Source organism: Delphinapterus leucas, chromosome 13, assembly GCF_059928025.1.
Source record: "Delphinapterus leucas isolate spDelLeu-1000000601 "Yukka" chromosome 13, BTC_Dleu_Yukka2, whole genome shotgun sequence".
In the NCBI taxonomy this organism is placed as follows: Eukaryota; Metazoa; Chordata; class Mammalia; order Artiodactyla; family Monodontidae; genus Delphinapterus; species Delphinapterus leucas.
In genome coordinates this window covers 11,585,184-11,729,362 of record NC_143141.1, presented here as the reverse complement: position 1 = coordinate 11,729,362, position 144,179 = coordinate 11,585,184, and the positions used below count along the sequence as shown (strand labels likewise).

The window sequence follows — 144,179 nt, the reverse complement described above, 5'->3', positions numbered from 1 at the left end:
AAGGAGACAGCGGTAGAAAGGAGATGTGTGTAGAGGGAAGGAGCGTGTGAGCGGGTTGAAAGGTCAGCACTCCAGGAATGTGAGGCACGAGAGCCCTGCCTTGGACCTGGTGACCTTGGGAAGGACAAATTCTCTTATCCCTGATACACGCTGTCTGAATCCCTAGGATGCATATACACAGAGGGTTTCGGAAGGCAGAGTTTGCAGGTGTGGCCACACTGTGTGGACGGGTCTCCTAGAAAGACGGGCTGCTGTCTGCACTGCTGGACGCCACAGCTGTTGGAGCCCCTTTAACTTTATGGGGGGAAGGGTGGGGACCCGGTCATAGGACCTGGGGAAGAGCTTGTGGCCTCTCAAAGCCTTTATTCCATGTCCTCGGCTTCTTATGAAACAGGCCTAATACCACCAGACTAAGGACGTAAGGGGGTGGACGTAAGAAGGTAAGCAATCAGTCTGAAATTTGTAAACGTGGGTCAGTGCTGCAAAATGGAAATTCTTGTGTGAATATTTTTTTTGAGCCAGCATTTGAGGGACCTGATTTCCTTAGTAGAGTAACAACAAACATTTCCTTCATTAATGACGTAATGTAAATATTTTCTTCATGTGAAAGTCACTGAATTTACAATAAAATAAAGACATTTAAATACCAACTTGTATTTTAGTAACTGACATTAGAAGGAAAAAGACCAAAGGTCATGGCGGGACCCCTGTATTTGTTGTAGACTAGCTAAATCATCACCTCGGTGTTTCTGCTGTTGCTTGCAAACTGCTCCATGCACAAAGACACTATTTTAAAAATTCTCTCCATGGCTTTAAAATTCACAATTTTATCAACTTATTCTTATCAGTTACTGTAATACAATTTTTGGTCTAACCTCTACTTGTAGCATAAGTTTTGGAAACAAGATTGTCCTTAAATTGTACTCCCAAACTTGACAGTGTGACCTTGGGAAGCCTTGCTTTCTTCTTGAAGTTTTTGATGTTCTGTGCGCAAAGTGGATATAATTGAGTCTTTCTCAGATCTGTCTTGAGGAGTTAAAGAAATAACACATGCAGAAGCACTCAGATCAATTAAAAAGTCTCTATCTACCTTTGCTTCCACTTTATCTGATTACCTAGGTCAAAAGTTTACCTGACTCATGGAAAAAAAGAGACCCAGCTTTTCCAAGTGGGACAGATTACCTAGCTGTGCTTTGTATCTTGGGTCTGTTCCTCATCATTTGGCTGTGTTCTGGGTGAGCACTGAAAGGGGTAGATAAATTAATGCAGGAGGGAAAAGAAAAAAGACTCACGCTTGGCAGGCACAAGGGCAGTGAGAGAATCCTGTGATTCTGGCCATACACTGGCTTAAAGACTACATTTCCCAGCTGCCTTTGCAGCTGGATGTGGCGAATGAGACGTAAGAGGAAGTGTTGTATGGGGATTCTGGGTAGGTCCCTTAAGGGATTATAGTTCAGCTGGGTGGTACAATTTCCCTTTTGCCTTTCCTCTTTCCCCTTTCTGGAATGTGGATAGGATGACTGGAAACACAGGTGACTTTGGCTGAGGAGGTCATGCACTGAGGATGGTAGAGAAAAAGGTACCCCTTTCCTAAGACACCTCTCTGTCACTTGCAATAAAAATGTCTTCATGCAAATTGACATTGCCTGTGATGGGAAGTAGCCTTGCACATGGTGCTGCCTATACCACCATTTGTAGGCCCCTTGAGCCAGTGGTTTCTGCTCACCATGGGGTCAATGTTCAGGACAGCATGTGACCTTGAACTTCTTCTCCTAGGCCTTCCACCCATACCTAACACAGGCCTTAGAACAGCCCAGCTAGGGGGCCAGGAGCAGAAAGGGGCCATGACTGTGTTGCATGGGGCAGAAGACAGGTTCTAGCAAGTCCCTGCTGATTAATGACTTTTTACATGAGCAGCTAATTTCTGTCCTAATCACTTGGACCAGTAAATTGGCAGAAGCACTGCTGTTACTCACATTCTGGCCCATGTTTCAAGCTGCCTGGCAAGCTGAGGCTGTTGCTTGGCAGGCTGTGTGTGCAGGGTTGGCTCCTGCAATCACCCCCTACCTTGGAGCTCTCTGGGAGTCCTGAGCTCCCTGCGTTCCCCATGTTGCTTTTGTTGTGAACAAGATAGATGGCGCTTACATAAATATAATCTCTGCAATGGAAAGAGAAAACCCAGGACTTGATTTTGTGCTTTTCAAATGATATTCAGTCCAGGTTTCCAGTGCTGGCTTTAGAATAATCCCCCTTTCCCTCTTTAGCAATTTCCCACACCTCTGCCTGTCCACCCACAGGGGATCAAAGGAAATGGGGGAAAATGGCCAAAGCCCCAGAAGGAAAGGTGCCAGAGCTGTGAGATAGCTGCTGTCGACTTTATAGGCTGGCCAATGTGGGTCTGAAGAAATATGATCTGACACAGAAAGGACTCATGTGACTTCAGAAATCACCAAGTTTGTTGTGAGAAAGTCACTTGCCCTAAAAAAATGTTGCGTTCCTTGTCTGTCATGGTTTAAGCGTTTTCATTTTATTCTCTGTTTTATTTTAAAAATATGTTTTTAGTAGTTTCAACTTGTTTTGCGAACAAAGAATATGACAGGACAACATAAGTTCTTTTGAAATTGCACAATGAATCTTGGTAGCAAGTTGCTCATTCTGAAGGATATATGTCTTAGGTTGTTACTACATGGAGCTGTCCCCTGGTGAATTTATTTAGATCCTTTATTCTTGTTTTTCCTGGTCCCATCTTATTGGTAGCTTATTTGAAAGCTGTGGTTTGTCAGTGTTAGGTTTTTTAAAAGGCAGCAGCCAGTAGGCCAAAGTTAAATCTTCTTTATAACTTGATGCATATAAGATATTATTATAAAGTAAGGGAATTAAAACATTATTTACAACACAACTGTATACACTAAAATAAATGCTGTTTTTTTCAAAGCAGCTTCCTAGGGGATGTAGACTTATTCTAACCAAGCCCCCAACGGGTCTAGTTCAGAATTGATCTGGAGCTTTCCTCCCTAAATTCCCCCAGAACCCCAGGATGGCTCACAAGAACACCAACTGGCCGGGGTAGAGATGCGTCTTATTTCTGGTGCCCTTTTGGCTCTCCACTTGACTTCAAATGACTTCAGACTGTTTCCAGAAAGCTAATCTGCCCTCAGAGGACAATTTGCAACAATTTAGAATTCTCATCAGAGAGGCCACAGTTCTGAGGGGCCTCCCAAAGTGTAGTCTGAAAAGTGTCTTGAGTGAGGAAGCTTCATTTGGGTGAGCATGTGACCTTCCATGGAGAGGACGTTGATGGGAAATAGTCACTGATAATACGAATTCAGATGTCTTTTCAAAGAGCAGTTTTGAACAGTGCATCTGATCTGATTCTAACCATGGTCTGTCCTCCCATCGCAAGTGGGAAGAACAGAATTGACCCTCCCTGACCATAAGAATTAGACTGAAAAAGGGAGCTTTCATTCTCATCCATTTACTCTAAGTGAAAGTTGAGTCATAGCTGAAAAAGGAATGTCAAACTTCTGTCAATACTAAAAGCCTTCTTATGAATCACATACTTTTAAATATTTTGATTAATAGAGGGAAAATGAATCACATAGTGAAAGAATTATATTTTCATTAAAAGGCACACATGTAAAAATTAAAGGACAGGGGAGAGGAAATAGCCCAAGACTTTCCGAGTTGATCCAATCAAAACAATGGAGTAAAAAGATGCTCAACACTGCTAATTATTAGAGAAATGCAAATCAAAACTACAATGAGGTACCACCTCACATCAGTCAGAATGGAGAAAAAGGAACTCTCTGACACTGTTGGTGGGAATGTAAATTGGTACAGCCACCACGGAGAATGGTATGGAGGTTCCTCAAAAAACTAAAAATAGAGCTACCACATGATCCTGCAATCCCACTCCTGGGCATATATCCAGACAAAACTGTAATTCCAAAAGATACATGGACCCCAATGTTCATTGCAGCACTATTCACAATAACCAAGACAACCTAAATGTGCATCAAGAGATGAATGAATAAAGAAGATGTGGTACATATATACAATGGAATACTACTCAGCCACGAAAAAGTATGAAATAATGCCATTTGCAGCAACATGGATGCAACTAGAGGTTATCATACTAAGTGAAGTAAGTCAGAAAGAGAAAGACAAATACCACATGATATCACTTATATGTGGAATCTAAAATATGACACAAATGAACATACATATGAAGCAGAAACTGACTCACAGAGATAGAGAACAGACTTGTGGTTGCCAAGGTGGGGAGGAGGGAAGAATTAGGAGTTTGGAATTAGCAGGTGCCAACTATTATATATAGAATGGATAAACAGAAATGTCCTACTCTATAGCACAGGGAACTATCCTGGGATAAACCGTAATGGAAAAGAATATGAAAAAGAATGTATATATATATATATATATGTATAACTGAATCATTTTGCTGTACAGTAGAAATTAACACAACACTGTAAATTGACTATACGTCAATGAAATAAAAATACAGAAAAAACCAAACAAAACGATGCAGTAGTTTGAGGCCCTTCTGGCAATCAGCATGTGCTGTGGTGTCTCAGCTGAGGTCCATGGACTTAGGGGTCTCTATTTGCAAGAACAAACAAAGACAAGAAATTGGGAATCAGTCAAATGCTCGGGCCTACCAGAGACCCAGAGCAAGAGGGATGGGTGCCTTACCCGCATCCATCTGTCCATCCATCCGATGGTCATGACGCTTTCAGGAACCCTCTCTCTTTCTGTTGGCTGGGGGCTACAGTGAGCAGCCCAGTTTCACCTGTTTTCAGCGCCCCTCTTAGATCCATGGGTAGGACTCGGAGAAATGCCTCCTGAGGGAATGAGTCCAGGTGATGCAAACATTAAGAAAGGCAACAAAACTTCTTTACCCTTCACCTCTGGAGTCCTGGGGTGCAGCCTGCACAATTGCTCATGTCCTGGGCTCAGAAGAGCCCATGCTTGCTTCAACACTCTGCTCTCGCTGTCTTGAACTCCTGAGTCCAGGCATATCTCATTTGAAACCAACTGAAGGTTTGTGGCAGCCCTGTGTTGAGCAAATCTATTGGCTCAATTTTTCCAACAGCCTTTGCTCGCTTTGTGTCTCTGTGCCATACTTCGGTCATTCCCACAATATTTCAAACCTTTTCATTAGTATACTGTTTGTGATGGTGACTGTGATCAGAGATCTTTGATGTTACTATTGCAAAAAGGTTATGATCTGCCGAAGTCACAGATGATGGTTAGCATTTTTTAGCAAAAAAGTATTTTTATTGTTATGTGTATGTATTTTTAACATAATGCTATTGCACAGCTAATAAACTACAGTAAAGTGTAAATGTAACTTTTATATGCATTAGGAAACCAAAAAAGTTTGTGTGACTAGCTTTATTGCAATATTCAACTTATCGCCGTGGTCTGGAAGCGAGCCTGCAATATCTCCAAGGTGTGTCTGTGCTTTTTGAAGAAGGGGCCCCGGTTTTCATTTGCACTGCAAATTATGTAGCTTATCCTGATCATCAGTCATCTCCCAAATAACAATTTGGTGCTGCCTGCTTGGTCTAAAGGAGATCACGTGACTTCAGAAAAGATGGAATTTGTTATGGGCAAGTCACTTGCCCTCAAAAAAAAAAAAAAGAGGGCTTCTAGTCTGTCATAGTTAAAAATTCAGTTAAAGGGTTATTTACAGTATGTTTCAGCCACGTGAGGACTCTTGGTAGATAAGCTTGAGAAGGCGTGTTACAGATACCAGCAAGCGTGGGGAGGCCGTGCAGGTCACCCTCAGACAACGGAAATGGCAGGAGGACCATCTTTTTGTCAACCCCTCATTTCTACCAGGAGCTAATGACACGACTACAGACAGGCCAGCTGTCCCCAGATGGTCATTTACAAACCTGCTGTGAGTCTGAAAGTCAAGAAGCCGCCCTCGAACCGTGGACACATTGACGGTTGTCAGTGATCTGTTGAGCTGAGTGCCGTCTCTCTGATCATTGAACTCAACTGCCTTGCAGCGCTCAAGGTTGTAGGTTTTCATTTCCCCTCTTTGCTTTTTTTTTTTTTTTTGTGGTACGCGGGCCTCTCACTGTTGTGGCCTCTCCCGTTGCGGAGCACAGGCTCCGGACGCGCAGGCCCAGAGGCCATGGCTCACGGGCCCAGCCGCTCTGCGGCATGTGGAATCTTCCCGGACCGGGGCACGAACCCGTGTCCCCTGCATCGACAGGCGGACTCTCAACCACTGTGCCACCAGGGAAGCCCTCCCCGCTTTTCTTAAAATTAAAATATGCCACCACCTGGTGACAGGGGAGCCTTGCTCAGGTGGTCTCTTCTCAAGTCGAAGGCCAGCCTTTTCCCTCCATCTGCTGAGACAGCATCCAGGGGGTGTGGACTTGGCTGACAGCCCCCCAGGGTTCCTCCTCACTCACCTCAGCTTCCTCATGGGTCCCCAGGCACCCCAGCCCTGGTCTGTACCAGCACAGTGACCGCTGAACACCGTCCCAGGCTTTCCTGGGTATCTTTCTTATTTTTAATTAAAAAAAAAATTATAGCAGCTTTGTTTGTTTGTTTGTTTATTTATTTATTGGCCGCACACATGTGGGATCTTAGTTCCCTGACCAGGGATGGAACCCGTGCACCCTGCAGTGGAAGCGCGGAGTCTTAACCACTAGACGGCCAGGGAAGTCCCCTACTCGGTATCTTTCTAACTCTCATCACCAGGCTCCCCAGTTCTGTCGTCTCTCTTTCTGCCTCTGCTGTGATCCCCCTGGTTCCTCCGGTCAGCATGGGGCAGAGATTTGGAACTGGAGCCTTTAGACCAGTTCGAGACCAAGCTCTGCTCTTCAAAAGCTGTGTGATACTGGGCAAGTTACTTAACTTCTCTGTGTCTCTCTTTCCCAACTTATAAATAGGGAGGATAACTGTGTCGACCTCACTGAGCTGGTTAATCTCTGTGAAGTGCTTTAGGGCAGTGCCTGGCCCGTGGCAGGTTTAGATGATGGGTGTCGTCTCTGGTTTTCCCATGTGGAAACCAGGCCCAAGTCGGGTACCCAGTAGGGTAGCACGGTGCCCAGCCCAGCCACAGGCAGCCCACATTTCAACAGAAGGCGTCCTGAGACGGCCCAGGGTGGACCTGAGTGCTCCTGCCAACGGCTTTTGTCCCTCGGGTGGTCTGCAGACGCCTTTGCTGTGGACGTGGAGCTGAGGGAACAAAGCTTGGATCCTTATCAGCAAGCTTGGAATGAGCAGAGGTGCGAATAGAGCGAGGCCCTGGGCTTCCTTCGTGTTTACAGAATGTGTAAGTAGAGAGAGAGCATTTGGGGTGTTTGAGGAAAGGGCCGATTGGGTTGTCAAAAAGGTTTCTGAAACTTAGAATATTTTTGAAGAAATCAATTGTAATGCTCTTTAATTTATATGCAGCTCATCTCAGAAATAATTATTAAATTATAATAACAACAATGATAATGTGACTACTACTAATAATAACAAAGCACATTTATTAGGTGTTGGCAAAGTGCCAGGCCCTGGACGCACAATTTCTCATTTGACCCTCAACAAACCTCCGTGGAAATCAATTAATATGTTGTAGAATTAGAAGTCCTAAAATAACTGTACATTTTATTTAATAGCAGCAGTAATATTATCAGCGTAAATACTTTTCTGAATAATGAAATACACAGTTATAAATGCTACACAAACATAAATGTGTTAGGGAAACTCATCGGAACTTGTTGGCATGCTAGTGTGTTTTACAGTATCCTATGTTGACATCCCCGACTGACACAGGAGGACGTGGGATCCTGGGAGCTGCGTGTCATTTCCCAGATCACTGCCCCTGAAAGGAGGCGGCCTGACGCCAGGCTCCCAGCCTTTCCGAGACCTCCTGCCTCTCTCTCTGCTCACCGATTCTATGAGAAGATAAAGTGACTTAATAGCAGCTGTTCATCACCTCTCAAGTGCTTGAAAATAGTTCTCCTAAGCAAGGAATGCTTTTCCCCGCAAACTATTGTGTTAAAAAAAAAAAACCTCCCCTGATTTCCCCACGTCTTTGGATGGGGTCCGTGGTCATGCACACACATCATTTCACGCATGTTGAAAGGAAAAGCAGTTGTCAGTGTTGGTTGTTCTGGGAGATTAAAATCATAGAAAAAGAGGACTTTGCATTTAGACATCAAGAGTTCCAGAAATGATTTAGCATTGTGTCACCTTACAGATGGCGACCAGTTCCCCGGGGCAGCTGGTGAGTCTCTCCACAGTCTTCTGCCCACGTCCCCCCCCAAGCTGCTGCGTCCTTGCTGGGTTCTCATCAATCCTAGGTCTGACTGGTGCAATGCCGGGAAGGGCACGTCGGTGGTATGGAGGCTATGTAGGCTGAGTTGGACGGAATAGCAGCCTCACAGCCCCCTCTCAGGCTCCATCCAACCTGCTTCAGGTCAAACCTGCCTGAACTTTCTGAATCACCTGGAAAAGTGCTATCCAGGCCCGGACAGCTCACTTTACACCCAGCAAATGGGAGGAGTCAGGAAAAGAGCTGTCTCCTTTGAGGCTCCTGCCCTCCAAACACACCCTTGTCTTCTACGTCCTTCAGAGCTCCAATGCTGCTTCTTCCAGGGAGCATCTCCTGATTCCCCATCACCACCACAGGGCTGGATACCTCTCTGTGCCCCTTTGGTCCCACTGCACAACTGACCCCTGTTCTCACCGTATTGGATCGAAATTCCTGGTCCTGTGGCTGGCCCCTCGTTTCTCCTAGTTGGGGAGAGCAGTGTCTTAACTGCCTTTGCATTTCTAGCTCATAAGAGGGGCAGTTATTCATCATTGCTTTCTTACCCTGGCTTAACTTAGTCTTCTTTAGTAGATGGAACTCTGTCCTGCTAGTTCCCTAGTCATGGGCAATGGAGTCAGTCTTTGGCATTTTGACAAGAGATGACCTTTGTGACTTCATGCCCTAGCCATGGTCCCCTTCTGGATCTGTCCCAGTGGGCGTCATGACACCGTGTCATCTCAGGAAAAAGTTATTGTACCCTTATTGAGTCTGTAACCCACATGACTCAATTTCTCCCTCTTCCTCTCCTCCCTTCTTCCTATTCATGTTTTCTTTTCTTACTATAACCTTAAAAAAAACCTCCTCATTATTTGTTATTAATTGCATTTATAACCTAGTTTGTCCATGTTATTATTATTTTTTGCCATGAAAAAGTTGTTGTTATTGTTTTTAAATGTAGTTGAACTGTTAACTTTTTTACAGTTTCTGAATTTTGAATCATAATTAGAAGCAACAGGATTGTAGAATTTATTTTTTTCTACAAGATACATATGTAAATCAGTTTCTTATACGCTAAGCAATCTGTACAAGTCCTCTTGGAATTCATTAGGTTGGATTTTGACCTTTTCTTTTGAGTCAGGTCATTATTTGAAAACCCTCTGCATTCAGCGACATCACAAATGTGCATGATACGTTAAAGATGGGTCTAGCACCCTTCAGCTAAGAGGAAGTGCACTGAGAGATCATAAGATATTTATCAAGTGTTATATCACTAGTTGAGTGGCGGTTAACCCCACCACTTTTCTCTGACTAGTATGATTTCCCACATAGGGAGTTTCTTCACTTGCGTTTGACTTCCTATGTGGGCTTGTACTGCATAGTCCTCCTCTCTGCATAAGACCCAGGGGATCCAAAGCTCCAAGCAGGGTGCTGGCTCATGCTTTGTGTTTAAGAAACATTAGTTGAATCTCCAATTGCAAAGGTATGGACCTTCCAGGTGCCTTTCCATCTGCATCCCTGATGACATACTTTATCATTGAGTCAGCATCCATACGTTTCCAGGGTCACTTGAAAAGCTGCACATGTGGTTTATAGGGTGTCAACTTAGAACGCAGTTGTGTGGAAAGTTCTACTGCAGCGTATTGGAGAGCCACTTGACGGTTCACGATGAATTTTTACTTTCAGCATCTCATGTTTTGGTCCTGACTTTAGAAATGAGGAAGCTGAGCCTCATATATAGTAAGTGACTTGTCCAAGATGACCCTATTGCTATTCTAGCTTCTATAGTACATCTGGCACATGCTGTGTCCTCAATGAAGAGTGTCTGAGGTGACATGATTTTCCCAACTCCCATTCCAGTGCCCACATCACTATCCCGTGACAGGCATGACCTGAGACGGTGGTCACTGGCTGGTTTTCCTTCCAAGGTCCTCTATATCAGAGGGCCGCGGCCTCTTAGGAACCGGGCTGCACAGTAGGAGGTGAGCAGCGGGCGAGTGAGCGAAGCTTCATCTGTATTTACAGCCGCTCCCCATCACTCGCATTACTGCCTGAGCTCTACCTCCTGTCAGATCAGCGGCCGCATTAGATTCTCATAGGAGCGCGAACCCTACTGTGAACTGCGCATGCGAGGGATCTAGGTTGCGCGCTCCTTATGAGAATCTAATGCCTGGTGATCTGCGGTGGAGCTGAGGCGGTGATGCTAACGCTGGGGAGTGGCTGCAAATACAGGTTATCATTAGCAGAGAGGTCTGACTGCACAGAGCCATAATAAATCAACTGCTTGCAGACTCACATCAAAACCCTATCAGTGAGTGGCAAGTGGAAACAAGCTCGGGGCTCCCACCAATTCTGCATCATGGTGAGTTGTATAATTATTTCGTTATATATTACAATGTAATAATAATAGAAATAAAGTGCACAACAAATGTAATGCGAGTGAATCATCCAGAAACCATCTCCCTACCGTGGTCCGTGGAAAAATTGTCTTCCATGAAACTGTTCCCTGGTGCCAGAAAGGTTGGGAACTGCTGCTCTACATGGGCAGTCAGGAAGGCAGGTATCATTCATGCTAACCCCTGCCCTTGTGTCCCACTCGCCGCTGGTGAGAAAGCCTCATTTTCCCAACATTCACCATTGGAAAAGTGTATGATAATAATAATAACCACCAAACATTGAGGGCATACAATATGCCAGTTAATGTGCTATGTATTTAATTCTCACCCAAGCCTTCTTTTTTTCTCCCTTTTTTTTAATTATTAATTTTTATTGGAGTATAGCTGCTTTACAGTGTTGTGTTAGTTTCTGTTATACAGCAAAGTGAATCAGCTGTACGTATACATATATCCCCTCTTTTTTTGATTTCCTTCCCATTTAGGTCATCACAGAGCACTGAGTAGAGTTCCCTGTGCTGTACAACTGGGTTCTCATTAGTTACCTATTTTATACATAGTATCAATAGTGTATATATGACAATCCCAATCTCCCAATTCATCCCACCCACCCCTCCCCCCTTTCACCCAACCCTCTTATTTTATAGAGATGGAAATTGCGCTCAGAGAGGTGATAGAACTAGTTCAAGGCCAGACAAAGGAAAGGCTTGAGCCAGGTGGGGACATAGGTCTGTAACGGCCCCAACACTTTACCCATCAGACTTGGAATTTCCAAACACATTTTTGTTTTTCATCTTCAGGCACAGAAGTCCTCATTTGACAGGAGGCCGTGTTCCTTTACATTGTGGGAAATGCAATGACCATGAATCACTGTTGGCGGAGAGGGGGGCTCTGATCCCTCCCTCCCGGCCATCCCTGCTCTCAGGCTGAGCCACCCACTTCTAATGGAGCCTTCAAATTCTCGGTGTTTGTGGGAAGGAAAGAGAGGGAGTTTGTTTTTCACTTTTGCTGCCATCATTAATTTTATTTAGGAAAGCACTCTGTCTTGAGAGAGAACTGTAAACACTGGGAGAATGAGAGGACCTTGGAGTGAGCTTGTGTGTGCTCCAGACTTCCGCCGGCTGACCCTCGGCTTCCTGACCCAGCAGACTGGCAGCCCCTGGGCTCATGGGACAGACATTGGCTGGAGGCCAGTGTCCGAGTTGAATGGCTCAGGCCGGACAGTCCTTCTTTCCAGCCAGAGTGGCAACGAGCCCACTCCTGAGAAGGCGCCTTGGCTTGGAAAACAAACTGTGTGTTAGACGTTGGCGTCCACATCAGGGATCTGAGGCCAGAGACATGGCCAGGCATCTTTGGGAGGCCTGGCTTTGCTGCTGGGCTGCTGCAGCTTCTCAGGAGAACCAGGCCCAGCTTAGGAAATGTCCTATCGCCCAAGAGAGAGCCCAATGTCTAAGAACTGATATAATTGGGAGACCATTAAAAATCAGAATGTGATTCCAGGGCAGTGTCCCCCGTTTTGCCATCCCAGCCGGCATCAAGCTATAACCCTTTATTGTGCTGCTTGGCTCTCATCTCCCAGGGGACAGTGAGGGCAGCCCCGACAGACCTCTGCGTTATGACCCGGCTGCTGGGCTACGTGGACCCCTCAGAACCCCACTTTGTGGTTGCAGTCCTCACCATCGCTTTCAATCCGCTCTTCTGGAATGTGGTCGCGAGATGGGAACATAAGACCCAAGAGCCGAGTGGGGCCTTCGGGTCCCCCCACCTGGCCTGCTGCACGCTGGGCGGCGCCATCCTGCTTCTCAACATGCTTCGCTCCACGCAGGCCATGCTGAGCCAGCCCAGGATGCAGAGCCTGGACAACCCCTTGGCCTACCGCGTGGGCCTGGCACTCCTGGGAGTGGGCAGCGTGTTTGTCCTTTCCAGTTTCCTGGCTCTGGGCTTCACGGGGACCTGCCTAGGCGACTATTTCCGGATCCTGAAGGAGGCCAGAGTGACCATGTTCCCGTTCAGCGTCCTGGACAACCCCATGTACTGGGGCAACACAGCCAACCACCTGGGCTGGGCCATCATATAAATCCCGGGCTCCCTCTGTGCCGCCTGGGCGATGGGTCAGCTCTCGTGCCACCATGGAGCCCAGGGCACTGGTCAGGGTCCCCTTCCTAGAACAGGGGTCGGTAAACTCCCTATTACAAGAGTGGGAGGTCCCCAGGCTGCAGGCAGGTGAAGGAATGGCCGTGGCTGGGGGCCCCACTGCCTTGTTCATGGACATTGAAATTAGAATTTCACGTAATTTTCACGAGTCACAAAATATTCTTTTGATTTTTTAAAACAATTAAAATTGTAAAAGCTGTTCTTGGCAAAAAAAAAAAAAAAAATTAGAATGTGAAGTAGATGGCCTGGAGTAGCTATGATGTTTACTTTTCTTTTAAAATACCCTCTTCCTGTCTCTCTACGGTTATGAATCTATTGCACACTCACCCAAGAAAATTTTGAAAACAAATAAAAATCTCCCATAATCCTTCTACCCAGAGATTTAACTTCTATTGTTTAAAAATGTACCTACCATTTTATTTTGTAATTCAGACACCAGGCGTGCAAAACCAGATTGTGACCCCTGATCCATGACACCCTCTCATCATAAAATGCTTTATTTTGTTTGTTTGTTTTTCATAATGAGCATTTCTACCCAATATGAACACTAGGTCTTTGACAATGACCTATGAAACCTTTGGGCTCAGTGGTTTTCCTACAACACACTCATCTATTTACACTTTTTTTTCTTGAGCATGTGCTGTATACACTCACTCCTCCATGTGCCCCCCAGGGGGTTTTCTGGGGTGGAATTCCATCACTTAGGTTGCTTTCTTCTGCATTGTTCTTTGGATCTCAAAATGGACTGCCCATTTATCTCTCTCTGCACAAGGGCACTTGGAGTTAGAAGTGTCCCTGCTTTCGCTCCCTCGTTTATCTCTGGGGCTTCAGCAAAACCACCGCCAAGCCCAGCCAGGTGTCAGCTCAGCTCTCCCTCGAGGGTTCTCCGTAAAGGAGAGGCTCCAGTGTCCCCTGTGGCCTCGTAAACTGCTGTGGTCCAGTGCGTATCTTGTCATCTGAACCACTACCACCTGAGTTACGAAATTCACATGTTTAAAAAATTATTTGCTAGAAATCGGAAAAGCTGTTTTTCAGCATCATGTACTTGAAAACCCTTCTCGGCCTTCTGCAGAATTCACTTTTGTTTCTATCTTGCCTTTTGTCATTGGTTTCATCCGTTGGCTACTCTTTTGTAGCCCTTCTCTATATTCCCAAATTCCTCTTGTTTCAGACCAGGATTTGGGTCTGACTTTCCACACTCTGGTGTTCACGAGGGGGACAACTCAGGCTCTTTTGAGAGCATACAGAGCTGGTTCACAGGTACGGGAGGAGAACTTTCCCTGTCTTTCCCACTCCCTGTCCTCTTGTTGCCTCTGTTATTGATTTTCCCAGCTCTTCACTCTATGTCCTTATGCCTCTCCTTCCATCCGGAGTCTGCAGCAGAGAAGTTTCCAGTCGTGGTGGGTCACATGCCTTACCTAGTGAAAGTCTTGTCTTATGGATGCCAGAAGCCACTCACAAGCATCTAAACAATTTTTGATGTTTCTTTGAGATTCACAGATAGTAGGCGATAGTATATGTTTCACAGCATTGCTACAAATAAATGATTTAAAAAACAAAATAAGGGAACTCCCTGGCGGTCCGGTGGTTAAGACTTGGTGCTTTCGATCTCTGGTCGGGGAACTAAGATCCCACAAGCTGTGTGGCACGGCCAAAACAACCCCAAACAAACAAAGACAAAAACAAACAAAAAACAAACAAAAAGCAACAAAAGCAAAAACAAAAAACAAAAAAACCCACAAAACCAAAAAACCCAACCAACAAACCCCCCAAACCAAACCCTTTTCTCCTGTGCTTAGCATTTCTACCACACTCAATCCGGGCTTTTGAGTTTCCAGGCGCTCCGCCTATCGGTGCATAGGGCTCAGTTTTCCTTCTCTTTGATTGTGTGCTCTCCCTGTCCCCATCTTTCTTTCATGTGCTGTTCTCACCCGAAACCAGTCCCTATGCAGTTATGTCAATGTCAGGCCAGGCTGGACCTGGGCCCAGAGAGAGGGGCTGATGTGGGAGAGCCCGAGGGCAGTGTTGGTGGATCTGTGAGCTCGCTGAATGGTCCAGGCCCTCTGACACATCCCGAGAAGACGGACCTGAGCTCTGGCCCAGCCCTGCCACTTAGTCCTGTAACCTCGGGAAAGCCAGTCACGCTGACAAAGCTGTCGTTCCACACAGATCCAGTAGTCCCCACATCGTCACATGGCTGTGATGGATTAAACATATGTAATGTTTCACCAAGGCAACTGACAAAAGTAAGTTCACTAAATGCTGACTGTTCTTCTTCTTATGAACAATGACAACAACTCTACAGGGAAGGGCTGGCCCCCACCTGGGGCTGACAGGCACTGTGTAGTTCGCACAGGCCTCCCACCTCCTCTGGATGCTGGGCTCCTGGTCCTCTGCTTCCTGGCCTGTTTTCTCCTTGCCTGGATCTTTGCACATGAACTCTGCCACTGCTTGTGCCTTTCCTTCAAAGTTGGTCCCTGGATGCCTACCTGTAGCTCGTACCATCCAGCCACCTCATGATACCTCTGTGGAGCTTGGTCTCTGGTGACCTGTTCCGCTCTTTGCTCCAAAGGCCCTCAGGTGCGTATTCTTGCCTTTGCACTTACCACGGGTTCAGATGGCACGTGCCTTGCAAACAGGAATAGGGTGTCCTCCTCATCCCATTCCTGGCCCCTGGCAGGCAGCTGGCCTCAGGGCATCTTCCAATGCTTTTTGGCCAAATGCATGAAGCGCTGAGTGAAGGCAAGGAGAGGAGGTAGGTGTATCACTCCACTTCCTTTGTCGAATCCAGCTTTAGTAGAAAGTTCCTTTCTAGCTGCAAATCCAGAGCAATTCATGTCAAGCACTTAATTTTAACATCTTCGTTTCTCTTGAACGATCCCTCAGGTCAAGCCAAAATATATCCACCTTTTAATAGTTTCATTAATTTCCTTTCAAGTCATTTCAATTGGATTCAGTACAATTCATTCGAACAAATATTTACACAAGGATCATTAGGTGTTGGGCATTGTTATCATCGCATGGCTGAAAAGGGGATGGTCAAGGTTCCTGGCAGGACAGAATTTACATTCTACAAGGGAGCAAGATGCTGAGTTGCTATCCCAAAAATACACAGGGTGAGTTAATTTTGATAAGAGCTACCAAAACAAACACCAACACCACAAAGGAAGCTGAGTGGAATAATGGGCTGTGACTGATGGTGATGTGTGTGAGTGGGGGTGAGGCCTGAGTGGTGAGGGGCAGCTGCCTTGTGGAGACCCAGGGAGGAGCACATAGCAGAGCAATGGACGTGCAAAGGTCCTGGGGTAGCAGAGAGTCAATGTATTTCAAGGACAGAAAGGAGGCTGGAGGGCCAGAGCACTGAGGGAAGGAGGCCAGGGTGAAGAGGTATACAGGCATCTCGATTGCAAACAGTGCTGTGTTTTCTCAGGGGCCTGGTACAGAGGAGCCTCTTTGGATTCAGTATGTGGGTGCCGACGGCTGCCATGAATCCTAGAGCCACAGAAAAGGGCATTTCTGAGAGGAATCTAAGTAAAAACCCAAATAACAAAAACATGTTATGTTCAAAATCTGTGAAAATGGATAACAAATTGGAAAAATTTTTAAATGAGCACTTTAGGAAATACGTTTCCTTCATTTGCCTTCTGTCATGATCTCTGAAAAGATGAAAAACGGTGATTAAAGCTCTGGGAGGAAGAGTTGAAGAACTCAGATATCAGTTACCAGGCTTCCCTGGTGGCACAGTGGTTAAGAGCCTGCCTGCCAATGCATGGGACACGGGTTCGAGCCCTAGTCCGGGAAGATCCCGCATGCTGTGCAGCAACTAAGCCCATGAGCCACAACTACTGAGCCTGCACTCTAGAGCTGGAGAGCCACAACTACTGAGCCCATGTGCTGCAACTACTGAAGCCCGCACACCTAGAGCCCATGCTCCACAACAAGAGAAGCCACCGCAATGAGAAGCCCATGCACTGCAACGAAGAGTAGCCCCCGCTCGTCACAACTAGAGAAAGCTCGCTCACAGCAACAGACCCAATGCAACCAAAAATAAATAATACATTAATTAATTTAAAAAAATCATAAAAAATGATATCAGTTACCTTATTACATAAAGAAGATGTGGTACATATACACAATGGAATACTACTCAGCCATAAAAAAGTATGAAATAATGCCATTTGCAGCAACATGGATGGACCTAGAGATTATCATACTACATGAAGTCAGACAGAGAAAGACAAACATCCTATGATATCGCTTATATGTGGAACCTAAAACATGATACAAATAAACTTATTTACAAAACGAAAATAGACTCACAGACATAGAGAACAAATTTATGGTTACCAAGGGGGAAAGGGGAGGGATAAATTAGGAACTTGGGAGTAACAGATACACATTACTATATATAAAATAGATAACCAATGAGGACCTACTGTGTAGCACAGGGAACTATACTCAATATTTTGTAATAACCTATATGGGAAAAGAATCTGAAAAAGAATATATATATATATATATATGTGTGTGTGTGTGTGTGTGTGTCACTTTGCTGCACACCTGAAACAAATACAGTGTTGTAAATCAACTATACTCCAATTTAAAAAAAGGTATCAGTGATCTTTTTAAATAATAAATTTATTTTATTTTATTATTTATTTTTGGCTGCATTGGGTCTTCGTTGCTGCAAGCGGGCTTTCTCTAGTTGCAGAGAGCGGGGGCTCCTCTTTGTTGTGCTGCGCAGGCTTCTCATCGCGGTGGCTTCTCTTTTTATGGAGCACAGGCTCTAGGCTCGCGGGTTTCAGTAGTTGTGGCTCACGGGCTCTAGAGCACAGGCTCGGTAGTTGTGGCTCACGGGCTTAGTTGCTCCGCAGCATGTGGGATCGAACAGGGCTCGAACCTGTGTCCCCTGCATTGGCAGGCGGATTCGTAACCACTGCGCCACCAGGGAAGCCCAGTATCAGTGATCTTATTTCAAATAAAAAGGAGGCGAAATTGGCATAAACCTTGGGCCAGATTTCTCTTGTACCAAGTCCAGAATCAGCATGTACAACTGAAGCCAATGTACCTCTCATCTCAGACTTGCTGGACATTCATTTAAGGCTCCAGACCCAGTTGTGTGCAAACAGAGGAACATTTCTAGTTGAAAAAGCTCTCAAGGACCATGGATTTGATACCCTCTCGAACAACAATAGCAACAACCACAGAGGGTTGTATTTACTGAAGAAGTCAAACCGTTCGAGAAGAGCTGTGGGGAACAGAGTCAGTGCACAGAAAACACGCTGTAAACTCAAAACGTCTTTTGGAAAAAGAGCCGGCATGGGTCAGCTTTAGAGGCACCGCAGCGTCCGCTGAGTAACTGCTTGTTATAAGTTCTTCTCTTCTGGCGCTCTGTACTTTTTCTGATCCACACCAGCAATGATCCAGCACCCAGAGCAGACTCAGCTTAAGCCAAACAAATGGTGATAAAGATGGCAGTACCATAAATTCAACTCCATGTGAAAGAAGAGAACAAAAGGAAATGGTTGCTCTTGCTTGCAGGAACACGATTTTTTTTTTTTTACTGTAGTTCATTTACTATGTTGTGTTAATTTCTGCTGTACAGCAAAGGGATTCAGTTATACATATATACATTCTTCTTCATATTCTTTTCCGTTATGGCTTATCACAAGATATCAGATATAGCTCCCTGTGCTATACATTAGGACCTTGTGGTTCATTCTATATATAATAGTGTGTATCTGTTAAATCCCAAACTCCTCATTTATCCCCTCCCCTTCCCCTCTGGTAACCACAAGTTTGTTTTCTATGTCTGTGGGTCTATTTCTGTTTTGGATATACGTTCATTTGTATCACGTTTTTATGTTTTCTTTTTAAGATTCCACGTTAAGCCGACCCCCTCAAATGGCAACAGTGACACTTCGAATGGAGCAGCTTATCATAATCAAGCCATTCCACCTTGTGGAATAAGAAAGAAACGCACGTAAGAAAAATGAATAAATGCAGCATAAGGTACTTTCCGCCCATTATTGGAGAACATTTTTTTTTTTTCAAGAGAGATTGAACCACAGGAACAGCTACAATTATGACACGCTTCTCAGAAGGCATTCGGGGAAAATCATGTAGTGTGGTGACAGAGCAAGTCTTTCAACATAAAAAAGCCCAGAAACTGAGCAAAAGCCTGTGTTTATTTCAGAATCACTGCATACCTTCGAGTAATAAGTGTTGCACGTTGAATCCAGCTGAAATAAACGGTACAAAGGAGAAGAGCACACAGTTATCTCCACAAACTGATAAACAGGGTCCATTCTTGATGTTTCTGAGTACAAAATATAAACAAAAGTGACTTAGAAAAACAACAGACAGCGATGCAAGTTTCTAATTTCAGTCGGGAGACAGTGCATCCCACCTCACACAAAAGGCAGACACAGTGCTTCTTCCAGAAAAGGAGCTGAAGGAAAACGACCATTATTCCACACTTACTTGTGGTTCTGATCTAACAGCAGAACCAGGTCACAGAAGACCACCTAGAAATTCAGAGCCCCTGCCCCATATTCCTCCTGAGAATCCCGGTGAATGGGCACTGAAGGGAACTTCCACGAGGTCGCACTGGGAGGAGGAAATATTGCAGAGAAACGAAAAGGAAAGTCTGTAACCAAATGTGAAATTAGTCACAAACAAGAGAACTTCTTACCACAGAAGAAGAAGAAAAGAGATTAGTGGCTCACCCGTGCATTCCTGGATGGAATGATTTCAAACTCGTTATGAGAATTCAGAATTTGGAGATTTCACAAGCTATGCTGAAACTGATTCTACCTATGATATTTTAGATATAAGAAAATTAGTCTGTGGGCAATATTTTTTTCCTTTTCAACGTCAACATTTGCTGGCTTTTAGTTCTTTTAAGAAATGTATATTTGGGTTCTTAGTTCCGGTCAAAATGGAGTAGCTCCATTCTTTCTAGGTCCTTCCTCTTACAACTAAAAAAACCTCTGGACATAACACAGCAAACATAGGAAGGCTCTGAAAGGGGGAAAGAAGAAGATGAACTGTCTAGGGACATCAAGACTTGAGTAATAACATGGTGGGGAATTATCTGTTTGATTTTTGAATTTAATTTCTTTTGCCTCCTAAGTAGCACAAACTGTTGGAAAAGTTTGTAACTCAGAACCACAAACAGATACAAACAAAATAAGCTGTAAGTAAAACCTGCTTCTTCTAGTCAAAAGACTGGGAAGACGGCAGCCTAGCAGAATAGAAAACCTTTTCATATTACCAGCTCTGTATCAGTCAAACACCAACAAGTCTCCCATTCCAGGATAACAGGGGAGATAATCTTCTACACATTCCCACGTCCTGTAGGTGGAAGCAGGTGATGACGATCTGACTCCCCTGCTGGGGGATTGATCTTCTACCCAATCCCCCACCTGGTAGAAGCAGGTAGTGAGACAGGCCTGGGACCTGGGACCTTTTGCTGCAGTGCTGCAAAGCTTGCACCTGGACACACCTCTCCTTGAGCTACAAAATACAAAGAAGCTATATGGGATTAAAAATAACTGTGTGCATGCACAATTGGGGTAAATTCTGGACCAAAAGATACAAAAGACAAAAACAACAACAAACAAAACCTCAGCTACCACTTCTGAAGAGCCAGGAGCAAAAACATGGTGTCGGGAGCTAAAGCAGGGTACTGCGCATGCCCCCCTGCACTCAACACCACCTAAGGGGTGGGCAAAACACCTAAGCCACCCCTCCGGCCCAACCCCTGGACACACCCCTACCCTCACCCCGTATAAGGAACAAGCTCGCCCCACCTCAGCCAGCGAACAAGCAAGGGAACCTGTTGTTTGTTCTCGCTTCCCCACCCCCCACCCCCACCCAACGCCCGGTGCTGCATCAGGGGCCCCAGTAAAGCCTTGCCTGAATTTTTTGTCTGGCCTCTAGTCAATTTCGATTGATTGGGGATTTCTCCCCACTTCCCCCACTGGGAAAGCAATCGGGGAGCAGATCTTTCACTCTCCCACCGCAGAAGCAAGAGGTGCTCTGATTTTCCCACGAGGTAGTGTCAGTGGAGACAGTGGGACCTGAGCCCCACCCTCACATGGAAGCAAAGAGACTGAGTGAGGCTGTGAGAGTGGGGAGTCAGGACTCTGTTCCCCACTGCCTGGTGTCAGTGAGAAGCACCAGTGATGCAGAACTGGGCTCTGCAAAATGGCGTGATTTGGTCCTTCATTTCCACCCCCTTGACGGGCAACAATCCACGGAGGTAACATTAAATGATCCCCGGCCATGATGTGAGCCCTGGGTTTCATCTTCCTTTTCACCGTCGGCGGACTGACAGGCATTGTCCTAGCTAATTCATCATTAGACATTGTCCTTCGTGATACCTATTATGTAGTGGCACATTTTCACTATGTACTGTCAAGGAGGGCATGTTTCCACCCCATGGCAGTGGAGCCCAGCAGAACTCACAGCCCACTCAGTGAGTCAGGGCTCATAGGAGCCCGGCTGTAAAGCCATTTTTTGGCTTCTTTTAACTTACTTGTACTTTCCACATGCGACAGCATGAGCATGGGATTCTTTGATCACACGAGAGTAAAGCAATGCAAAAAAGAATTTCAAATCTTGTAAATCTCCTCTTGGTTTGGCCCTTGGAGCCCAGTTTTCTGGTCTGTAGAATGGGGATGATGGCAATCATTCCAGACTCACAGGCTGAGGGACAGTTGAACGTAGGCCTCTGGCACGGGTGCAGAAACTTGTGCCACAACTTCACATTGACGTTGGTCGTCCCGGTCACCTGTCCTGAGCCATGAAATGAACTGTGGGTCTAGGGACGTGTGGGGTGTCACACAGCCCACGAGGCCGACTGCGTGTGAAAGCTTTGTCTTGCCTTTGAGGGGAGGGTATGGTTATGGCCTCGGTAAGGGGATGCATTAGACCTGTTTCTTGGGTTGCCGGATTTAGCAAGAGACAAACTGGACATCCAGTGAAATGTAAATACCGGATAAACAATGAATAATTTTGGGTATAAATATGTCCTGTGCAATATTTGGGATATGCTTATACTAAGAATCATTTGTTGTTTATCTGGAATTCAAATTTAACTGGCCATTGTGTATTTCATCTGGCAACCCTCCCATTTCTCAAGGCCAGGCATTTGCTCGTCTCAGCCACTGCTCTCACCTTCTCTGCTGGTTGCAGCTGTGAGCATTTGAGGTTTGCTGATTCTCCGAGATAATCTGGACCGGGTCCCCGCTCCTGGGTCCATGAGTCTCACAGTGGCCCAAAGCCATGGCCAGGCTAGAATCAGCCCCCACCTCTCTGGAGTCCTCTTTCCCTGACGCTTCTGTCAGTCTTGTCGTGGGTCACCTTTTGATATTGGCCTGAGACCTGGGCAACTTATGGCCCAGCTTGCCAGCAGGTGAGGGAGGAACAGTGCTGGGCAGTGCAGAGCTGGGGTGTCCCAGTGTTCCTGCTTCACCAAGGTGGAGAGGCTTGCGGGGCACAGTTCAGAGCCACGAAAGTGGGGAGTCAGGGTCCACTGCAGCCACCTTTCTTCCGTACCTCCCTCCCCACGACCCAACATTTCCAGCCTTTAGAAATTCCACGTGAGTCCCTTGCTCAGGGCTAGGAATCCAGTCGGTGGCTCTGGGAGGTGGTGGGACCAGCGTTACCGCCTCTTTCCGGGTCTTTCCAGGAGGTTCTACGGTCCCCCCCCCCCCCCCCCGCTCCTGTGCTCCGGCTGCTACCCTTCTAGCACATTCCCACAGTCGGTTTCTTTCGTGGCCCGTTGTAGCAACATCCCTGAAACTCCCAAGGAGCCCCGCCTGGCCAGTGTGTTTCCTTTCCCCCAGCGTACGTGGGAACGGCAGCCATCCGCTAGGATGCACAGCGCACGCGATTTCCGCCACTCTCTCGGCGCCGGCTTGCTGTTGGGAGCCCCTGAGCGCTGAGCCCTGTGGGACCCACGTGCCGGAAGTGTGGGCATGGCAGAGCCCCCGGCGGCCCCCCTGGGCCCCAGCTCCTCCTCCGTCCTCAGCAGACAGATGTGTGCAGCCGCCAGTTGGCTCACAAGAGCCAACTGGGAGATCTTCAGGAATTTGGTGAGCTGGTTGTTACCCACAGCCATTATTAAAAATTATTTAAGTCTTCAATTAAATAAATTATACCCAAAGCAAAGGCAGTAGGTGGTCATGAACTCAAAACTTACCGCTTGTAATGATTTTACTGTAGTTTACTGTTATCTGTCTCAAGGTTATTTACATCACTTGTATCCATACAGTGAGGATGCTCTACTATATGATGGTATATGGCTGCCCGTCTCTTCCCAGTTCCGGTCCCTAGAGCTGGGTGGTCCCCGGAGCCGGGGGGTGTTCGGCTGCTGGCTGCCCAGCTCAGGCCCCACTCCCTCTAGGCGGCTCCTAACAGCGAGCGTCCTCCCTGGAGGAGAAGCAGCGGGGCTGTGAAACCACACGACGGCCCTGGGCGTGCCTCCCAGCTCTGCTTTTGTTTATTGCAATACGCGGGCCTCTCACGGTTGTGGCCTCTCCCGTTGCGGAGCACAGGCTCCGGACACACAGGCTCAGCGGCCATGGCTCACGGGCCCAGCCGCCCCACCGCATGTGGGATCCTCTCGGACCGGGGCACGAACCCGTGTCCCCTGCATCGGCAGGCGGACTCTCAACCACTGCGCCACTAGGGAAGCCCCCAGCTCTGCTTTTTGCTTTTTGTGTGTGTGTCTCAGCTTCCTCCTCTGTAAAGACAGAACAATCACATATACCCACAGGTTTCCCAGGACGGTTAAATGATGGCCATGGTGATGAATAATGGGGTGTTTGTCTGTGTGAGTGTATAAAACTCTGTCGCCACAGAACTTAGATTCTAGTAGTGGAAACAGATAAGAAATGAATAATCACGAAATACTATCAGATGGCAAGAAGGAAAAGATACTCCCAGGCAAGGGAGCAGACAGAGGCGGGGTGGTCAGGCCAGGCATCTCTGAGGGTCCCTCTGGTGTTGTGAGTCGCCTTGTACTGTGTCCAGAGCCCCAAGGGGGGGGGGGGCTTGTCCACTGGTCCCTTGACGCCTGCTGTGCTGTCACCGGAGCGCCTCTCTTTCCCACAGGCCCTCCTGTCCTCCCTCCCTCCCTCTCCAGCTGGTCCCATTCCTATTTCTCCCTCCCACCCCCCCTTCTCCGGAGCATCTCCTGCAGCACTGCTCACTGCAACCTCCTGGCAGGAAGTTAAATGTCCTGGGCAGGTCGCGAGGCCCAGGCACTGAGTTCCCGGAGAGACAGTTCTCTTGAAGGCAGTGCCTCCAGCTGGGCCGGGCCCGCTAGGGAGCATTTCCCAGGGACGTCCTCCCTGGGATGCAGAAGATTCCCTGGGCCCCCCAAGAGACACCATCATTTGCAATGATTCCTTCAAAGTTCAATAACAAAACTTAAAAAAAAGTTTTTTTATTTGAATATAGTTGATTTATACTGTTGTGTCAGTTTCTGCTGTACAGCAAAGTGAATGTTATACATGTACATCTAACCACTCTTGTTTTAGATGCTTTTCCCATATAGGCCATTACAGAGTACTGAGTAGAGTTCCCCGTGCTCTACAGTAGGTTCTTATTAGATCTATTTTATATATAGTAGTGTATATGTCAATCCCAATCTCTCAGCTTATCCCTCCCCCCTTATCCCCTGGTAACCATAAATTTCAACAGCAAAACTTTTAAAGGAAGTGTTGATGCATAATATTTCTTTTCATTTGTTCATTGGTGCGGAGAGATCATGATGGTATAAAAAGTATGTGATAACATGGTACTGCCAGATAAAAGGATACATCGTGCAAGTTTAGGGGGAGGATTGCAGTAGGTTTTCATACACCACGTGAGCCATATGACGCTGATGCTATGGTTAGAATAGGTTTTATCAGAATGATTCTAAAGGGTGAAACTTATGCTGTTAAGGGCCTAAGCTGTAGTGGCCATGATGAAAAAGGACACGTTCTGGTGTCCACGTCCAGTTTTCAGCACAGGGACAGATCCCGTGCTGGATGGCTATGATGGATTGTTCACTGCCCAAACTCAGACCCTGCCAAGGACCTCCTCAGGACGGTATAAATCACCTCACCTGTGGAGTGACCCTTGGCTGCCCACGTCTCCCCCTCAGCAGCTGTTTCCTGGACACCCTGCTGGCTCTAGTTGTCAAGTGTTTTCTTCAGAAACCTCCCACTCCCACCCCCTTCTCTCTGGTCCCCATGCCTACCCCTCTCCTCTCTCCTCTGGCCTCTCCCATGCCCCTCCCCCAGCATAACCATCGCCATCCCGCCCCAGGCTCCTGCATCCTAAATCAAACTGCGAGCTCCTGCAGGTGCTGTGCTCCCCCCAGAGCTGTCAACAGGTCTCTGTAATGCAGACGCACCCCTGGGCTCAGCCTGAGGCAGTTTCTCATGCCTCCTGGGATTTGATCCACACACGTGTCGCACACAGTGGGAGTGGCTGGGCTGCCGCCAGGGCCTGCTCCCAGCCAGCCTGGTGTGCTGGGCCTGGAGTGCTGCGCCCTGACGTGGTACCATTCATACGGCACACGCTTCCTCGCGGTGGGCAGCTGTTTGCAGAAAGTTTTAGTGGAAAGATGCAAATGAAGATGAGAGCATTAAACAAAGAGAAAGAGTTAAAGCCTCCATAGCGTGTGCCACAGGAGCCAAGAGACAGTCCAAAGCGGAGTGTTTTTGGAAAGTGATGGGGAAGGTGCACGGAGAGGGAGGGGTCCACCCTGAAGCTTTTGCCCAGCGGGCATAAGGCTAGGCTTGCGAGGCAATGAGGAGAGCTGTGGGCACTGGTTTATTGCCCAGGATGGTGGTGACAGATCGTCTCTAAACCAAATGCCTTTCGTGTCCAGAGCTAAACTTGTCGGGTGGCAGGTGCAGAGCCAGCAGGGAGCAATGCTCACCCTGCAGAGTGCCTGGGGTGGGCAAGGATGCAGGGATGTGGGGAGCTGAGCCCTGTAGTGAGGGTCAGGCTCCCCAGGGCCACCTGCCTCCAGACAGGAAGGCTTCACGGCTGTGAGCTCCCTGGAGCAGGGCCTCTCCATCAAGCCATATTCCAAATGGGCTGGGTCTGAGGGAGCAGCATGCTGGGGACACTGCTCCACTTCTGGGGGGGCGCAGCTGTCTCCCTAACACCCCCCCATCCCATTCAAGGCAGTCCCACCACACTGGCCTGAGTGGGTCGGGCGTCCTGGTTTGCCCAGACATGCCGGGCCTGGCAGCCGGGGCAGCCTTTTGGAGCGAGACTGGGGGACCCCAGTGGACACCTCTTACTTGCTGGCCTTTTGGTTGGTGAGAGGCCACACAGCCGGCTGTTGGAGATCCAGCGGTGCAGCTCCTACCTAACCAGTGTGGTCAACTTTGCCTGAACAGGAATGTGGGGATTTGAAACAATACAAAGTTTCCCTAGTTGAAAAACAAAGATTACATTTTAAAGACGTGGGAGTGTGGGTGTGAGTGGATTGTTTTCTGTTTCAGCGGTGGGCAGGCAGGCAGAGATCCCGCTGGCCTCAGCTTTCTGGTGTGAACCGCGCTGTTCATGTGCTTTGTGACCTTTGCGCTTTCGCTAATTATTGTGTCATTTTCACTCTGGCTGTGTTTTAATCTTTAAAACAAACGGCGTATTCTGAAGCAAGATCGTCTAATTATTCAAGGGACGATCTTGGTGCTAGTGTTAAATAAAAATACACCCACAGCCAGTAATTTTGAGATGAAAGTTAGATGAGATAAAATGCCCTAAAGAAGACCCCTAAACATCAGGAAATACTGGGCTGCTACCTTTAGAACAAGCATGCTAAGACATTTTTGAGATGATGCTGAAAATAAAAGTAGCATTAAAGATCCATAAATAGCCCCAGCACTTTACCTTGTAGTCAATGTGAAGGAAAATCACTCCAGCACGACACGAGGGCTTCTGCAGCTCATTCCTCATCTAGGATGTCTCACCCTGCATCCTTAGGGTCAAAGCTCCCAGAGCTCCCAGGGCAGATCATTTCCTGACAGCTGCAGCTGGATGAACACCCCATGGGGCAGCAGCCTCTCCTGGTCAGTTTCTTCAAGAGAGGGGTCAGTGGATCCGTTCCCACACCCCATTTCCATGCCTCCAGCCTCAGCTTCACCCACCAGATGCGCACAGAGAAGGACTGGGAGGCTGCGCCAGTACCCCACTGACCGTGGGCCCACGTGGGACGTGGGATTTGAAGAAGGTGAAGGGATTCTGACCTTTCACCTATACACCTTGGTAGCTGCTGAATATCTACAATTTTTGCAATTTTAAAAAACAGCTAATTAAAAAAAAAAAATAAAGGAAGAAGGACTGAGTTCTGCTGTGGAACTTGGGCTTTCCTAGAAAACAAGGAGGAGGTCAGTGGGAAATCTCAATACAAGGTCGTCAAGCATCTGCCCACTGCCAGCCGCTGGTCCTGCTCTGCAGCACAGTCACCTGGGCAGAGGGCAGCACAGCCACCCTCAATCTGCTCCGTATGCCTGAGTGACAGCCATCCACCAGGGGCCACGGGGGTGCGTTCAACATCTTAATCTGCTTGGGCTGTGCTAACCAAAAAACATTGACGGGGTGCATTAAACAATGGAGGGCATTAATTTCTCACAGTTCTGGAGGCTGGGAAGCTCCAGATCAGGTGGTGGCAAGGTTTGGTGTCTGGTGAGAGCTCTCTTCCTGGTTTGCACACAGCCACCTTCTTGTATTCTCCCACGGCAGACAGAGAGGGGGACCTCTTGGTCTCTTCCTGTTTTTATAAGGGCACTAATCCCATCATGGGGGCTCCACCCTCATGACCTCATCTAAACCTAATTCCTTCCAAAGGCCCCACCTCCAAATACCACATTGGGGATTAAGGCTTTAACATATGAACTTTGTGAGGACACAGAAGTCCAGTCCACATAATAGAGAGGGGCTCAGGATGTTCAAATGGGAGTAAATGCTCCTTAGGAGGATTCCTCCACAAGAGGCTGCTCTCTCTGGGCTGGGGGCCCACCCCACCTCACTTCCCCATAAGGCTCTGGGACAGGGCAGCAGTGCCTCCCGCCGCCCCCAGCTCCACAGCATGGCCCTCACCTGTGTTGTCCCTGGCTTGGCCACCTGTAGAAACTCAGAGAAAAGGGGCAGCCAGGTCTGCAGGAGAAAGGAGGAGAGAAGGGTGGGGATGAAACCCCTCCTTTGTTCTAAGAAGAGGCTACTGGGAGGAGCCTGGGCAGGCCCTTTGGTACAGGAATTGCCTGGGAAGTATCAGGACGGCCCCGGCCATCAGACCACAGCCAGAGAAATGACCATTAGCTGGCAACGTGGGAGCCTTGTGTCCCTGTGGCACAAGGGAAGTCTGGGAGAGAGAAAGATGAATATTGAAGTTATTGCAGAGTGATGGGTAAGTCTTCTATTGGGAGAGATGGAGTCCCCTGCTGTGCATAGCCCAGGGAGGGGCCAGCAGACTCCGGAGCCTGCCCCATCATTGTGAGAGGCTCGGGGGTACCATCTCATGGAAAAGAGAGCTAGGGGCCATGTCCTGAGGCTACAAAATGCACAGCAAGCACTCACTTAGATGAGGAGAGCAGTAAGGAGTTAACTCAACTCTAGCATGACTGCCCCCATCCTCCCCAGTGGAGCCTCCACATTGTCCATACACCACCATGTGCTCAGCTGCAGCTCTACAGGGCACTGCCCTCTAGAGATGGTGCCACCTCAGTGACTGGGAAGGGCTCAGTCTACAAGCTGGGAGACTGAGAGCACACGTTAACAGCACTTTCTGACTCTGCCCAGTCCTTCCCAGGACCATGCTGCCTACAGCCCATCATAAATCCAGTCACGGCCCAATCTCTTTGAAAATGATTTTGCATATGGAATTGAGCAGCTCAGGTAACGGTGCCTCAACACAGAGTAGCCAGCCCTGCTCGATTCTGAGATGAGCATTTCCATTGCACAAACATTTCAGACCAGAATGGGATCCTGATAAATTTGCCATCTGTATATGTGGTCCACCCATTTCCACTCATTGTGTCAGCAGACATTGTTAAGAGCTGCAATGTAAAAAGATTATTTGTTGTCTTTTTTTTTTTTTTTTTTTTTTTGCAGAAGGTATTACAGAAGAGAGCTCACTCTGAACCTGAAAAGGGTAGTTCAGTGTTAGCACGGTTTTACAGGTTTTAGCTTCTGTCTGGGGGAAGTTTGCAAGCATTGCCTCCTTTCTCCCCATTCATTTGTAAAGCAACCTCCTACATGGTGCGATTAAAATAAAAACTTACTCAAATGCTTAGTCAATGCTGAGCAGCCCTTCTTTCATATGTACCCTATGAATGAGTTCTGAAGTAACAGGCCTAGAAAATGAAACTCCTCAAAAAGAATATGAAAATGATTTGAAAAGGTGCCAGAAAATACTTTGAGTGTGTGTGGGGGGCTGGGGGAGGGATATCAGCTCATGGGACTCTTTCCAAGACCTCCAGATTGTGACGGCAAATGAACAACCTCTTGAGTTGATGTGGAGATAAATGACCCAGGTTTAAAGTGGGAGGCCCACCCATCATGGACACCATGGGGGCATCTCCTTTTAGTCAACGGTCCACTTAATGCATGGACTCATGGCTGCCTGTTGGTTACGTGGGTGTCATCAGTGCTCTGGCTTTGGGTCCCGCTCTGCTACTTCTTAGCTGTGTGGTCTGGGGCAAGTTGTTTAACCAGCCTGAGTTTCCTTGCCTGTAACATGTAGATAATAATAGCACTTACCCCACCGGGTACCCGTTCCCCATCCCTCAGAGCTCACGAATTAGATTAATCACAGTCCTTGGTTATAACAGTTTCCACCTCTGATCTGTGTGTGGCTTTGTCATTTATTTAGCTCTGTAATGAGTTATTTACAATAGTGTGATGAGCACCCATATTTCCATCACCCAAAATGAAAGCTATGACCAGGACGGTAACCTACATCTCACTTTATGGTCCCCAATATCTCATTAACCCCTTCCCTCCATTCCTGAGGTCATTATCATCTTGAGTCCTGTGTTCCTAATACCCCTGTTTCCCTGTATTTAGTTTTATCCTTCTGTATGTATTTCTAGAAGGTATGGATATTCTTATCTTAATTGTTTTTAACTTTGTAAAGATGGTATGCTACATGTAACTTTGGGGGACTTACTTTTTTCACTTAATATTATACTGTTAATATCCGTCCATAGTACTGTGTGTCACCGTAGTTCATTTGTTCTTACTGGTGCATCACAGGGTATACCATAACGTACTCATCCACTCTCCCACTGAGGCGCACTTGGGAAGTAGGGGCCCAGACTTGTGCTAGTTAAAACAATGCTGTTTTAATCATACTTGTGCACATCTGCTGTTTTACAAGTATAAGAGTTTCTCTTGGCTATGAATCTTGGAAGGGAATCATGACAGAGAACATATGAAAGTTCAACTTCAGGCGATCATGCCAAGCCATTTTCTAAAGAGTAGCACCAATCTACAAGGCCACAAGATTCATCTTTAACACTCCATCATATTAGACTTGTTAAACTTTTTGCTAATTGAATGGGTATAAAATGCTATTTCATTGTGATCTTGATTTGCATTTTTCTTTGTGAATCTCTTTATAAATTAATTGGGCATATATGTTTCCTCTTCTGCAAAATATCTCTTGGTTTCTTTCCCCCATTATTATCATGGGTTGTTTGTGCTTTTTTTTTTTTTAATTGATTTGTAGCAGTTCTACATATCAATATCTTGTTCCAGTTTCCACTCTGACTTTTCACTGTTTAAAATTATCTCTTGGTGAACAAAGGTTCTTGATTTTGATCTAGCTAAATTGATCATTTTATGATCAATTTTAAGTGCTTGTTTAAGAAAATCTTTAGCTCTCAGGAGGTATAAAAGATCGTCACCTGTATTATCTACTATGAATTTTAAAACTTACTTTTGACATTTAGTTTTTTACCTTATCTGGGGTTATTTTCCAGTTATAGTTGGAGGGAGATAGCCAAGTTCCTTTTTTCTCACACGGTTAACTATTTTTTCCAACTCCATTTAATGATGAGTTTCTCCTCTCCTCACTGAACTTCTTTACCCCTCTCTCAGATACCAAAATTCTTTATATGCACAAGAGTCTTTTTGATCTCATTTGTATTCCACAGTCAAGTTTTCTATCCATGAACCAATACTACAATGTTTTAATTATTCCAGCTTCATAAAAGTCCAGATGTCTGGTAAGGTAAGCTCTCCCTCACTTCTTTTATAGAAATGTCTGCCTATTTTTGGTCCTTTACTCCTTCAAATAAGTTTGGAATCATCTTTTCAGGTTCAATTAAAAAACCTATTGGGAACTTGATAGGAATTCACTGAATGTATAGATTACATTATAATATTAAATCATATTATCCATGAACATGATTTATCTCTCCATTTATTAATATCTCTGTTTTTTAAAAGATTTTTTTTGATGTGGACCATCTTTAAAGTCTTTATTGAATTTGTTACAATATTGCTCCTGTTTTATGTTTTGGTTTTTTGGCTGCAAGGCATGTGGCATGTGGCATCTTAGCTCCCACACCAGGGATCGAACCCGCACCCCCTGCATTGGAAGGTGAAGTCTTAACCACTGGACCACCAGGGAAGTCCCTATTAATACCTCTTAATAAAATTGGATACTTTCCTTTTAGAGGTCTTCCACATCTATTGCTAGATTCATTCTCAGGGAATTAATATTTTCTGAAACTATTATAAATGATTTCTCTGTAACTGAACAGGACCCTATGGGGCCTTTATGGGACAGACCTCTCATTTCCTCTGCCTGCTTCTTGTTTGTAGAAAAACTCTAGCCTCCTAGGCTGAGTTCCAAAGAATAATCAGAGAAGTGAGAAAATGCAGAAACAAAGGAAAACAGTCAAACAAGACAAAATAATAAGAGTTTAGCCATTAAACAAAGTCAAGGGCCTTTAGTTCCTTCTCCAGGGCTATAGATAATACTCTGGGCCAAATCCTTCAGCTGTTTTACAGATACTGAAACCCCCACCAGGGAAGAAGTCAGTTATATGCTGCCAACAGCATATAGACCCCAGATTGGTTGGTACCTCAACCCCCCTCCCTCACCCTGTCTTTAAAAACATTTCCCTGAAAGCCATCAGGGAGTTTGGGTCTTTTGAGCACTAGCTACCTGGACTCCTCTCTTGGTGCCCTGCAGTAAATGCTGCCCTTTCCTTCACCACAACCCGGTGTCAGTAGATTGGTTTTACTGCGTGTGGATGAGCTGACCCAAGTTTGGTTCTATAACATCTCTTTAATTGTACTTCCTAGTTCTTTGATGTGTATACATTTTATCTCTTCACTAAATTTTATTATATCTAACAATTTATAGATTTTTGGAAATGTCTATGCAGACAATCGAACCTTATGCAAATGGTAACAGTTTTATTTCCTTCATAAAATGATTTTAGGGGTGAATTGGGGTTATGCAAACAAATCAAATCTCAGTGGTTGGCAGCTAGTAAGCACTCAAGAAATGCTCGTATAATATTTACTGACATTATTGTCATTACTAATTGGTGGAAGAATTTTAGAAATTGTCTTAACCAATTCCTTCACGTTAAAGGAAGAAACAGAATCCCAGAACAGCTCAATGATCCAACAGGGATCCCACAGCTGCTCCGTGGCAGGACCAGCCCAGAAAACCTAAGCCATTAGACTACACAGTCAGGGGTCCTCTCTTTTAATCCCCAACCACATACCAATGTGTACTTCTGTCCAGCACAAACACCTGCTAAGGGGAGTGTTTCAGTGAGTGGAGCTTCCCTGCACCTCCATGACAAACATTTATTAAACCAGCAGCGTGAATTAAGCTCCTTCTGTGTGCTGGGCTTCCCATATCACTCATACTTCTGGCAGAGGAAAAATTTAACACTGTAACTCAGATGTTTAGAAAAGGGTGATTTATTTCATTTAAAAAATTCTCCACAGAAATCTCATTTCCTGCTGACGGCAGTCGGGATAGAGGAGAACCTTAAACTTGCCTGCTGAAAGCAACTTGGAGTCTTTGGGTTTAATTCACTTTGGGGTAAATACATAGCTAAATCAAATTCATATTTCCTTCTGAAAAGGTGTCTCTTCCCCTGCTTCTGTCCCAGGATGGCAGCTGAAGAGGGAGAAGCTGATGGATTCTTGTCGTATGTGGTGGGGCCACTGCACTCATCTAGTCTTTGGTCCATAGAGGGTGTTGGTTGGGCTGGGGCTGACCTGGTCCTGTCTTTAAACATCACCACTGGGCACCACTGGGTCTGGCTGGCCCTCTGTCCTTTGGGACCACCACAGCTCTGATCTCCCTGGCCTTTCAGATCCTCTCAACATCAGCCTTGTCTGTCACTTGTTCCCAGGCTTTGTAATGATGACCGCATGGCACGTTGGCTCCCAGCTACACCTGTTTCTCCTCTGTGGGCACATAGGAGCACTGGGTCATTTCAGGCTATGTGGAAGTAGTGGGAGAGGCAGGAGCATTTACCTGGATACCTCCCAGCCTTTCTGGTGTGAATGAGGAACAGCACACGGGATCTTCTCAGCCCCTAGCTCAGCCCCTACTTCTCTCAGAGCCCTTCCCATCTCACCCTCTGGTTCTCACCAGGCTGGGGGTTTCTCCTCCCACCTCTGCCAGGAGGGGTTGGAAGCAGCTTTTTGCAGGAAACTGCCCTCAACAGGAAGCCCCTTTCCTTGTCACTTTAGCAAAGCTCTATTGTAGCTAACTTTTAACCAGGCACCCCATGCTCTACCCATCTCTGGCCGAGCACACCTTTCAAATCTTTTAATCACACAATATCTTGCCCAACTCGTTGGTTCTTTCCATAGATCAAAGAAGTAGGAATGAAGAATAAGTAATTAACAGATGACTGGATCTCTTCCCTAGCTTCCCCTTCAGTAATCTCGTGAACAAATGGTGTGACCAAACTGTGTGAACAAGATAACGAGTCCACGAGCATGCGTGCAGGAGGGGCTGGCGGCGACTCTGACCCCCATCTCCATGCTTAACTGAGATTACTTCTGGTCCTTCTTTTAAAACTTTCACAGCCAAGCAGAATCTTCGGAGGCGGTCCTTGGGGGACACTGAGCCCACCAACTCCCCAGATTGCCGGCATTCTGATTAAAGACAACGTTCCCCGCTATCAGCGTTTATGAACTTGACTCTGTAAGTGGCAAGCAGGAGGACCCCATTCATTCGGTAACAGGATGGGGGCGCACCCCTCTTCTCTCTGCATCTGTCCCTCAGCCACTCTCCTCGCTGCCGGAGGGCGTCTCCCCCGCTTCCCGAGGCTTCAGGAAGCTTCCGAACGGAAGTTCTCATCTGTAGTTCATTCAGGCTTAAACCCCATGGTCAAGTTAGCCAGGTCTTGCTCTTGATCGATTCAGGGAGCGTTTGGAATCCAAAATAACGTGTGTCCTCTCTGGCCAAAGCCTGACTTTAAAGATGTCTCCCTGTGACCTCTGAAAATGTCAGTTTTGACATGCAGGTATCTTGCTAGCAGTCTCCTGATGACCCACAGCCGGCGTTGGGGTCGTGAGTCAGACGCAGTTGTGCAGAGCAAGTCACGCTTCTGCTCTCCCCTTGTGTACAGGTGACTGTCTTTGCGGACGAGGCACCCTGTTCTCCTTTAGCCCATCTCTGAGCTAAAGGAGGCCAGATCTGACTCTTCTCAGTAGCCTTTCTCTACTTCGTCACCACCCAGGATGCTGTAACTAAACATGTCCTCCAAGAATGGCCTCGAACTCACCCAGCAAATCCTTGTTCATTCACCCACTGGGTCTCCATGCAGCCTTTATTGAGGACTCGCTATGGGTGTGGCTGTGAGAACCCAGAGACTAAGAAGAAAGCCTTCAGGTTGCCCGAAGGGGCACAGAAAGTGCAGACAGGACTAGTGGCAACTGTGCTTAAGTGGCAATTCCCACATAACCAGGAAGAACAGGTCCCAAGAATCAAGGAGAAGCAAGACTGGGGGGTCTAGTTTCTTGGCTCCTACATAGAAGAAGACTGAGCAGTATTTACCCTTGCTAAGGGCCATGGGCTTTACGCCCAGTACAAGTCTGAGATTTTGCCTCTGGGGACCACTGTTCCACCAGGGCTGGGGCCAGGGTGTGTTTCCAACGCTGGCCGCCTGGCTGCCAACCAGGAAGGCAGGTTGCTGTCCTACCCCACCCCCTGCTGTGCTTTAGGGAGGGCAGGTGCCTCGGGTGAAACCACTCAAGCCATCGGATGTGGCAGGCCTGCTTTCCAATGCCAACAGAAGTTAAGGAAATTACACAGGGCCCCAAGGGAGCTCTTTGAGAGCTGCGTTATTGTGAAACGTGAAGTGGAGTTGCCTCTGGGGGAAGGCTAAAAGAAACTCGTTTCAATTTTCTTTGGCCTTTGGAAGCATCAGTTTCGGCAGCATTCACTGCTGCCAAGAGGCGCTTTCCCTTGAGAGTCGGGCTCCCCAAATTGTGTTGAAAGGTGACATGGTTCTCCTCACACCAGCAGGGCCTTAGCATGACACCAAGTGTGTGTACGTATGTGTGTGTGTATGAGTGTGTGTGTATAACTGTGTGTATGAGTGTCTGAGTGTATAAGTGTGTATGAGTGTGTGTGTATGAGTGTATAAGTGTGTATGAGTATGTGTGTGTATATGAATGTGTGTGTATGAGTGTGTGTGTGTATGAGTGCATGAGTGTGTGTGTATAACATGTGCACATGGAATTCTTTTTGCACATCTCTTAAACACTCTCCCCGACACAGAAGAGTGTGGTTTTTTTTTTTTTTTTCTTTTTTGCTGCTGTTGCCTCTGCTGCTTTTAGCCTAATTTTTCTTAGGTTTTAAAATGTGTGTTAGAGATATCTCAAAACCCTTTCCTCTAAATTCTGAGATGTTCCTCAGTGGGCAACGGAAGGGTGGTGTGGATGTGGGCAATGGTGAAGATGCACAGAAGTATTTATTAAGGATGTCAATGCTGAATATTGGAAAAGCTGTGCATTCTGAAATACGTCTTACCGCGTCTATGTCCAAACATGCGTGCTGTATTTTAAACATTTTATGTTATTAAAAATGCAATTAAATATTAAACTAATATTTAATATTAGCATTAAAAATATTTGCTGGGTTGTATCAATAGAACTGACAGTGTCTTACTACCTCATCTTCACCATTAATTTTTTTTAGTAAAACTTAGAGTCTTAATATGGCCAAGGGAAGAACGTCCTAATGAGATGATTACCTTTTTCTGATGTTCCTGCTTTATAGAACTTGATCCTCTTTCCTGGAGTTTGGTGAGAATAAGGGAGCATGTGTCTGTCCGGCAACAAAGGTCCCTGTGTTTGACAGCCACAGGGCAAGAACGGGAATGGTGTCAATCGGAAAGTGAGATTTGTCCATTTATTCGTACGAATCCCAAGAAACCAGGTGGTTTTGGTCACCAAATATGAATCAGAGAGAAAAGATCCATCTCATCTTCCAGCCAAAAATAAATAAATACATAAGTAAAAGAATGCATTCAAGTCCTTTGAACAAATAAGAACAGCTAATGTTTTTGACTGCCTGTCTCCACTCTAAGGGCTATGCACAGTCACTTGTGTCTTCTCACAATTGCCTTCTGTGGTCCACGGTTATTTTCACCTCCATTCTACAGATAAAGCCACGAGTGGAAGACCAGCCTGCCCAGAGCTGCACAGCTAATAAGCAGCTACGTTGGGACTCTCCCCCAGCAGTGTGGTCCAGGCCTGACTCCCTTCTGGCGACCACCTTCCCAGAGGATGTGAGAGGCGGGTGCATTTGATGTCATATTTTGTCTTGGGCCCGTGTCCATCCATTTCCCCAGAGTCTGCCAAGATTAGAGTTGGAGAAAAATTCTCTAGTTCTCTCTTTAGAATTCTAAGAGTGGGCTTGGGGGTGTGGTTCTGGGACCTTCTAAGTAGGCACTCGCCCGCAGCTCCCTGTGGCCCACTCTGCCCCCCTGCACTTGGGCAGACCACACGTGGGTCCGGGGGCAGGGTGGCGGTGGGATGCTTTATCTTTTATGGTCTGGGGCTCTTGATAGGATTCTTTGTTTTACTGCTTTTCAAATCCTTTGCGTTAGGTTGTACAGGAAAGAAGAAAGAAAGCCTTGTAGCTCTGATCCACGTCTGGTGTGGGTCTGTATCTGGAGTCGTGTGGACACACGTGGGAGCATGCAAGGGCACCCAGGAAGTGGCAACCAGAACCGACCTTGCCTTATAGGGGTCTCCCTCACCCTACTTCCAGGAACAGGCTGGCTGCAGCCTCGGGACATGATGTTTCCAGGAAAGGGGGAAGGCGATGCTTGTGTCTGTGCAGAAACACCTAGCATGGGGAACACTTACCTCGATGGAATCTTCTTAAGTTGAGCAGAGGAGTTCAACTTTGCCAGCCAGTCTTCCTCCCGACACCCATCCCCCAATTTGGTCCATCCTCCCAGCACTCCCTGGAGGGTTCTTCCTGTGCTCCCGAGGCTGAGATGTGGGCCCCACGCTCTGTGCTGGCAGAGCCCATGGAACAGAGACTGCATGTCACAGCCATCCCAGTCTGGTCCTGATTCGTCCCTACTCGCATCCCTCCCCTTGTGTGGAAGAGGGGCGACCAGTCTGCCCAGAGCTGCTGACAGAGGCAGCAGGGGCAGATGCATGGCAACTTGGCCACAGGTCCTCTAACTCCGGTGGTCAGGACACGTGGGCCACACAGACTCCAGATCCTCTGGGTCCTACCCCCACGAGTGATGACCACAGAAGCAAGGTGCTCGCTATAGCTGCAGGAAGAAGAATGCTCTTCACCACCTCCAATGATTTAAGAATAGAATTCACTGGCTCTCCTGCTGTTTCTCAGCGATGATGCCACTTTCCACACCCCTCCTCTCACCAGAGCCCCTCCCGCGGCCCCCCCCAGCCCACGTGTAAGCAAGGGCGCCCACAGCTGATGGACGGCACAGATTCTGCCAGGCCTCCGAAGTGGACGCCCCTGAAGCAGCTCTGCCAGAAGCAGATTTTATAGAAAAGGAAAGAAATGCAGAGGATTTGGGGGCAGTGGAACTACCCTGTATGATACTGTAGTGATGGATGCACGTCGTTTTACAGTTGTCAAACCTATGGAATGTACAACACAAAGAGTGAGCCCTAATGTAAACTATGGGCTTTAGTTAATAATAATGATAAGGCTCATCGTTGTAACAAACGTGCCACATTAATGCAAGATGTTAATAATAGGGAAGACTGGGGAGGGTGGAGGAGGGTGTATATGGGAACTCTTTGTACTTCTGGTTATTTTTCTGTAAACCTAAAACTGCTCAAAAAAAGTCTATCAATAAAAAACCACCTAGAGGGAAAACAATCAATTAGCCATAAAAAATGAGAAAGGAAAGGGGAAGGATGCAGGGCACTGTCCGTTCCCAGAGGACTGCTCATGCGGTGTAGACACAGCCCGGCCTCGTCAGGCAGCAAGCGTCTCCGTGAGCTCTGACAGCTCGTGAGATTGGGGCTGAGGCCTGGCGACAGGACACTAGGCTGATGACAGTTTCTCTCTGGCCCTTGGCTGCCAGTGGGATTCCATACAAAGCCCTGATTTGGATGGAGATGAGACCTGCCTGAAGGGAAATATGTTGCCTTCATAAGGAGAGGTCCTTTTCAGGTCCGACTGGCCCATGCAGGAGGGGGCACGGGGGCACACCCAGCCTTTGGTTACCTCACCGCCCGGGCACCCCAGTGCAGCCTCCTGCTTCAGAAGGCGGGGATGCTGCATTCCTGATTTGCACAAAGATGACGCCCTGTGGCTGGCATAGCCTGGTCCAGGTGAGCAGAAAACGGAAATGACCAACCCTAGAGTGTTCACTGGACCACTCCAAAGTCAGGAGAGAGACCCTTAGCTGTGGTAAGCTAACTTTCTGGAAATTGAAAGGAAAGATCTTAGGGCAATACGGGTTGTCACATAGAAATAAAATAGCATTAATAGATTGCTATAAAATTAATAGAATAGAAATGTTTATTGACCGCCCACTCTGAATATGGTACTGTGTAAGGTAGCTGTTTAATAAAACGTTGGCAGGGGTGGCCTTTATTAGTTTGTGTAAAATCTGACCCTTGCCGTTAGCATTTGGCTGGCTGTCTTCTAGTGGGCGTTTCACTTCACTTGTTTCTTGTTCACTTCAAACGTTTGTTGAGTGACTTCCAGGAGGCAGATGTCATGCTGGGTCCTGAGAATGTGGTGACTCCAGACTAGAGCTACCAGAGCAGGGGAGGGGCTGCCCTGGGCACCTGTGCTGATACTATTGGTAACTGCTCTGGGGGCCGGTGGGGTGGTACCAGGTGGGGGAAGGACACAGACACTTAGGGAAGAAATGCCTGCCCTGTCAGCTTGACAAGGCTAAGAGGGTGTGTAAACCCGTATCTCTCAAGCATCCCATGACGTCCCTGTGATGCTTGCCTTATCCACGCACTGCCAGCAGACTGTTCACTTGGTCATTTCCTTTATGATGGCTCACTCGTGCGTAAATAACTGGATTTAGGGTGCATACTTTACATTGCTATCAGAAATGAAAAGCCAGTATCACTTGTCATTAATAGATATCAGACTGAACCATACGATCAACTTTATATTGATAGAAAAAGACCGCAATGAAACAAAGCAATGTTCTCCATTCTCTGGCCCATTGGAGGCTGAACCTCAGGCTTGTTCTCTCTGTGGAAAAGATAGATCAGCAAGAACACAGACCAGTAAAAGCAGCCACTTTTTCTCCTTGATGAGGTCAGAGTTCAAAGAGAATGGAATAGGACAGACCTGTTTTCCTCAAAGACCCAAGGTCTAGGAACAGCTAAATCTTCCACAGCAAACAGTGCCTATGGATGAAATCTTGTGTGTGTATTGCTGGTTCATTCATTACTTAATTCCAAGAATGTCCTTAGATCATCTAGTACATGTGAAGCATCCTGATAGGTCATTGAGGAGAACATGAAAGAGACATGACCCTTGCCCCCAAGGGACCAACAACCCTAGTTGGGAGATAATAACTGTATCCCCCAATGTGGTCCAACACACATGGAATAGCTAGGCCAGCACACACTGCCTGGGAGGGGGCACTGGGTAGAAAGAGGCTTCTTCTGTTGGGCTGAGTGAGCTGGACAGGCTGCTCCAGCAGGTCCTTTGAGCTAAATCCAGAGGTCTAATTGGGATTTGAGCAGAGGCTTCAAATGAGAAGGGGTAGTGAAGAATTCAGAGAAATCCTTGCTGATTCATTAGATTTTCAGGCCACAGGGATAGGGGCTTCCAGAAGATGTAAAGGGAGTTTGGGTCAGATCCTGGAAGGCCTCGAATATCACTGAGGAGGTTGGGGTTTTGGTAGACAAAGGGGATCCACTGAAAGTATTTGAGCAGAAGGTGACACAGAGCTAGTCTTTTAGGAGTTACTTGGCAGTGCTTAGAACCATGAGTGGGAGCCAGGAAAATGACACAGGAGGTGTAATGAAGCAGTCAGGGCCAGAGGAGAGAGAGAGCCTGTGCTTGGATGTACACTGGGCGCACATAGGGAGCATGCCCACGAATGTTGCAGTTGGGTTATTATGAATAGCATGGCGTCTGCACATTATATAACATGTGGCTTCTGTACATTTCATTTACACTCTTGGAAATGAACACATAGAACATGGCAAATTTTATTCATCTTTGAAAACTCACTGTATTGAACATTTGATATCCCAAATGACAATACAGTTAGGCTTTGTGAGTATTAACTACATCCAAGGTGCTGCCCTCAGCCCCTCAAATGTATTAATCGCTTAATCCTTACAACCACCCAATGAGGTAGGCACTATTATTATCCTTGTTTTATCTGTGGGAAACTGATGCATGCAGAAGTTAGGAAACTTGCCTGAGGTCGCACGGATAACCCCAGAGCTTCTCTAGGATAACTCATAATGGACTTCCTTTAAATAAAATTCCATTCAGGCATTCACGATGTAATTCTTTCCACAAAGTGGATTTCACAACTGTTTTTGGAACAGAGAACTTGAGCGCAGGGAATAAGCACCCAACAGGTGCGGGTTAGATGTGGAGGGATGCACTGGAGAGTTGGCCCTTAAGCTTACTGGTCAGACATTTCTGAGAAGCTTCTTCACCAAGGTTTACAGTCAGTTTCAGAGGTGAATAAACCTTTTCAGATGATCGGAAAGATGTGCTCTTTTAGTATCCTCTGAAGAATAACCTTCCCTTCTGTAGTTTGCTGATAAAGCAGGAGTCAATCCATGATATTATCATCATGACATGAATGTTTTGCTCAAGTTCGGATGTCTAATAAGAGCCATTTTTTTTCCGAGGGCGTGTTATCAGTTTCACGAATATATGCTCTGTATTTCATTAGTATTCTTCTAGCAAAACACGATTCTGAGTCATTTCTGAAATATCTGCTCTCGCCTGCATGTTGTTTCTCAGTTTTTACAAAAATTGCCTTTTCTACTTACTGGCAGAAAAATTTAATACCACACAAGCCTAAAATGGATGTGCAGAGAAAAACACGGCACACCTATCGAGTTGTGACCACCCAGCCCATCATTCTTGATCATCCATCTCCAGGGAGGAGCCTTGGGAGGGAAGACTGAGTGGGAGGGATAGAGGAAAAGTTCTATAATATGGATGGATATTCACCATCATGACTTCCTCAGATATTGAGCCAAAATGAGGTTCAGAGAGCTCGTCAGAGGATGTCGAGCGAAGAGAAATGGAAAATTGGAACCGATATGTGAAGAGCTGCTTTATTCATCGCAATCAGATGGTGTCTGTTTAAATACCACTCACTCGCATTCAGTGGAAAGCAGTTCTGGCCCAGCCTGGCCCCCTGTCCCAGGTGGACACTTTCTCTAGGATGAACGGGAAAAGATGTTCTCTATTGTACTAACTGGTAATGTGTTTCTTTCAGCTGGAGGCACCTAGGTCCCTCACTCTATCTCATTATTGTAACCATGGTCCAGCTCACCCCTTAGAAGCCAACCAAAGCATTCTCCTCTGTGCTGTGCCCACCGGCCCCTTCCATAGCAGTGATGCCCCAGTGGGTCTCTGTCCCAAGTGATCACATGCGTTTTAATCGCTTGCTTTTGAAGGACCCTGAAGTTCAGGCACTGTTCTGTGGCTCTGCCCCTCCCATTTCCATCGGATGTAGATCCTCCATTATTTGAGTTCCATCTGTTTTCCAAAGTGCATGTCTTTGAGATGGAAGCCCCAGACGGGGCTTCCTCTCCCTCTGCAAGTAGGGTTTTGACAAACTCATCTCATTGCATAGCCACGAAAGACCCCCAAGAAGTTCTAGAAACTTCTGATCATGAAGGCCACCTGAGCAGACCCTCTCTGGGTGTAAATCAAGTTGTTTTCAGTGGGTTTGTCTTTGCACAAGTCTCTGATGGGAGGCTTGGTCTCCTGAGCCCCAGACTGAAGGCAGGATCTAGAGATTGTGTTACTGGATGATCTCAGTTTCTTTCAGCCCATGAGAGTGGTTCTTGCTTCTTCCTGGGCCGTTGCGAGAAACTGAATGTGACGGCTTGGAAGTGTCTCTGGTTGGTCCTCCAGTCCCCATGTTGCTAGCTGACTGGCTCACACCTCTGAGAGCTCAAGGCTGGTAGAGCTGAACACTGAGGACCCCTTTCCCTCTGGTAAGTGGAACTAAGAACGAACTGGGAGGAGGTTGCCACCTCCAGAAGAGGTACAGGTGCCTCAGGCAGAAGCTCAGTTAAGGAGAAAGCAGAGTGGAACCCCTTCACCCCCTCTGTTATCTGTTACCGTGATGAGGCTCCTGACCTGGGGAGTGAAGCCTCGGTCAGCTTGGTCATCGGCCACTCACAGACACATTGTCAGGGAGAGGGCTTGGGACCCTCTTGGATGCGTGAGTCAGTGCCAGGAGTGGGAGGGGAGGCTTGTCTGGAGGCCCAGGAGGCTGGAGCTGCATTGCGTCCAGGTCCTTCAGATGCACATCTCAGGCCATTTAGGTGACTGTCTCCTGGCTCTTCACCCACAGGCCTGGGACCTCCCCCTGCCTCTCAGGGCAGAGCAAGGGCTGCTCAGTACTGAGGCTAGCACTCCTGGGTGTGGAGCCTGGGATTCACAGCCCAGAAAAGATCAAGAAGCAAATTTCACGGTCAAGTCATTTCAACACTTTCTTTTGGACATTTACTATAGCTCAGTTGTATGCAAAATACTGTGGAGGATATGATATGACAAATCCTACCTGCCCTCCCCGCCGAGGCTACGAAGTTCTAGCAAGAGTGACCAGCCGACAGGCCAGCTCTAACCAAGGCTAAATCAGATGGAGACCATCCTGGACTTTTATATATGCCTTTAGAATATATATACCTTTAAGAATAAATAACCTTGAACAAGTTTGGTCATTAATATATTGGGGCCTATAATAGGGACTAAATTTGTCTTTTCATGAACTGGCTGAGAAACCCTTCATGACAACCCTCCCCCCGGGCCATCGAAGTCAGTTTCAGGAATGTCCTCCAAGCCATGTTGGTATAGTTTCCAAATGGCCCATTGCATTTTGCTTCTATTATTTTATAAAAATGAACAGGAAACAGAATGAAAGTGTTGCATGCTTGTGATAAGAAGCTTCAACTGTATACATTAAATAGAGGGAAGGCCAAGTTGAAAAATCACTGAAGGCTTTCATTCATTCATTCACACATGCATGCATTCACCCAGCAAATGTCAACTGACCACCTACTATGTATAGACAACTCTTCCAGGCAGACTGAGGTGCCTGCCCTCAGGGAGCTGACAGTCTAGTGAGGGAACAGGAATAAACAACATGCATAATATGTAGAGCGTAGACAATGAAGAGGGTCATGGATGAAGAGCAAAGCAGGAAAGGGGTGAAGAACTCACATTGGGAGAATGGTATAATTTGAGAAGGGTGCCAGGGAAGGCCTCACAGGAAAAGGTGACTTTGGGGTAACACCCAAAGGAACAGAGAACATGATGTACGCAGATTCCCAGGAGGAAGCCAGCTCACGGCAGAGAGAGCAGCAGATGCAAATGTCCTGAGGCCGGCGCCGATGGTGAGGCTGTGGCCTTCTGGTGTCGTGTCTGAGTCTGTGTTGGTCAATGGGGAGCACTTCCAACAGCTGCTGGGGCAGAACATCTGGAAAATGGGCTTTTCCTGAAAAGTGTTGGATGAACATAACTCACATGAACTTCAGCGCAAATGACCAGTCTGTGAATATTGGACACCAAACGTGATTTGTTTAGTAATGAAACATTACTGAACATGACTCCTCTTCCTTTGGTGTTCTTGGTCACTTACTCCCAGTGCCTTGAGTGGTGCCAGGCCCGTAGCCATGACTCAATTAGAGTTTGTTAAGTGGCTATTCCAGAAGACACATGAGGGCCATCAGTGTGGCATTTGTCAGTGGGCATCCTGGGCCTTAGATGAGTGCCCCATGGGGCCTGTACTGTCTAAGAGCCAAGCATGGGAGCCCATGGGCCAGTCACCTGAGAGGTTCTGAGAAGCCCTGAGCACAGGGGCACGGGAGAGGCTACACTGGCACCTTGCAGGTTCAACCAGCCCAATCGTCAGTAAAAGAGTTTTGCCAGGTCACCTTAAAAATAATTACTCAGGGCTTCCCTGGTGGCGCAGTGGTTGAGGGTCCGCCTGCTGATGCGGGTGACGCAGGTTCGTGCCCCGGTCCGGGAAGATCCCACATGCCGCGGAGCGGCTGGGCCCGTGAGCCATGGCCACTGAGCCTGCGCGTCCAGAGCCTGTGCTCCGCAATGGGAGAGGCCACAGCAGTGAGAGGCTCGTGTATTGTAAAAAAAAAAAAATCCCTAATGTCCTGAGTATGCTCAGTATCATGGAGCCTCTGTTTCCAAATTTCCAGGCAAACTGCTTTTTCTTCTCATCAGCACACTGGAGGGAGGACTGGATTCCCCTTGCCCTTGCTTTCAAATTCAAACCCCAAAGCAGCAGCGTGGCTGTTCTTTAAGCTGATCCGTTCAGAGTAACCGCAAATGCCAGCCCGGGTGATGGTTTCTAATTGAATGTGACTTTCTTTGTTAACGCCTGTCCTTGCCCCCAGCAGCAAACTGACAACCAGGACCTGCCTTTGTGAGCTGAAATGATGTGGCTGATAACCAAAAGCTTGTATTAGTTTTTCCTGATAACCTCACAGTACTCTTAATGAGATTGGTGGCAAACATGCCGTTTCTGGGGCAAATTAATTTGTCCTTGCAAAACAGAGGGTCAGCGATTTTTATTTCCTTTGTGTCTGACGTACAAGTGGTGGTGTTTTCAATGGCAATCGATACAACCTAGTATTTTGGCTGCACTGTGGGAAGGACAAGATTTTGCCAAGGGCAATAAAATCAGCATAACCACAATTAAATGTCAGATGACTGACATTTGGAAAACGGTATGCTGGTATTTTTCTCCCTTCATTCTCTGTTCTGTGACCTAGCAAAGGGCCAAAGAGATAAACAAGGCAGCTCAGGTAGTCGGCCACGGAGGAGCAAAGTGGGCATGAAATGTAACCCTCTGTCCTTCCTGTGGCCTCATACACTAGATGGGTACTTGCATTCCCTGTATATGTGCTGTTTGGTGACTTGCACTGATGCCGTTTTGCATTGCTGAAGCCATGAAGGTGAAAACTGGCATAAGAGTTGGAAATACTGCACCCAGCTCTTCCAATCTCTCATTTCCAACGTATTGTTGCCCCCATCCCCAAACAAAAATCAACTCGAATTTTCTATCATAGTTGGAAGAGTTTTGGCCACAGTATCAGTCATGGCTGTTTCCATCTTCTTTGCTGCACATCTTTTATACTACCTCCTTGAATCAAAGTTTAGGATAAAGTTTTGATTTGGGCAGATCACGGAATAACAATGAGAATTAGCCATCTCTTTCTGAAGTTAGACAGAAAAGAACTTGCATGTTGAATCCACCAATGCAGTTTTAAAATTCAGCGCTCCTAGGATGTTAACTGGGGCATTTTCTGCTGTTAAGGGACCGATCACAGAAGAGAAAGGGATGCTAATATCTTCTTTGATGAGCACTGGGGGATATGAAAGACCTGCAGGGCAGAGAGCGGTCTCTCCACCTGCACAAGGTAAAGAGTAGGCGGGTGTGGTAGATTTCATTCTACGCTCTATTTAATTTCATCAACAAACCAGTCAAGAACATGAGAGGCTGTTCCCAGAGCTCCTTTGTCCTGTTAGGGGCTGGCCTCACTGGCATGGCTGGCTGTGGGTTAGATCACACCTGCTAAAAATCAGCAAAGAAAGGTGATATTAGCAACCTGAAACACTATGTAAAACGGGGCCATGGATCAACTCTCTTTCCTTTCTAACTTTTGATTGACAACTTGGAGCGGCCAGTGGTGACAGCTGTGCCCAGAAGATGAACATTTCCCCTTGCGCTGAGGTCTCAGTTCTATTATTCTTAACTTGGAGTTAAAAGAAGCAAATCATACAGGTAAATAGTTAAGAGTGGCTTAGAATCCTTTATAGCAAACAAAAGCTGGGTATTTTTAAACGTTTGCAACATTGGCATGGACAACAGAGCTAAGTAGAGCTCTGTAGCCTTGGTATGGACATGACTCTTGCCTGAGCCACACAGTCTGCTCGTCCCCTGCTGACATTCCTTTGTCCTTGATAGAGTCCTTAGTAATCTATCTCTGAAGAGAGTTTTCCAGCTCAAAAATCGTCATGTTCAAGACCCATAGGTGGGAGAGCATTTTCAGTCATGTATCTTACCCAAGACTTTTGGTTCAAGTGATTTGGGGGAAAACATGGGTCCTTCCAGAGTCCACAGGACATGTGGATGTATAATTCAGTTGGTCTTTCAACTGGGCAGGATTAAGGACATATTAAAAAATTTTTCACATCAGCCAGACAGCTCTGTCTGTTTCAAGCAGGCTGGGATTCAGGTACTTGAATCTCACCCTGCCCAAATCTTTATAATATGGGAACTCAGACCCATATTGGCTGGACCCTTCCCTCAGGCAGCAATATTTTTTTCTTTAATGTGAACCTGCCAAGATCACTGATGATCGCATTTACAGCTTGGAATAAAACGTTGTTTGTGATCCTATAAATAGGACAGCATATGGTTTTGCTTTTTACCTAAGACCATTGATTTCATTTGTCTTCATATTCAAGAGAAGGATAAATAAACTGCTTCCCTTGCTCAGTGGCTTGGCCACCTGAAAAGCCAGTATCTGAAGTCAGTTCCCAGCGGGAGAACTGTGCTTCGCCACATCTCTCTAAATCAGTCTCAGATGTTCTGGTTCTGACTCAGGATGCCACCCCGTAAACGCCAGCGTCTTCCATACTAGACGAAGACCATGTTGCTTTTTGGGTGCTCATGGAGTCACCTCTGTGACCGAAATATTGATCATGCTCAGAGGTAAAGGGAAATGCTTGCTGTTACACACGAATGGTATCATTTAACCTATCCTCCAAATTATCTTCATTTGGTGGTTAGGCCAGGTTCTTTTTGGAATTTCCCCAATTTCACCCAAGCAAATCATATTTTCATAGGTGCACCAATATAAATGTATTTAACATAATAAATATTGATAAATATATAATTAAGTACAAGTAAATATAATGTATATAGCACAGCTAACAAGTATAAATATAAAATATAAATAAATGTATTGTGAATGTGTACTTACAATACAAATATCAATAAAATGTTGTTGAATGAATAAATGGGTCCTTCCCTAAAACAGTCTAAGTGTCTTGAATAGTCGCCATGATTCATTCGTCTCGTATAAGCAGTCTCTCTCTGCGCGTAATTAATATGACAAATTGAATTTTTTTTTTTTGGCCGCGTGGCTTGTGGGATCTTAGTTCCCCGACCAGGGATTGAACCTGTACCTGCAGCAGTGAAAGCACGGAGTCCTAACCACTGGACCGCCAGGGAATTCCCAACAAATTGATTTTTATTTGTCATCATAAAATGGAAAATTGTTTTCTGCTATTCTGACTCTCCTAAAGTTAAAATAGAACAATGTTGTAATTTTAGGGTTTATCATTTTTTCCACCCAGAAAATCAGTACTTTCTATCTTCCCGATTTCTTATTTAAAAACAAAAAAAGAAAAAATTATGACAAACACAACCCAGTGACTATTCATACTATATTTAAACACCAAATCAATATTTAAAATAATGTTGCTAAAAATTAGTTCCAGATGGCTGACAGGTTTCAATGTGAAAAGCAGAACAAGTCTTGAGAAGAAATCATAGGAGACCGTCTTCATGTTCTTGGCAAAGTCAAAGGTTTCTTAATGCGGACACCAAAAGCACTATAAAAGAAAAAAATGGATAAAATAATGTCATTGATGTCATGTTGGGTACTGAAATTAATTTCCTCCACCTGGATGACAAAGAAGGCTATGAGAATCGGAAAGAGCCTGGGGGTGGGACATTTTCCTTCTCTTGGAAGAACGGGCTTTGGAGAAGAGTGTTAATTGGCAAACAGGTAAACACTCTTTGGGGGGCAGAAAGGTTCATGGGTGGCGGCATCAGCCACTACCATGTGGGGCTGGGGAGCTTGCAGTGCGCTGGCCCTTTACACACGATATCTCTTTCCATCTTAATGGTGAGCCAGTGAAGTAGATAAGATGCTAAGCAAGGTCAAATGACTAGCCCAGGATCAGGCAGCTCTTAAATGGTAACTGGGAAATTTGAGCCCATGTGGGTCCAGGAGGGCACCATGCCATACGCTCCCTGGGTGCAGGCCATGGGGCTGTGCCCTTGACCACAGCCCAGTGATTGATTCCCAAACTTAGCATGAGTTTCTGTCTGCTCCATCCCTGCTTTCTTCTGATGAGACCTCCTGTTTGGCCACGTGTTCTGTTTTGTTTCATTCTGAGTATGGATGAACTGTTTGATAAAAAAAAAAAAAAAAAAATCACAACATAAATTCTAAACGAAGCATGTATTCAAAGAAACGGTGCTGTTAACTTTCCTTACTTCTAAATTATACTTTCATTGGAAGTCTTTTCAGTTTGAGGATCATATGACACAATTAGATGACAGGGAACAAAGAGACCAGCTCCTCCCTGTAAGTTCCAAGGTAATTCAAGGTGACAGTTAACTACTGAATGATTCGAGAAAGGCCTGTTGGGACCTGGCCCAGACTCAGTGTCCTTGAATCTCCTTCCCTCCACGGTGTCTGGTACACTTCACGTTGCAGACAGTCAACAGCTGTAAGATTTATGAAGAACGAGGTGATCACACTCGTTTTGGGGTCTTGGGCTCTGAACACTTGAGTGCCACATAGCATGTTAACATCAATTAAAAACTCCGACACCCGTCTGCTGAGGTTAATGGTATTAAAAGACTTGGCACATATGCCTGGATATCAGAACGTATTTTAGACTTTTGCTTTTAGGAGTTCCTCCTATGATTTAGACTCAAAAAGAAACTTCAAGAATTAATGTTCAAACTTCCAGATTGAATGTATTACCCATGTGCTGTAGGGTGTGAATAAAAATTTGTAGCATAGGTTTTGAATAGATGCCTTCATGTGTGTGAGCAACAGTGTGTCTGTGTCTGTGTGTATAACCCTTGACAATTTCAGGACGGGGCCAGGCTCTGTTGGTGCCACAGTTTCTCTGCACACCTCAAGTCCCAGATCAGAAGCCGTGTCGCTAATATCCGTAGCTCCTGATAGTCTCTGAATTGCTCTAGACCCTTTGCTGCTCAAAGCGCAGTCGTTGGGCCAGCAGCTGTCGCCTCACCTGGGAGCCTGTAAGAAGTGCCGAATCGTGGGCTTCCCGGAGACCTTCAGAACCAGAATCCTCAGGGCATCTGAATGGGGAAGACCCCACATGCCGCGGAGCGGCTGCGCCCGTGAGCCATGGCTGCTGAGCCTGCGCGTCCGGAGCCTGCGCTCCGCAACGGGAGAGGCCCCAACAGTGGGAGGTCCGCGTACCGCAAAAAAAAAAAAAAAAAAAACACTTCTCCCCAGCAAAATCTAGATTAAAAAATATTTTAAAATCCTATTTTGCCACTTTGACTTTTTACATAAATGACTCATGGATTTAAAGGCAACTAGTTCAAAGGATCCGTTCTCCATCTTGGATTTACCCACGTATCCCCAGCTTGATTGCCTTGAGTTTTCATAAAATTTGCTCTGTCGCATTAGTATGACTTCAGTGCAGCTGTCATGCTTGGCCTCTCTTTCCTCCCCTCTTCCCTCTCACCAGCCTCCATCTCTGGCTACACACACCAGCTTCAGTCGCATTTACTCCCAGCCTTGACTCCTAGGTTCCCAGCCCCGTGCACGCAGGTGCCTTGTGCCCAAACGTTCTTCACTGGGCCCTCAGTCTCACGTGCTGGAAGGAAAAGTCTGAGTCCCTTCCCTGTTTACCACCAAGAAGTGACTCCACTGCAGCTCAAATCCAGGTTTTGCTGTTTCTATGACATCTCATGGACTTGTCAACCGTGCTATAAGGCTCGGTAAGAAACAGCCTCACGGAGATTCAGCCAGGCTTCAGTTCACACCGTGCCCCGGGGTGAACAGGTTGTGTAGGAAATCTGGCCCAGCCTCATCACCTTGGAGACAGGGGACAAGGGAAAGGCCTTTGGGGACTCCAGAGTTAGCCAGGGCCCTCCCTGGCTTCCGTGCAAATCAGCCCACACATTCATGACATGGGCAGTGTGTTCTCAAGCTGTAAGGAAATCAGCATTTTGTAAGCAGAATGATATTTTAGCTGCACCGGAAGTGGAGGATGGGATTATCTTGCAGCAAATCATTTGTACAATGAGGAGCCCTCCTGTGATGCAAATGCAGTTCACTTAATAAAAGCCTTCAAAAAGCAATGCACAAACCCCACGTGTCCATAAATACATTTATAGACGTGCAGATACATCAGATAGAGTCACACCAGCAGCTATAAACAAAGCCCCGCATACTGGTGACTTAAGTCTCAGGAACCATCCAACCACGTGGCTCCTAGTCGTCAGGCCCCCTCCTTCCCCTAGTGATTCAGAGACCCTGGCTCCTCCCATCTCACAGCCCCCATTGTCCCGAGCCTCAGAGGAAGGCGTCTGCATCCAGCCAGCAGATGGGAGAGCTGGAGAAACCCCACCTGCCTCTCAACAGCCTTGGCCTGGATGGGACGCACTTCTCATCACCCCTCATTGGGAAGAACCGGACGCACGGCCCCAGCAGGCTGCAGTGGGGCTGGGTCACGAGTTCTGGGCACAGGTCACAGTGTGCAGAGGGAGTCCCACATTTTGGTTGACAAACACCTTCTCCACCACATCTTACGTGCTTATTCAAGGTCTTAACAAGCAAATCTCCTCTAAGATGTCTGATACTTCTTATGTGGAAGTTTGAGTGACTGCTGTATCTTTATTTATGGAGAGTAAATCGAAGCCCTAGGGGAATTTATTTGTATTTTGGCAGCTGTGGGAGGAGAAACAAAGATTCCAGGGACTTCTTGTGCTTTGCAAAGCCTGCTGTTTTCATCGTTATGGTATTGATTTTAATTTAAAAAAAAAGAAAGCAAGCAAATGAGAAGGGAATTAAGTGCACAGAAGCAGCTCTGTGGCCTGTTGTCTTAGACAGGGCTCAGGGCTGTGCGGGCCCTGCCGGTGCACTTACCATCTGGTTAATCTCGAGTCTGTTTCTTGAGAATCAGGGTTGCAGAGGAGTTGCTGAGCCTTTGAAGAACTGGCCCAGGGCTCAAGCCAGCTTGGCACTGTTTGCTTCCCTGGATTTCACAACTTTACTGGAACCTGCAAAGAGTTTTGTAGAGCTTTTTTCCCCCCCGCTAAAACACAGATGTACCAAGTTCTTGTGAGACAAAAATCATCCAGTAACCAAATCCCAGCCCCAATCTCCTTTGTTCTGAGTGCAAACATCTCATTAAGGGCTGGGAAGGGTGCAGCCTTTGCCTGGAGACACAGGGCTCTAGAGGGAAGGACCCAATAGTGGAGTCCCACAGACTTCAGTCTTGACCAAGTTCTGCCACCTGATGGCATCTGACCTTGGGCAAGAATCCTCACTTCTTAGGCCTCAGTTGCCTTATCTATAAAATGGGGCAACATCACCCACTTTGCTGAGTTCCCAGGTTGGATGGAGGTATGGGGCAGGGAGCGGCTCATGTGTCCAGTAAGCCGTGGGTGGCAAATGGTTTACATGGAGTCCACTCCTTCCCCCTGTCTCCTTCCCACACCCCCTGATGAAAAAGTCCTCCTCAGGCCCCTCCTCCCTGCAGCCCAAACCCCACATGTGGTTCTCTCACCCCAGCTTGCTTGCTCCACCCACCCTTTTGTTCTCCTATCAGGGAGCATCTTCTCTCCAGGGTCTCAGGCTGCAAATACACATGCCACACACCAGCTGGCCTCCTTCCCAGGCGTCTCGTCCTTCGTCCTCCATTCCTGTTTCATTCCCCCATCCCTTCTCAGGCGCCTGCGGGCACCTCCGTGTGAGTTTCAGTCTTCATCTCTGGTGATCTTTTTTTCTGCCTGTCCCACCAGCCACTGCTCCATCCCCGGCATCCTCTGTTGCTCCAGTCTGCCTTCCACATCAAGGCCAGATGTGCTTTTTTTTTTTCTTTTTTAATTTTTATTTCACATTGGAGTAGAGTTGATAAAAAATGTTGTGTTAGTTCGGGTGTACAGCAAAGTGATTCAGTTATACATATACGCATATCTATTCTTTTTCAAATTCTTTTCCCATTTAGGTTACTACAGGGTATTGAGCAGAGTTCCCTGGGCTGTCCTGCTATATTTAAAATAGATACCCAGCAGATGAGCTTTTCTTACAGCTCTTTTCCCCCGGGCAGCCTACTGAGGCCACCTGCTTCCCACAAGGTAAGAGACTTGCTAATGACCACCAGGCCCTAAACATCCTGGGTCTGAAATAAATCTTTTTTTTTTTTTTTTGCGGCACACGGGCCTCTCACTGTTGTGGCCTCTCCCATTGCGGAGCACAGGCTCCGGACGCACAGGCTCAGCGGCCATGGCTCACGGGCGCAGCCGCTCCGCGGCATGTGGGATCTTCCCGGACCGGGGCACGAACCCGTGTCCCCTGCATCAGCAGGCGGACTCTCAACCACTGCCCCACCAGGGAAGCCCTGAAATAAATCTTACTCTGATGGTCAAGGTCCTGCAGTCTAATCCCATCTTGTTCTTCTATCTCCTTCTCCTCTCCTCCCCAGCTGACGAATTCCAATTCAATCTGATTGAACTAAACATGAGCCAGTCGAAGCCACTGACATTCATGGGAAGAATGAATGCCTTCCCCCTCCTGCTCTCTGGACCCACCTCCTTCACTCTTGGTCTCCCAGTGCCTCAACTGCATTCTTCATTTCCCCCCTCATTTTTTATTTTGTTTGTATCCTCACCCCCACCCCTGCCCCAACACTTACTTACAGAATCACTCACCCACTGGTGTTGACAGTACTGGAGAGGCAAATATGCCCAGAGAAGACAGGTGCAATTGAGTGAGGTTTAAAAATGAATGCTAGAATTATTAAACATCCCCAAACCTCGTTTCCTTAGGCTTTAGAGTTCAAATTTATAAATTTGAATAAATTTCATTTATAAATTTTATTACTTTATTTACTAATCCAGTTTCACAACCAATAATTACATCCCCTAAATATTTTAAACTGCATTTAACATCTAATATATTTTATTGTCCTCTTAAGAATTCCCAACGTCCGTAACAAGCAAAACTTTCCAAGCATTTAAAACAATTTCTGTAACTCTGATGAATTCAACTTGCCATGTAGGTTCAATCCATGTACCACCTAAGACAAATCACTTTCTACCTTTGAACTTATATCCTGATTCGAAAATCAAATACCCAATTATATCTTCTACAATCAGTAGGCTAACCTGTTGGATTTGTTAAAATTCCCGAAAGATTACAAACCTTTTAAAGATGAAGCATGCACTGATTGCTTACTAAAATTAATGCGGTTCATTTATGGGTTTGATTTTACTGCCTCATTTCTCTGCTTAATTGTGACCTTGTGTGTTAAGAGACACATGTGCACCGATTTCCCGGAAGGAGCAAGTTGGAGTTTCCATCTCATGGACCCACCAAAGGGATTTGGTCTGAGACTCAGGATTTGAGTTTTCCCAGCAATGTTTGTCTTCACTCTGGCACGGATACCACGACTTACCCAGAGAAGTTCCTCTGACCTCAGCCCTTATATCAAAGGTGCACGTTGCCCTGTTCTTGGTCCCTTTGACTCTGTCATTGTCTGAGTGTGCATTTCTGGTTTTCTTCTTCATCCCCACTCATCTGGCTTTAACATCTCCACTCACCTCTCTTCAGAAATTCACCTCCTCCTATCAACCGCCGAGCCTCTAATTTCACACATAGTTTCCATGGAAGGGAGGCCGTGATCTGTTCCCATTTTTCTTCTTGGGTAAGCCCCCAAACTCTTAGAGATGTGAAAATGACAAGGAGAGGATTCTCCATCTCTTGCAGGCTCTGTCTCTGGGTTTACACACTGAAACCCTGCAAGGACAGGGGTCTTGGCAGGATGGGGGTCTGTCTCTTCTCTGGGCCTGTTTAGGACCTACTGCGCATGCCCGTCAGACCTCATATACCTTTGAAACTGCAGTGGGTTTTCTGTGATTCACATGCTGTCCTCCCCCGCCCCATGGTACCTACCATGTTACAGGCAGGTAATAAATTACTGTCATCTTGCTGAATGCATTTACCCTGGAGGGAGGGCCAGATGGGAGAGTGATTCGCTCAGGGCCACACAGACCACTGATGGCAGGAGTGGGATGGATGTCTGCCACTGTCAGCTGCACCATGTTGGCTGTGCTTTGCACCTCTAATTCAGCTGCTCACATAAAACCAATGGATTTGCTCTTATCCCCATATCCTCAAGGCGGCTTTTAATAATAGAAACACTAATTCACATTCCCCAAATGAGAGAGGCTCTGAGATTGTAAAATGTCATCATAATGTTGGTCCTTGGGGTTAAAACTTTGGTCAGTCACTGCAGCTGTGGAAAATGTTCAGCTCGTGAAGTTGTAAAAATTACATGAAATACTGTCGTTTGGTGTGCTGGGTACCTTGGGCCGCAGAAAGGTGGGGTGGGGGTCAGATATTGTGTTTGTTGGGCTTTTTTGGTAGCAAGAAAGAGAAAACTGGAGGTCACATAAGAAAGAGAGTTTATGGGAAGATTCAGGAGTATCTCATAGAATCAGAAAGAATTTTGAAGAGTGAGGCCTGGGAAGGGGTGGGGCACAAGTCAGTCCGTGTCAGCCCTGGCCCCCGGCGGGCAGAGGGGCTAGCAGAAGCACAGCAGATGGGGACGCAGCCCTGTGGATGGTGGCAGGGGTGGGTATGTCAATTTCTAGATTTGTAGACACCCTCCAAGGTACCCGCTCTATCAGTGCAAACTAACCTGGACTTAGAGAAAGCGCTGCTGGAGTGGAGGTTTGGTTACCATGGAGAGGATTGCCAGGTCACAAAGATGTTAGGAGGAGGACCTGGGAGAGACAGAAAGAGGTGTGCACGTGGAAACAAGGCTCCTTGGTCCTTGAGCAAAGAGATCTAGCCCCTGCCGGGGAGGGCGGCTCCCCCTCAGACCCTGAGTCCACGGCACAGGGTATATACTGAAACACTATATAGATATAGATGTAGATACAGATATAGATATAGATATATAAAACTTTTTCAAGTTCTTTTCCATTATAGGTTATTACAAGATATTGAATATAGTTCCCTGTGCTGTACAGTAAATCCTTGTTGTTTATCTGTATCTTTTTAAAATCTTTTTTTGATTAAAATTTTTTAAATTGTGATAAAAATATATATAACATAAAATTTACCATCTTAGTCATTTTTAAGTGTATAGCTCAGTGGCATTAAATACGCCATAATATTGCGCTACCAGCACCACCATCTGTTTCTAGAACTCTTTTTGTCACCCCAGACTGAAACTCTGTACCCATTAAACAGTCACTCCTCCTTCCCTCCTCTCCCAGCCCCTAGAAACCATGGTTCTACATTCTATCTCTATGATTTTTGACTACTCTAGATGCTGCATATAAATGGAATCATACAGGATTTGTCCATTTGTGACTGACTTATTTCACTTAGCATAATGTCCTCAAGGTTCATCCACATGGCAACAGGTGTCAGAATTTTGTTTCCTTTTTGAGGCTGAATAATATTCCATTGTATATATAGACCACATTTTGTTTATCCATTCATCTGTCATGGACACGGGTCGCTTCCATCTTTTGCCTACTGTGAGTTGGCTGTAACAAACATGGGAGTACAAATATCACTTTGAATACCCTGCTTTCAATTCTTTTGGGTATACCCAGAAGTGGAAGGTCTGGATCATTTGGTAATTCTTTTTTTTTTTTTTTTTTTTTTTTGCGGTTCGCGGGCCTCTCACTGTTGTGGCCTCTCCCGTTGCGGAGCACAGGCTCCGGACGCGCAGGCTCAGCGGCCATGGCTCACGGGCGCAGCCGCTCCGCGGCATGTGGGATCTTCCCGGACCGGGGCACGAACCCGTGTCCCCTGTATCGACAGGCGGACTCTCAACCACTGCGCCACCAGGGAAGTCCGTGTGCGTGTTTTCTTTAGCCACATGTATTTTTTTTTTTTTTTTTTTTTCTGGCTGGTTCTCTCACAGGCTTTCCCTCGCCTCCCTCTAGCTATGGGGATGGGCCATTTTCCCAGGCGCACCATCTCGGCCTGGGGAAGCCGTGAGAACGGATGAGTGCCTTTTGAAGGAGGCGTTTGGCTTTTGCAATGGAAGAACCTTGGTGTGTGGGGAGCATGGGAAGATTTCCTTCTGCGGCTGGGGAATGACGTTGTCATGTAAACAGGCTAATAGACCTGAGGAAAGGGCTATGGCTTTAGAACGATGAGGGTGGAAATGTACCACGATAAGAGCTGCCGGGAACTAAACAGCTGTGGGATTGAAGAGTTCCTTTTGTCTCGTGGGCCAGTAAGGGAGCTGGTAGAATGATGACAGAGTTTGCCTTATCCAAGCAAGCCTGGGTCTCCCAGAAAAATTTCTGTCTTCCACCAGAAGGTCAATGTAAGAAATTATTTCTCAATGTTAACTATTTCCTTGAGTAATTCGGTCAACTTCTTTTCTCTTCTGAGGCCAGTAGTAGAACCCAGTTATGTTTCCAGGATGTTGCTGCTTAGGTTCAAATTCTTTCGAAGACATTCAGGGGATGTTTTCATGCCAGGCATGGGAGCCCTGTGTTACAGACCAATAAGGCCCTGTCTTGGGGTGGAGTGGGAGCGCAGGCGTGGAGAGAATGAGGGGGGCATTGAGGGGGTGGGGGGACTCGAATTGCCGCCAAAATAAATACCAGAGAAAGCCCCCAGGCTCCTTGCTGTGTAGAATTTCCTCTCAGCTAGCTCTCTGCAAGACCCAGTGACAAACATTCATGTACTTAACACATTTTAAAGAATCATATAAAAAGCCTAGACAGATTTTTCTCTGAATTGAAAACCAGATTTAGAGAGCAGATTAAGAAATACTGTCCCTGCCGTGTGAATAGCTTTGGAGGGAATGGTGTCCCCGCTGCATAGAAGTGCTGTGGCTCCTGCCCATAGGCGTTTAGTGTGTCTTTCTTGGTGAGGGGGGATCAGAGCCAGACACGGAGCCAGGGCCCAGCCGCCATGCCCACCCCGCCATGCATCCTCCTTGCCTCTCCTCTCCTCTCCCCAGGGCCCCCAGCAACCAGCATACTTTCTATCTCTATTTCCCAAAATCCTTTTCCCCTAACCCCTCTAATATAAAAATAGAATCTGGCAAACCATCACATGTTGGCACAAAGCTTTTACATAGTCTTGCTTTTATTTATTTACTATCGACGTATAATTGATTTACAATGTGTTAGTTTCTGCTGTACAGCAAAGTGATTCAGTTATACATATACATACATCCACTCTTTTTTAGATTCTTTCCCCATTAGGCCATTACAGAAATTTTTTTTTTTTTATAAATTTATTTATTTATTTTATGTTTTGGCTGCGTTGGGTCTTCATTGCTGTGCGCGGGCTTTCTCTAGTTGTGGCGAGCGGGGGCTACTCTTCATTGTGGTGCGCGGGCTTCTCATTGCGGTGGCTTCTCTTGGTTACGGAGCACAGGCTCTAAAGCAGAGGCTCAGTAGTTGTGGCACGCAGGCTCAGTAGTTGTGGCGCATGGGCTTAGTTGCTCCGCGGCATGTGGGATCTTCCCAAACCAGGGTTCAATCCCATGTCCCCTGCATTGGCAGGCGGATTCTTAACCACTGTGCCACCAGGAAAATCCCATTACAGTGTATTGAGTAGAGTTCCCTGTGCTATACAGTAGGTCCTTATTAGTTACCTATCTTATATATAGTAGTGTGTATATGTCGGTCCAAATACATAGACTTGCTTTAGACTAAAGCCCACTCTGGGATTTACAGTTTACCTCAGGCTGCCATTTAAATGTCTTGGATGATGAAATAAAAAACTGGATGAACGAACCTAAGAGCTTTGTCTGCACTGGATGGCAAGGAATGAGCCCTCATTGCCTCTCACACAGCTGCCATTGCTGTTTCCACAGCCCTTGAAGCCAATTCTGAAGTCAGCTCTTACCTTCTGCGTCTGTTTTTACATTATTAGGGAAATTGGTGAGTTTTTGCATTTGCTGTCAGTTCGTTCGTGGGACTTGTCTCTCCCGGCCTTCACACATCATATTAACGTGTTGTTTAGTTGAGCACGGTAATCAATAAAACTTTGGTTTATTCTTAGACCCAAAGAAAAACGCTGGGAGCTATTAAATGCTTTTCTAACTTAATAAGTCCTCTCAGGAGGAATGTGCCGTCAGTAAATCACAGAGTGAAGTCTAGAAGTGCCAACCCAAGTAAAATTACTGACGCTCTAATCATGGTTGGCTGATTTATGCACGTTGTTATTTTCCCCTCATCCTTCCCAGTGTGCTTTGTTCAACATTTATTGAGGCTCCAGGTTCTGTAGAATAGCTCAGCAAGACACAGCCTCTGTCATTCATTCATTCATTCATTCATCTGTCCATCCATCTGTTGAGCAGAACTCTATGCCAGGAGTTCTATTCAGGTGTCAATAATTCAGTGAGGATGGTTTGGACCAGGGGTCCCCAGTCCCCGGGCCTCGGACCACTACTGGTCCATGGCCCGTTAGGAACCGGGCTGCACAGCAGGAGGTGAGTGGTGGGTGAGCGAGCAAAGCTTCATCTGTATTTACAGCCGCTCCCCATCACGCACATTACCACCTGAACCATTCACCCCCACCCTGATTCATGGAAAAATTGTCTTCCACGAAACCGGTCCCTGGTGCCAGAAAGGTTGGGGACCACTGGTTTGGACAAAGACATACAATGGAATACTTAGAGAACAGACACTAAATTGGATATTCACCCAAGAAAACTGTTGTCTGGAGAACGTATTAGTTATCTAAAACAGGCTTTAAACAATAAAGTTTTATTATTTTCCCAGTTTCTGTGGGTTAAGAATCTGGACGTGGCTTAGCTGGATGTCTTTGGTTTATGACCTCTCATGAAGTTGCAGTCAAGAAGCTGTTGGTCAGGGCTGTGATCTCACCTGAAAGCTCAGCTGGGGCTGGTGATGTCTGCTTCCTGTAGCTGCTGCCAGGCCCTGACCCCTCACCACTTGGCCTCTCTAGAGAGCAGCCTCGTGACACGGAAGCTAGTGTGAGAGCACGCAAGGCAGAAGCTACTGTCTTTTTATAACTTAATGTCTGTAGTGACGTTCCGTCACTTCTGCCATATTCTTTGTTAGAAGCAGGTCAGTAAGTCCAGCTCAGACTCAGGGAAGGGAAAAACACAAGAGTATGAATACCGGAGGTGACTTTTGGCCTTCACACATCATGTTCATGCATCATTTAGTTGAGCACAGAAATAAATAAAATTTTGTTTACTTTTATATCCAAAGATAAATACTGGGCATTATTAAATAGTGTTCTAACTTCTTAAGGCCTCCCAGGAGGAGATGATGGGCCATGATCAGATGGGGACTGCCTACCACAAAGGGTGCGTGGGTCAGGGGTTCAGCTGCTAGTAACAGACCTGATCCAAGTGGCTCAAACACAGCATTTATTTTTCTAACATAATGAGAAATCTGGAGGCAGGTAGTTGCTGGCCTTTGCTCAGAGGCTAAGGGCTTTGTGGTTCTTCTAGCCTTTTGCTTACAGCTCCAAGATTGCCGCTGGAACTCCTGCCATCACGTCTGCATTCCAAGTAGCAGTGGAATACATTGGCAGTGGAGGAAGGAGGTAAAAAGAGTGCCAGCCCACCATCTATCCTCTTCATTCTAGAGTGTTCCATTCAGAAGCTCAATTCACATTTTCATGGCCATCCCTAGCTGCTAGAGAGACTGTGAAATGTAACCATATCCACCATTATCTCAAAGTGCCCATTGCCTCCAGCCCCTTCCCACCGCTCCTGGCTACACAGACCTGACTACCCTTCTTCTATACCACCATGCCTGCCCCTCGATCCAATGTTGTGCCCCTGAAGTCACAACTTGACTAATGATTGCTCTTGTGTTTTGTGAGTTTGTGTGACTGAGCAGGGGAACCTCAATACCCCTTCCATCCCACTCACTCTCAAGCCCACAAGGAAGGCAGCATTAGAGCTTTATCACTATCAATGGGGGCACAGAAATCACAAGTACAACCTCCTAAATACAGCTCAGGAAGTTAATTCAGATATCTGAAAACAACTTGGGTAAGTTCACATTGCAAAACAGACTTAGGAACTGGGTTATTCATTCATCCATCAGAAGCTCTCTTCTGAGTGTCTGGAGTGTGCTTGGCACCGCCTGGGGCCACTGTGGAGAATAAGAGAGGCAAGCATGGAGTAACTCGGAGAGTCCCAGACCCAGCCTGGTCTGCCAGGGGCTTAAATGAGTCCTGGAGTGCCATCTGCCTGGCTTCTGTCTTCCCTAAAATAATGAATAGTTAGGAGTCCAGGTCCTGGAGGAAGACCATCTAGGTGTGGGTCCTTGCCTTAGCACTCCTGGGTCCCCTTGGGTGAGCTGCTGAATATCTCTGGGCCTCAGTTTCCTCATTTATAAAGTGCCCGCCTTAGAAAGCCATTGGAGAATTATATGAAAAGATGCGTGTTGGTTAGCATAGCGTCAGGGGCACGTGGTAAGAGCTGTGCTCGTATCAACCAGAGAGATAATTGTGATGATGATAATGGGGAGAATAACGATTGTTTCCATTTTAGAATGTAGTTACCCTTTCCTTACTTATGAGGATATGTCTACCTGTATATATTGTCTATTGTTCCTAATGCAGAGAGAACACGTTTACACTGCAGATGGACCCCCTTGCCTCCTTGTCTCCCAGGGCAGGGAAGATTCCAGAACAACTCTTTTTTTTAAATTTAATTTTTGTTGAATATAGTTGAATTACAATGTTGTGCTAATTACTGCTGTACAGCAAAGTGACTCAGTTACACATATATATATACGTTCTTTTTCATATTGTTTTCCATTATGGTTTATCCAGGACATTGAATATAGTTCCCTGGGCTATACAGTAGGACCTTGTTGTTTATCTATTCTATATATATCAGTTTGCACCTGCTAATCCCAAACTCCCATTCCTACCCTCTCCCACCCCTCCCCCGCTTTGCAACCACCAGTCAGAACAACTCTTGATTGGTCCAGATGCCCATACAGTTCTACAGACAAGTGACACCTGACTTACGAGCTTACATGTGGTCCCAGGTATTCTTTCAAAGTCATAACTGTCATTGCATTTTCCCAGGAAAAAAATGATATAAATTGCACCCAGGCCTGCTCACCAAAGATATATTTCACTCTTAACCTGGCTTACCTTTAGCATTAATAGGACTAACCTGAGTTCTGGGTCCTGGGAATTAGGAGAAGATAACAGAATAAGAAACAGAGAAGAAGAGATTTAAAGGAGACAGGTATGCCGAAGCAAACTTTTGAAATATGGTCTGTTGACTGAAAAAAAAAAAGCACAACCTAAAAGTTGAGAATTACGTTTTACTTGGCAGACAAAACTGAGAACTTAAGCCTAGGACACAGCATCTCAGATAACTCTGAGGGACTGTTCTGAGGAGGCAAGGGAAGGAGCCAGGACATATAGGAGTTTTTGCACAAAGACTGGGTAGTGGGAACATCAAAAGATTACTGTTAATTAAAGAAAATCAGACATCTCTAGTTAAGGAATTCAGTGCTTTTCTATGTATGGGAAGATGCAAGAGTCTGGGCTCACTGAAATCATTCCTTGATATGCACCTCAGCTATCTAGGGCCAGCAACCTGTGCTTTCATCCTGAATCTCCTCAGGGTGCACCACTGGGGGTGGCTGCAGCAGCTGACTGCTAGATGGGGGTTATCCTTTTTCTGTCCTGAGTTCCCTCAGGGCTTACCTTCAGAGCTGCTGTAACGTGATGGCTGGATGGCTGCAACGTCCTTTGTTTACTGAAAAGGCAGGCAACATTGTTCATCCACAGTCACTTGCATCTCCATTCTTCAGTATAATGTCCACCTTCCCATGTCCTTCCACTCTTCTTTTGCTGAAGCCAAGGTCACCTCACCCTGGGGAGGCGATCAGTTTAGGGACAGACAGCCAAGCAGGCGTACCCATACCCAGGTATGTGCTCCTTCACAAGAAAATGCTTGTGAACTCAAGCACTGAGTTCTAATTGTCAACATTTAAGGGAGTTTGTAAAGAGTCATTCTTCAACAGACTATATCAAATGCTACAATATGTGCCAGGTATATGCTAAGTGCTGGGAGCACAGAAATCTACATATACACAGAGCCTGCCCTCACGGTGCTGCATTTTTGCAGAAAAGACGTTTTGCTTCAAAGAAGTCAAATCAGACACCAGGGAGCCTCACCAGGGTCCCTTCTGTGGTCAATGCCGGAGGCTGCTCATTGCATCATGCCTGCTGTCTCCCCTCATCCAGGTCCACAGGCTCTCTGTAACCTCAAGTGTGCTCTCCACGTGCTTGCCACGTGTTACGGGTGGGGACCTGGTTGTTGGGCAGTCTTCACCATGCCAGGACTGTGAATTAGGACAATTCTTTTCTTTTCTGGAAACTAAAATGAGCAGTCTCACTATCCCACCACACAATCGATAGCATAGTTTCCTTTTTCTTTTGGCGTCTGGATTTTATCACCCTGGGGGTACTGTGCCATGAGCCTGCCTCCTTGGTTCAAAGCCAGTGTATGTTTCTGCAGGAAAGAACTTCTGTATTAATGGGGTTGCCGAGCAGGCAACAAACTACTGGTCCCTGGGAGTGGCCAGCTGAGCAAGTCTGGGCATGTCCTTCCCATCTGTCTTAGTTCTGAGTCTGTCTTCCTGTGACTGTCTTAGTTCTGTATCCTGTTCAGCAGACCAGGAGCAGCCCGCAACTTTGCAGGGAACTTGCCTGTGTGTGATGAAGACTGGGTGCGATGATCCCTTTGAGGACCATCGAAGTTTTACCATGAAAATAGCCCTCCACTGTGGGCACTAGGGAGTTTTAATAATGGAGAATAATGCTTAAGTTGTTGTGTTAAGTGAAATAAAGCAGGGCACAAAGTTATGTGTACAGTGTGACTAAAACTATGTAAACCAGGGGAGAGAGAAGGAGAGAGAGAGAGAGAGAGAATGTGCACGAGCAGAAGGAAACACAGCAAAATATTAACGGCGCTTTGGTTTTGGGAGGTGAGATTAATGGTGTCTACTCCTCTGTATTTTCTAGATCATCCCCAGGCAACATTTATAATTCATTTATAATTCCTACAATCATAAAACAATAAACTTTATATTAAAATATCCATGGTTTCAAGACTTGATACTTTCCCTCCAGCTTTAAGAACATCTGATAAAAGAAGCTCTGGTTCTTGAAGGAGGAGCTGCTACCTTGATTACTGTATTGTTAAAAAAAAAAAAAAATGGAGTCATTTTCCCCCCATGACAGCACAACGAGACTTAAATACAGTTTCAACCCCTCCCAGAAATGTGACCTTCAAAATAGTCCATCTGAAATTTATCGATCAACACTAGTGAGGAAATCTGCAGGATAAAGACCCTTGCTTTCCCCTTCCAGTCCCAAAAGTAGAAGTCCTGGCCCCGAAGAACTCTTTCTTTTCTTTTGCTAATAACCTTCCTGCCCCACCCTCTTTTCTATAAAAACCTTCCATTTTGTACAACTCTAGAAGGTTGCTAGAAGGGATGTTGCCCAATTTATGAATTGCCAAAGAAAGCCAATTAGATCTTCACATTTACTTGGTTGAATATTGTTTTTTTGACAGTATTCTCTCACCATTGATGAGATAACTGCTAAACAGAAACTAGTGTCAGTTGGGTAATCGGTAGATAAAATTGCCTATGAAATGAAAACAAAACAAAAGCAATATGAAAACAAAATTAAAATCTTGTATTCTATGTCAGAAGTGAATTTGCACTTCAGGACACGTTAAGAAATGTTCTGAGTAAAATTAAGGTACTTTTCAATAGTTTTTCAAGCCTACGTTGAACAGAAGGGTGTAGTAATCAATGCTGTTTTCCTTTACTGCTTTGTAGATCTGTTTAGAAACTCCAGGGTCCAGGGAGGTCAGAGATGACCATCTTGCCGGCACTTGGCAAGTTCTTTTTTGCAATTTCTAGTATGGAATTGTGGGATCATTTTGCTTGAAACTGTTAGTGCCCTGACCAACTTTTAAAAAAATATAGTTTATATACTGTTTGTTGCAGACAATGAAATCTTTCTTCCTTCCTTTTTTAAAATTGTGATGAGAATATTTATCATGAAATCTATTCTCTTAAAATTGAAAAAAAGCACTACCATATGATCCAGCAATCTCACTTTTGGGTATTTATCTAGGATAGTTGAAATCAGGATCTCAAACAGGTATTTGCACTCCCTTATTCATTGCAGCATTATCCACAATAGCCAAGGTGTGGAAACACTCTAAATGTCCATCGACAGATGAAAGGATAAAGAAAATGTGGTATATACATGCCACGGAATATTATTCAGCTTTAAAAAAGAAGAAATTCCTGCCATTTGTGACCACATGGATGAACCTGCAGAATTCTATGCTAAATGAAATAATCCAGTCACAGAACAAATACTGCATGATTCAACTTATATGAGGTACCTAACATAGTCAAACTCATAGAAGAAGAGAGTAGAATGGTGCTTGCAGGGGTTGGGAACAGGGGGAAAATTGCTCTAAAGTTTCAGTTGTGCAAAATGAATGCATTCGAGAGATCTGCTGTACACCAGTGTGCCCGGCCAATTTGGAAAGTTCTAAGAGAATGAGGAGGTCCATCAAATCCCAGATGATGGTGGAGTTGAGACTGCATTGCAGACTCCTACGTTTAGGTGCCCAAATGATTGATTGGTTGGTTAGGATAGAGACCACTGTATCAGTTATGATTAGAATTAGTTGTACATTACAGAAACCTCCAACAACAGAGGCTCAAATACAAGAAGTTTTATTCTCTCATGTAAAAGAAACCCAGAGGCAGGCAGTCTAGAGTTACATGGCAGCTGCCCAACTTGGCTAACTGAGGCCCCTTCTAGCTCATCATCCTGCCCTCCTCAGGTGGTGGCCATACCAGCTGCAAGGGGGACTAACAAATGCAGAATTGTCCTAGGAAGAATTATTCTGTGCCCAGCTGAAAATCAAGAGCTCCATTATTGGGGGCAAAAGGAGAGCAGATATAGGGTTAGGCAGCCTGCGGTCACTGCCGTGACCACAACTTAAGCTACATTGGGTGGAATGTTCCTGGATCTCCAGGTGAGGCATGGCAATCTCTTAGCAGTGTCCCAGCAGCCTATAAACACATAATAAAGCAGTGAGATGAAAGAGCTGCTCCACACAGGCCAGTTTCCCTCAGGGCAATAGGAGCAGGGTAATGACGACAGCACTGCCATTCCATGAGGGGAGGATGGTAGGTACCCAGGGGCTCCTGGTCCAGAAATTCTGAAGTCTTCCAGGCAGATAGAGTGAGACCCCTCCCCTGAGGTGCAGGGTCCCACCATCTGTGGGTTCATCTTTGGGGGGCCTCCCCACCCATTGTTCCCTGGGGTCTCTGGTTGTATATCATATGGGGTTGGGAACTTAGCTCTTGTCTTCAAGGTTCATCCATGTTGTGGCGTCAGTAATCCATTCCTTTTCACGGCTGAATGATATTCCATTACATCAAATGCTTTTTTTAAGCTCATGGTTTCTTCGACAATTCGGGTTAAAAAACAAGAATACACAGTCAGCTTCTGATCTATTTGCTTCTAGTCAGTTCCACATGGCTACAAGCATACCCAGAGTTCTTGCCAAGACATTGGTCTCAGACCTGCTTTATTTCCTTCCTTTCTTGCCTCTAACTTCTCTCTCTTTTGATCGAATGGTAGCTCCCCTGAGTCTTTCTGAAACATGGTGTGGGGAAGGCCATGCCTTTCTCTTCCTCTCTTTCTGAGTCACTTAGGCCTTGATCACTCAATGACCATCCCAGGCTCAGCTCTTACTATTTGGCATCTAGAAGCAGTTGACTTTTTTTGACTTTACAAGGCCCTGAATTTCTAAACTCTCTCTGTTCCTTTCCTGACGATAACAATTCCATTGACTCTCAGACACCATTGATTGTAAAACAGACCATGATCTTATGCACCACCAAGGGAAAAATAAAACCCTCTGCTAATTAATCATGACCTGTCATATAGTACAAATGCTGTTACAATGTTAAAAAAAAAAAATAATAAGTGCATCTCAGAGTCCCTGGCATGCAGTAATAATCATAATATGAATGGCCAACATCTACTGAGGTCTTTCGCGGTGCCAGGCATTGTGGATTATCCCTGGAGAGAGTTTTCATTATTATTATTATCTCTTTCACACAATGGAACAATGGAAGCAGACAGAGGAGTCAAACCCAGCAGCCTGACTCTACAGCCCTTGCTCACATCCTGTTGGGATATATTTTTCATTTGCCAAACCTGACTACATTTTCTGTTCTTTCCATCACCCAGTGACCAACACTGATGGTCACCTGTAGGAGTGTGCATGTGGGTTGGAGGGGATTTTCCCTCTAGGACCTTTCAGTCTAGAGGGAGGGGTAAAGGATTACAGTAAAACAGGAAAGCGGGAAGGGGAGAGGGGTATCCATTGGGAGCCTCACTCAGGCTCAGGCTCTACCCCTTCCCTGGCTCACGTTTGTCTCTGTGCTGCCAGTGTCCACCGTGTGTGGGGCTGTGCCCCTCCAGCCTGTGGTCCACAGGGAATGTGGATCCCCTCTCTTGCACTGTCAGAGACCGGATCCCATGGAAGGGCATTGATGGCTCAGCCTGGCTATGCCATGGGGTTACTGCTAGCTGACAACTGATATCTCATCTTCCCTTCTTGCTTAACTCAAAAACAGATCATACTTCAGATGGCAATGTATCCAGTGAAAAGAAGACATTTCCAAGACTAGCCTGCAGCTAGGAGAGGCCATGAGATTTAATTCTACTTGTGGAACTATTATTTAGAACTTTCAGTAAGACTCCGTAGTGGTGGGGCTGGGGGAGGCATTATACACTTTTTTGTCTTCCCTCACTTCCTCCTAATGTCAAGATGGAGAAATATAGATTTGCTGGCTGGAGTTGCAGCAGCCGTCTTGGACCATGAGGTCACTTTGACATTGAAAGCCATGCTCCAGGATGGTATATCAGAAAGATAGGAGCCCAAGGTCCTAGTGATATTTTGGGCCTGTCACGTCAGCCCCTGATACCTGTGCCAGACTGCTTTTACATGAGTGGAAATAAAATCCTAATTTAAACAGTTGTTTCTTTTTTCTAGTAATATACAACCAGATCGAATCCTGGCTGATGCACTCCCCCACTGTGTGATAGGTGGTTTAGGTCGGGTGGGAGGTACACTAGGATGATAGAACCACCAGGGCCAAATAAAGTGTGTAGGGGAGGGTCCACCAGGCAATAGTTCTCTTAGACAAAATGACAGCATACCCACTACAAAGACCTGTCGCTTGCTGGGTGCTTACTAAGGGCTCAGCTCTCTGCTAGGTGCTACACCTGCATCATTATTTAATCCACACCAAAATGTTGTGACAAGGCTCTCTTGTGACCATGGTTATTCTCAATGTACAAATGAGGGAACAAAGACTCAGGAAGGTCACTTTACAAGGCCACTTATTTGGGAGCCAGGCTGTAAGCTGGATCTTTTTGACTCAGGGACAAACCCTTAAGCCCTACATGGACCCCAGAAAGCTGTGCAGATATGAAAGCAGGAAAGTGCCCCAATCAGATCTGTGGCTTTGTCTCATCACAAAAGTGAAAGAAACAGGTCGAAGAAGGGAGTGGTACCTGGCAGGCCAGAGGCAGGAAGACACACGGCAGAGCCTGCCATTGAGTCGAACTAAATGGAGACGGGCAATGCTTGTGAGGTTGCGCTGAGTGGTCCCCGGGACCGGAGTGCTTTCACTGGTAACTCCTTCTCAAGCGCTTGGTGAGGCTGGTCCCTATCAGATATGAGATTTAACTCGTAAGTTTCCACTAAGAGCCACTATAGATGAATGCAGTATCTCAAGTTCATGTTTGACGACACGTTATAACCCATTACTGGCCATCAGGAAGTGTGCTGATTTCTTTTCAATACCGTTTTTTTTAATCATGAGCTTTTCAAGGGGCAAACTCAGATTGCTTGGGGGTGTATGTGTCCGTGTGAAATGAAATGAAAATTAAGAAGCTAATGCTGCTATTGAAAAAAAACCACTCGGCTCTAAATCGAGATGGTACATCTGAGGAATAGTCTCCATCTGATCTCTTGGCAGTATGTCTCAGACCAAAGAACTCTTTAGGCACTAAGCGTTTTGTTTCACCAGTTATCAAGCCTAAGAGACTTCCCAGTTATGCCAAATCCTGCAAAATAATGAAGACAATCATTTGCCAGCCTTTACAACGGAAAAAACCATTCACAAGTTCTTCCTGCTGGCCAAGGATGGAGGCTTTTCACTGCCTTGGCTCTTAATAATACTTTTGCTTTATGTTTTTCTTGTTAACATCTCAAGAGTGTAGTCTGTCTTCAGCAAATCAGAGACAGCTGATACAAACAGTAACTAATAACATGTTTGCCCGGATGAATGGTATCATGCTATGTTCACTAGCGTCCACCGAACCCCCTGATATAATACCTTCCCCATTTGAGCACTGTTTGTCTTGGTTTTCTTCCAACCTCACTGGCCGAGGGCTCTGGGCTCCATCCCTGTTTTTACACATTGTCTCTCTCTGTCATCCAGACCAGATCTGTAATTCCATCTCTACGACACGCCCTCCAATCTGCCTCCGACGTTGAGTTTTCCCCAGAAATCCAGACCTGCTAACATCTCCACATGGAGGTCTGATAGGCACGTGCAGATTAAGATGGCCAAAGCAACAACCCTCAATTTTTCCCTGCCCCGAACCGCCTTCTCTCTCAACCTTCCCATCTCAGCCAAGGGCACCACTCAGTTGCTCAAACCAAAAATCTAAGGGTTGTGTTTGATGAATGTCTCTCCTTCACTGCCCCCAAATCCAACCCATTCATCAGCTTTACCTCCAAACAGTTAACTCCGGTATGTCCTCATCCTTTATCTCTGCCGCAATCGTCAGACTCCCAACGGGACTCACTGCACTTCCTGTTTCCACTTGGTCCCACACAGGGCTTTACACTCAGCAGTAAGAGTTAGCCTTGGAAAATCCAAATCAGACCATGTCACTCTTCTGTTTAAAACCCTCCAGTGCCTCCTCGTTGACCTTGCATAAAATCTGAGCTCCTTCCTCGTCCCTTTCCCAAGCCCATTCTTTCCTCCCTGTTGCTTACCAAGCATCAGCCTTGCGGGCCCCCTCTGAGGTCCCGAGACACACGGCACTCCTTTTTGCCTTGGGGGCCTAGGCTCTAGCTGGTTGCTTGTCCCCGAATGCTGTTGGTTAGTTCCTGGCCATCATTCAGAGCTTAGCTTAAATGGACCTCTCTAGAATGGCCCTTTCTAGATGGTCTACTCATCTCAAGTAGTACACTTCCACCCTGTGTTAAGTTTTTGCACACTTCATATTGCTAGCCTGGACTTTTCTCGTGCCCTTATTTTCTGTCTCATCCCACCAGAATGTTAGCTTCATGAGAATAGAGACCTTTGTGTCTTTTTTCCTGCTGTGTCCCCAGGACCCGCATCAGTGCGTGCCCTCTGGCAAGCATTAACTGAATATTTGTTGGATGGTTGAGTTTCCAAAAGTCTTGTATTTTGCTCCATATGGTCTGACAGCTTCTCTATTACTGTCTGCTTTGTTACATAATTTTTTGTAACCATGCAGCTCATCCATAAGTACTGAGTTTTCAAAGGTGATGTATATTTAGTATGTGATTCACTCTTTAAAAATTCTAGACTTTTGAGTGTATCCTGTGACTCAAATAATGTATTGATGGGAAAAATTTCAAGTAGTCAACCATTTTACCAAGTCAATGGCATCTATGACTAATAGACATTACTTAGAGACAGTCCTTATTATTCCATGCACTTTACATATATTAACTTTTAATTCTCACATAACCCTGTGAATCTGGAACTATTACTGTCTCCATTTTGCAAATGGGCTGGATGTATTCGTTTTCCAATTCTGTGTAACAAATTACCATAAACGGAGTGGCTTAAAAGAACCCCTATTTACTATAAGCTCACAGTTCTGTGGGTCCGAAGTCTGGGTAGAGCTCACTGTGTTCTCTGAGCAGAGTCTTACCCAGTGAAATCAGGGTGTTAGCTGGGCTGGGCTCTTGTGTGGAGGCTTTGGAGGAGAATCCACTCCCAAGCTCATTTGGTTTGGTGACAGAATCCAGTTCCTTGTGGCTGTAGATCTGAGGTTGCTGTGTCCTTGCTGAATCTCAGCTCTTAAAGGCTGCTCTCATTCCTGAGCACATGACCCCCTTGTGCTTTGAGTCTCTGATTTCCTCTTCTGCTTTCAGCCAGGGGAAACTCACCTAATGGGGTCAGGCCCAGCCATATATACCTTATCTTACGGTCAATTGACTTGGCCTTCATTACATCTGCAAAATCCCTTCCCCCAAATAGATTAGTGTTTTCTTGAATACCCAAGATACAAGACTGAGACTATCATTATTGTCCAAACAATAATTAAGTCCAAATTATAATCCATGCTCACAAATGACCTTAATTAGAAAAACTTCTAGAGAGCCGCAACAAGTGTTTCTTTTTTCTTCATTTTTACCACTTGACAGTGACGGGGATCACTTAACAGCAAGAATGTTGTCGGTTTAAGTCTAACACGGTGCTTTTGGGGGGGTAAAAGATGAGGTGCCAGGACTGACCTTGAGCAGTTGTAAAATACGGCTCCTGGCTCGGCTCTCCACAGAGGTGCTGGCAGAGGCCCATCTTGTTCCAAGTGAATGAATCAGAGAGAATGGAATGTGATTTATTTGAGTTGGTGTTCCAAGAGATGAGCGTCTGTGCCATTCTGAGGAGGACAGCTGCTTTTTACAACTTTGCCTTCTTGGAAAGGCCCTGTGTGCCTGTGCTCCCTGTGGTATAGACCAGGGTCAGACCTGCAGCTCCCCATGGCCAGAGCTCCTAGCTGGCACTTAGGAACAGCCCTCTGCACTGCACTTGGGCCAGTGTTTCCTGGAGGGCTGGAGTTTGCAAGGTTGCTGGCCCTTGCCGTCAACCAAAACATCCTCGGTTCTGAGGTTCCTTCATATTTTAATTCACATGAAGAAAAGATGTAAACGTGAGATTCTGGATTGTTTTTGCACCTAAAGAATTAGGTTACTGCCTAATGTGTCAGATATCGCCTCACACCAGGCTATGAGTCCAAGTAAACAGTAAAGTTCAGAACTGGAGTGGACCTTTGGGATCATCTGGTCCAGGGATTCCAACCCCGACATGCCTGGACACCTAAGGCATCCAGAATTAGAACCCATGGTCTTTGCGTACAAAATTTTGTGTGGTGTATACTTCTATGGCTCTTTAGCAGAGCCGGCTGTAGCTTTTGTCAGGCCCTCAAAGCCATCTTTGTGCACCCCAAATTAAGAACAACTGATCTGAGGACCTACTGTATAGTACGGGGAACTATATTCAATATCTTTTTAATAATCAATAGTTGTTAAATTTGGGACTTTCTGAAGATGATAAGAGGACTTTTGGAGAATGACTAAACCCATACTCTGGAGTGAAGAGAATTTTTACCTCATACATGGGAGACACCAAGCTATAGACTATCCGGAAGACCTAAACCAATGGAGAGACAGGCTGTGATCCCAGATCGGAAGACTCAACGTAGTAAAGATGTGAATTCACCCCAATCGATGATGTGCATTTCCTTTCAAAATCCCATCAGGATTTTTTAATAGATACAGAAGAGCTGACTCTAAAATTTGTATAGAAAGAAACAGCAATAGCTAAAACAATTTTGAGAAAGAAAAATAAAGTTGAAGGAATCACATTACCTGGATTTAAGACATCATTCAGACTGTGTGACATTCAGACTGTGTGATATTGGAGAAGGGATGAATACATAGATCAATGAAAACAGAGCAGGAAGTTCAATACAGGTACACACAAATATGGCCAACTGATCTCCAAAATAAAAATTATTGAAGGAAGAATCCTCCTCTCAACTAATGGCGTTGGAACAATTGGACGTCCACAGGCAAAAACCAAAATCAAACAAACAAAAGAGAACCTTAATCTAAACCTCACACTCTGTAAAAAATTAACTTAAAATTGATCATAGATCTAACTATAAAATACAGTACTCTAAAACATTTAGAACAAAACAGGAGAAAAGTTTTCATTACCTAGACCTAAGGTTAGGCAAAGATTTCTCAGATATGAGACCAAAAGCACAATCCATAAAGAAAGAAATCAATCTATTGGACCTCCTCAAAATAAAGAGTTCTGCTCTGTAAAAGAAGCTGTGAAAGAGGATGAAAAACACAAGCCACAGTCTGGAGAAAATATTTGCAAATCACATATCCGATTTAAAAAGCTGCATCCAGAATGTATAAAGGCAGCTCTAAAGTCAACAGTAACAACACAAATAATCCAATTAAAAAGCACGTGGGGGCTTCCCTGGTGGCGCAGTGGTTGAGAGTCCGCCTGCCGATGCGGGGGACGCGGGTTCGTGCCCGGGTCCGGGAAGATCCCACATGCCGCGGAGCGGCTGGGCCCGTGAGCCATGGCCGCTGAGCCTGCGCGTCCGGAGCCTGTGCTCCGCAACGGGAGAGGCCACAACAGTGAGAGGCCCGCGTACCGCAAAAAAAAAAAATAGCACGTGGAAGATTTGAACAGACAGTTCACCAAAAAAGATTCACAGATGACAAGATGCACATGAAAAGCTGTTCAACCTCATTAGTCATTAGGGAAATACAAAATAAAGCTATGAGGAGAGACCATGCTCTCCCACCAGACCAGCTAAAATAAAAACTACTGACAATAGCAGTGCTGGTAAGGATAAAGAGCAACTGGTCCCTCATACACACATTGGTGGAGATGCAGGATAGATGGTACAGCCACTCTGGAAGACAATGCCGCAGTTTCTTAGAAAGATATCGCTCTATCTATATACACCTTATAGAGATAAAGATACCTATATCTGTAGCTATATATCTGGTGCCATATGAATCAGCAATCCCACTGCTGGGAATTTACAACAGAGAAATAAAAACCCGTGTCCATGCGAAAACCTGTGCACAAATGTTCCCGGCAGCTTTCTTTGTCAACACCAGTTCAGTCCTTCAACAGGTGAATGGGTAAACAACCAATGGTATATCCATGCAATGGAAGAGCCTTAGAAAGAAAAAGAAGCAAATATTGATACACATAACTTGGGTGGATCTCAAGGCCAGGTGCGCGCATGTGAGTGTGCTGAGGCTATTTTGGAGTACAGTAGTACTTTTGCGTCCTCAGTCATTTCCCAGCAGAGCCCAGGAAGCTCTGTGCCCAGCCTTCCCCAGCTCTTTGCAGAGTATCCCCTTGGAGTCCGTCTGTGGTGTCCAGCCCCACAGCAGGGCATACTCTACCTCACTGATATTTACCCAGCAGCCTTCCCTTTGGGGAACTGGGCTTGACCCTCCATCCAACCTGGGCCACCGCTGGCAATCCTCTCTAGGAACTGTCTTCCCTTTCCTATGCTTCTTCTCCACAACCCAAATCCTACCTCTTCTGTCCCTCTAACGCATTACCATAGTGAAAAGTGCCACCTCCCCATCAAAGGGGACGTTAGTCTGTAATGTTTTAGGGTTTTTCATAGAAAGACTATAATCGTGTACTACTTGTCACTGCATTTTAAAAATTGGTGTCATTTTTCTTTTATTACAAATGATGAAACATACAAGAGCATGTAAATCAGGTCTGCATTGGCCCTCCCCACAGGTCAGCGTCCTGTGTTGCCCATGAGGTCCCCCTCGCGGAGGCCAAGCCTTCCCCATGTGCAGTAGGTCTGGTCCTTCCTCCTACTGGACCAAATTCTTTTTCCCTCTGGTTCTCTCCTGTAGCATCAATTTTTTTTCCTTTCTGGTAAATCATTTCTTTCAGTGAGTTTACAGACGAGCTATTATTTCTCTCATCTTACGGAAAAGGAAATTTCTCGTGACCCCATTTCCCCTCCAGTTTTAGCTCCATTTCTCGAAAGCGGTGTCTCTTCTCACTGTCTTCTGTCTCTCTCACCCTTTCTCCAACTCCACCCAGACCTTCACCCCATCCTCCCCAACGAGACCTCCTCTTGCCGAACTCACTGACGCTCTCCGTCCCCACCTCACGTGACCTCTCAGCAGTGATTTACAGGGGATCGTTCTCTCCTCTTAAAGCCCCTTCTTCACTTGTCTTCCTCCCACCTTGTCCGCTCCTCCCGACGCCGCCTCCATTTCTTTCCTGCTGACTCCTCGTCACCCCCCTACCCCTGAAAGATGCAGGGCCCTGGGCTCAGTTCTTGCTTCCTTTTTCTACCCTCGCTCTTCTGGGAACTCCTCCAGCCTCCTGGCTTTACAGACTATATTCCATCTAATTGAAGATGCCCTCAATTTTAAAAGCACCACTGAGTTCAGCTCCACCAAGGATGGAAAAAACACTGCCAATTAAACTCTAACCTCCCATCATTCCAATGTCCATCATGTCCCATTGTTCTAAGAGTCCCTGAGCTGCTCTGGGGTGAGTGGCACAGCTTCTCTGTCCCAAGCCATTGGGGTTGGGGGCGGGGTTCACACTCTTTTCTCTGTTCCTTTCCCCCAGCTCTCTTCATTGCCCAGCCTGTGGGATCATAGAGAGGTACTGTGACCAGCCCTGCCACTTATAGGGGAACTTACCCCGTGGGGTTGTGCAGTGTACAACATGCACAGCTGTGTATTGTTACCTGGCTTCACCGACTCCTACAGTCTTTTCTTCTCTCTTCATAATACCCTGTCCTCGACTTTTGAAACTTAAAAGCAAGAATGAGACTCTTTAGTTCTGTGCGTTCTTCTCTGTCATCCCTGAGGCAATGGCAATACCCTTGAGCCCGTCACCATGGCTAAAAGTAGTGATGTCCTAATTGACGTGGGCCCGGGACCCCAACCCAGAATCAGTCACAGTGGGATTCTCTTGTTTTGCTTCATCCAATCAAATTTATCCCTTGGGTATGGGTTGTGGAGTCAATTCCAACCAAACGTCAAGGCTGCTGCCAACAGGGAGGGATGGAATGAATATGGGGGCATCCATGGGGTCTGCTTCACAGGGTCAAAGGCCAGGGAGGGTGTTTTGCAGATAGAGGAGACTTGGGCCTGTGTTTAGGCCCGTGGACAGGAAAAGGTTAAGGATGATGGAGGGAGAGGGCCTATGTGTGATTAGGAGCAAAATCCTGGAGAAGAAGTGAGGTGGAGAGAGGGGGAAGGGCTCGATTTGAAATGAGGGACGGATCTTCTCCCTCAAAGGGGGGTGGTGATGAGATCCGTTAGTCAAGTGAAAGGAGGACCGCTGAGGATATTCCCTGCCACCCTTGTGTCTCATGTGGGGCGAGCACCGTCTTGGCACGTGCAGCTTCATGGGACTCTTTGGGAAGTGTCAGGGGATAATCCTAATTGACTCTTTCCGTTAATGAGAATTGTTACCATCTTAAGGGGTAGGGCACTTCAAGGCTAGGGTTTTTATTCACTTCTCTAATGAATAGAAAGTACGTCTACCTTACACATATCTGCAGAATTTGGGAGAACACATCAGGCGGTAAGGGGATGTATGGGCAAAGGTTTTTTAAAAAGTCCTTCCTGGGAATCCCTGTGGCCTGGTGGTTAGGAATGTGGCCTCTGACACCAAACGGCCTGGGTTCACATCTGGGCTCTGCAACCCTGGGCAGGCTCCTGGCCTTCTCTGTGCCTCGGAGTCCTTGCTAGACGTGGGGATGATGTCGCTACCTTCCTCATAGGGCTATTTTAAGGATCAGAGGTCATAATTCCTGTGTGTGTTTAGGAGACTGACCGGCACATATTAAATACTCTTACATGTGAGCCATCAGTATTTGTAAGAATCCTGTGACAATGCTAGTACGCACTGTCTTCAGACCGTTCGCTGTCTTTAGGAGTGAAACCTGTTTATTTTCCTAAGTCACGGAAACCTAAATTCTTCCAGTGCTATCTTCATTGGGGAGAAAGCATGCCGACGTTTAAAACGTGTTTCCATGTAGCCACGTTTAAAATGTCATCATTGGTTCCTTTCTGGTGAACTATGCAGAAGTGAATCCTCTCTAGAACATTCCGTATTAACCATCATGGGAGGTGGTGCTGATTTGCCTTAATAAATGATTTATTTATGAATGTATTGATGGCAGCCCCTTCTCACACCGGTGCCCTTTCCCACTTCCTGGCCCGGATGAGAAGAGCTTTGGAAGGAGGGGCAGTCAGGAATTGACACAGTATTCCTGGGATTATCCGATGCAACACGACATGGAGAACACAGTTCCACTGTCCTTCCACAGTGGTGGCTCGAGGCTCCTGCTATAAGAGGAGGCCTTGCCCTGGACGACTCCGGAAGCTTCACTGAAACAGCGTGGCTGAGGAAGAAACCACTGGTAAAGCAATGACGCCTCTGGTAGGGCACTTCTGGCAGGAGGGGGTGGCTGTCCCTTGGAGCCTACCTTTCCCAACTATTTCAAATTTCTTTAATTCATTCCTGGTGTTTTATTTTCAATTAATAAGTTTTCAGTTCCCCCAGGGATTAATGAGTTGACCTAATACAAGTCTTCATAAGTAGAGGCTGGATTTCTACATATAGCACAAAAATAACAATTCACAATCCCTGCTTCAATAGCCCTCACAGCCTCCTGGCATCAATGCCTGCTTCTCGTGGGGCTGCTAGACCCTCATGTCCTAAGATGTGTCCCTTTAGGACAGGCTGCTCACAAGCCCACCGCACCCACCCCCATCCCCACTCTCCCCCCAAAGAAAACACACTGCAACGAATTGCACAACATAGCTCTGCTGAAATTCCAGAAAACCAACAGGCTTTCCACTCTCCTGGAAAAAAATCAAAAACCAAAACATTGCCAGAAACACGAATATTTGGCCAGTTGACTAATATACTACAACTTTCACAGGGACCTCAAAGCACTTGGTGCTGTCTGATAGAAAATGCCCCGATTGTCCTGTTGAAAGAACTGAGGTCTAGAGTAACGAACAAGTATTATTTCCCTAAAATGAATCCAGTTGTAAATGGAGAATAGGTTTCCTGACCCCTCCCGGGTGCACACAGATGCCGCTTGCCCGGGTCTTCTGTCCTCTTCCAGGGCATCATTTCCTCATTTGCCCTCTGTGCTTTAGGGGTATCAGAGTGTGGCCTGCACAGTGACAGGTACTAAGTTAGAAAGGGTGAAGGGCACCAGTGTTCACCCGTGGTCTTTCATGGGTCACCCTCCAGAAACCAGGGTGGGCCTGATGCAGCCACAGCCACGCTTCCTGGTTGCTCAACGTCACACAGATTCTGCTCTTCCATTGCCTCTCATAATTTAAAAATGTGGGAAGCTGTGGAAAGCTGCCCCACCCCCGGGATCATTCCAAAGAAAACTGGGAGGCTGAAGCTAGTCTCAGTTCTTGCATGGAAACATTCATCAACGGTTTTTAAAATTGCCAGGGTTCTACTTTCATTTCATCCCTTGGGACTTGAATATTCAACTCTGGCATAGTCTTGAAGCCTGAAAGATGGATTGAAGAGAGTTTGTACATCCCTTGATCCTAAAAACAGGGCATACAACGTCTTAATAAATAGCTTTGAAGAGATCATGATTTTAGAGCCCGTGATTTATTACTCTATCAGAGGAAGAGGTGCAGGAGAAAACATGCACTGAAATAAGCATGACTAAGGGCAAACTAACCTCCTGGTAGGAGAAGATAATACCTCATTCCTCTCTCCCCCTGAAATGCTCTGAAAAGAGCAGTTTTTAGTGCAGGAGTTTTGCAATCCGTTACAAAATTTCAGTGTCTATTGGAGGTTCAAATGCATAGGAAGTTCATGCATTTTCTATTTCAGCTGTTCCCAGATCTCCTAAATAAAGCATTTCCCTAGCGTAGGCTCCCAGGGCTACATGTAGGGCAGTGGCTGGGTCTGCTTGCTGGGGTCAGGAAGGCTGTTCTTCCAGGAAGGGCTGCAAAGACCCTGGGAACGGGACCAGCCCAGCTCACAAGTATGAAGAGAATGTCGGGAGAGGAAGTGGTGGCTGTGAGTCAGCATGAGTCATCTCGTTCCAATGAGAATGAAGATTGAGGTGTGCGCCTTTTTTTTTTTGAGTCTCAATCGTGTGGACATCATTGGGAATGGAGGGAAATAACTGACTGTATGGTAGCTGCTTTTTAAGTTTCAAACTGACATTCCAGGCGGGCTGTGCCTGAGCCAACATCTGTTCTCACATCTTCGCAGCCTGGTCCTGGGAAGGTGGAGCCCTCAGCTTCTCCCTGGTGAGTAGGTTTCTGTCACTTTCATGTTCATTTCTGCAGTCTGCCTCAGAGTCTCAGCTCTAGGAAAGCTGAGGGGTCTTGGAGTGGATACTGTGTTCCGTTCAGACGTTGAAGATCTTTGACTTTAGAAAGGCGGCTCTCTGCCCTCGTTCCCTGTAGCTACTGTCTGTGAGCCTGATTGTTTGGAGTTTCTTAGCGGTTCATTGTGAGAATGTTCATCCTGTATTACCGAGGAGACAGTGATGCTCGGCTGGTTTAAAAGCTGTTTGAGACTCCTCTGTGGAGCCGAAGGGAAGTTCAGAGGTGGAGGTGGGTGACTAACTCAGGGGTGCTGAGGCCGGGCTGGCTTCCGCTTCTCGGAGGCGGAGGAAAGACAGCTTCTAAGCAATTTCTGGCCGCGTGGTCTGAGCTGCCCACGTTTAGTGCAAGAAATACAATAAAGAGGCAGAATTTTGGCTTTTCTCTCTACGAGCATGAGAAAGATTCCAGGAGCTTATCTGGTGTCTCTCGCCTTTCCTTAACACTGTAAGTCACACACAATAGTAAAATCAGAAAGAAAATGATTCCGCGGACTGGGGGGCAGGGGGTGAGGAAGGGGGAATCGAGTGGTTCTGAGACCTGACTTGACCTCCGTATGTGTTTCTCAAGCTGTTAACATTCTGATAACGCTTAGCTTTACTGTCAAGTAAGATACAGGAAACTTTTTTTTTTTTCGAACGTCGTCTGCTTACTGTAAATGAAACGGTTAAAATGTCATAAATACCTTATGGTAAACAATTTTCAAATTTGCTTAAAAATCTGCACAGCAGTAAGCAGGGTATGACAGAGCTTTTTCAGTACAGTCATTTGAGTGTGTGGGCTTCCTGGGTCAATAATGAGTCAGCACCTGCTTTCTAAAATTGGAGCAGCTGAGAGAACATTCGATTTGCCCCCAGCACCCGTGTGGTGGCTGGCGGGCCCCCTCTAGGAGGATTCAGCTGTTTGGTCTTCCGTTAAAACCAACTTTGGATGCCTCCCCTGTTTTGGTGACGCCTCCAGCTTCGGTCCCAGTTCTGCCATGTGTGGCTGGAGGGGTTCCCTGTGCCGGACCATCTCCTTTGGCTGACGTTGATGGTTTTTAGGTTATACCGTGACCGGATTGGTTGAGTATACGGTTGGTTCAATTAAGAATCCAGAGTTTATGAGAGGCTGGCGTGGCCCAGGGCTGAAGCTGTCCTGGCTGAGGGACCCAGTGGGAGAGGCGGTCACCGTGTGAGCTTCAAAGCCCAAGTGCTGCAGGTGACACGTGGCTTGGGAAGATTGTCAGCTTAAAATCCGAGAGCGGGATTCCGAGGAAGAAAACCTCCCTCCAGTTTTATCCTTCTTATCTATAAAATGAGAAAACTATTAAGAAAATTTAAAAAAAAATTAATGATTGGGTTGCAGGCTAGCAGCTCAAGGGCCCAGTGCAGGCCTGTTTGAATCCATCCCCCCAACTAAGTTCTGCTGACCTGCCCGGGACTGATTTCTTGTGTTCTGATGACTGTTGTTAGGGATCCCATATTCTTTGGGTCACAGGCCCTGATGAACCCTCATGTCTCAAGGCTCTGATAGCCTTGGGCTTCCAGACCGTGCGTGACACCACCCTTCTGGGGACGCCTGGAAGGACTCAGAGAACCAGCGTCTGCCAAGTGCGTAGAAGAGGGTCTGGACTCAGAAGGGACCCCCTCAATGTTAGCTCTGCTAGCTTCTCTTCTTACCTGTTACCCTAAAGGTATCTGGGCTCCCCGAGTTAGTGTCTTGACGTTTTCAAGCAAGATCCTGCGACTGCAGTGGGATCAGCGGTGTTCCAAGGCTGAGCCACAGCCATACAGGTGTCAACCTGGGGCCTCAGCCAGGCAGAGACCAGGGGTTTCCAAGGTGGGAGACCTGCCCAGTGTCTTTTTCTTGGTGAGTAATCTTCATAAGCGCTCAGAGAAATGCCATCTTCATGGAGAGAAGAGCCCGTAAAAGGAGAAATGCCTTAGGAGGTGCCTCTGTGTTCCATGTCTGCCTGCACTTTCTCCTGTCCTCATTTCAGAGACCACACCGGGTATCAAACTTGTGTTTATCACTGTCTTTAAATCCTCCCGGATAAGCACTGTTGGGAAGTGGCTTTGAAGTGACTGATTTTATCCTAGACATTGATTCTGTCATGTAGAAGTCAGGCAGTTGTATGGATGCTAGAGGTCCACTGACCTCTGTCCCATGAGACATAAGCCTGTGATGAACTGCTGTTATCATTTCTGTAATCAGGAGAAAGAGTCATTTAAAAAGGTCAGAAATAAGGCCACGGCTAGGTCTGAAAAGAGAGCATTTAGTAACGTGATTTGCTGCGTTGTCATGTTTTTCTAACTGCCCAAAGATGCTGATTCTAAGTGCGGATGCAGGCAGGGAGTAAAGAGGGAAACATTCTACGACAGAAACTGAGCAGACGTTTTAAAAGGACATCTACGTCAAAAGCAAACAAACAAACAAGCAAATGCTGAGAGTTTGATAATATTTGGAAGTTGCCCGGTGCCCTGTGGTCGTGGCACCCTCAGCCTGGGGACTGGCTATGGCTTGCTGGCCTGGTCCCCCACTCTCCACTCCTAGTCAACACCCCGACCTGGGCTCTCATTACCTCTTGCCATGAGGTTTCCATGGTACCCGATAGGTGTGTGTGTGTGTGTGTGTGTGTCCCTCTGTTTGGCAGTTTGGGCAAGTTTCTTAACTTCTTGGTGTCCAACCTTCACCATCGTGAAATGGGAATATAATAGCACCACCCTCGAGGGTCTTTGTAAAGATCAGTGATAATTGGCACACAAGTTACAAGGAGACTCAACAGCCATTAAGTACACATTCAGTGATTTAGAAATATACCCACACGCCTTCCCATCTCTCCCTGGGTCCTGAACCCTGGGAATCCAGAAGGAATTGGCTCTCATGCCCCCGGAGTAAGATCCTGTCTGTGTCATGAATTACATGGCATGTTCTGTATTTGCAGGATATTTATTGATTAGGTGAATGGGAAGTGCTTCTTGGTTCTCTCCAGGAATACCTGGGGTTCTAGATGTCACGACCATCATCATGACCATCATCGTCCTCATACTTACCCTTCACATCATCACAGTGAGAACAGCTCCCATTTCATTCAGCTCCAACCATATGGCAGTAACTTTCTGTATATTACCTTTAACCCCCTCCTCCCAACATACACACATACCCACCCTGGAAGGTAGAAAGGATGGCCAGTTACTCAACTCACTGGAGGTCCAGGATTCCCAGGCGGGCATATCAGGCAGAGCAGTTGCTTCAAGGAGTGCATTGGTGATGGGAGAGCCCCTTACCCCCATCAGGAGAGGAGAGTCAGGAAAAGCAGGGGCCCACGAGAGTTCTGTGCATCATCCAGCCGACTGAGGCCACGAGCCAGAAAATACAGGACCACTGAATTCAGACCTGCCCCCGGGGTGGAAGCAGCTGGATTCTGTACTCATGCTTCCTGTCTTAAAGCCAGCTACAGTCAACTTCTGGTTATTTGAAAATCATCATAGTATATGGAGCTGACTCATATTGAAAATATTAAGTAAGACACACTTAAAACTAAAACCCGGGGGAACATAACAGGACCTTTCCTTGTTGATTCTGGAGGTATTCAAGTCTCAAAAGCCAGATCTTTACAGTCATTCTGCAGGGCTCCAAGAGAAGTGTGTCCTTTTGCTCCGTCTGCCCTCTCCAGAATGGCCCTGTCAAAGTAAGGCGCCAAGTGCATTGTCCATCTCCTTTCTGAGTTTAGGCTTTGCATCCTGGGCACTGGCTCCAGCGTGTATGTCAGTCTTAAATGGTACCACTTTGTGGGGAGTTTTTCCCTGCAGCTGCCACTTGTGCCATGATCCAGAGGACCCTCTGCCCAGCGCCATGGGCGGGGCAGTGCTGCGGGGCAGGGTTTGGGCTCCTACCAGACTCAGGAGGGTTCTGGTTAGACCACAGAGCTCAGGCAGGGAGAAGCCAACAACAGATCAGAAGGAAGTCGAGGCCACAGGAAGGAGGGGTGGGTGGGCTGCTTGGCTGTTCTCAGAGGATTACTCTGATTAAAAAACAACAACAACAACAACAACAAAAGCTGGTTTTATTGCATCTTGTATAATTGGAAAAGCTAACAGTGATGGCCAGTCTTATCCATTACAGTTTTCTTGCCTATCTTTTGCTTTCAGGATTGATTATCCTGCAAGTAAAGACTTCTGCTACAGGGACTTTTAGCCCTTCTAGCCACCCTGTCCTTTCAAAAATGTATCATACTTAAAACATTGGAATTTTTAATGATGGCAGAAATGTATCATTTTAGCTATTCTCACTGGACAAATCATTTATAGAGTGTGAGAGGGATGCATGGGTTTCTATCAGTTCAGCTGGATATAAAGGGGTATAAAGGGAAATTACAAAATAACAGTGCCTCCAGCAAGTGCTAGATTTACTTTCTCTCAGGGAGAAAAAGACAAAGCAAGCTGTCTGTCCAGGGTGAAGGTCAAAGGGCAGTCAGCTCATTCATCTCTCTTCTCTACCATCCTTAGCATTGGCTTCCTTCCTCAAAATTGTCTTATGGTTTTATTAAGGCTGCTAGAGCTCCAGCCATCACCTCTGCATTCCACACAGGAGGAAGGAAGGAGGTGGGGACAAAAGGCTAAGAACCCTAGATGTCAGGCTCCTTTAAAGAGCCTTCCTAGAATCCCCAAGTAACCCTTTCTGCCTACGTCTTTGACTGGCCCCCTATCTGTAGAGGATCCTGGGAAATGTTGTTTTTTAACTGGGCACATTGCTGCCCCTGACAACAGGGGTTGTTGACAACACAGGAAGCAGAGGAGAAAGGATATGAGAGGGGCAAAAAGCAGACATGAAATAACCATGTTTCTCTCACTGGAAGTATCAGGAGGGGGGTACAAAGAGACTGTGGCTTCAAGGGCTTTGAACAACTGGAGGAGACATTCAAAGGGACAGAAATCACTTGTTTGATTTTTTTGTTATATCTAAGTAGGATTTCTTTTCATTCATACATTTAGCAAATATTTCTCATTTATCCAATAAAATAATGATAATTCGAGCACTGCTTTGTTTATGGAGTGTTTACTTGGTAGCAGGCATGGTTATGGATGCTTTGTACATATGACCTCACTTAGTCCTCACATAACTGTGTGCAGTTTCTATCAAGTATCGTCCCCATCACCCAGATGAGGAACTTGGGGCACAGGAGGGTTTAAGGAGATGAGTAAGGTCACACTGTTAGTAAGTAGAGGAGCTTGGCTTTGAACCCAACCATCTGGTTCTTGGACCCAGAGATGTGAACCGGCAGACAGGTCTCTCCTATTTATATCTTTCTGGTGAAATAGACATAAATAAGCCCAATAAGGTCAGGCCGCCACAGATGCCCCAGGAGACCGGCCCAGGGAAGTGGGGAGCCCTCACTCCTGACAGCACCTCCTGCCTGGGGAAGACGCATTATAGAATCGGGTCCAAGCTGAGCATTCTTCCCCCCCACCTCCCCGCTAGGGGACACACCAGGAATCTCAGCTATGTCTGGGCTCATGACTCGCCCCTTTCCTCACAGCCAGCTACTCGGCCTCCTGAGTCAGGACCACGCCCTTCCAGTCCTGAGGGTGCAGCAAGGAAACTGCCCAGACCTGGCTTCAAAGGCTGGGCAGGGTTCCAGCGAAGAGCAGAATGGCTGAAGTAGAAGAGGTTGGGCTTCAAGGGGCTGCAGTTTATTCACATCACTCAATCTGATCAAAGGCGAGAGAAGGGGAAACTGTCACATTCTCCACTCCACACAACTGCCTGTTATCTAGTGACACAATCAGGGCCAGGAGGATGCATGAGGACAGGAAGGATTTGGGGGAGGAGGAGTGTTTGCTGTTACCCCACCTTGGACCTAAGGCCCCTCCTGTGCTTTGCTTGCTCTGCACCATCCCAGGGCCTTCTTCCTCCAGCTCCTGTATAGATGGGGCGGCCAGTGGAAGACATAGTCTGCACTGGGGTAGCTGGGGATTTTAGGAAAGCTCCTTAAAGGACCTTGACATCTAAGAGGCTTAACCTTTTCCCCTCAGGTCCCTCCTTCCTCCTGTGTGGAATGCAGAGGTGATGGCTGGAAATCCAGCAGCCTCCTTGAAACCATAAGACAGTTTGGAGGAAGGAAGCCAGTGCTAAGGCTGGCAGAGCCAGCAGATGGAGCAGGTTTGGGAGGCCAGGAGCTTTACCTGGAGATGTGACTCTTTTTGGAGTGGGTTTACCTTCATGATGCAGAGAGAGGTGGGAGAAATCACTGATGGAGAAATTCAATCTGTGGGTCAGCTAGGAGGGTCCATAGGGTCGTCAGGGTCCCTTCTGTGTGCAGCTGCATTTCATATCTCTGGTATAACAGGCAAAGGCTCAGGGCTGCAGAGTGACTTCCATGGCCCTCAGGTGCTTTTGCCTTCGTGGGCCCTTCCTGATGAAAAAAAGTATCATGACTGTCTTGGTACAAAGATACATGTCATCCAGACTGGATTTATTATTATATATTCAATTTCATTATACTCAGGTTTTTCTTCTGATGTGAAAATAAACGAAAACATTTTATTTTGAGAGTATTATGGGCCCAAGGCCTTGTCCCCTGTGTGCCCAGTGCAGAGGAAGGCCCTGGGAGGGCCTCGTCCTGGAGAATGGAGGCTGGTCCCGGTGTGTGGGGGTGGCTTCTGGACTGTGGGTGATCCCCGGGACTGTGGGTGATCCCCGGGACTGTGGGTGATCCCCTGGACTATGGGTGGCTCTCTAGTTCCAAAGGACTATGGGTGACCCTGGCAGTGCCTCTGAGGGTGGCAGGCGGGTCTGGCCTATTGTGCATAGCTGGTGAGCCTCAAGTCAGCTTTGGAAATGACGATGTGGGTTTTCAGATAAGGATTCGCAGAGCAGAGTCATCTACCCCGTGTCCATTTTTACTTCCCCTTTCCTCTTTCTCCCTGTAATTGCTCCACTCATTCAATGGGTTTGTTCGGGGGGTAAGGGTTTCAGCCTCCAATGCTAAGGCATCAAAACTGGAACACTCCTTTATTCTCCAAATCTCTAAATTACATTAAATCTGTTCCAAGCTTACCCTGCCCCTACTTTACCTCCTCAACCTGCCTGTTGGGGAATTCAGATTCTTTTATGATTAGGGATCCCTGTTTGTCCTGGTATCATCAAACAATCCTGGGGTTACCCGGTTCCAGAAAACCAGGGCTGGAGGTGGGGGGAGTCCACTGAGGCGGCCGCCAGCACTGCTGCTTCAACGCTGAAGACTTGAAGGAGTCAAGGTGAGGCCCCAGAACTACTCAGGGTCCTGCTCCAGCCGAATGGGGACCCGCATGACCCGGGGCTCTGTCGCCTGACCACAGAGCCCTGCCTGGAGGTGTGCCACCGCTCCTGGGGCCTTGGCATGAGCTCCCAGCCCCTGTAGCTGCCCTCGGCTGTGTCCGGTGGGAGCGCCTTCTGCATGCCTGTGCCGCCTGCTGCTGGACCTCTTCTAACCTGGGCCTCCGTCTTGGCCGTGATGACAGAGGGGAAGAAACAGAAGACGCTCGGGGGACCCATGGGAGTCACATGGTGTCCCCTGTGGCTTCCCAAACCTCCAGGGCAAGCCGTCCAATGAGTGACTGCAGCCACATGTGGCTAGTGTGACTGGGTACTGAATTTAAATGTTTACTTCATTACAATTAATTTTTTTTTCTTTTTTTGCGGTACGCGGGCCTCTCACTGTTGTGGCCTCTCCCGTTGCGGAGCACAGGCTCAGCGGCCATGGCTCACGGGCCCAGCCGCTCCGCGGCACGTGGGATCTTGCCGGACCGGGGCACGAACCCGCGTCCCCTGCATCGGCAGGCGGACTCTCAACCACTGCGCCACCAGGGAAGCCCTCAATTAATTTAAATGTAAGGGCACATAGCCACATGTGGCTAGTGGTTACCCTATTGCACAGCACAGATCTAGAGCTTGTTATCCTAGTCCGGGCAGCTTTGAGAGTCAGGCTGTCACCCTGAGGAAGGATGTGGCACTGGGGTGAAAGTTCAGAATTGGGCACCGCGTGTGCTGAAGTCCCCCGGAGGGTGGGTGTCCCTCCCAGGTGGAGAACCCTTCAGCCAGGAGCTGTGGGCCAGGCAGGTGGGGGGCCAGGGCCTCTGCCACCAGTGGCCGTGAGCCTCAATATTCCCATCTCTGGGGGATAAAACCCCAAGTGACTCTCAGGGCCTCGAGGGCCCCAGCTGAGGGGCCTGTCCAGGAGGAAGCCGGGGCTGGGTGCCTGACCCCTGGAGCATTTCTGCCAGTGGGGTTGATGGCTTTTTCGAGGTGCGGGGGCCTCAAGTGAGGAGCACACAGCCTGGCCGTCTGTGCATATTTGATAGTGAACTTTCCCGTTTGGGGATAGGCATCCTTAGTTTTGTTTGCGTGAAGCCATTCCAGGGACTGAGCTCAGGCGTGGTTCCTGTCACTGGCCTCCTACACATCCCCCAAGTGTGTCTTTTGACTCTTTTGACTTTTTAAGAGAGAAGCATTAAACTGTGTTCAGCCATCATTGACAAGAAACACGCAAGCTGGGGGGAGATGATCTACCCGGGGGGGAGATGGTCTACCCGGGGGGAAGATGGCAAACCTCAGTCCCCGGCCTTGCAGCTCTCAGCACAGCATACGTTCTCTCGGGCACAGATGATGTCCTTGCACACGTATGGGATCGTGGGCTGAGACGCACTGCCATCCCTCCCCTGAGGCACCCCCCACCAAATTCCAAGATTTCGCTCCTGGCGGCTCCCCCAGGCCCGGTGCCGTTTGCTCTCGGTTCGTGGACCGTCTGTCGGTGGGGAGGCTGTGGGGCACTGTGATGAAGCGGCCGCTGGAGCTGGACCTCCAATTAGTGCGCTGCACACTGCCTGGCAAGTCGTCGGTGCCTCCTGACCTCAGTTTCCTAATTTGTGAAATGGGAACAGGAGCAATGAGCACAGAGGATTGTTTCGAGGATGAAAGGAGTTCCTTCATGAAAAATTCTTAGAAAAGTGCCACACATAGTATTTCATAGTATTAGCTTGGAATTGATGCCTTTTTGCCATTTACCTGTTTTAATTTTCCCTTTTTTTTTTTTTTAAATCAAGGCGTAGATGATTCATATGCCATTTACTCCTGACCTTTCTTTGAGCCCCAGATCTCCACCCCAGCAGTGGTCCATCCACTCCAACCTCGGCATCCGAGGGATTCCACACGCTTTTTTTTTCCAGGCTCAGGGGCAGCATGAGCTGTGGAGCCCTAGACCACTGGGGGAAAGAGATTCAATAGTCCATCCTTTCCTTTTTTTAAAATTTTTATTTTATACTGGAGTATAGTTGATTTACGATGTTGTGTTAGTTTCAGGTATACAGCAAAGTGATTCAATCATACATATACATGTATCTGTTCTTTTTCAAATTCTTTTCCCATTTAGGTCATCACAGAATATTGAGCAGAGTTCCCTGTGCTCTACAGTAGGTCCTTGTTTGGTATCTGTGGGGTTGGCCAAAAAGTTCGTTTGGGTTTTCTGTAAGACGTTACAGAAAGACCCGAACGAACTTTTTGGCCAACCCCATATTTTCAGTACAGTAGCGTGTGCATGTCAACATCCTTTCACGCACTCATTATTCAGCAAATGTTTCTTAGGACCTATGGAGGCAGGGGATGAACAAATGTGATTGTGAGGAGGGCTGCCAGAGGAGGGGGCACAGCAGCGCTGGGCGAGGGTGTCTCCCACGTAAGGGGTGGTCTCTGGTGGTCCCTCTGATGAGAAGACGTTTGAGCGGAGATCTGAGAGGCGTAGGGGTGTACGTGTGTGTGTGTGTTGCTTGCCTTTCCTGTGCAGATCAGGCAGCTAGGGTGGAGCCCTGTCTCCCCCTCACCAGCTCTGTGGCCAGGAGCCAGTCACTGAGCGTCTCTGGTCCTCGTACAGCATATGGGCAAAAGGGGACCCACAATGGCAGGTGCCTAACAGCCCAACCTGGAGTCATCACCATCACGAAGACGCTTCATTTGCCACTGGGAGCTCCCCGGGTTTGAAGGGCACTCCCACCACACTCACAGTCCCTCTGTGTGAGCCCCATGAGGCAGGGGTCCCCAACCCCCAGGCCACAGACCAGTACTGGTCCACCACGTGTTGGGAATCAGGCCGCACAGCAGGAGGTGAGCGCCTGGGCGAGTGAGCGAAGCTTCATTTGTCGCTCCCCATTGCTCGCATTACTGCCTGAACCATCCCTGCCCCCCGACCCCGTCCCTGGAAAAATTGTCTTCCACGAAACCGGTCCCTGGTGCCAAAAAGGTTGGGGACCACTGCATAAGACGGGGACACCTTATGGCATAAGGGGTCATCTGATCTATACTTAAACCCCTTCTCTCCTTCCAGACACAGCTTAATCCAAAGCCACTTTTCTGGTATTTGCACATTTTGGACCTAGCTCTGCCCCTGAAGCCACTCCATCATAGTCATGATCATAATTATAGTCATAATTCAGCACATTCATTAGCATTCATTGAGCAATTATTCTGGCTCCCAAACTGTTGAATGATAACATGAGCCCCAGCTTCTTCCACGCCAGAGCCCTTCCAAATGCACGGACATCAGCACTTGTATTCAAGCTCTTCCCTCATCCTGTGGTTCCTGAAAGATGCAGCAACTGTGACCCCGTGCTGCCCTCCTTGGCACAGACTGCAGTTCTCTGATGTCCCTCTACACATGAGCACCATACTCTCCCTTGTAAGGGATACTAGGCTGAGGTCTGGGGCCAACACGCCCATCTGTTGGACCTGCAAGCAGCTGCCATCCTGCCTCTGTGTGGGGACACGTTTAAAGCCACATCTCTCTCATTTTGCATTTGAGGTGCTGACTTAGTTTTGATTTTTTTTAAACAGAAGTAAAATTTTACATTCTCCTTAGTTTGATCTTCTAGATTTGGCCCATATATTCGCTAAATAAAATGTAAAGCTTCACGTCACCTGCCAGTTGGAGAGGTATCCCTTTTATATCTTTACCGGAAGATCTTTTGAATCAGTGTAGACAAGGAGCAGAGACCTGTGGCACTCCGCTAGTGATCGTCTTTGAGGTTGCCAGCATTTAACATTCCGGGGCACCTCACCTAATGCAAACAGCTTACCTTGCTGCACAGGTTTCAATCATGTGGATGAAAGGACGAGGAACATACAATCAGATGTGTGATGTGATCCCATAGACTGGTGGTGCAGGCAGTAATAATTTAGACACTCAGCCAGACTTCGGATGGATAGCCATCCTCCTTCTCTCCCGTTCTGTTTTCTTTCCCTCATCCTCAAGCATGGGGAGCTTAGGGCAAGGCTGGCTAACTCTTGGGCAGCTGTTAATTAGATGCTAGCAGTAAGTTACCTTAAACTTTCAGAACATTTGACTGCTCCGTTGTCAAATGATTGCTGTTTTAGTCGTTGTACATAGTCACATCCTCAGAGTTTGTGGGTTGGATGCATTTGATTGGCTTCAGATTTGCCTTTCAAGCTGGAGCCACTGAGCCCAGGCTGACAGACGGGTGGCTGTCTGTGAACGGTCCCTTTGAAGTCCCCAGAAGTGCCAGCTCAGGGTTAAGATCTGCGGAGGGAGAGGTGAGACGCAGAATGAACGCAGACTGCCACCCAGCAGCACAAGAGGTGACTGCAAACCACGAGCTTCCCCGGGAGAAAGTGAGTCTCCCAGGCTCTGTCTGCTGGTCCAAAGCGGGCATTACTTGCTCTGTGTTCACCAGCTGAGTCCATCACTGGGGGACACTTGGATGGAACAGGAATGGTCACTCGAGAAGGGATTCTATTTTCCAAGAGCACATCCAGATGAAAGGCTTTTAGGATCATTCAAGTACATTATTTCCAAGAGAAGACAACTCTTTTGTAATCCCTTCTGGGGCAGCTCGTCCCTGGCTGCAGGGAGTCTCGCAGGTGCTCTGAGGTTGGTGAGTGATGGGGCGCACCCTCCGGCCACGGGCACCCAGAGGGCGGCACCTGGAAAGGGGTGCACAGGGGGCGCTGTTTAGCTGGTGTGTCTCAGCATCTCTTGAGATGACCATATGGGTTGTCTCTTTTAATCTGCAAACGTGGTGAATAGGCAATAAGGTTTCCAGCTTTAATTTGTTCGAAGAAGGTTCAGAAATAAAACTATAAAAAGCTGTCCAGTGGAAAGCATGTTGCTCCCACGGTCTCCCATCTGGTTCCCACTGACCTCCCCCGCCCATCACCCTATTCTTAGTGTCTTACATATCCATCCAGACTTTATGCAAATATAAGCACGTAGTTGAAAGAGTCTTTTTCTTTTCTTTCCTATTTTCCATAAAAACTATCACAGTCGTTTTTGACTGTGAAACCACTTTTGTGTGTGGAGAGGATCGGCTTATGGGTGCTGAGCTCGGCAGCCCTGCTCTCAGGGTTCTAGCGGGGCTGGCTGAACGTCCCCTTCTTCTCTGTACTGCGGGTGAGGCCCTGAGCTTGCCCAGGTGTCCAGGGGACAGGCAGGCAGGCCCTCACACTCTGGGAAGGCACGTGTGGGCTCCGGTCCCCAGCGAAGCCCCAGGGAGCCAGAGGGGTGAGTTGCCAGGATCGGGCAGTTCTAAGACACGTTCCCAGGGGTTGTGTCTCCATTCCCCAAGGTGAGAATATGGAAACTGGCCGAGGAGCAGGAAGGAGAGCAGTGACTCTGATGCCCTGTGCTTCATGAGGGTCCCAGACCCCTGGAGTCACTTTGACACCAAATTGTATTTACAGAACAGGCAGATCCGGAGACAGGGATTGCGGGTTCAAAAGAATTAATCTCAGAATTCTCCTAAGCAAACCTCCGCGCCTAGTGAAAGTCAGCTCTCCTGTGGTGGGAGAAGGTTCCCCAAGCAGTCACGGCTGGCTTTCTACGAGCACCTGCTCTGGGCCAGTGTCTCACACGCTGTCACTCACCGAATCCCCCTAAATGAAGGCCCCCATTCCTCAGAGGGGAAGCAGCGCCTGAGTCACTGTGCTGACTCAGGCACTGCTTCCCCTCTGAGGTGCTGCTTTTTCTTTTCTTTTTTAACAGATTCAACGTAAAGTGGAATGAAAGGGGCTTATTATTATTTTTTAATTTAATATTTATTATTTTATTTTGGGCTGCGTTGGGTCTTTGTTGCTGCGCTCGGGCTTCCTCTAGTTGCAGCGAGTGGGGGCTGCTCTTCCGTGCAGTGCGTGGGCTTCTCATTGTCACACAGCTGACAAGTGGGGTAGCTGGAGTCCCAGGCCAGCCAGTCGCCCAAGGCCACAGCCACGCCAGCTTCTCAGTGGCCAGCTGTCCTCATGGCAGCCCCCAGGCCTGTGGGACTAGCTGGATTTTACCCTCAGAGCAGCTAGGGGCTCAGGAGACAGAAGGCAACTCAGAGGCCCAGGGTGTGTGACAGCTTTGCCGAGAGAGGATGTCCCGGCCCTTCTGTCCGTCCCTGTTTCTTTTAGATGCCAGGCTGGCCCGGTGGCTTCCTCAGAGGCCCTTCCTGCCGAGGACCATTTAAATCAGCAGCAGGATTTTGAGCTGGAGGGAATTCCACGCTCTTTAATACCTTTAGTTTAACTCCTTCTCGGCACAGAATTGACTCTGACGGAAGAGAAAGCAAATGACAGGTGTTTATTAAGAAGGGGACTTATTTTCGGGGGAATGAGTTTGGGGGAAGAGTTGGGCAGAGTCAATGATAACGAAAGTGAGTAGGAGTACGACTTTGTGAGTCACCGTCGAGGGCCTCTGGGTGTGTCATGGGTTGGGTTGTATCTCCCCCAAGTTCACATGTTGAAGTCCCACCCCTCCAGTAACTCAGAAGGAGACCTTATTTGGAAATCGTATCACATGTAGTGAGGTAAGATGAGGTCATCCTGGAGTATGGTGGGCCCCTAGCCCACGATGGCTGGTGTCCTTATAGGAAGGGGACTTTTGGGACACCCACATAGAGAGGATGCTGTGTGAAAGTGGCCAGGAACTACCAGAGATGAGGAGCGCGGCTCGGAACAGATGCTTCCCTGGAGCCTTCAGAGGGAGCGTGGCCCTGCGACACCTCGATCGCCGACTTCTAGCCCTCAGAAGTGTGACATAATACGTTTCCGTGGTTTGAGCCCCCCAGTCATTTTGTGATGGCAGCTCTATGAAATGCATACGATACGGTGCACATCCTTAAAGGTCCTGAAGGAGGCACCTCGGAGCAGGTCTCCATCCGCGTCCAGCCCAGCGTGGATTAACCCTCAAGAAGCATCTGCCCGCGAGTAGATGAGTGGATGATGGACACAGGCAATCAGATTTTATTTAAGCAAATAAGATGTTCTCACTTTGTTTTCACTTCCTGAACTGCCGAAAGGCAAAGGCGCAAAAATGGGATTTGGTCTTTACATTTGCTTAAATAAAAAGTTAAAAAGGAAAGAAAAGAAAAAGCGTGCTTCATCTTTGTAAGTGATGGGATTGATGCTCCGTCCAGTAGGTAGCCTATGGGGTGTGTCCCCATAGGGGGCTGTTTGGGACCGTCACCCCCAAGGGCCCGCGACTGAGCCATAGGCCCCATGTGAGCAGAGAACCTCACACGAGAACCTCCCCGACAATCGGAACTTTCACCCGCAATGTCGTTTTCCGGCTCCTTTCCCTTCTGCCCACGTTCACATGCATCACTCCAAATTCACAGAACGAGGGCAGGGGCTCCCTAGTGCCCGGGAAGCCACATTCTCTGAGGGGATTTTTTGCCGCATTTCCTAGTTATTGAGCACGGGTGTCTGTGAGTCTAACATAAACATGGGTTTGACAAGCAGTTCAGAAAAACAGGAACCATCAATTCATGAGAACTTAAAGAAAAAAATAGTTTAAAGAACCGAGAAGTTGCCACATTATAGTGAAAGAATGTCAGGTTTGGGAAATGACAAAAGTGAGCAGTTTTCACCTCGAAAACCTGGTGCAGTTACACAAGATGTAACCACTCACAAACATGGGCATTTCTTATCGTATAAGAGCATTTACAGTCAAGAAGCTTCTTTCAGAGTGTTTCATGGAAAGTTATTTTAGCAGCAAGACGAGCCTTCAGCAATGAGTAGCCGTCAAGCGAAACCCTGACTTCAAAGTCCACAGGAGCCCAGACTCAGAACAGAAGGCCACCGGCAGGGTGGATGCCCACGTACACAGCCCCCGTCTCGGGCATCATGTGCTGGGCAGGGGATGCACCTGCCGCCGGGGTCCCCTGCTCGCCACCATTTGCTACAAGTGCCAGCTTTTACATTTTTAAATAATTCTTTTATTGTAAAATTGAGGGCACGATTTGAAGCAAAGCAAAAACTGCTTAGAAAAAAATACTACGTCTGTGGGACGTAAACGGCTTATTACCTTAAGGTACTATCTGAAGAAAATACAAATGCACCAGGTGAAGGTGACCTGAAGGTAGGGGTGCTGTGTGACTGTCCCAGGACAGAAAAGGGGTTCTGCTGGGACCCCATGGCAGCACCCAGACCGCTGTCCTGACACCAGGTGCAGGCTTTAGAAATTAAGACTGGGAAAAAAGTGATGCTCACCCATATTCCTATTGCTAGAGCTTTCTGCTCTTCCCGTTCACACATATTTCCTTCCAGTCTTTTCCCTCTGCACTTATTTAGTAATTGCATAAGTAATCTCTAACATAATTAATCTCCTTTAACATTTAGACTAGTACACTTTAGGGAGCACCCTTTGCCTCATTTTTGGGGTCAGCTTACCTTGCAGTCGTGCACAACTGGTCTCTCTTCAGGGGACTCTCTATTCAGGGATGTCTTTAAATTTTGTCCTCCCTGCTAAAGAGTTTTATGGCATAAATCTGATAATATTTTAGCTATACATCAAAAAACATAAAGGATGAAACCCAACCTCCACAAATACTGATTTTTAAAAACAAATGTAAAAACTAGCAGATTGTTCTGGGGAGAGTTGGTTTAAAGGAGAGGTCTGTGGCTTACTAATTATTCTTTTAAAAATTGCCTACTCATATGTTTTGCCCCATTTCCCCTCCTTCCCTCCTCTTTTTCTTTCTTTCTTTCGTCCCCCCTTCCTTCCTTCCTTTTCTTAATTTCTCCCCCTTCCTCCCTCCCTCCCTTCCTTTCTTCCTTCTGTCCTATTTTTGTTGTTATTCTGTAAGAGCTCTTCAAATATTCTGTATTTTAAACCTTTGATGTATATCCTGCAAGTCTTTTTTTCCCAGTCTGTTGCTTGACATTTTATTTTGTTTCTTGTGTCTTATTTCTTTTAAAGAAATATTGAATTTTTACGTAGTCCAACCTGTTATTATTTTCCTGACCTCGAGGTTTTAGCTTGCCTAGAAGGTCTGCTCCCACCTCTAGATTACAAAAATATTCTCACATGTTTTTCCTTCAGGTGATTTTAATTTTATTTTCAAGATTCAAAATGCCAAGTGTATGGGGCTTTATTTTTGTTTATGATTTGAAGTGTTGGGGGGTTGTCAAATTTGTCTCTAAATGGCCAGAAATTTTTCCCAGCACCATTTACGAAGCAGTTCACTTTTTCCTGCTGAAAATATATCTTAAGTTTATATATTTTAGGTTGGGGGAGTTAGAAGGGGGTGACATAGGTGATTTTGGCTGGAATGTGGGATTGAGGCCTTTGACACAACCCGTCTGCTTTTCAAACATCCTGTGGCTTCAGGGCTGAGGGATGCTCGGCGCTTTTACAGAAGGTGAAACAGAAACAGGAAGGGGTCGGGGCAGATAAATGGGGCCATATGAACAGTGCACACAGTTGGAGGACAGAACAGCCACAGCAGAGGGGAGAGGATGTCAGGAGAGGGCTAAGGGGAAGCTTGCAGTAAACGTGTCCAGCGGGCGGCCAGCTCATGGAACACAGATGCTCAGGTGGACACAGGCCAGGCCGGGCCAGTCCCTGGGACACTCATGGGCGCTGGGAGAATCAGGGTCGGATGGATATCTGCGTACTGAGAACATTTGACCTGAACCTGGAAAAGTAGACGTGCTACCCAGGTAGAAAAGAAGCCTGATTTTTCTGGGGCTAAAAATAAACAAATCAATGACGATCAGGTATGGACAGAATCCCAAGATCAGGTATGGACACAACCTATAAGAAAGAGCTGACCCCACCAAGTGGAGGTGGAATCAAACCAGATGATTAGAGGGGCTGTCAGGTCTGCTAAGGGCACCCAGAGGGCTGGCCTGAGAGCCCCCTTTCAAAGAAGTCTTCCTGGGAGGCTGTGATGTCTGTCTTACCACTGTGAAGACTTAGGGTGAGGTCATTTAGTCCCCAGGGTCCATGGCAAAGATTGGCTGAGCCAACCACGTGATTGTGTGACCTGTGCATCACACAGGTCCCCGTGTTCACAAGGTCGGTGCCTGATTTAATGCTCTGCTGTCACCGTCTTGAAATTCTTAATAGTGTTTGAACAAGGGACAGTGCCTGTTCCCTGGGCCCCATGTGTTCTGAATTTGGGCCTGGACGTAGGTAACAGGTCCCAGCCGCTGTCCTGGGAGCCCAGCTGTCGTTTGCAGTCCTGCACACCCTGTTCCCGGGAGCCCCCGATGGAAGGAAGGCAGGGCCTGCGGGAGGCGACATGGACTTGGCCATGGTGACTTGGCCTCTCCACGGCTGCTTTATGGAACAGGAGGTCCTGATTTATGAAACATGGCTTGAAAGCAGCTTACGGAAATGAAGGGGAAGGGGGTGAGGAGAGAATTTGCGGAGAAATTCTGCCCCTGTGAAAGAACCTCCAGCCACATGACTCCCTGCACTTGGGCTGTGTTCTCTCTGCTGGAAGAGCCCACAGAGAAAGGAGGCTGCCAGCAGGAGGCCCAGGAGCTCTGCTAAATGGATGGCTCAGCCATGCTCTTCTAAACAGTTTCCCTTCCAGAACTACGAGTCCAGGGGCCTGAGGGACTATATCTCTGTCCTGAAAAGGCACACTCCAGGGGGTGGAGCTGTTGGACCACGTTTCCAATTGACCCACCCATTCCTGGGGAGCCCTCAAGATTGAGAGAGTCGTGCTTTCTGTTCGTGATTCTCTCAGCACCCACGGTCCTGCTACCTTGTGGTCCTCCCTGTGCAGAAGGCACCACCGTGGCCTCAGCATCCAGCACTGAGAGAGCCCCAGAGGGATGTTCCTGGACATTAGGCTCAGGCATCCCTACTTGGGGACAAACCTGCTGTCAAGTTATAAAGAAAGCACCAGGGGACCTGATGACACCCCAGGTTCCTGCCCCAATTCTCCTAAACCCGTGGCTCCCAGGTGAGTTCTCCTGGATTTCATGGATCGGGTTGTGACCACTGAGCGCCCACTGAGGTCAGCCCGCTGCAGGGTCCTTGGAATCTGGTAGCTCAACAACATGCTGGTGAAACACCCAGAACATCTGGCTGCAGTTGCCCCCCTAGGAAGCAGAGGCTTCAAAACAACTTCTTCTCTGCTGCTTTCATGTTCAGGCCACCTGTGGGTCAAGTCATTCATAACGTGGCCGTGGAGGTGAGGGTGTAGACCACAATAAAGCATATACTCCTCCAAAAGCCTACAGGCAAGGATAGAATGGGAAAATCCAAGTTGATCCAAGAGATTTTTTTTTTTTTTTTTTTACTGCAGGACTTCTCAGAGCCTTTGGCCATGCTTTGTAAATATCCAAAATAGCATAAAATAGGCAGTAGGTGGTAGATGGTGGGGAAACCCCCCTCTCTTTTATTTTTTGGAACCAGAGTTCCAGTGAATGCAATTTGGGATAACACATTTCAATATTATAGAAGATTAGAAGGAATATATTAGTATGGGCTGAAAGAGAGGTGACATTTGGATTGAAATTTTAAAATGGGAAAAGAGCCCCATATGGGAGGAGTGGTGTGGTCAGAGGCAGAACACAGTGGCACGTGGTGCCTGCAGGGCTGGCCGGGGTGCAAGGAGGAGCCTGGGCGCTTTGTTAGAGCCTCGATTGCCAGGTCACCGTGCTGGGCCTTTCACCTGCAGGCAGCGTGTGTGTGCCCACGCGTGTGCGCAATACTTAAAGGTTTTGAGTAGAGAACAGGATGATGGAGCTTTAGAAAAGTGACTTTCTGGGAAGAACTGAAGACCTACTGGAGACTCAGAGCCTACTTAGAAGGCACGCGGCACGGAAACTTGCCGTGCATGGCCAGGAAGGACTGGCCTGGACCATGGGGGGCGGGTGGCACAGATGGGTACATGAGAGCCGCGATTAAGACAGAAGTGGCAGCAGGGAGAACTGGCTGAGTTGTGAAACTCTAGGCCGCCCATGTCACCCTTGACATTTGAGAACTCAGAGCAGATGGTAACACCTGGGCCCATCTGTACACATGGGTCAGGAGGGTGACTGCGACCATGTGAGGGGTGGGCACGGGGTGGAAGTAGTTTCTCTCACCCAAGCATCAGGAAGATTGCAGGGGGATTCCCCCTCTTTCTCTTGTGTGCATTGGCTGAGTGGCACCAATACCTAATGGGAACACCTGCGTGCCAGGTGCACATCGTGTCAGCATGCCCCGCCGGCCACCATGGCGTGGCCAGCTCCTTTGGCCAGTTGTCAATGCGGAAACTGTGTGGTGACGAGCAGAAGCTGGAGGCATAGGCAGGCCCTTTCAGTGATGGATGGCTGAGCACTGCTGGTCAGTAACTGCAGTCCCAGATGTGCACTTCATATTCCAGTTAGATGTGGCTTTTTTTTTTTTTTTTTTTTTTTGCGGTACGCGGGCCTCTCACTGTTGTGGCCTCTCCCGTTGCGGAGCACAGGCTCCGGACGTGCAGGCTCAGCGGCCATGGCTCACGGGCCCAGCCACTCCACGGCACGTGGGATCTTCCCGGACTGGGGCGCGAACCCGTGTCCCCTGCATTGTCAGGCGGACTCTCAACCACTGCGCCACCAGGGAAGCCCTGGATGTGGCTCTTTTAAAGCAGAGGACTTTCTTGCTATTTGGAACCTCCAAATTTCGCTGCTCACTGAGCTGCCTGCCCTGGAATCTCACAGATTTGCACGTTGAAGTTCTTAATAAAGGACTAATTAGATGATTAAAGCGAGCCAGGTTTTATGTTTGGATCACAGGCAGCACTTCCAGACCGTCTCCCAAAGAAATTCACCCGGTCTCTGTCCGTTCCCATCTTCTTGCCCCATCCCGGGCACACATTTCTGTGTGGACGTGCTCTGATGTGCCCTCATATGCAGACACTGGGACCATGAAATTTTAATCCCTCCTCAATCAAGGCATATAACCAGGATAGATTGATGGAAGGTTTTTCGTACTTAGAGGGGCAGACAAAATCATCATCTTACATTATAAAGAACACCAAAATATACTATGGGAAATATTTCTGGTGGCAATGAGGAAGTACTGAGATTTGAACGACGTGAAAACCCACAGATATTTTATTAAGCACCATAGGTCAACCATCAGTCAGAAAAGAATGCTGGTGGAAATGACTCACAGTGAGCGGTACACGCCTAAGCTGAAGGGGGCTTTGGGCTACGGGAACTGGAGGTCAGCGGGGAGAATGACTTACCTTGAGACCACGGTGCCTGTGAAGGAGGCGGCATCTGGACCAGGCCTTGAGAGGCAGGTGGACTTGGACCTGGATGTGCAGCGGTGATGACAGAAGGCCGTCCAGGTGTGGGGGGCAGCAGGTGTGGGAACACGGAGGTGAGCGAGTCCAGACGGTGCAGGAAATGAGTGTCGGCTGTCATGTGGCTGGTGAAAGAGTGAACAGAGGTAGAGGCGGAACTCAGCAGGAAGGGAAAAGTGTGTCCTGATCAGACCTGCTGTGACATAAATAGTATGTCCAGATGAGTATAGCCCCTCACCCCAGAGCCCTCAGGACACGCACTCTGCCGTGGTTGACGCTGCTCCAAACAGGGCTGAAATCCCCTCCGGGGGACTCCTCTCAGCGCCCCGGAGAGCCACAGTGGAAAGAGCCCTGGCCGTCCTAGCTGTGACCCAGCCAGGCCCGCACCCCTCTCACTGCACCTGGCAGTTTGTAAACTCTCTCCCGTGGAATCTGTCACTCTGTTAGGCATCCAGGAAAAGCACGGTGGCCCCAGAAGCTCTTCCCGAAGAAGAGCTTGAAAATGGAAACCGAAGCAGCCCAAACTGTGACTCCCAAACCACAGGGTTTGTTTGAATTACCTGCTTAGTCCTTTATGAACAAACTCGATGTGCAAACTTGTGAGATTCCGGGACAGGCATTTCAGTGAGCAGTGGATTCTGCTGGTTCCGAATAGCAAGAAAACGCCCTGGCTTGAAAGAACCAGATCCCTTTGGGATATTCTTTTTTTTTTTCCGGTACATGGGCCTCTCACTGTTGAGGCCTCTCCCGCTGCGGAGCACAGGCTCCGGACGCGCAGGCTCAGCGGCCATGGCTCACGGGCCCAGCCGCTCCGCGGCACGTGGGATCTTCCCGGACCGGTGCACGAACCCGTGTCCCCTGTATCGGCAGGCGGACTCTCAACCACTGCGCCACCAGGGAAGCCCTGGGATATTCTTTATTGATAACATGTTATAGCAGGAATAAGGAATATGACTCCAAACTGCGTAGTTGGTGTCTTTCTTTTGGGGATGCTGGGCACTTTTTTCCTACCATCATGGACTTGTCACAATGCTCAACGTGGATTTAATTGCTTCTCTCCACAGCTATTTCTCACTAACTCCACGGGGCGTGTGTGTATCTGTGTGATTCAGTGTTGTCGATGTGGCAGTCTTGGCTCTATACCATAGTCCTTATTATTTAGGATTCCACTGAGAGGATAATACTAAGTTTTGTGAAATCGAAGTTCATAAATTGGCTGAGCCCATGTGGGTTGAGGGTCTTCTGAGCATTTTCAGGCTGGCACAGCCTCAGTTGTGTCCGGTGGCCCAGAAGATACAAACCCTGGACACCTTGCAACTGTTTGTAAGCAAATAGAAAAACCAAAGTGATTTTCAAATGTGCATTAGTTTGCTGGGGCTGATGTAACAAAATACCACAGACTGGATGGCTTAAACAGAAATTTATTTGCTCACAGTTCTGCAGGCCAGAAGTCCGTGATCAAGGTGTTGGTAGGTTTGTTTTCTCCTGAGGCCTCTCTCCTTGGCTTGCAGATGGCCGTCTTCTCCCTGTGTCCTCACACGGCCCCTCCTGTGTGCCTGAGCACCCCTGATACCTCTCTGTGTGTCTTATGCCCCTCGTCTTATAAGGACAGTCATATTGGATTAGGGCCCACCCATACGACCTCATTTTGCTTTAATCAACTCTTTAAAGGCCCTACCTCCATAGCCAAATACAGTCAGTCTTATTCTGAGGGATTGAATGGGGGTTAGAACATCAACGTATAAATTTGAGGGAAACACACTTCAGCCCATTTATGATGATGCATTTCAAAGACTCACATCCATACCAATGGATGCATAAGGCAGACAGTGGCTGGGTGAAATGTTTGGCCAGTTGATATCATCGTTCTTGATTATAAAGACAAAATACTTTCACCATTGCATTCTTCATTCTGGGGTCCATGTTTTATTTATTTTTTTATTTTTATTTTTTTTTTAAGGAAGAGAGTGTTTATTCTTTCATAAAGGCATTCACATGCATATCAGGCATCCTCCAGTCTCTGGGGTCCATGTTTTAAATAGCAAATCCAGAATTTTGCTAGCTGGAGTATTACATCTCTTTCTGAAGTACACTTTCATCTCTACATATTTTGACCCATGTGATTCTCATGCTTGTGGGAGCACAGGGGCTCCTGGTGTTTGGAGCAGGACCATTTATTCCCGTGATAAGGGGCTGTACCACCTGCTAAATGGCTTGATCTATTTGGTCCCCCCTCCCCCCCCGAACTTCCTGCCCCCAGGCAGGTCTGTCCCATCATCGGGAGGCTTCCATCTGGCCCACCTTCGAGGGTTCTTCTCTAAGCACATTTCAAGGTCAAATTGTATAGGCTCATTCTCCAAAGGGTTGGCTATCTTTGGTGGTGCTTTTCTGCTCTAGAGGTATGGGTTTTATTTCTTTTACTTGGCAATTTTTGATATTAATTTCTCCCACATGTTCTATTCACATAGGGATTCACTCAGGTGAGGGCCAAGAGGACCAGAATGAATAAGTTAGGTCTCTCTCCCAGACTTTTCATCTGCTTTATGCCCTTAAACACTATCCACTTGACCTTCCCTTGAGAGCTTTGGTTCTTTTATCACTGGAGTCCCACAGACCAGGGTTTGGATTTTGAGCCCACCGCGTACTAGTCACGTGAGTTAGGCTAATTCAGTTTGCATCCCTGAGTCTCAACATCCTCACCTGTAAGAGGCAGGTAAATGATAACACCGACAGTGTTAAATGTAAAACTCAACACAGAGTTCGATACTGAGTCAGTGCTTGGAAAATGTCAGCTACGTCATAACTTTTACTCTCACTTTGCACTTGCTGTGGCATTTCACAAAGTTATTATTCCTTTCCCTAGACTCACCTCAAGCTTCGAGAGGACCCCATGACCATCTTGTATAACCCCATCTATACCTCTCTACTCTGTAACATCTCCTCCCATGACCAGGTGCTGGGCCATCTTCTAATGGCTGGAAAAGTTGGGTTTTCATCGAGCCAGTCTGTTTATTGAAAACTTGCCAACTTCTCGTCCACATTTGGCCCCTTGTACAGAGCAGTTCAATCTGTCTGTTCTCACATCCCTCTTGTGTCCCTCCAAGATAAGCCCAGACCCAACTGCAAACAGGTAGGATGTGATTCTCACCTCCTGCGCCTCTCCCCCTCGAGGCAGCCTTGTCTCTTCCTGCAGCCCACCTCTCTTCAGCTCCCCCCTGATTCACCCTCCCAGTCTCCCTTCCCCTTCACCCCAGCTCTGGGCCTTGCTGCTCTTCCTTAGTCAGCTGCCGGTGGCATCTTATTTGGTTTGCTCCAATTTTTATCTCTTCCTCACCCTTAAAACCTCCCAACACTCACCCTCAACATCTCCAGAATCCACCTTCCTTGGAAGGGATGAGAAGGTGGATTTTATATAAATCAATTTAAAATTTGATGTCTTCGGGCTTCCCTGGTGGCGCAGTGGTTGAGAGTCCGCCTGCCGATGCAGGGGACACGGGTTCGTGCCCCAGTCCGGGAAGATCCCACGTGCCGCGGAGCGGCTGGGCCCGTGAGCCATGGCCGCTGAGCCTGCGCGTCCGGAGCCTGTGCTCCGCGACGGGAGAGGCCACAACAGTGAGAGGCCCGCATACCACAAAAAAAATTTAAAAAAAAAGGTGTTTCCCGGCTAGAGTGCAAGTTGTTGGCTGAGTCCGGGGGTGGACTGTTAGTTTGGACCTCAGACACACTTACTCACAGAAGACAGGTGCCAGGGAAGGTCCCCGGGTCCCTAGTGAAAGCTTGTTCACCCTCCCTGGGGCGACTCTGAGACTAGGAGTCCTGACAGCCCCATAACTTTGAACACCGGGATGCTACATTCCTTACAAATGTACGTGAAGACCCACCGATGATCCCACTGGGATGCAGGGACCCTCCTCCCTTCCCTGCATCAGGGAAGATGCAGCTGGTAGGGTGGCAACCTCCAAGCTCCTCAGGGAAGAACGCAGGGAAGGGAGATGACCAACATCCCCTGCAGAGTGGGAAGGAGACCTAGATTCTCAGATTCCCTCCAGGGGTAAGAAAGGGATGTGGGTTTCCCTGCAGGCCAGGACACTGGGGAGAGTCCTGAACCAAGACCAACATTCCCTCCCAGATATCAGTTAAGTTTAGTGACAGAGCTGGTGTAGAACATGGTTTTCGTATGTGGAAACAATGAGATCCCTAATCTCACATCCCAGTGCTCACCAGAGGTGTCCACACAGACCAGGGAGAGGAAGGCCATTCTTGAGTAAATGGTGTTCACAAGTTGGACAGAATTTGTACATTTGGTTGTTTTTTCCCCCCTCAGATGGAATAGTGTGTGTTGGGCAAAAACAACAAATGCCTTGACTTCTAGCTTTTCCAGAATCTCGGGCAAGTTAACGTCTCCAAAGTCTTGGTTTTATGCATTCTAACTGGAGACAGAGCCCGTCTCATGGGTCCCACCTAATGTAGGGATACTGCTCAGGCCAGTGGCGGGTGGGGAATCAGTGAATAGCCCAGGAGGACTCCACCTGTGCAGTTACAGCTCTTCCTCAACCTGGCCTTGTGCCTGGGACCTTCTTCCACGGAGGCAGAAACAGCCTCTAAGTTTGCTCAGAATCCCTTGCAAGGAAGTGTGGGCTTTGTCTTGCCTTACATTGGATGGGTCTCACCGTGAGGGCTGCAGGGCATCACCCTCAATGTGGATCAGCTTTAAACTGAGTGACAGGTCACTAGAGGATTTCTTTACTACTTGGGGCTTTCCGAGAAGCGTCTGTGCTTCGGTAGTTTTTGTCTTATAAAAGTTTCCCACCTGCAGTGGAGTTTATAATTACTTCAAAGCTTTTTATAAATGAACTAGATTTCCTTTGCGCTCAGGATAATTTACAGAGTCATCAGTCACTTCACTGCAGCTGGAGCTTCACACAAACCCTGCAAATGCACCTTGAAAATGAAACCGCGTGTAAGTGGGAGCGAGGGAGCATCCCTTTGAGGGAAAAAGAAATGACTGTCCAGCAAATGGTTCCTCCAGCGCATCTGCTTGACATTAAAAAAAAAAAAATCCTAAATCACTCACCAAGATTATGTGGATCTCATAAATGAAGCGATAAGGATTACAAATTAAAAGAATCATTCCAGTCTAAAACTTGTATTAAAATACCCCTAAATGATTTATTTAGCATAAAAGTGCTGGAGGGCACGCCTTTCTGCCCATCCCCGCTCCATCCCCAGATTTTACCTACACAGTTTCTGCTTGGGAATTTTTTTTTTTTTTTTTTGTCAGCATGGATGTTACCTTAAATTATATCACTTGAGTTAAACTGCAAATAAAATCACACATAATGCAGACAAAAATGACTGTACTTCCCAATTTCGAGAACGTGACTTGCATGTGAATTAGACATTTGTCTTCCTAAACCCCAGGAGACCCCAGGATTCTAGAAGGAGTCAGAACACACCTCCAGTTGTCTCTTTCTTCGGATTTGTGTAATTCCTGGCACATGCCTTTCAACTTCCATTTCTGTGAGAAGTGTGCTCTTAGCCTCAGGGCTTTCTTCCTGCCACTGCTCCTAATTCATTGCTTTATATTCGCGATTGCCCTTCGGGAAAAGGAGAATCTTGTTTCAGAATTGCACCTGGGCATTTTAAAGTAAATACGATGCAAATACTTGGTTGGCCTTGTACGTACGTTCACTTCAGAGTGAACAATGAATATGTAAGACTGGGAGGGGGTGAGGTGGGCGGGGAATTCATTTGCATAATGGTGTTTGCTGCAGGGGGAAACTGAAACCCGGGCTGTGTAGGTGGAGCCCTGTTTCCTAACGTCAGCGCCGTCGCCCACGGCCGCCCCCGCCGACACATGATGCTCTGCAGCCAACCCCGGAGACAGAGGGATGGCCGGGCGCTGGGGGCTGGGGAACCAAGTGTGAAACCAGAATCAACACCTGGATCTGGGCCGGCTGTGCGCTCCCTGGTCTCACCCGTGAAGAAACACTCCTCCTTTTCTCCTGAGGCGTGTGTGAACGTCTCATCTTGTGTGACAGGGCAAGTCTTGAAAAATGGGGATAGATCACATTTTTAAAGAATTACTTCTTCCCCGCCCTGAGAGTCAGTTTCTCAGTCGGCTTGAGTGTTGCAGAGCCTGAAACCAGAGGATTCGGGCAGCCCATGGCCGCCTATTTCGTCGAGAACAGTTCAACCCTCGGGGTGTCATAAAGGCAGCTCGCTGGAATGGCATCTTTCACCTACTCGATCTGTACCCCTGATGTACTGCAAGGCAGTTTGGGTTTGTAGTAGTTTGAAAATTATATGATCTTACATGTTCTGTCGTTTTTGCCTAGCTAATGTCTCTAAGCAGCAGGGTGAATTTGGGGCAGTTGGGGAGTTAGCACCAGAGTGTTTTTCATACAAGACGGGTTTGCTCTCGGTACTAGATTTTCCGCTGTAAAATATATACTCCTTATAGGAGTTGTGAGAATAGGAGCCTTATGGTAGCCGTGTTTCTTTTTGTTCTGTCTTCAGCCAGCAGTTGGCTGATACCCTTGCTCGTCAACAGTGGGGAGACGGTCTCCTGGACGAGTGGTCCCACCCTGGAGGTCTCAGCCCCACTAATGTTCTCAGGCCCTCTGAAGTCCACCTGCATGTCAGCCATTGTAAATAACTGAGAAACTAATGGCTCTGGCATTTATGTAGTCTATGACATAGGGGCTCTTTTTTTTTTTTTTTTTTAGCATGCGGGCCTCTCACTATTGTGGCCTCTCCTGTTGCGGAGCACAGGCTCCGGACGCGCAGGCTCAGCGGCCATGGCTCACGGGCCCAGTCGCTCCGTGGCATGTGGGAGCTTCCCGGACCGGGTCACGAACCCGTGTCCCCTGCATCGGCAGGCGGACTCTCAACCACTGCGCCACCAGGGAAGCCCCGGGGCTCTTTTAATGTATATGATAAACATTCTTTTATATGCCTAAACGCCTATCATTTAAAAAAAAATTACCAGCTTATAAAAATAGAACTAGTAGCATAATGTGTGTGAGGGGTGATGACAGAGGCTCAGGAGATGAGTGGCAAAATGTTCTCTAGGAATTTTCACTTATAAACTTTGATTACTGTTCATTTGGCCTCAGGATTAACATCACGGAACTACTTTTCATTCTTCCATAATGGGTATAACTTCTCACCATCAACTTCTTAATTTAAAAGTATTTATTTTATGGAACATTGAAAAGAAGATAATTTACACATGTATGATTTTATTAGGCCTTCGTGGAGTGTTTGCACTGAAAAGATGTGATTGAGGCCAAAAGACAGGAGCGGGGGAGCTTTATTTAATTCACCTAAACATTTTAACTGGGCTGTGTTACTTTTCTTGTTACATTTTGGAAGAAGGAGGAAAAAACAGTTTTAAACCTAGGATTGGGTTATTACACGTGTTTATTTCCACACATTATTACATAAATGATATTAGGTCCCAGGCACCAAGGCACCCTAAGGAAATAGTGCTTTTGTCCTTAGGAAGATCACAGTTTAGAAGGGCAGACAGTTGTGAAAGATAATGTGAAATCAACATTCTTGTTTCCCAGGGGGCCAATGTGTGCCAGGCTCTGGACCAGGTTCAACTTGTGAATGATCTCACTTCCTCCTCACACAGTCCAAGAGAGTGGTCCTATTATGATCCCCATTTTATAGATGAGGCAATTGAGGCACAGAGAGGTTAAGTAACTTGTCCAGGGTCACACAGCAGGTAGGTGGCAGGGCCTGGATTTGAAGCCAGACAGTTGGATCCCAGAGTGCATATATTCTCAACTGCCATGGCACTAAACCACACTATGAACGAAGCCCTCTGGGAGCACAGAGAAGAACCCTGAGGCTTCTGTCTGTGGGCGTCCAGGGTGTGTTCAAAGAAGAGTTGATGTTTAGCTCAACCAGGAAGGGTTGGGACACCTGTGTTGGATAAATACATAAGGTGGCTTCTCCTGCTAATGATGGTAGAAGGAAAGTGTCACAAGGCCATTTGTTTGCACCTAAAGATACATCACATTTTAAAGGACCCTGGTTACCCTTTGTCTTCTTCGATCTCACGCCATGGCCATGTGGTTAATGTTGGTGAGGATGACATTCCTGTCCCCCAGAGCAAGATGTTACTTCTCATACACGTCATTCAGGGCATAAAGTGAGTAAAAATACAACACTAAAGAGACTATTTCATCAAGATATGCTGACTGCGGATTTCACTTATTGAAGTCTACTATTAGACTTACTAGAAAGTCTCCCAGTAAGTCATGAGAAAAATCGACTTTGAAATGTTCTGATGTAGGTGATACGCACCTGAAAGATGCCAAGCCAGGCTTTGGAGAGGCCTGATGGCCCTCCTGCCCTTCGGTGGCTTTTAGTTAGAAAACTAAATATTTGTTTGGTGCCCACCATGGCCAGCCTTGCATGAGATCCTCTTGGGGCAGCTCACGTGCCAGTTCAGGCAGGAGGGTGATGGTGCCTCAGGAGGAGGTGCTCAGAATCCAGCACCGCTGTGAGCTAGGAGAAAGCCCAGCGTCCTCCTGCGTGAGCAGTGGGAATGTATCTGCCTGACAGCAGTGACCGTGTTTTACCCATCTTTGTCCGCCCCTCTCCATCCCATGGTATTTGTTGATGCTTGTTATGGGTTCTTATGTTGAAGCCCCAAAACCCCCACTACCTTAGAATGTGGTGGGATTTGGAGATAGGTCTTCAAAGAGGTAATTAAGACAAAATGAAGTCATTTGGGTGGACGTTAATCCAATATGACCTATGACCGGTGTCCTTATAAGAAGCAGAGATTGGGGCACGGACGCATGTAAAGGGAAGACCATGTGAGGACACAGTGAGAAGGCAGCCACCTATAGGCCAAGCGGAGAGTCCTCAGAAGAAACTGAGCTTGCTAACACCTTGATCTCAGACTTCTGGGCTCCAGAATTTTGAGAAAATCAACTCCTGTCATTTAAGCCCCGCAGTGTGTGGTGCTTTGTTATGGCAGCCTGAGCAGACTGATACAAGCGCCGATGTGTTTTTGTTGAATAAACCCATGGTGAGATGGATGCGGGGAGGAAACTGTTGCCTAGCTAGAGGAGAAGCAAACCGTAGAGGTTTTTCTCAACCTGGGCAGAGAATTTAAATTCGGTGTTGGAGGCAATAGGGAGCACAGTAGGTCCTAGAGCAGGGGAATTCCATGGCCAAAGCAATGTTTTAGGAAGACTGGTATGGTGAAGCTCTAGACTTCTGAGCCAGTGAGAGGAACCAGGCCTGGGGACCATAAGAAAGCTTGACAAAGGGCTATGGGATAACTGATGGGAGATGATGAAATGAAGGGGGCTCCTTCCTTCCCTGTATGTCAGTGTTCTCACCTGGAGGGACAGATGAGAAGCTCTGAGGGACCAAGAAATTGCAATTCTACCTGGAGACAGGCCCACAAAGGCTCTGATCTGACTGCACAGAGACCAGCTTCCTCACCTATATAATGAGAGCGAACAAGCCGGCCTCTAAGGAATTGAGAATCCACACCCCTGGAGTTCCACAGGGCAGGTGAGATTTTAGGGGGACCTGGTGTATTCCCAGTGCCAGACAGATGCTTTCCCCTAAGGGGTGTGGCATCCCGGATACCCAGCCCTGGAAAGTAAAGAGAGGGTGAATTGGGGCATCCATGATCAGAATCCATTCGTAGACCAAAGAGGCCATGAAGGGTGAGGCCCATGGGCAGCCTGATGGGCTCCCGGGCTGACTTGGCCACTAGCACTTCAGTGCCACCAGCTTTCTTTGGCTTTTCTGCCACTGCCAGCGGGAGGCTGGCTGGGGTTCCTTCCCTGGTTCTTGCTTCAGTGGATCTTGGTTACACATTAAACTCTAGTTCAATATCCTATTGCTCTTTATTTGTACTCAGGGCTGCACAGTGATGGATGAGTGAAAGATTAGGGCAGGTCAGATGTCAAATCTCAGCAGATGCCCTTATGATTAGAGTTTGCTCCTACAAAGCAAAGCAAAACTTATGGTATCAAGATTATTTTTTAAGAGTGCACTTTGATCAAAGTTGAATCCATATTTCTTATTATTTCAAAGTTCACAGTGTGTGAACAAACACCTTTTAAAAGCCCTATTATACAGAGCTGTTCTGAAACCCGTAAGGCCAAGAAACCTATGAGCGTTATTTATCATAAAATGAAAATCAAGAGCCTTTATATTTTAAACTCTTCAAGAATTATGCTAACCTACTTGGTCAGATTCCATAGCAAAGACTGTTGAGCCCCAAAGAAAATAAACTTCCTGGGGCAGGGGGAATTGGAGTTTTATAAGATGGCGGCTGGATGAGAAATAATGTTGAAAGTAGAAGGAAGTCTAATGATTATATCATGTAGTCCTTTGTCATGACTTACTCTTCTCTGTTTCAGCAGTTTCATCTGACTTTCTATTATTTTCTGTATGTTTTAACTTCTATTTTTAACTTTCTTTATGATTGTACAATTCTAAGGGACTCTCAGAGGGACCCACCTGGGAAGCCTGGGGTAACATCTCTGGGAGTACGCTTTCTCATCGTGCTAAGTCTAGGAGGGACTAAGAGAACTGTTTTCTGTTGAATTTGATTGTATCTTTCGGTGTACATTTCTGTGTCTTTAGTTAAATGGGATGGACCGTTCAGTAATGTCAAATACTTTAGGGATAAAAGAGGAATCCACACTTGTAGACCCTTTCCTTCAGGAATGGAGAGTATATAATTGCAGAGGCTTTCGGATTTAATTAAGAATCTTTCCAGGTTAAGAGTGACAGAAAATGCAACTCGAACTGGCTTAAAGAAATTCTAGAATGTACCATCTCATGTCAGTAAGCAATCTCGGAATAGGATTTGCACAGATACCTCTCAAGTGAAGTCAAGACATTTCAACTTTTTTCTCCTCCTGGTTCTGTCTCTAATGTGTTGACTCCCTTCTCAAACAGACCCAACTTTAAGGGCCTCAAGTGGCTGCCGCTCGTCCTCTGGGTCCAAATCCAGCAGCAAAGAGCTTTTGTCCCAGCATTCCCCGCAGAAGTGCTGAAACTCACTCTGATTGGACCAGCTGAGGTCATGTGCCTATCCCTGAGCCAATCACAGGGGGTGAAGGACTGTGATGTACTCATTGATTTACCTGCCTTATCTTCACTCCTCTGCCTGGGCAATGGAGTTACGAAGATTGAGAATGGATCACTAAGGCAGCAAACCACAGGTGTCCACTAGATTTTACTCACTGACACAGGTGACTCACTAAATGTATGCTTCGTGGTGTGCAAAGGAGCCATGTCTTGGCGTCCAAGTAGCCATCCGTCACTTACTTGTCACACTAGCTATCCCTTTTGTAGGTTGGCTGGAAGAGGGACCTCAGTATCTTGCAAGGTAGCCCCTTACAAATTGAGTATTATGTCTATTATTCTTAAGCCTGGCGTGCAGCTGGTGGCAGGGTAGTCTCTATTTAGATATTGTTTGTCGTTTCTTCCACCTCCCTCCCAGCAACCCCAGCTCCTGTTGCCAAGTGTCTAGCTCCTTCCGTATTGGCCCAAAGCGTTGTCTTTTGTGTTTGAGAAGGATTTCTTATTTCATGCAACCACATTTTCTTTCTGTGAAGCAAACACAGGCCTTTTGTCTTTCTGACTTTTTCTACGTGTCATTTAGCTAGGATGATTTGCTTCAAAAATGCTCTCTGATGTTGATAAAATGTTTTGTCTTCTCTTATGCCCAAGGAGCAAGTCCTTCCTTAGCAGAAACTATCACCTAAAGGTTCATCTGTTTTGCCAGTCAAATGCTGCAGAGATGTTCTCTCTAATAAGAATCCCTTTTCTCAGTTTTGACCACTGAGAGGTCGATCAAGGCCACTTAGCAGAGCAAAACAACCTCCTATTTCTTTGTCGTCCAAGTTCAAGGCATATTCAGTGAGTTCTCAATGATTACAACCAGCAAGCGAAGGATGGCTGCTGTATTATTCGGTGAACTTCATTGTTCATTGTGATTGTTCAGTTCACTTTTAGACCTCACTTCATTTTCAGCCATTTAGAAAGACACTTATGTGTTCTGCGAGAGCATTTGCAGTCTGTTTCTGATTAGTTCAAATGGTCTTGACCAGGGCTAAGTTCACATTTCAGCTTTGATTTATGCCTTCCCTATCTGCAGATATGTTTCTTGTTACCCCATACAACAGAAGACCTCTTCTTATTTATTCCTTCTCATTTTCATGCGAACAAGGTAATTTGGTATCAGAAATACCTAGGCAAAGCTAGGCATGCTAATGTTATAAGAGAATAAGATATGGAGATAATATATAAAATTCCGGATTACTGGGGCACAGAAAATAACCTAAGCAATTACCTGAGTTGATGATTCCAAATTCTCAGGTGTCCTTCTTGAGAAGAGAAGACATGATCTTAGAACTGTTCAGAGAAGGGTTGCATGGAACTGGGCCAAGGCCTTTGATGAACACATGTCCACAAAGATAGACTGTACACTCCAGGCCATTTTGAAGAGAAAATGTGGCCACCCAGGCCAATGTTTTAAGTTCTGTGGCCATTTATTCTCTATTCCCTCAATCTCACTGGCCCTGAATCTTATGTAAAATGTGGGCAGGTAGGAGCTCAAAGAACAACATGGTAGTCAGATTAAGGAAGAAAGACAGAGTTCACAAAAGTCACTGATAATTCAGTAATCACCTCATGTCTTAGCTGGAATGACCCTCTCAGGGGCCCTGTTTCTATGAGGAGAAATACAGGTGTCTCAGCCTTTTGTCCACCTCTGAGCCTGGGAACTGCAGTGGACACCCTTCACCTTGATCCCACATCTTCATCCTTCTCTTACACAACCCAGCTTTGCAACAGACGTTATGGGTGGCATTTGTATTTCCCTTGTGTTCATGGGTCTGTCTGGCAAAATGCAAAATCTTACTGATAACGTGTGAACTCTTCCAGCATAGAAATGAATACCGTCATCCAGATGTACGGAAAACAAGCCCACTTAAATATTTTTAATAACATATAACTTTTATAGGATGATGCATTCTAGTTATTTCATCTTAACCTCTGCCACAAAAGACATTTGAAGCCCTGAAGTGGGTTCCATGAAAAAAATCCAAACGTAACAGCCTTGGAAAAGATGGTGTGTGTGTGTGTGTGTGTGCGCGCGCGCGTGCGCATGTGTGTGTGGTAAGATGTTAGAGTGAGCGCTTTTGTTTTCTTTCCCCCCATTTATACAGACTTTTGTTCTGCTCTTAGATAAAATACTAATAAACAGGAAGTTGAAAAAAAGTGGTGCAATTGTTCTGAGTGTTGTTTTTCTTATGAGGCTTTATTACGGGCCATCCCAGACCATCCTATTCAAAGCAGCCCCTGTAGGTGGTGATGTTAAAAAAGAAATGAACCAGTCGGGCTGCTGGAGCCGCCCCGCTCTGCAGCTGCCTGCTTCCCACGTGAAGCCTCAGCCTCCGGGACCCTGGGGGCTGCTCAGACTTCCCAGTGGTTTCCTCTTTATTGGTCCTGAACCAAGTTGTAGAATTTTAAGGATGTGAAAGTAAGGCCATTCCTATGGAAAAAAAATATTTTTCTTCTTTACTCCTCATTCTGAGTTCACGAGACTTTTTCATTTCCCCTGAATGCTCATTTGTGTGTGTGTGTCTGTGAGTGTGTCTGTGTGTGTGCTAAAGAACCAGGAGCAAACAATTTAACAGGAATGAGCGACCTTTATTTATCTTTAAGACAGTTCATTGGCTACAACCATGGGCTGCTGCCATTTGGAACAAGTGGTTAAGAGAATCTGAATCTTGTTTTCCTTTGCTGAAAGGGTGACTTTAATAATCACAGCAGTAGTTCGTTTCATGATCTATGATGAGGTGATGGGCAAGAATGGATACTTCTGAAAGTAACCCTCACCTCCCCAGGCCCTCTGCCCTCAGTGAGTCCTGGCCTGTGTGAACTGGGGTCTGGGAGCTCCGGCCCCTGGGACAAGCAGAAGTGAGACAGGGGAGGTGCGGGGACGTGCCGATTCTTGTGGGACAGTTATCAGTCACAGGGTAATGCCACCTCCGTCCTTCTAACCCTGCACTTGTGGGGTTTCTATGCCTTCCAGGGCTTCCCCGTTCTGTGTGAGGGCTTGCAGAACCAGGCCTGGAGTTTTAGACCCTCTAGCTTTTTACCTTTTTCCCCCAAGATGGTGTCACCTCCCTGGATGTCCCATAGCTGGGGATGTCAGGCAGGAAAGAGGCGGGCAGAGCTGCAGGAAGGGGATGCTAGGGAGGGGGCAGGCCAGGCTCTGTCCCAAGTGTGCCCAGGGTCCCCACCCCTCCCCAGAGGCACCCAGGGGATCCCCTTCCACCATCACCCGGGCTTTTCATCCATAGCCACCTGGGTCTCATCTAACCTCCCCAGTGCCTGCTCTGGTCAAGCCTGGGCCCGTGGCTGACGCCTGCGCCACCCAGACAGCTGCCTGTCCTGAACCTGCCCTTCTGTCTTGCTTGTTTTTGCACTTAGTACTAAGTGAAACTCAATGTTAAAAACTAGAAGGAAAAGATAGAGGTGCCGCCACAGGAACGTGAGCATGGGCAGAGGTAAGAGGGAGAGTGCCAACTGCCCAGACCCTGCCCCAGGGATCCCTCGGTCTGGAGCCTCGATGCCATTCAAACAAGCTCTTGTTGCTGTGAAAGTCAAAAAATGGGAGAGAGTAAATAAATCCCTTCTCTGTCACCCTGAACCTGGAGAAAAGCAAACCTCTGGGGCCATAGGATTTCACCAATTAGAAATCCCATGAGGTCTCTTCTGGGCTTAGCCCTATTTGGGGAAGAAGTAGGATGTGTATAAGTTTGTGACATCCCCGCAGGTTCTGGGGAAAGGTTCCAGGGAGACAAATGTCTCCATGTGGAACTTGGTGTTTGAAGGACCTTTCAGGGTCTTTTTAGGGCAAAGAAGCCTCATTTTGACAGGATTAGCCAGTTTGCTTTGAGGGCAGTGGTCACTGTTTCTGGAAAAGGTGAGCAGTGGGTTTCCCTAAGATGTTGCACATTTTAGGTTGAGTGCATAGGTATCCGGCAGTCTCATGACTATTTTTACCATTTTATTTTCTGTTCAGAGTCAAGAACTGTATCCACCTAAGTTAGCCCCTGTCAGTAAATAGAATGTTCCAGCAATGGAGCATCTAAATGCTTCCTGGACCAGACCCCTGCCATGTCTGTGAGGATAAATGATTGGAGTTAAATCCAAAAGTCGAGTCAGGTGAAGATATTCTGCAAGAAGTGTCGGGTTGCTTTTGTATATTCTAGCTCCTGGATTACTGAGCCTTTTCTTAGATGGCTGGGCTTAGAGGTTAGAGAGAGATAAGTAATTTTTCTCTGTAACGCTGAGCATTTTCACTGATTTCAGTCTTACTCATTAGAAAATAATCTGCTCACCCACAGATGCCAAGGGTTCCAGAACAGAACCACTCTACCTCCCCCTGTAGCTGGTTTAGACCTCTTTCCCCCTCTGTGGCTTCGCAGTCAAATGTGAGTTGACTAGCAGTCATGTGTGAGCGAGAGGTATTTTTGAAGCATGTTCGTCCCCACTCTGTCACAATATTTGGCGGTGGTGGGATGTGTGTGAAATAAAATACCCACCCCAGAGTCCTGTGAAGGTCACCCACCCTTGGATTCTGCCATTTGAAAGTGTGGACAATTTATTACCCTAAAATGCAATCCGACTGAACACCAGTTTGTAAGGGCCCTGTTATGAAATTGCAGGAATTTCCATGACCTATGCTGTCTGAGTCGTTTTTAAACATTGGTGCCTGGAGCCCGATCAGCCCGTTTTTATTTTTGACAATTTATAGTTAAGGAGGGATTGAAAATGAATTTGATCTGTTTCGCTTTGAAATTTCCCGAAGGTCATTTTACCAGCTTAAGACCAAAGTCGATAATGCTTTCGTTTTAAACATAGTTATTTTCTTTTTGTGAAGTGATCTCTCCTTGCCTGGTGTGTGGTCTAGTGACTTGATGATTTCAAAACCCTACGGTGTGAGCAGGCTTGGTCTTAAAAGTCTGGCTCTGGTGTGGCCGGGCTGCTAACTTGGCCCATTAATCGGCCTGACTTTGCACCAAACAGCATATGACTGGAAATTAGATTTTGTCCAAAAGAAGGAAACAGTAGAGGACCTCAATGGTGTCATTTTAGAGCTTTAATGTTTGGTCATTGGTCTGAAAGATCCATTCTCTTCTATAAATATATGTAAATATGTACTGTCTGTAACCTCTCCCTCCAGATAATTCAAAGAGCCTACAATTAATTGTGCCAAATCAGGAATTTGCTCTTCTAGAAGATTTTCCTCTTTTTCTTAGGAAACCTGTTAATAAATCTTCTTGGTCATTGTAATATTTCATATATATTTATATATTGTATATTTTATGTAGCTAATGTATATATACCAATGATCTGAGTCCTTTTTAAAGAGAAAAATAATATTAATTGATTCCCCTCCATTTCTTTTCAATATCAAAAAGGACATTATAATAATCCCAACAGGAGAGGGTTCAGAAATTGAAACAAGTTTATATCTGCTGAGCTCTGAATTAAAATGGAGCATTTAGCTTTCTTTTTTTTTTTTCTCTGTTAAGCCTTAGTAGTTTTTACACATCAGGCCTTTTTAGATCTAAGGTAAATATGATTTAGAATTATATTTCAAATTAGAACTGTCATAGGATCATTCACATATTTTGCTGTTGTTGTGATATAGTAAACAATGCTCTTTAATCAGTAATTCACATACTGGGTCAGTGATTTTTATCTCCAAATTCACCCACATTGCATGGCATAAATATTTCATAATTGCTTACCTATTAAGTTAGTATTTCATATTTGCTTGCCTATGCAATTAAGTTTTCTGTGATGCTACAGCTCATCTCGTAGTACACAAGTCAAAAAAATTAGCAAGATGCATGTGGTTCCATGTACAAAATGAATGACACATGCTGGCCTTATCCATAATTTTTTATGTTAACAGATGAATTTGAAAAATAAAACTTGCCTTTCCTAGCAGCAAGAAAACCTTTTGCTTTTCTTTTTCTCTCCTCCCTCCTCTTTTTTTTTTTTTTTTTTGTTGGTTCTTTTTAATTTTTTAACCACTAAGTCATCAACCTCAGCCATCCCTTCTTCAGGGGAATTACTCACTGTATTTTCTGTTGGGATCCATGATGAGTTTCCTGTTCGTTCTCAAAAGTTTACTCAGTGGTGAGAGCGAGCTCGCGTACAGAGGACTCATGATGGGTATGAGATAACAGCCTGGCTAATTTTACTTCTGAAATGACTTTTAAAATAGCAGTTTTTAAAGTGTGTCTTTTACCAAACCAAAACAGCGGTATTTATCACTGGATCCTCTCCCTGCATATAGGCTTTCTATGCAATTAGATGTCTGGTCTCAACTTCCATTTTTCAAATCTGCGAAAAAATTTCTCACACCAGTGGCCCTAAAGGAGGCCACTCTGTTTTAATATAACTTACATGTAGCAGGAAAGGAAAAGGACAGTGCACCAAATAAACCGTAATCCTATTTAATCCTCACCATGCTGAGAAGGTTTGTGAATATGAAAATATTGTATGATTGCTCTTACATGAGATGCCTAGGGCTGTGAAATCCAAAGAGAAAGAAAGTATAAAGAGGGGTTACCAGGGACTGGGGAAAAGGAGGAATGGAGAGTTATTGTTTACCGGGTACCAGATTTCTGTTTGAGATGATGCAAATTTCTGGACATGGATAGTGGTGATAGTTGTACGACATTGTGAATGTGCTTTTTGCTACTAAATTTTAAGCTTAAAAATAGTTAAAATGGTAAATTTTATGTTATGTATATTTTGCCACAGTAAAAAAAAAAAAAAAACCACATGCACGGAAATAAGGCATCTGAATCACCATGTGTAATAAAGTTAGATGCTAGATGTGATTTGCAAGGAATTATAGGGGGAAAAAATCTCAATAGCCACCACTGAGTCCAGACGTCTGGTTTTACAGATCTGAGATCTGAGGCCCGGGAGGAAGCCTGTTCTCACCCCTGAGTGATGACGGGAGACCAGTCCAGGACTCTTAGACGACACTTGTCTGCCTCTCCCCAGGATGGCCATTCCTTCTCATTTGGAGTAACCGTGCCATTGGTTAGATTAGCTTTGTGATAAAGCCCTGCAGCTAGGACCTTTTAATCCTGCAGCCTTTAATCCAGACGGTCCATGCGTTAGCTGGGTGCGTCACTAAGGGAAGGCTCCCAGACCAGAGGCTGATTGATTCCCCAGCCCCGTGACAGGTTTTTATTTCATGGGAAGATCGTGTTTGAAACCAAAGTGGCTCCTATAGTGGCAGTTTGCAGCCCACTGCCTCTCCCAGAGTGCAAGACACCTGTCCCTCGATGTGAGTTTTGGATTTGATGGGCTCCATCTATGCTTTCAAACCTTAATTCATATTTAGTTTACATCTACTTTTCTCAAGTGTACCATCTTACCAAGGGAAGTATATATGCAAGACTTATCCATGTGATGTTTGTAATGTGGTTTAAATCAGCTCGGGAGCTAAACCCTCATGAAGCAAATTGCAATAACCACTCCGTGGCATTGGAATACAATCTCTCAAGCCTCTTCTATGATATGCCTTTATTTTTTACTCCAGTGTATAGCCCCTATCATCAAACAAGTTCTTGAGCCACGTTTGACTAAAAAAATTCCACTTCGTTGGAATTAACACGAATTATGTTCAATTTCACACAAGCTATAGTCCCACTTGTAGACGACTTGCCTACTTCCTGAGGGTAAACACTGTGCCCGTGCAAGGTTTTATTGTAACACATTTGTGCCCAATGTCAGCATTAATAATTCTGGGTAGAGGCTGCAGTGAGATGAAGGAACTGCCCGAGCGAAGGACCACAAATGCTTGATGTGGAGACAGGCATGTCAGTGAAACAAGAGCATGACATACTTTTTCTTTCCAAATGAGGCAGCACTACAACTAAAAAGCCATTTTGCCTTTCGCTTTCTAAAATACGTCTTGCTGGAGAAAAGGATCGCTTCGTCCCATCCATTGCCTGTGGAGATGCCGTTCGGAAAAATCTTGCACAAATGACAGCACTTCTAGGGGGATTTATAAGTGGCCAACCCACGCCATCCCAATGTGGAGCCAGATATATCACCTTCAACATCAAGGTTGTTCCGGGCTGTTTTCTGTGGTTAGTTTTGTAATTCGGCTCACTGGGAATCTTAGGCAAAAGTATATTTCCCCTAATCTGATGAGTGTTTCCCTGGGTCTGAGCTCCTTCAGAAGCGGACCACACACGTTCAGTTGGGATCATCTGTTGTAGAAAGGAGGTCACCGAGGACAGCCTGGTGATCCAAGGCTCTTGAGAATTAAATGCGTTGATCTTGCCTGAAGGGAGCTTGGGCGGGAAAAGGAATAGAATTCACCAACGTGAAGGTGACTGATGCCCAGGAGGCAAAAGCAGTGTTTAGCATGGTAGGAAGGGTGACCAGAGTAATGGGGTGAAACCGAGGAGGGACGTCCTGGAATTTAATATTAGAAATTAGCTTCCAAACAGGGGTGTGTCCGTCAGAGTGTGAAATGGGCTTATCGGAAAAAACTGGGAGACTGGTTCTGGTGACATCGCCAAGGTTAGAAGGAAAAGCCGATGAACAGGGCGAACCAGCAAATAAGGTGTGTGCTGGCAGAGCATGGGCCAGGTGAGGGCCCAAGGGACAGTGCGGCTTTTTACAGACCCCCCCGCCCCACCACCACCAAGCGAAAGGACATCAGGGAAGCCAGGTCTACACCTGCAGCTCTGCCCCTGAATCAGGAGCTGCCGAAAGCTGAGCTTTTTGTCACCTTAACACCTAGCGTCCCAAATTTGGCCGCTGGAGTTCCTCTGAAAGCCTCTTTATTACTGTGACTTGGTGTTATGAGGCCACAACAGGGAATGACATGGATGACCATGATGGGTGTACCTTTTCTTTTATTACATCTTTGGACTTTCCAAATAAATTGCAGAATTCTCATTCATATCAGAACATTTTCCATGAAAACATAGTTTATTAAAAGTGCCCAGAAAGGTCCCCGTTGCCTCCCCGAGTGGTCTGGCTGGATTTGTTTTCCCCCTGCAGGCAAGGAGATTTATTCCCATAGCAGGGGTTTCCAGTGTCATGTTGACAGTCTTGAGATAATTCTTCCTGGCTTCATGTACTGACCTGCTTTGAAAATAGTCCTGTCACACTGCTAGGTAGGCAAAGTCATATTTTCATCACAAGGGAAGAGTGCCTCTTCTCAACGTGAAAGGATCATGCTCCATAGAATAGTGATTCTGTGACCAAAGCTCCTTTCCCCTTTAATTTCTACAATTGCTTTTTAAAAACTGCATGGAATAAGTATCTGAATCAGAAAGGAGGCCCCGTCTTCCATCAGGTTCTCTCGGGAGGAACCTCGGTGTCTGTGCGGATTTCTCCTCCATCCCTCCCTCCCTCCCTCCTTCTTTTCTTCCCAAACGTCTCCTCTTCCTCCTGTCTTTGTCCTCTTGCTTTTTTTCCCAGCCCCTCGTCTTCTCTTTTTTTTTTTGCGGCACGCGGGCCTCTCACTGTTGTGGCCTCTCCCGTTGCGGAGCACAGGCTCCGGACGCGCAGGCTCAGCGGCCATGGCTCACGGGCCCAGCCGCCCCGCGGCACGTGGGATCTTCCCGGACCGGGACACGAACCCGCGTCCCCTGCATCGGCAGGCGGGCTCTCAACCACTGCGCCACCAGGGAAGCCCTCGCCTTCTCTTTTTCCTGCACTTTTTTTTTTTTTTAAACAATGTACATAAATTGCTTTAAAAAATACAAGAAAAATTATTTTTGTATTTTTGCTTGAAAAAAAAAAGACATGAATTAAACACTGAAACCACCCCTTAATATATTAATCTACAGGAAGAGAAGAAGGCCAAGGGAAGCAGCAAATAACAGAAGCAGAACTATTTTATTATTTTTTTTCCAATTGTGGAGAGACTCAGAGAGGTTTGCACTCCCACCAAGCTGGCCATACGTGGCCCATGCTCCCCGCCGAACCCCGGGAACGAGATGGGTCAGAGCACCAACAGTGGGAAGGAACAGAAAAGCCACAGTGCCCTGGGTGGTCCGAGAGGGAGCGCCACCTGGGGCTCACTGGCCTTCCCGGTGACCATGGCCATCTGCTCTCCAACGTGGTACCGCGGGCCAAGCAGGAGAAGAAATTGGTTAAGGAGAAACAGACACCAAGGGCTCCCCTGGGAGAAATCTTGGAATCTGCTAGCTGCGGGGACAGTCTTATCTCCAGACATCACCTCCCCTCCTCCCAACTCCCAAAGTTTGCTCTGAAAAGAGACCAGAAATCCTGCTTGGAGAGCTTCATGAACACACGAGCCTCCCCCAGGTGTGTGTTCACCGCTGGTCTGGGAGGCTGAGCCCGGGGGTGGATGACCACAGCCCACCTCCTCAGTCTTTCCACGGAAGGGCAGAGGCGGGTGGGGATGGCAGACGGTAGTGTTTGTTAGGACTTGGTGCAGGCACGGTGGAGGAGGGCCTGTGGGGGACACTCAGGGACCAAGGGAGTTTAAAGGATGGAGACCCAGGCTCACCGAAGTGCATGGTGGGAGTGAGGAACCTTCTCCAGGCGGGAGGGATGAACCTATTACTCGGATTTCTTCCTCTTAGCATAAGCTCAAACACCCAATACTGAAGACACTGTCCTCTTGGCTTTGGAAGGCTCCACGGGCAGGAGATGGCAACCCACTTCTTAAACGCTAATGGGGTGTCCATGGTGCTCCAGCCAGGGTGCTTGGTGCTGGCGAGGCTGCGTCAGCCAGCCACGGGGTCCGTCCTGGAGAACTTGCAGTCCACAAGACACACGGATCTGTGGACCAGCAACCTCCGTGGAAGGGGCTCCACGGGCTGTGGGGTGGTGGCCACTGATTTAAACAGTGGTGAAGGCGGCCTGGTGAGAAGGCAAGGACGTGGGCGGGGCCAACAGACGCCTGCCATCCTTCCCGACTGCTGTCACCTGCATCCGGTTAAACCCCTACCCCGACCCCATGGCTTCCTTCTCTCTAAATGAGGCTAATAAGAGTATCGGCCTCAGGAGTTTGGGCAAAGTCGATAATTTACACAATGCACCTAGGACAGGACCTCAGCAAATGGTAGCTGTCAGTCTTGGTCACCCCCCCCATCTGTGCCCACCCTGGACCTGTGGTGTGTCCCAAGCTAGCAAGTGGGCTCGTGCTACCTGACAAGCTCATCCATCTGCCATTCATGGGTCCATTTAGCAGATTCTCACCCAGGGCCAACTCTGACCAAACCCTGTGCTGGCAGGGGACACACTGCGAGCCTGACTGAGCCTGCCCTGACCCTGGTCACCCAACTGCTCGAAGGAAGCCTGAAGCATGAGGCCTACCTGTTGCCTGGTGGCAAGGTCCATCCTCCCAGGGAGAGGTAACAGGAGGTACATTTCAAACCACAAAGTGACATTTGCCCTTCCATTCAAATGAGGGGTGGTAGCGTCTAAAGAGAGAATGGCTCACTCCATCTCCACCAGTGTCTGAGTCACGGCCACCAGCAGGGGCCAGACTCTGGCCACGCCCACGGAAGGCACATGAGAGAGCTGGGGAAGCCACGTCCAGAGAGTCAAGGTGAGTCTGGGTTTGAAGACAGAGACTGGGCTTTGCTTCCCACTGGCAAGAAGCAAATATAGATCATAGACACCACCGCAGTGTTAGACTTCTCAGTGGATCTGAGTGAAAAATGACAACGGTTTCCAAGTGATTTCTGGAAATAAACTGTGGGTGAATAGCATCTACTTAAAGCCTGGAAACCGAGTTTCCTTTGGTTTGTTTTTAAATGCTTTGACGATGTGGTTTGCTTCTCTCCAAGAACAAAAAAGAAAAAAGCAAATAAAGGATGACAGTGGAGTGTGATCCACAGCCAAGCTATTCTAATCGCCTGCCGCCACCTGGGGCAGGACGGTTGGTGGCAAGAAGAGACAGTCGGTGAGGACGTGAGATCCATCCCAAAGGCACCAAACCCAACGTTAAGAAGAAGAAAACACACATTCCAGCATGGAGCAAATGTTGCCATCCTTTGGAGGGAAAATGCAAATGAGGGTGATTTCAAGGATTGTTTCTACCTTGTCACCAAACGGAGACATTGCCAAGTGCTCGTGGCGGCCGCTTCTGTTCCCTTGAAGCGGTTAGGGCTCATCCCCTAGCAACAGGCAGCAGCGGAAAGAAAGCAGAAAGCATTGCAAGAATGTCACCTAATAAACACAGTGGGAACAGCATCAAGGACAAAGGCGGCCCCAGAGGGAGGGACACGCCAGGCAGAGTGCGTTACCTCCCGGCCATCTTGTCTATGCCCGTGGCCACAGGCAGGTGGGAAGGGTCCTGCCGATGTGGGAATCCCTCTGATGTGCTGAAATATTTGGAAGATTTCACATTGGATTTTGCAGGCTCGCATGGCCGCTCTGGATTCGTTCCATCGGAAGTGCTTTAGTGCTATCTCATAACTCTTTTCTTCTGTATTTGTCCTTCTCAAAACCAATCCGTCAAGCAAATTTGCTGATCAGCTGTCCCTGGGACCTCTGTGCACTGGCTCAGAACCTCAGTCTGGTGTTCAAAGGACCGGGCAGATTGGAGCCTCTCAGAATCTAGAAGCAGAGCCCCCTGGGTTTAGGGGAGAGTGAAACCCCTTTCTCCCACCCTCCTTGGACACCAGCTTTCCTGGTACTTAGGCATTGGTTTTTGTAACTTCCCAAATGAATGCCACTGCACAGGCAAGAAGAGAGCTCTTAGTAAATGAAGTCCAGTTGCCTTTGAGTTTAGAAAATAAATCAAATGGCTATTTCCCACTAACAAGGCAGTTGCAGAGCAGATAATAAGTCGTACCCATTTTTGTCCTCTGCCTGTTCCCTGGGCCCCTGTACTGCTTCCTTTTCTAGCGGCTTTGTCAGAACCCTGGTGGGGATTTCCTCTGACCTGGCTCTCCTGGGGTTGAACGGCAACCTATATGGACACATTTTATGCTACATCTTTTTTTTTTTTTTAACAAAATGATTAACAATGAAAGAGTTGGGTTTGGGGAGAAGCCCTTTTTAAAACAAACTATGGAAAGTAATTGATGGGTAGTGGCAGTCTTAGAAAACACTTCTTTCTGTAACCCTTTAAAAACTCTGTTGCTAACTGCGTGCAAACTCCTTCATTAATATCCTGGATCTGGTACCCCTTGAGCTCTATGATGTGAATTAAGGTCAAAGGGTCCTAAGGAACAGAGTTCTTATTTGAATGTACATTTTGGTCATATAACATCAACAACCATTTCCCTTTCTGTTTGAAATATCTGTGTGGTCCCAGGCATGAGGCTCTGTGGTTCAGGGGTGCTGTTGGCTGCAGATTTCACTTGGGTCTGCTACAGCTTGTCTTAAGCCGAATTTGTCTTAGAGCTTAATTTCCATTTTCAGCAAATTAGGCAAAATGAAAAGTGGTCTTTGGAAAAGAGTGAATGAGTGACTAATCCATTCTTCAAACATCTTTCTTGTGATAGTTAAATGGTGGTGATTCACTAACCCAACTCTTGATAAAATATAAAGCATGAATTTACGGTCACTAAACAGCCTAACAAAACTACCAAACCATGTTCCTGCTTGAAGATGCCTAAAGGCCGATGTTTCTCTGGATCTTTTTGCTGCTCCTTTGATGGGACTTTTACTGAGACAGCTCTAGCTTTCATCATGGTAAAACTTTTGGTGTCACTCTTGGTTTTCTTCGTCTTGGACAATGTTAAGTGAAGGGCACCCCGTCTTATCAGAATGTTTTTTCCAAGACATGCAGCAGGAAGTGGTGGGCTAAAGGTTTGGACCCCTCTCTATTTCAGGAAACATCATGCTTGTCAGTAATAACTCTGTCCCTCCGTGCTCTGTTCACCGTGGTTTGCTTGCTCTGTCCCCATCCCTGTGACTCAGTGTGAAAGCGGGCTTCGATTCCACTTTGTCACCCACGGTCCCACTTTCTTTTTAGTTGATCTTAGGTAAGGAAGTGAGAGGACATGGAAAGGATTTGTGTTCTGTAAATAAGAGTTAAATTTTTGCAGATTTTGAGGCTGGAAAGCAACAAAACAAGATTTGCTAGCAGAAGTGGTTACTTCTAAACTAAGTATAGACTGGAGATAAATCTGACAACCTCTGACATCTTTAAATGTCAACTGCACCGCACAGCCCAGATGACATCGTACCTAATGATCGAACTCCATTTAAAATATACTTCATGTAAATACATTTTTTGTGAAACCACAAGCTGTTTCTCTCAGTTTTGTTTTCAGCTGGCTTTGATAAAGAGATTGGTTGGCATCTTACAGCTAATTAAACAGCTTTCAAGCCAACATCATTGAAGAGTTTTAGACTCAAAAATATATTATACTATTCATGATCCAGGGGGTGTTCACGATGTTTTTCAATTGTGCTAACAGACCCTGTCAGAGGAGGATCATTTAGCTCAAACTTGAGTTTCCAACACAAATCGTCCTATTTCTGATGCTGCAGTTACAGGGTCTGGTCTCTGTCAACTTACCAACACAGTAGGTTGAATTCATACTAACAAGAAAAAATGCAATTCCTATGTTCACTTAGATATATTAGTGTTTGTGATCTTGCACATTTCTTATACTTGTTACATATTTCATTTGGGGACTAGAGAGCTATCTGTTTTTTCTTTGCGGAAAATAGAAAATGGAATGTGAGAGACCTTTGTTTCCAGGGCAAGGATGCTGAGTTTCTGAGCTCTTCTTTCACTCTTGTCTGTCTGGCTTTTTTATTTTCTTTTTGCCAGTTGCAGTTATTTCTAGATTCTGGAAAATTATTACTTGCTTTAAGGAAAAAAAAAAAAAAAAAAAAGCTTGGTTTTCTAATTTTAATTTTACAGTGTAACCTGTCCTAACCCTTAAAGCCAGATTTGCTCTAACAAAATAGCGTCGTTTCATACACAATGGATTGGCTCTCAGTAAGAATGTGTATCTAATAAATGGGGGAGAAAACCCTTACTTACACTTAGGAATGGCTCTAAATGTAACAATGGTATTTTAAAACCTGGGTGTTAACACATGCATTTTGTGAAAAAAAAAAAGGAAGAATAAGTTAGCTGGTTGCAGGTGAAGTAGTTGTACTGAGAATATTAATTTATAATATGGAAGAGTTTACCTTTGGATTTTTCTACTTGCCAAAAAATTGGGAATTTTAAAAAAATGCTTTGAATCTTTCTTCACTGAAAGCCTTTGTCCTGTGCTACCCTGATCGTAAGAAATCACCAGGTAATAGGTACAATGGAGAGGGAACTTGAATTTGTCCCGTGAGCACGGCCTTTTTACTTGTGGTAAAACAGGGTTAAAATGACGACGGTTCTGAAGAAAGTGTTTGAGGACCATGTCATGTTTCACTCTTTCCAGATGACTAAAATCACAATCATTTCCAAGTCTTACGTCGGGGGAAGGGGATATATGTGGTTTAAGAGGCAAGCATTAGCTAAGGTCAGGGGTTTTCTGAATGTGAATATTCGATTATGCTGGTTAAGGGTGAGGACAGATATTCTAGGGTAAGATACTCATACAGAAAATGTCTTCAAGTAACAAATTCAGGCGATTCCCAGAGACTTTTTATTCCCTGTCATCTTTCATTGTAGGGTTCATTCAAGGTTTTTTGGTTTGCTCTTAAACGCTGTTGTCTTACACAAGTCAGGCTGCCTGCTCTAAAGTGTCAGATCAGTCCCATAATATTGAAAGAGCTGGATCATAAAAACAAGAAGTGTGTAAATTCTGAACCACATGTTAAAACATGTCTGATGTTGAGCAACCTAACACATTCTCTTGACCAGAAGATGTGATTACATTGATATTGTCTTCAGTTCAAGTTTACGAAAAGCCTTGCCATCCTGTCCCAGAGAGTGCTGTAAATTCACCACAAGTGTGTCCCTCCTTCTGAAGGATTGAAAATTCCTCCAGAGTTTTCTGTCCATCAGTACATGTTCTCAGTGTTCATCCTGAGCTGTGTTATTTGTTTGTAGTGCTTTTCAGTGTTTACTTTGCTGCCCTATGTTTTAGGAAGAAATCCACTTTCAGAAGAAATGACTTCGTACCCTCTGTGGGTGTTTACTTTCTTTATTACCTTAAGAATTTTCAAGTAGGAATAGATTAGGAGAATATATGTTTGTGCAAAGAACATGGAGGGGAAAGAATTAACTAATTTTTAAATTGTTTGAAATCAGGGGACTGCTGGGCTGGATCTATTGGGGTTTTTCAAATTGTTCCTGTATTTAATTAGCCAAAGCACTGAGTAGTATTTCTTTCTGATATAGATGTCGAAAACAGCTTAGTTCTTCTGAGTGTAAATAGCAAGGACTAATGCTCTTAGTATTGCCTGTAAAATCTAGAAATGTCTGCAGGCTGTTGTGAACAATTCTGTCTCTTTATGGAGAGTTGTTTGGGCTTTTTAGAAACTCATTAAATTGATTGTGAGTGCCTGAGTGTTATCAGGAAAAGGAGCTTTAGAAAATGGTTTCAGAATGTGTCATTTTCTCCTTGGTTTAATCTGAGATAGTGTGTGGGCATGCTGGTATTTTAAAAGGCTAAAAATGTACATAATGCTGTACCTTCAAATATGAAATAGGATTGCAAACAGAGAAGAGTTTTCTTAAGTCTTCTGTCTGAAATTCTGCTTTTCTTCCAATTAGTTAATTCTTGGATTTTTAGCGAGGATTCTTTCATCCTTTTTTTATCTTCAATTTGTTGTTGGCATTCAGCACAAACAAATTTTGAAAAGCCATGGCAGCTTTCTATCATTTTTGATCTGAATATTTAGTGTTTCATCAAATAAAACCCTGTGTTTTCATTTTAACTAGTTTCATTATTTTTTTTAATGAAATGATTTGTGGTAGAAGACTGCTATTTGGTTTCAATATTAATATATAAGATGAACTACGTGGGTGTCATTTATTTTCAGTAGTAAATAACTGCTTAACCGATTCTTTTCCTTTAGCATAATTCAACTGACTCCTTTAGAAATTTGCTCTTCACTTTCACACAACATTTGATGTGTGTGGATGAAAAATAAAAATTACATGTTGTATCATTAAAAGCACCTTTCGTGGTGTCATGTGGTCAGAATCAGGGAATGTCATGTAGTTAGTTTCAAAATCCAATCTGTAGGTTAATCATTAATTATTCTTGTTTCCAGGAAACTCTACTTAGGTTATTTCAGAATTTGAATTTGCTAGAATTCTTGTTTTTAATCTTTTACGTGTGTGTGTCATTGTAACCTGAAAAAGGGGTTAATGTAGCAAGATTAGGTGCCTTTTCTTTGTGTATTGTGGCTTCTTCAATTACTCATAAACTATTTACTAGCTAAAATGTTGAAAGCAGTTTGGGAACAAAATGTCTGCTTCAACCATGATAAAATTGGCCACAGTTTGCCGATTGGGCAGATAACAAAAGCCAGCAACACAAAATAGGTAGAAAAACAGTTTGTTCGCTGATGTGAGACCACTGCAGGGCTTTTTGCATGTTATTTTTTTCATTCTGATGTTTATGTTGTGCGGGCAGAACGTGGAGAGAGGTTTTTGCTTACCCCTCATTCTGATGAACCATTTCAGCTAGTGGATTTCTTTTAAAACTTCAGAAAATAAGCTGCTCCCCTGGCATCTGAGACACATTTGAGTTAAAATCCAGCTTTGCACCTAAACCCCACGTTTCATCCGGGCTCCACCTGCTTGTAAATGTCTCGAAGCTCATAATTGGATCTTTTCAAGCAGCACTGTAAATTCCCTTTTTTCAAGACTCAACGTGGAAATATATGGCTGTGACTGCATTTTTGCAAGTGTAAAACAAAAATGATAGTTTGCAGTTTAAAAAAAAATTCCCTACCTGAGCCTACAGTTGACAAAAGTTTTAACAACTGAAAGTACACATTGCCTCTCATGTGGTCGTCACAGACTGTAAACAAATATTAATGTTTTACCTGAGACAATACATTTTTTCAAGTGATAGGACGAGATAACAGCATCCTCTCTCTCCTCTCTGTTGTTCTGAATTCTCATGCCTTGAGTGTGTGTCTGATGGTCTTTTTTTTTGTTGTTCTTTTCTTTTTGTTCTAAAAATCAGATACTCCAGGGCATTAATTAGGATGAGGTTTATGTTTCTACTTATCTAATCTTTGTTTTCACAAATAAATACAAATAACTCAAACTGAAACTTGATGGCTTTGGTGATAATAAACTAGCAGCCACGGGGAAATTTTCTTCATTTTAATGTTCTTTCACAACCCACATTCAGTTTCGGTAGGAAAATTATTAACCTTTTCAACAGCATGCTAAAACATAGGTTCATAATAGATGCCTGAGTATGATTTGCAGGTTTTGGTTCTATTTTGAGATTTTTTGGTGTGCAGAGTTTTTTCTTTTTCTTTCTGTCTTTCTTTTTTAAATGGCTTTCTTTGACAGCGATAGTCATGACTTGGAGTCCTTTCGTTGGTATCTTTTCAGTGTGGGCCCATTTTAGAACATTTGTATTTATTTTTTATGGTGGGAAGGGAAGATTCCTATTTCCTATCCTCCTACTGTTTTGCGCTGTGAAAGAGGAAATGTTCTTTAGTCTCATTGTTTTCCCTCATTTGAATTCTTGGGTGGACATTGTGAATCCCATGCCCCCATTTTAAAAAAATCCATTTGAGTCACATTTCAGCGAGGGCAGATGGCTCTGGGTTAGGCATCTGACTTGACTCCTATCTGCCTTGGGTGGTCTCGTGTCAGTGCCCATCAGACCAAAGCAAGTCGGGCCAGTTTGGGCTTGTGGTCCTGAAGGTCTGTACAGCCACCAGCTTGGATGGAAGGCCTGGGATGGTGGGGTCTCCCTAGCTGACTGCTGCTAGGAAAGGGCATGGGGGGAGGTGATCATGATCTGGTAACTCCTGTGTCTTGACCTGAAACACACAAGGGGTGGAACGTGGGGTGGGAGAGGCCGGCGCGTGGGATGCTCTCGGAGGGCAGTTTCCATTTTAGGTGTCTTCTTCCCCAAGTCTGGCTGGGACAGTCACACCTGCAGGGAGGGCCCTGGATGAGACATCGTGCTACCCCACGCACACTGCCCTGTGTCTGATAAGGCTGTGCCTTGTGACTCACGGTCCCCTTCTTTGTTGCGTCCCCATGATTTGTAAGCCCCCACCCTCCCCTGGTGCCCTACCCTACCTGTTCCCACAGCCCCTGCAAAGTGGGAATGGAAACTGAGGAGCCCTCGTCTTGTCTGTATCCAGTGCCACTTTCAGTGTCATAGCCTGGGTTTGTGTTTTTCTTCTTCTTCTTCTCATACTTCCTGTATGAGGTTCGTTTTTTTAAAATGATAAACAAACTCTTTTTTTTAAACCTTTTTTTTTTCTGACCTGGTCATGTGTTGCCTCCTACCTGTCCGGCTGTGAGCCTTCGGCTGGCGCTGCCCACCTGAACATCATCAGGTATCGATGTGAGCAGGGCCCCAAAGCAGAGTGGGCTCTGCTCCCCTCTCCTCCCAGGGTGGCAGTCAGGAGGGTCAAGCTGGTGGAGACATTTTCTAGTCTCCTATTTGAGAGAAATGCCAGTAGACAGCTGGCTCGAGATTTCTCCTCAGGCAAAGAGAGCAGGGGAGAGGAAGGCTACAGTGTGGGAGGGTGGGGCTTGGCCAGGAAAGAAATGTGATGCGGAGGGGAAGTCCCGGGTGCAGGTGTAGTATCCCATGGTGCCTGCCCCACACTATACAGATGAGCAGCAACTGGAAAAGGGGATTGAGGGATGAATCATACCAACATTTCTCCCGAGGTCACCCCGAGAACATGTTGAAAGTCTCAGATGGTTTCTGGGCCACTGGCTTCGTCCTCCCACTCTGGGGATCCTGGGACAGAGCCATCCAGTGAGGAGCTTGGGTACAGTTGACCAAACTGAGAACATCAGTAGATGGCCAACCGGCAGTCACCACGGCCACAGGGACTTAGCCCGCGGCCCAGGTATCACTCGCTACTGGTGATGCTTGTGCGTGCGTCAGAATCACTTGAGGGCTTGTGAAAACAGACATCCCTGGGTCTCATCACCAGAGTTTCCAATTCAGAAGATCTGGGGCACACCTTAAAAATTTGCATTTCTGAAAATTCTCAGGTGATGCTGCAGATCCAGAGATCCACACTGAGGACCACTGGTTAGGGCCATGGGCCATGGGTGACTGGGAAACCTAGAAGCCTGTAGATTGTCTCCATTTCCCCTCTAATCCTGAGCTGCTCTTCGTGTGTTCTAGACCAACCTTAGAGGTAAAACCAGCCTTTCAGAAAGCCCTTTGCATCTCTTAGTAATGGTATAGCAAGGTTACCTGTAATTTTGACCTTTTACAATGTCAACCAGACTATAGATCTGCTAAAATGTTTTTGAGGTTTAGTTCTTTGAAAAGTAGGTTTTCTTTTATGGATAGAGAAAGTGACCAAGGTGAGGGGGACGGTACTGACTAGATCAGGAAAGAATCCAGGGAGGCCCAGCCCTTGGGTTGCCCACTCTTATCTCCATTAGTGGAAACCTTTAGTATTAACAGAGAGAGGTATTTTGTGGGTCCCTCTCGGTACCAAAAGGTGGGCAAACTTCCGAGATCCTCAGGGGCTCAGGGTATTTGAATCACCTGTGAGATCCTGTTCATCCCAGAAGGTGTCAGAGTGTGAAGGTCAGGATGCTGGACTGGAGGCTGGGTGCCACCATGTACTGGCTGGTGGTTGAACATCCCCTGCCCCCCAGGTGAGAGAGATTCTCCTAAAGCAGCAACCTGAGAGGGCGGATGCTTAAAGGAGAGCACACATCTGGAGCAGTATCTAGCGGATGGGATGAGCTCAACAAACGATAGCCAAGAGGACCCGGCGGCCAAGAGGACCCGGCTGTGTTCGGGGAAGCCCTGGGGAAGGCTCGCACTCTGCTGATGGATTAGTTGAAGGCTGAAACTTTCTGAACCACGGGTAAGTCTGTAATGATGCGTGGCACACTTCGTAAAAACTGCTTCTCGGGGAGGTCCCCTCAGGAGAGGTTCTAAGTCTGCTCAGAGTTATGTGGCTTTCATTCTACAAATGCCCTCCCCCCAGAAGCAAAGGAAGGGGGCCCTCAAGGGTGGCTCCTCTCTCCCCTGCCCTGATGTCTCTAGTAGCACAAAAACTTAATCTTTTACATACGGGATCCATATCACTCATCCCTAAAATTAGTCTGTAAAAAGCGATGACATTTTCTGAGCATGTCCTCTAGATTTTAACTTTCTGAGACATAAAAGCCGAGGACTCCTGAGAGCGAACACCTTGGTACTGTCTACCGGGTCCCACCCTCCTGGCAACTGTTTCAAAAACTCAAAAAATTTGGCTTCCAAGCCTGTCCGAATCCAACATGAGTCAACACGAACAGGATGTGAGCGCCTGGCCGGTTGTTTTCCCAAGCGTTGACGGAACCCTTGATGCACAGCGGGCTCGAGTGTGTGTTTTGCACATGGGTGGCTGGGGGCTCTGGTCTGGCTTTTCGGCACTGAGGTACTGGCAGTGTCATGGATGTTACAGCAAACTGACATTTGTGCTCCTTGCTTCCCACACCCCTGCCCTGGTACATACTGCCTGGGAAATAGAAGTTTGGATGGAATCAAGGGCAAATGCCCTGACAGGTGGCCCATCCAGTCCAGGGATGGGCATCTGAGCTGCTGTCTCTCTCCCCTTCTCAGTTTCCCAGGCTAGAAGCCTTTCCTCTGCCATTAGGAACCAAAAGGGTGTGATCTGGGAGCTGACTCTGGGAGCATCCAGGAGATTGCCTGGGCTGCATCTCAGGCCCCTGATGAGGACTCATATTCACGGTGTGATGTACGTGACCCTGAGGCCATCCCTCAGATCTGAGGGAAAGCGGAGCTGGGTACCCACAGTGGAGAGACCTACTGGGGGCCCCCTGAATGCTACAGACCTGCAGAAACAGCACAGCTCAGCCAAGCTGGGAGTAAGAATAAGGAAGTAACGTGTGACCAGAAGATTCTCTAGGAATGTCCTAACCCAGGGGAGGCGCTGGTGGTCTCCACTCCCTCCCAGTGTCTGCTGGCATAAGGGAAGCCAGATGTGCGATCAGCCCTGAATTGGGGGCAGATCTTTTAGAGTTCCTGAATGTTCCATCTTGGGTTTCTTCAGTGTTAACCAGACAGCCAGGTCAACGTGAAGTCACTCAGGATTTGACTTATGTGTGCAAAAGCTTGCACACAAACTAGCTCAGGTCTTACAGTGGAAAGCTGCAATTCAGAATCTAGGGACGAAGGTAGGAGAGACTCAGGCCTCGGTCCCAGCAATGTCTTTTCCAGTGTGACCTTAGGAAGATTGCTGACTTCCTTGCTCTGTATGCTTGTAAAATGCAGGTTGACCAGATGACCCTTCCGGCCCTGCCGCCTCTCACTCTGTGATCCTGGTCCAAGCCCACGTGGTTGGGTCCATACCGAATCCTGCCCGGGCTCTTGCACTTTGGTTTTTTCCTCCCCACTCAGAAGTAGGGTAACTGGAGAGGAGCGTAGGTTCCTAAGCTGTCTCTCTATTTCAAACTAAAGGAACAAGGTCGCCCCTTCCACCCATGTCAGCCACTGATGCATTTCTTAGTTCCTGTTTCTCTTTGCCCACCCAGGAAGGCACTGCGTATAAAATCTTGGGCCCAGATTCGGATACTGTCACATTAGAAAATGCTAGCTCATAGAACACACGTCAGGAAACTGGTTTTCCCAGCAGGCTCATTTGAGCAGTGTTCTCCCCAGAATGCTAGCGACCACACAGCCAGGCTCATCCTCTCTCAGAAAGGCCAGTATTTCACTGCCACTAGGATAGGAGGCTTCTGAGAAAAAAAATAATACAGGCTGCGGGAGTCTGTGTGCTTCAGCTAACTCATACGTGGAGGGCATTTGGGGAAGACATTGAGGGAAAACAATACAGAGTTTCAAGAAATAAATGCAGACTGTCACAACTGTCGTGTGAACGTCAGGACGGCAAGGACTCAATCAAAGAGAAGCTTTGCTGTCTGCTGCCCTGTGGAACTCTGCGGGCAGAGGTTCCTGGGCAAGAGGGTTTCCACTCCACATATGTATGGGAAGCACACAAGAAACTAATGTAAACGGCTTTCTTTATTTCCTAACTTCTCGGGGTCTTCTGTATGTTACTGTGCATTGTGAGTGAATGTCTCCCGGAAGGATGGAGCTTTTCCAGAATCATGCAGCCCCTCCCACCCCAACCTTTTTGCAAATAATTTTGTGCCATTAACAAAAGTCAGGAAATGGAGAGGGGCCAGGGCAGCTGGCTTTCCCCGTGAACTCAGGGTTGCATCTGGGGCAGATTGCATGTGGAGGGGATTGCAGGGTCCTCAGGGAAGCTCTGAGCAGTCATGGGCAGAGCCCATTTCTTCTTTGACCATCAGTAGTGGCTGGTCAGAGAATATGGCTGGGAATAGCAGGCAGGCGTGGATTTGACCTTGCTCCCATGGCAATGCTGTCTCCACCCCTCTCTTCCTACTCCACGCATCTGAGCGGCAGATTTAAGCACAAAGCCGGTCTTTGGGGGAGGTGGCACCATTCGTATTTATGAATCAAGCAATCCTTCTGTCAGTCTCTCGAAGTATCCCTTCACTTGCTTGGGAGAACTAAGAATGAGATTCCGCAAACGATGTGCTGCTTGGGAGCTGGTCTCAAGTGGCAAAGGCAGTTTTTAATAGAATCATAGGTTTGGCAGCTGTTCTCAACCCTGTGCTGTCCTCAGGGTCTTTGCTTGGTCAGGGTCCCCCCTCTTACCATCTCTCCTTCCCTCCGCCTCGCTGAGGCTGCTCGGTACAAGCTTGTCTGATCACGATGCTGTCATGTCCTTGGGAGCCCAGCTCTCTTGGATGGGAAGGGGAGAGGGGACCAGAGGTTCAGCCACCATCCCCCTCCTCCATCCTCATTGGACTGCAGTTCCACGGTGACCTCTTTTAAGTCTCTTTGGACCCCTGGGGAGAGGTGTTCAGGACATCACCTGGGCAAACACCAGAGTTGTCCTGAGAGTCCTATGTGACTTCAGCTAGACCAACAGGAGCACCTAGGGGAAGGGCCTCGGTGTGCCCCAGGCTTAGACCTAGACCCAGAGGGGTAGAACTGACTTCAACTTTTCAGTAAACAGGCAGTGGGCTTCTGGGAACATCTGCCTTCACAGTCTCTTGCGAATTATTTTTAAACCGATGCCCCGCCCCCCTATCCCCACCGCAATCTTTGTTGATTATCACTGTTTGAATAGATGCTGATAAATTTGATTCCCCATCTTACTGTGGCATTTAAGATCTGTCTTTCCCTTTTCGGTTTCCATGTACTGGAGTGACTGTGTCTCAATGCGGTTGGCAGTGACCTGTGTTTTTCGTGCATGTTTTTGTTTCAGAATAACTGGGAGATTAAACAGGAAGCTTTATGACACACTTGCTCGAAAATGACACAAGCACCAAAAAACCAGGACTCAGCCCCCTGCAGCACCTCTACCTGCTGCCCACGGCCGAGTGCAGGGGAAGGGCTGGCCCTGCGACCTGACTCCATCTGCCATGGACTCTAAGGGCCTCCACATTCCGTGATGATGTCTCTGCGATATTGTGGTTAGGGTCTAGTCTGGCCAGTCTCTGTGTGTCTTCATCCCTTTTCCTTCATTAAAAGCATAACTAAAGAAAAATGGATTGTTTGCTTATTAGTTACGTTTAAATATTGATAGAAAGGTTACCAGATAACATTTGAGATTCGTTTCTCTAGGACCACAGAGCAACGCTGCCATAACCACACAGATCCTTATGACAGCGTCTAGAAGAAGCGTGTTGAACTTGAATCGCTTATTACTCAGACGTATATCTGGGTCACAGCCCAAAGGTCCCCAACTCTGAGGGGTCTCTCTGACCACCTGTTCCGCCCCCCCCCACAGTTATCCTGTTTTTTCACTTATTAATTAGCTGTCACCCTTCACCTGCCCCTCAGATTTCAGCTCTATAAAGGCAGTTCTAGTCTGTCTTATCCCTCAGTCTGTCCCCAGCACCTGACACTCCGCTCAGTGATGATGTGTTGACCGGATCCATTATCTTACTGCTTCTCAGAGCAACGATGTGAAGCTGAGCAGCCCGGTATCCTAACCACAGCTGGGTGGATGAGGACGTTGCCAGTCCCTTTACTCTGATGAGCTAAGGAGGTAAACAGAGTAGCCTCGGAGAGGACCCAGGCTTTCTGCCAGGTCACCGCCCAGCAGGAAAGTTTGATCGTGAGCTATCTGCCCTCTGAATATTCAGATTCTCATCTGAAACCAAGCTTTGCACTGCTAATAAACATCCTTCAGTTACATTGTGTTTGCTTACGTTCCGGGAGATGACAGGTGACCATGTAGTAGAGGCATGTGTCCCCCGAGGGGTGTCTGGAGGACAGGGCTCTCATCCTTGCCTCGGATGAGTCACCAGACTTCTCTGGACGCTAATTTCCTTCGCAGAACTCTAGGAAGACCAGGTGAAATGATTCCCAAGATCCCACCCTGCTCTGAGATTCTTTTCTTCCACCTCTGCTGGTTCCATCTCTCTGGGTTCTAGAAGAGGAGGAAACAGTGCAGAAAAGTATCACAGGGCAGCAGAGACAAAGACCCCAAGAGTGCCGGGAACCCAGGCCCAGTCGTGGGTTTGTGGACGTGCCCTGTGGGTAGATGTTTGAAGTAATGGTTCTGAACCCAGGTCAGACATTAAAATTACCCAGGAGTTTTAAAAAATCCAAATGCCCAGGATCCACCAGGACTAATCACACCAGAATCTGGTTGAGGGGAGGGCGGGGGGCAGGCACAGACATCAGTGTTTTTTAAACCTCCCCAGGTAAGTCCATCGTTTAGCCAAGGTTGAGAACTGCTGGTCTAGGGTTTTATTGCCCACTATGGTAGCCACTGGCCACAAGTATTTATTGAAAACTTAAAATGTGGCTGGTGTAACTGAGGCACTACATTTTGAATTCCTTTTTATTTTAATTAATTTAGATGTAAACAGCCACCTGGGACTGATGGCCACCATATTGGACATCTCCGGTAACAGAACATGTATATTGTCACAGAAAGTTCTACCAGACAGCTCAGTCTAGGGCAACTCTTGACGCCTGTAACTGCCTAGTGAACTAACCCTGAAAGAAGTTTAAGGTAATTGTCCCTGTCTGTTACCTTGACTAAGGCCTGCTCTCCTGTCTTGGGCCTGCATTGTAGTTTTCACCTACCTTTTGAACCAGGGCTTGTACAAGCAGCAGGAGTGGTGGGATTGAAAGGAATTTAAAATATTTGCAAATGTCTAAGCCCCCAACTGAAGTCGTCTGGCGTTCACTCTGACCACTTATCCGGTTGCATCTTTGAAGACCCAGCCCTGGAAGGGGAACTTTCTGAATGATTATTTAAGCAGTGGGAAGCAGGCCCTCCAGAAAGAGCTTTTGGAAAAGCAGATCGCCAGAAGAGGGGTTTGGAGTCTTGGAGGTGTTCGGGCTTTTGAGCTGGGCTCAGCTCGGCAGCTCGGCGAGCTCTACCAGTACGGGGTTAGGGCTGGAGAGACAGAAGCCAGCACTGAATCACTTTCTGCTTATCGCTTGCAGACTCTGTCAGATTTTTTTTTTTCTTTTTTTGGAGGGAAAGCACCTTCCACCAAATAATAATACTATTTTGAATTTCAGAGCTTTCCCTTTTTCAAAGCGCTTTACCACCTTTGACTTATTTTGTCCTCACAACAAGACTGTCCCATAAGTAGGGAAGGGATTTTTAGGGCTTGTCACAAACTCCCAAGAGCTTATTATTATGGAAAGAATTTACAAGTAAAGGTGAAGACTCTGAAACGTTGTTCTGTCATTTCTGGCCACACTCAAGTAGTTGTAGCACGACTAGGATCAAATGTACCCCGATTTTGTGCTCCTACAGTGAGCTGTGGTTTGAAAGGAAACGTAGGACTTCACATGGGTTCTGTCTTGTTTCATCCCAGCTTTCCAACTCGTGTGAGTTGATTCTTTGAAACCATTTTTTTCTCAGAGGTTTGTGTGATTTGTAAATTTGATAAATATGCTTTCAGTGTCTCCCTCCAAGTTATCTTTTAATTCACTGATTTTTATATTGAAGTACAGTTGATTTACTATGTTGTGTTAATCTCTGCTGTGCAGCAAAGTGATTCAGATATATATATATATACACACACACACACACACACACACGCATTCTTTTTTTATGTTCTTTTTCTTTATGGTTTATCCCAGAATATTGAACATAGTTCCCTGTGCTGTACAGTAGGACCTTCCTGTTTACCCATTCTGTCAAGTTATTTTTTAAATGGTGATAGGACTGGGCCCTGTGCCCCTTCATGGAAACATTTTTTCCTCCCTCCAATGGTTATAACTGGTGCAAAACTAGCTACAGAATGACACCGTCCCCTTGCAATCTTTAACCTTCTCTATGTGTGGAGCTGCAGAGAACCATTTCAAACCATACTTGCCACGGGGGAGAGAATACTGAATAGTCTGTCCAACTAAGACCTCCCAGGTGGCCAGCCTGGCCATCTCCAGCAGCTGAAGTGGGATTCAAGGTAGCAGGGTTGACACCATGCCGTGAGTGGACCTCTTTGGGATGTCTGTCCTGCCAACTGTGAATTCTTCTGATCACACCATCCTCTGGCCCATCTTTTGTGTCTTATGTGCATAGGATCCGATGAGAGGTTTTCAGATGCTTTACTGAAAGCAAGACACACTTTCTGGGGCATTCCCCTAATCGACTGTTCTGGTGAAGCTCGTCAAAACAGGAAATGAGGTTAGCATGGAATGACTTTCTCTTAGAGAACTCGTGTTGCCTCTTTAGAGACCACCACTTTCTTCCCAAACGCTTGTGAGCTTTGTCTCACACCTCTTCTGGGCTTGCCCGGAAATCGGAGTGAGTCTCTCTTCTGTAGTTTTTAGAACCCATTCTTTTAGAAAGTGGTGGGGATATTTGCTCGTCCCCAGTCTTCCAGACCCTCTCCTTTTCACTCCAGTATCTCTAAGATGTTTGCAAGTTGCTCTGAAGTTAAATCTGCATGTATTTCAATCACAGCACAAACATGGTTGAGCTAAGGGTTCCATGTACTTGTCCAGATGGACATGGTCACACACGGGCTCCCCACCTGGGATTCAGGTGGCTTCCCCCTCATGCTGGTGGGTCCACGTGCTCCCTTTTCATCAGAGATGCCAGTAAGAGAAAATGAATCCGGTAGAGATGAAAACTTCGTGGGGTGAAGCCACGTTCCTCCCCTGCTCCCCATGTGAGCATCTGGCTCAGAAATGCACTGTGATTGAAACAGCGGGGCCCGGCTTCACTCCTGTGAACCCCCACATTGGGTTCTGACTCCGTTATCAAAAGCCATGAGGGTTTCATAGTTTTAGACAAGCTGCAGCGTGCTTATGGAGGCTGAGGCTTTCTGATAAATGGCTCTACTTGAAATTTCTAGATTGAAGTATCTTTTTGTTAAGACTGGAGTACTTTTGAGTCACATTTGCTTTGATTCAGTGGCAGGGAGTCTACCTGGGGAAAGTCTAGCCTTGACTCACAGACGCCTGGGGAGCAACGATGTCTCCAGATGTGAGACTTGGATTCCCTTGTGAAGGTCTGCCTATGCGTGATGCTCTCACTTCTGTAATCCCGGGTCTGTCTCTCTTTTCCCATGATTTACCTGGATCTCAGAAACCATCTGAGTCCCCATGGCTGGGAATGGGGCACAGCCCCTCCAAACCCCATCCTTCAGCTGGGAGTCCCGGCCTCAATCTTCCCAGGTCTCTAGGTACTGCGTTTTCAGTAATGACTGGCTTAGTAGATGGATTAATAAAGGTGCACCTTGAGAATCATCCCAGCTCTTTGGTGATTCACAACATTATTTCCAGTCCTCATAACCGGCCGCAGAGGTGGGATTATTATCCTTTCATTTCAAGAAAACCGAGTTTCCCTTTGTTTCAAAGCACAAAACTAGGAATGTGATGGTTCGTCTTGGTTGAAATCCAGAGCAGTCTGGCCTCGCTCATCTCTCTCACGGCGCCTCTCTGTGTTACATTTTCTAAATATGTACAACAAGCAAATGCCGTTTTTTCCTTACGAAGGACTGTGAATGGTAAGTGCCAGTTGGAAGGAAGATCCTAGAGCATCATGGAAAATGGGGCGACTGGAAATCAAATGATCCGTGCGAGGTCCTGGTCCCCTTCTTGCTGCAGCAGCCCTGCAAGAGGGTGGCAGCCCATGAGCATCTTCTGGGGTAACTCAGTGACGATGGTGGTCCTGCCTCTTGCCAGCCTTGGGTGAGGATCCTCAGTCACAAAAGGTTCAGGATGTGGACACACCTGTTCTCTGAAAAGTGCCTAATTCTCAAAGTGTGGTGGGAGGGTGGGTGAAACAGGCAGAGGCCCCACCCTAGCCCCTTGGCACCAGTATCTGCTTTTCAACAAGATCCCAGGGGACCGGAGAGCACAGCTGTTTGCTCTGCTTTCTGGATCCCTTGAGGTCAGAGCTCTGTGGTCACACCTTTCACCTCCAAAGCCCAACATATGCCTGCTTGACGTAGGTGCTGAAGAAAGGCTGGTAAAGTGAATTTGGTCTTTATTTTTCTGAGGAGCTCGTGGGGTGGGTGAGGAAATCAGTTAGACTGAGGCTCCTGGGGCCCCAGGCAGGCCCCCAGCCCTCGGCTAACAGCGGGGCCATTCAAGAATCAATTAGATGGAGAAGGGGTCCAGGATAAGGAACCATGAAACGAGTGCCGCCAGTGGAAGTGGTCCTCGCTGCCGTTTGAGAAGGAAAAGTAAAAATTAGAGAAATCTGTCATCCAAAACTACTAGTGTCCTGTCTCCAGCTCCTACCAGTTCTGATTCCATTATTTTTTTTCACCTTTGGAACCACTAGAGGCAGCACAACACGACAGTCCCTTTAGGGGAGGAAACCATTTACCGTATTTGCCCAGGACGATCCCATCCATGCCAGTTAGACATCAATTAGTGCCTGTTAATTCCTTTCCGCTCTGCTTTTCACTCTCAAACATGTCCTGGTTCGGACAATAAAATAGTGGGCGCTCTATCTTTAGGTCACCTTATATCCGCTTTTTAATTTTCCCAAGAAGTTGCTTTATAAACACTAATTCCTGCACACAACTGTCACCCCTTCCAGAAGGAAAGGGGTTTGGCAGCTTATCCACGGTTTTGGCAGGGCTGCCCTAGAATTAGCAGGAGTCAAACACGGGGCGGTGAGAATGAGTGCATGCATGTGCACGTGTGTGTGTGTGTGTGTGTGTGTGTGTGTGGTCATGTGAGTATTGTGGGGTGCACGTGTGGTACGTGTGGGTGGTGTGCGTGTCTGTGGTACGAGTGTGTTCATACGTGCTTGTGTGTGTGGTGTGTGTGATGTGGCATGGTGTGTGGGTAGACGTGAGCTGGGCGCCCGTGGCACGTGCGTGTGGAGCGGGTGTGTGATGTGGGCGTGGTGCGTGGATGGGCGGGCATGGGCACCGCTGTGTGTGCTCTGTGTGGTGTGTACGTGTACACGTGCATAAGCCCGGACGTGGGGATAGCACGTGTGTGGCGTGGGTACAGGTGTCTGTGGCTCACGTGTGTGCGCTCAGTGTGTGTGTGTGTGTGGCCTGTGTGCTTCGTGCGTGGCTGAGCGTGGGTGTCTGTGGGGCGTGAGCACCCGTGTTCCCGCGTGTGTCTTCACAGGGCGCACAGGTGGAGTGGGCGTGGAGGCCTGGGTGTGTGTGTGTGATGTGTTTGTGCCTTTGACTCTCTGTGGTCGGTGTGTGCATGTGCGTTTTGCGGTGTGTGTGTGTGTCCACGGTATGTGCAGGTGGCAGGTGGGTGTGTCTGTGTGTGGAAATGGGTAGGTGTGGTGGGTGATTTTGAGCCCTTGGGGGCCGTTGGCAGTCTCCCTTCAGACCCACCTGACACCGCGGAAAGGGAGGCCTCTTCCCACCACCACCCCCGCCCCAGCACTTTGGGGAAGCCACTCTGAGAGGTGACGTGGATGGAAGGTATGGGGACACCTTCCGGGCCTGGTGAGCCCAGGCCCTGAGCCACCTGCACCCGGAGCCCTCGAGGGTGGGCCCGGGCCATGTTGTTCACGCCCAGCTGGCGACTGGCACACAGTAGGACCTCAAGAAGGATGTGCTCAGGGCAGAATCACTCTGGAAGCCACTTCCCTCTGCCCTGCTCACTGACTTGGGGTACTCGAGGAGCGCTCCTTACTCCACATTTCATGCCCGGTGTCCGTGCATGAGGAGAGATAACCTTCTCGCTTCAGCTCGGCGTCCCCAGCTGGCACCCCGATACTGCATCCTCCTGGACCGACTGCAGAGGCTGCCAAGCGCAGCCAGGCGGGGCCCTTCTCTTGGTCAAGGCCAGGTTTCCACAGTGATCAGCACAGTGGCTAGATGCTGACCACGGGCGAGGACGGCTGGCCTGGCCCATGGCCGGCATGTTCCCCTGCCCAGCCCTCACCTGCTGTCCCCTCTGGAAGAGCATTGCTCACATTAGCTGAGGGCCACCTGACTTCCCCTGACCTGTCTCTTCCCGAGGCAAGAATGTCCCCGGAAAGTACTTCTGAAGGCATGGTCAGTGCAGGGGCCCTTCCTCTAGAGTTGGAGAAATGGAGATGCTGTAAATTCCAGAACTCGATCCGTCGGGCCCCAGGTCTGGTCTGCAGGGTCTCTGGTCTGCATGTTTGATCTCTTGGAATCTCGGTTTCCAAAATCATCAACTAGGGAGGATAACGCTTCCCACGCCGACCTAGGAGGGTATTTGCAACGATGTATGAAAGCACTTAGCCTAACGCCAGGCGCAGAGTACAGAGTCAATAAATGGTGACCATCATCCTATTATTTTAACGCATAAAAATTGAGGTTTAAAAAATAATAAATGTATCAGGAAGTGCTAGAAATAGATCATCAGCAAAAATACTCAGATGGGGTCCTAATGACCTAAGATGTAAAATCATAGCAAAAGGAAGAAAAGATCTAGAAAGCAAAGGAAGCAGAGACAGCAGTCTCAGGAAAAGAAAAAAAAAAAAAAAAGGGGTAGAGAGAGAGTGAGCCAGAGCAGTGCAGGGCTAGCCAGCCAGAGCACAGTTTCCTCTGCTGTGACAGTGTGACAAGGGCCCGATCCTGAATCTGCAGAGCCAGACATGGTAGAGGGACGTCGATTTGCTTTAATGTAAATATTTGGATGTCTTTCTTTTTCCTGAACTTTTAACCTTGCTGGTAAACAGGGTTCATACAGTAAATGAATTGTTTTTCTGAGAACTGCCTTTTGAGGAAATAGGAAGAAAAAAAGGATTTTTATTAGCTAATTGTCAGTCTCGTGCATGATTAAAAGCTTCATTTTTCTGCTTCTTAACTCTGCCTTCAGGAGACGCTTGGCCACCGAAAATTGATGAAAAACACTTTAAAATGTATAAACACACCAATTCAAAAAATAGCAAACCTCACACAATAAAGGGAGAAAAGTCATTCTCTAGAAGGTTTCTGAGACAAGAAAAACAACCAATCCAAACTCCAGTTTGTTGTTTATAATTAGAAACTCCCCGAACTTCATTTCCCTGGAGATTCAGGCCCTGGCCTACCATCTTGGTCCATTTCCAGCCCTTGTAACTTCTGAGATGTTAATGGAAGTCAAGAGGGCATCTGAAGTCCTGACAGCAAAGGCTGAGCCTTAATATACACATGTAATAGCCTTTCTTTCTCCAGGCAGGTGGCTCACAGCCATCACTGTTTACTAACACTGTCCCCGTGGGTGGATTGTGCAAGAGTATTTTGTGATAAAGGAGAACCAGGACAGGGAACTAACCACAACAAGGAAGATCTAGGTTGTAGCATGAGCTTTTCACTTGAAACTGTCATTTAACCTCTACCCTGTAATTTTCTTAACTGTTAAGTGAAGATAGAACCTTTGGGCTGTGAAGCCTCAGGGAGATGTGGTCAAAACACCAGATCTGTAACTTGCTTTGAAATAGTTGGAAGGAAAGAGAAACCCTCTCCATATCAAGTTGTGATGGAGTTGCATCAGCCTCGTAGTGGATGATGGCAAGTCCTTGAATGTTCCTAAGACCCGACAGCAACCCCAACCTCCGAAAACTCTTCCTCTCCTGACTTTTATACCTCCAGCTGTTGTGTCTCTCAGGTGAAGGCTGGCAGAGCCTACCTTTCAAGTCATGCCCCCATTGGAAGGGAAGCCAAGGACACTGATGATGTTTCAAGTCTCCTAAGATATAGGGCAGGGTTGAAAGGACTTCTAAGAGGGTTTCTTGCTGCCCTCTTAGAAGAAGGAGGAAGAAGCAGAGGAGAAGGGGGCAGAGAAGATGAAACAAAGTGCCAAAACCTTAAAAATGTATTGATTTATTTATGTATTTATGTGTTTGTTTATTTTTATTGCGGTCTAGTTGATGTACAATATTATATGAATTTCAGGTGTACACATACTGATTCACAGTTTTTAAAGGTTATATTACATTTATAGTTATTGTAAAATACTGGCTACATTCCCTGTGTTGTACAATATATCCTTGTAGTTTATTTATTTTATACATAGTAGTTTGTACCTCTTAACCCCCTACCCCTATCTTACCACTTTCCCCTTCCCTCTCCTCACTGGCAACCACTAGTTTTGTTCTCTATATCTGTGAGTCTGTTTCTTTTTTGTTATAGTCACCAGTTCGTTGTATTTTTTAGATTCCAAAAATAAGTGATATCATACAGTATTTGTCTTTCTCTG

At 46.7% G+C, this 144,179-nt stretch overlaps 1 long non-coding RNA gene and 1 pseudogene across 1 annotated transcript; both read left to right on the top strand.

The window, feature by feature from the left end:
- The first annotated feature begins 12,243 nt into the window (after positions 1-12,243).
- On the top strand, positions 12,244-12,773 carry LOC111187515 (phosphatidylethanolamine N-methyltransferase pseudogene; annotated as a pseudogene).
- A 65,656-nt stretch (positions 12,774-78,429) lies between these two features.
- LOC111187516 (uncharacterized) lies at positions 78,430-135,123 on the top strand. Its single transcript, XR_002648166.3, has 3 exons — positions 78,430-78,778; positions 131,171-131,385; positions 134,824-135,123. It is a non-coding gene; the product is annotated as an uncharacterized LOC111187516 (long non-coding RNA).
- The last annotated feature ends 9,056 nt before the right edge of the window (positions 135,124-144,179 follow it).